This window comes from Bos indicus, chromosome 11, assembly GCF_029378745.1.
Source record: "Bos indicus isolate NIAB-ARS_2022 breed Sahiwal x Tharparkar chromosome 11, NIAB-ARS_B.indTharparkar_mat_pri_1.0, whole genome shotgun sequence".
Classification (NCBI taxonomy): Eukaryota; Metazoa; Chordata; class Mammalia; order Artiodactyla; family Bovidae; genus Bos; species Bos indicus.
Window position 1 is genome coordinate 47628192 of NC_091770.1, and position 125413 is coordinate 47753604.

Here is a 125413-nt window from a genome sequence, read left to right on the forward strand (position 1 = left end):
ACTACTAGTTATATACTATTTTTCTCTAAGTGACCCCTTTTTAAAAAGAAGCAAATTGACCTTATCCAAAGCCATAATATCCATGAGGTTGTACGTGCAGAACTATTAATATTTAAGTTGTTCATCTATCTCCCATCTTTTTGGGGAAAATTTATTTATTTAGTCAGTTCCTTATGGTTTTGGCTGTTCTGGGTCTTTGTTGTTGCATGGGCTTTTCTCTAGTTGCGGTGAGTGGGGGCTACTCTTTAGTTACTGTGCTCAGTCTTCTCATTGTGGTCACTTCTCTGGGGTGGAGCACAGGCTCTAGGGTGCTCAGGCTTCAGTAGTTGCGGCTTCCAGGCTCTAGAGCACAGGTTCAGTAGTTCTGGTACACGGGTTTAGTTGCTCTCTGCAGCAGGCAGGATCTTCCCCAAGCAGGGATCAAACCCATGACTCCTGCATTGGCAGGTGGATTATTTACCACTGAGCCACTGGGGAAGCCCTGTCTCCCATCTTAAATCATATCTTGTGCTGATATACACCCAATTCTGGGAAACTATAGTCTAGAGGCTACAGTGTAGCCTCCATGTCACCATCTGGTTGTAGCCTCCCTCCCCGGCTCCTGTCTCTGGTTCTTCTATAAACTCTTCCATCTTCTTCTCTGTCCTTCCCCCCAAACCATATGCCTTTCTTCAGCAACAGCATATTTTGTCACATCTTTGCATGCTTTGTTCTCCATTCATGAAACTATCTTGATTCCTTCCCTGAGCAGAAAATTCCTTCTCATTCTTAATTTAATCATCCCCTACATTCTGAAGTGAAAGTGAAGTCGCTCAGTCGTGTCCGACTCTTTGCAACCCCATGGACTGTAGCCCGCCAGGCTCCTCTGTCCATGGGATTCTCCAAGCAAGAATACTGGAATGGGTTGCCATTTCCTTCTCCAGGGGATCTTCCCGACCCAGGGATCGAACCCGTGTCTCCCGCATTGCGGGCAGACGCTTTACCCTCTGAGCCACCAGGGAATCCCAACATTCTGAAGTATCATTTAAACTTCATGCTAGTCAAAGGGCAGCTTTGACCTCTTTCACACTCCCCTTACAGTGAATTCCTTTGTAGATTCAAAATATAACCTGTGCAGGAACTTCATAGAGTAGGTCAGCGTGTCACTTGTTGGGTGAATAGTCAAGAAGTAGATGAGTTATCTGATGCCTGTGGCTTCTGTGGGATCTGAGGCTGGATAAAGGCTGCCCCGGAGGAGGGAGCAGAGTGGTGCACACGATCGCCACGGAGCACAAGATGAGTGCTTACAGAGTGGCCCAAGGGAAATATCCCAGTAAATCCAATACAGGAAGAGCAGCAGACCCTAACTTTGAAGAATTAACATTCAATAAAATACGCTTTGCAGGGCACCTCTTCTGAACAAAGGCTCAGCAGTAACCTCAGGACCTTTCATTTCTTCAAAATCTTGCTTCATGCACATGGACTGTCTGGTTATTTGGTCTAGAGCAATAGGGCATTTCTAAACCGACGGTAACCCAGCCATCAGTGACTCAAGAGGTCAATAGCACCTAGCCTGTTGTCTTATCAACATTTTCTAGACTCATGTTCCATGGAAAGTGCAATGCTAATCTCTGGTTTAGAAGAATTCTGGGGGGGATTAACCAAGATACTCCTTTTAAAATTATAGTATTGGAGGGGGATTTGAGAAGGGATGCGTGTATGTGTAAGGCTGAGTCCCTTCACTGTGCATCTAGAAGTACCCCGACATTGTCAGTTGGCTATACCCTAATACAAAAGAAAAAGTTCAAAGAATCACAATATGGAAATAAGAAAAGTCAAAGACAAGCTTTAGGGGTCAAGCACATGGGGTTCATGCTGCTATTTGGCAGCTTCCTATTTGGGTAGCCGTTACTAACTGCTTCTCACCTTAGTTCTCTCATCTGAAAATGGGAATAATAATGCTTACCCTAGAGTATCGTTTTGAAGATACAGTAATAATTTTCATTTTTTTAAATTGGGATATGGTTGCTTTACAATGTTGTGTTAGTTTCTACTGTATTGCAAAGTGAATCAGCCATATTTAGAAACATATCTCCTCTTTTTTGGATTTCCTTCCCATTTAGGTCACCACAGAGCACTGTGCTGAGTTCCCTGTGCTATACAGTAGGTTCTCGTTAGTTATTTATTTTATACACAGTAGTGTATATGTTAGTCCCAATCTCCCATTTTATCCCACCTCTCCTTGGTGTCCACACATTTCTTCTCTATGTCTGTGTCTCTGTTTCAGCTTTGCAAATAGGTCATCTGTACCATTTTTCTAGATTCCACATGCATGTGTTAATATACAATATTTGTTTTTCTCTTCCTGACTTACTCCACTCTGTATGACAGGTTCTAGGTCCATTCACAGAGAAAGCATGTACTTAGTCAATTAGTGGAAGGTGCATTTTGTCGCTATTAATGTCATAGAATTCATGGAACTGAATAGAAATCACGAAAGAAGTTGTCGATCTAGAGGAGCTGAGCCCCCCAGGAGGGCTACATGCAGAGGGACTGTAGAGCTGAGCCTTGAGCAGTGTCAGCAGAGTGACCATCCTGACTCTAAATGGCTGATGATTCACGGCCCAAAGACACAGAGAATGCAGGGCTGAAGGGTGGGGGTGCTAAGTTGGTCAAGGGTTGCCTGGGGAGAGCTTTCTTTTTGAAGTGTCAGGCTGACTGACTTTGAAGCCAGCTGGAAGCTTCCAACACTCAGAGGGCAAGGGCCACAAGGACACAGGGACACAGGGCAAGCAAACACTATTAGCTTTTACAGCCTACACAGGAGCTTTACAAACCAGCCTTGCAGATAAGTTTCAAGTTCTTCCTTGTTACATCAGCCCTCAAGTTAGTGCTACTGCCTCCCATGTAATTCACAACACTTTCTGCTTTACTGCATCACAGTAAACTCACCGTGGGCCCAAAGTGAATCACAGGAAGGACTCACTTTTTATCATAGGGCTAGTCCAAAAGGTTATTGTAGAAAAGGAAATTTTATTGAATACATTTTTCAGTATAGTCTGCGTAAGTGTGATTTCTCTTACAGGGCAAACTACCACCCACAATTTTTGTTTGGCATATTTGCCCTTGTGCCCCCCTAGTGACTTCTTCAAGCAGGCAAGACCTCTAAAAGGCCAAGGGTGTTGAGTGGTTCCCATTCTAGGTACTGGACAGTTGTAATAGGAGGGCATTCTTTTTTTAACATTTATTTACGTTACATGTCATTTACTGGACTGCATCAGGTCTTAAACTGTGGCCTGTAGGATCTTCCATTGCAGCGCACAGACTCTCTAGCTGTGGCTCACAGGCTCAGTCGTTGCAGCTCGTGGGCCCTCTAGTTGTGTCGTGACAGCACTAGAGAATGGGGGTTTCATTAATTGCAGCACATGGGGTTTCTCTGCTTGTGGTGCATGGGCTTAGTTGTTCCTCAGCATATGGGATCTTAGTTTCCTAACCAAGGATGGGATCCGCGTCCCCTGAATTGCAAGGTGGGTTCTTAACCACTGGACCACCAGGGAAGTCATAGGATGAGATTCTTTAAGGAGTTTACAATGATTGAAGAGACAGAATAGAATATGATCAGCAAGGCTTACGAAGGTGTTTTAAACATTTTTGCAGAAGGATGTACATCCTGAAATCCCACCCAAAGGATCTGAAATAGCACGTGACAGAAAGAAGAGACTTGCAGGAGTGATGACATGGCCAACCAAGCTGATACGAAGTCTTCCCTCAGGATGAACCTGCCGCTTGAACCATAACAGTGTTTCCGATGTACGGCTGAGGTTACAAGAAAAGAAAGAAAAATCCCTTGATGCCAGGAACTCTGTAGGAACTGAAAGTTGGAGCAGTAAGCAGTGAGCTGAGCCTGGAGCACCTAGAGACATTACCCACTGGCCCAGGGAGATGGGAAGGAAACTTGTCCTCAAGTTTTGTGTGTGTGTGTATGCTCAGTCACATCCAACTCTTTGCAACCCCATGGACTATAACCAGCCCACCAGGCTCCTCTGTCTATGGGATTTCCCAGGGAAGAATACTGGAATGGGTTGTCATGTCCTCCTCCAGGGGATCTTCCAGACTCAGGGATCGAACTTTCATTGTCTCCTGCATTGGCAGCAGGGATTCTTTAACACTGAATCACCTGGGAAGCCCTGTCCTCAAGTCAGATCAACATAACAGTTGGGCTTGAGCTGAGATACCTCTGGGCACACAGCAGAAGCAGATGCAAAGTGCTGTGACCCCCTCCTCTGATAGGACCTTCACATTCCTGAAGGTGACACAGGTTGACAACGTGTTTTCAGGAGACAGTCAGGATCATTCAACAGATAAGTAAGTGGAGCCCCAGAGAAGCTCAGTGCTTTTGTTCAGGGTCACACATCTGTTAGCAGGAGCCCTAGACCCAAAGTCAAGTCCTTCCCCTCCTGCAGCCCTGCCTCTAAAGAAGTATGGCTCATGTGGCATCTCCCAAAACACCCAGGAAATTGGACAAACTGGAGCTGCAGGCGTCCTGGGGTCAGATCCAAGTGCAGAGGAGCCTGGCCTCAAATGAATGGCGGTCATATTCTGGCTACCAAGAGGCTGTCCCTGCTCCCATGCCTCCACACTGCTCACCTAGTAGGGAAAGTAAAGAGAAAGACTGTCTGGTGGGGCTCGGAGGGGGCTGCAGTCTCTGAGTGGACAAAAATCAGAAGCTGAGCCTGTGAAACAGGAGTCTTTTTTTTTTTCTTCTTGGAAGCCACTTGAACTTTGTCATTGCAATTGGACTTATCTCCTCTTGTGTTTACTTAGCTCGTGGGCGAGAAATGTCATTACCCTTTTTGATTTTATGGAAAACCATTTACAAGTGTTAAATATTGCAGTGGCTACTAATCTCTGTGGCTTCAAGACACACACACACACACACACACACAGTCTAGCCAAGAGCAGGCTATCGAGGGCTGCCTGAGAGTCTCCCTGTCTTGGGTCTGGGAGAGGGAAGAAGTCCTTGCTTCATATCTGTAGTCTTGGTCCACATGCCTCTGTCAGGCTGTCCCTTTGTGTGGAGGCTGTAGGGTCTCCAGCAGCTAGGCCAGCCCCTTGCCCAGTCTCTGAGCCGGTCACGCTCAGTGCTGCCTGGATGGGGAGGCAGGGAATGCAGGGCAGGTGGAAGGGTTGCAGGGAGTTGGTTCTTAGGCACTGCTCTCCCTCAGACACTAGAAAAGGTAGCCAATCCAGGCTTCCTGATAGGTCTCTGGGAGTGATACTGTCCTGCCCTATGAAGAAACTTTTATGATGCTCTGTCCCTCTCTCCACCTTGGGGCCCACTGAGCAGCACTGTGGGTGTGGCATTTGACATTCATGGTCAAGGGGAGAGAGTCCAGATGTGGAATTTATGTCCGGTATCCCTTTACCCAAGAAGAGGTGTTAGGCAGGCATGACTGCATACTAGAGTGTGGTGTGTCCAGGCCACTGCCAGTGATCCTCGCAGATAGAGCAGGGAGGGTTTTGAGGTGGGAGGAGGTCTCAGGTATAAATGAATTTAGCCCAAGGCCCAACCACCGTACAGTCATTAGACAGACACATGCCAGCTGTCAGCCTGTGGGCATTAGCCTCCATACGCTTCCCTGATGGCTCGGTGGTAAAGAATCTGCCTGCCAATGCAGGAGATTAGGGTTTGATTCCTGAGTTGGGAAGATCCCGGGGAGAAGGAAATGGCAACCCACTCCAGTACTCTTGCCTGGAGAACCCCATGAAGAGAGGAGTTTGGTGGGCTACAGTCCCTGGGGTTGCAGAGGGTCAAGTATGACTGAGCAACTAAACAACAATAGCCTATGTAACCCAGATGCCAGCAGAGATTGGATGGTCCTCTGGGGTTTGAACAAAATTAGCTTGAATTTCTCCTAAACCCAACCTAAGATCTCCCTCAGGGAGATCCCTGAGGGAATGCATCCCCTGGCCACTGGTCTTCCTGGTACCGTTTTCAGTACCAGGTACTGTTCTCAGTATTTCTTGCTTTCAGTACCAGGTACTGTTCTCAGTACTTCTTGGTTTCACTGTGCTGTCTCGGCTCCATCACATCAACCCAGAAGTGAAGCTCAGCCCCTCATCATTTTCCTCTTGCACATCTATTGATGCAAGAATTATACTGTACTGAAACATGGAGGTAGCTGGGGAGATAATTAAAGAAAGATGGATGGGGATTCACTTGGCAGCAAACAAGCAGCTTCAGATTCAACATCAGTCCTCCTAGAAACCTCCCTGTGCCTGGGGGTGCCTTAGTGACCTGTCACCCCATACCCTCTTGCTGGCCCCTCTCCTTTCGGCATGCTGCCCTGCTCCATCCTCTCTCCAACCATCCGGGAGAGAGAAAGAAGATGGAACCAGTGTCTCTCTCTCCATCTCCTGATCAGCACAGCCCTGCTTCATCATCTCAGCCTCACTGAACACCTCCCCAGCTCCCTCGCTCTCTCTCCCAAGCAGCTTATCTGATCATTTCCTCTCTCTTACACACACACACACACACACACGAGTTTCCTCTCTGAGACAAATTCTGATTCCAGTTCTTAAGATAATGGATTTTACTTCTTTGTGTGTGTTCAGTTGCTTCAGTCGTGTCCAGCTCTTTGAGACCCCATGGACTGTAGGGCATCAGGCTCCTCTGCCTATGGGATTCTCCAGGCAAGAATACTGGACTGGGTTGCCATGCCCTTCTCCATTTACTTCCTTACATATCCCATCCCCCCAAAAAATCATCGTCCCACCTGGTGGAGACCCTCAGTACAAGGAGACATATTTAAAGGGACCTAAGGTTTCCCTGGTGGCTCAGATGGTGAAGAATCTGCCTGTAGTGCAGGAGACCTGGGTTCTATCCCTGGGTCAGGTTGGAAAGATTCCCTGGAGGAGGACATGGCAACCCACTCCAGTATTTTTGCCTGGAGGATTCCATGAACAGAGGAGCCTGGTGGGCTACAGTCCACAGGGTAGCAAAGGGTTGGATACAACTAAGTGACTCACACAATTAAGGTTCAGAACAAGACAAGAGGAGGCTGTGCCGTCATCCTCTCTGGGCCATTTTCCCCACTTCCATCCCAGTGCCATGGCATTCGTGGTAACTAAAAATGGCTGTGAGTTCTCAACATACACGTCTCATGCTTAATGTGCTCCAGGGACCATCCTGACTTGTGGCCTGGAAAGCACATTGTGTCCCAGGCACTGCTAGAGGGAGGGCAGAGCAGAGCCCGCCTCTGCACTTGGAGGAAAAGGTTTACTGGTGCCAGATCCTCGGGCACATCAGCCACTACCCTCTGCCCACACTGCTTGGCAGGTAGTGATCTCCCCGTGGCAGGATGTATGCTAGTGCACCTGCCAGGAAAGCCAGAGCCAGGCTCTGGCATGAGCACGTGGACTTCTAAGGTACTCTGCTGGATCAACAAGTCTGAACTCTGGAAGTTTGGGAAAGTATTGTGAGAGGGCTGGAGAGAAGGGAACGCACCTCTACTGTGGGCTGACACACCCTGTTAGTCTTGCTCTGGGGCACCGGTGTCCCCTGTCATGAGTCCTCAGCTACTCACGGGTCCCCTACCTCAGGCACAGTCAGAACCTGAGGGCTTTCTAGGATTGCAGAGCAGATGGCCCAGCAGCCCAGCAAGTTCTGGGGTGCAGATTTCTGGTGGGGAGGGCTGCCAGTTTGGCAGATGAGAAAGTGAGCACCTTGGTGACTGTGCTACATGTAGGACCAGATAAGATCCCCTAGCAGGGGAGAGAACTATCCAGCAAACAGAGAAAGCTCTGCCTGGAATCTCCTACCATCCGCTCAGACTCAAGCTGGAATGGCAGACCAGAACTGCAGAGAAAGGAGAGAGACCGACAGGGGTGGGAAGACTGTCACTGGCTCTTGGACCTGGGGTCCACAGTACCAGCCCTATTCACATCCGCCCATGCTAAACTTTCAGCCAGGCGCAAATCTGTTAGGCACACACACACACACACACACCAATCTCCTGGCTGCCCAGCCCCAACGATTCAGTGGTTTGATAGGGTGGACCAACCTGACTATTCTATCTCTTGTTTTTGTTTAACGAGAAACAACGTGGCCTCATTGTCCGCTGACCGTTTTTATTTGCTGACTCATCATTCACTGGACGTTGACTACGTGCCTGTGTGTTGGGAATACCAAAGAAAAGGTACAGTGGAAAAGAAGACTTAGAGAAAAAAATCCCAGTAGGAATGAGAATATAGATATTTGCAACGTGTTCTCTGAGCCCAGAGGATTCACAGAGAAGATGACCAAGGGGAGAAGAAAAGAGAGGCAGAGGGAGCCCCGTGAAAGCCACAGGGAGGCATGGATACCCTGATAGGTTTTGTTGATCCAGGAGGTCCTACCCTCTTCTTTCTCCTAACTTGTCTCTGGCTGATTAAATGTATCTCAATTTCCACATGTCTGATTTAAAGGTATCCTTTCACACTTCCAAAAGGATACTGTGCACCTGTGGGCATCAAGGAGGGATTCCCAAAGCAGCTCTAGGGGCTGATGACAGGTTTGTAAAAACTAAGTTTGTGTGACGATAAAGATGGGAAGACTGTGGACATAGTGGGGGAAGGAGAGTGGGGACGAACTGAGAGAGTAGCATTGACATATATATATCCACTACCATGTGCAAAATAGCTAGCTAATGGGAAGCTGCTGTACAGCACAGGGAGCTCAGCTCAGTGCTGTCTGATGACCTAGAGGGCTGGGCTTAAGAAAGAGGGGATATATGTGTACTTACAGCTGATTCACGATGTTGTCCAGCAACATAGTGTACAGTATGTAAACTAACATAATATTATAAAGCAATTACCCTCTAATAAATTAATTTTAAAAATTATTTTTTTAAAGATGGGAGGAGATCGTAAGGTTATATAACTAAAGTGAGATTTTGAGGCTGAAGGGATTCCTTGGTATTTTTCTTGGAGCATCTAGATTTAGACTCCAACACACACAAACACACACACACACACACCTACATGTATATGGGTATACATACATGTGAACATGCACACACATGCAGGTTTCTGTGTATAGGTATGTATGGGCTTCTCTGGTGGCTCAGTGGTAAAGAACCTGCCTGCCAATGCAGGAGACAGGGATTTGATCCCTGGGTTGGGAAGATTGCCTGGAGAAGGAAATGGCAAGCCATTTCAGTATTCTTACCTGGGAAATTCCATGGACAGAGGAAGCTGGTGGGCTACAGTCCATGGGGTCACAAAGAGTCGGAAACAACTGAGCGACTAAACAACAACAATAGGAAGGTATGCACACACACACACACACACACACACACACTTCACAGGAAAGGGGCGTCTTAAAGGCTGCAGGGCTGGAGGGCTTTGCACCTGATTGACACTCATCAATGTTTGCTGAATTGGAGCAATCCACTGCCAGGCCCATCCTGTTTTTTTATCGTTGACCATTGCTCTCAAGAGTTAATGTTTGACCCTGGCCATAAAGGAGATGACAGCTGATGACTTGTGACCGACTTTTGGAGAGGAAAGAGCCCCCTATAAATTAGCCCACACCAGCCCACACTGGCAGCCCTGCCAGAAGAGCTGTTGGATCACCGCCACCATGAACTTCTCCGGCAAGTACCAAGTCCAGACCCAGGAGAACTATGAGGCCTTCATGAAGGCAGTCGGTGAGTGCTGGGCCAAGGCTGGGGATTGTGGCCATGAAGGCTTGGCCCTGCAGGTGGTGGCCAGTCAGGGTCCTGAAGTCAGACAAGAGGAGCAGTTCAAGCTTCATACAGATTTGGAATCATGTTCTGCAGGTTCCTTGTGCAGTTTTGGGCTATTCCTCCCTGGACAAGACTATGCCTTAGGGAAGTGGAAATGGCACTGAACTAAGATCTGATCTAGAGTGAAGTCATCTCCATGGCCACCTCACTGGGTGACCGTGTTCATTCACTCATTCATTCCTTTCCCCACTCTTCTAACAAACTTTGATTCAAGGCCAACCACACGCTGAGCAGAGTGCTGTGCTGAGCAGATACCACAAAGACAGATAACAATGAGCCACATTTCAAGGTCAGAATTTAGAGAAAGAAAAAAGAGAAGAAATAAATGCAACACAGCCTCTCTTAATGTGCCTTGAGTGTTGACTCAGTACCAGGCCTCGTGCTAAAGCCCCGGACAGCCAACTTTCTGCTGTTAGCTTCCTCTCACTCAGTCGTGTCCAACTCTTTTCAACCCCATGGACTGTGGCCCACCAGGTTCCTCTGTCCATGGAATTCTCCAGGCAAGAATACTGGAGTGGGTTGCCACTCCCTTCTGCAGGGGATCTTCTGGACCCGGGGATTGAACCTAGGTCTCCCACACTGCAGGCAGATTCTTTACCGTATGAGCCACCAGGTTGAGTCCTCACCAAAAACTCTGAGCTCGGCACTATTATTTTTCCCATTTTACAGGCAAGGCAATGAAGGCCTTGACAGAGCAACTAATGCCAACCGGGGTCACACAGATCATAATCCCAGCCTGAGTTGAGATATAAAGCCAGCACTAGTTCCCAGGGACCCCACTTTAAATCCCTGTCACCCACCCACCCCACTGAGTCACTTACAGGAGGATGTGGAGGCCATGGGAGGGTATCAGGGGAAGGCTTGGTAGGAGTGAAGGTGAGCCTTGGGCCTTGGGAGATGAGAAGGTGTCCCCTGGGGGCTGGAGGAGGAGATTGTGTTCCAGGGGGAGGAAGTAAATGGGGTGGGGAGACAAAGAAGAGTGCTGAGCAGGAGAGGGTGGGGAAGAGAGCAAAGGCAGAGACAGGAAGTCTTTTGGGGTGGCTGAGAGCTGGGATCTTCTCCTGTAGGACACAACACAACACCTCTTGTCCCTGCATCCCTCACCTGGCAACAGGAGCCTCCCCATCACTGTCAGTGCACCTGGTTTTCCTGAGCCTCAGTTCATATGACAGCACAGACACTCTGACATTCATCACACTCTGTCCCCGGAGAAGGGACTCCTGGTCCATCTTCCTTAAAAGCCTTGATGGCAGAGGTGGAAGTAGGGATGGGGGCATAGGCTTGCCAGGCACGATCCTGCTGTGTGCCTCTTGCCCCTGAATAATTTTTTAATTAATTAATTTTTTATTGGAGGATAATTGCTTTACAATGTAGTGTTGGTTTCTGTCATACATCAGCATGAATCAGCCATAAGTGTATGTATACCCCTTTCCTCTTGAATCTCCCTCCCATCCTGGCATAATTTTTAAGAGCTTCCCTTTCACTCTCAGGAGGGACCTGGCTTGGGAGACAAGCTGATGGTCACCCTGAGTGTGGAGGAAAAAAATACTTACTCTCAAAGAGCAAAGTCTCTGAGCTTTAAACAGGGAGGACGGAGGAGGGAGAGTGAGTAAGAAGCAGGTGCTCAGACGAGGAAAGCTTCCCCAGGGCTGAGAAGTGATTTTTTCTTTTTTTAACAAACCAAACTGGCAAGATAGTGGGCACCTGAGGTCAGGCCAAGTCAGGCCCACTGACCTTCCCTTTCAGAGGTTGAAGCTCAGTTTGCTCACAGGGCTCCAGGAAGTGCCAAGGCCTCAGGGATCTTTCCTCCCGCTTCTCACCACAGGGTTTCTCTTGTGACCGCCAGCTTGCAGGTCCCACCTCTGCTGTTTAGTGGCTCAGTCACATCCGACTCTTTCCACCCCCATGGACTGTAGGCCACCAGGCTCCTCTGTCCATGGGACTCTCCAGGCAAGAATACTGGGGTGGGTAACCATTTCCTTCTACAGGTGATCTTCCCAACCCAGGGATCTAACCTGGGTCTCCTGCATTGCAGGCAGATTCTTTACTGACTGAGCCACCAGGGATGCCCCACTCCCACTTCTGCCCACCCCTAAGCCTTTAATGCTTCTCTCCAGGGATGCCCGATGACATCATCCAGAAGGGGAAGGATATCAAGGGGGTGTCGGAAATCGTGCAGAATGGGAAGCACTTCAAGTTCATCATCACCGCTGGCTCCAAAGTGATCCAGAATGAGTTCACCTTGGGGGAGGAGTGTGAGATGGAGTTCATGACTGGGGAGAAGATCAAGGTAGGAGGCACCCCCTCCAGCCACCCTCTGCCTCCATAACTTTTCCTGGAGCCTGGCCCCAGACTTCCTTCCTCAAGGCTCCCAGCTTACAATTCCTACTGCTGAGACCCTATCTCTAAACCCACAGCTGGGGTGGAAAGGCAGTGAGATCGCAGAAACCAAGACAATATTGTCTCCACATGGTTCAGTGGATAAAGAATCCACCTGCAATGCAGGGGACATAGGAGACGCAGGTTCGATCCGTGGGTCAGGAAGATCCCCTAGAATAAGAAATGGCAACCCACTCCAGTATTCATGTCTGGGAAATCCCATGGACAGAGGAGCCGGCCGGGCTACAGTCTATGGTATTGCAGAGTCAGACACAACTGAGCGACTAAACACACAAGCAAAAAACACAATATTATAAAGCAATTATCCTCCAATTAAAAATAAATGAATAAACCAGCTCTTAAGAAGCTCTTAGGGAAGGTGTCAGTTTCCTGGGACCTCCTGGAGGAACTCTGGCCTGAGAATCTGTTATTGTTGTTCAGTTGCTCAGCCATGTCCGACTCTTTGTGACCCCATGGACTTCAGCACACCTGGCTTCCCTGTCCTTCACTATCTCCCCGAGTTTGTCCTTTGAAGTTAGTGATGCCATCTAACCATCTCATCTTCTGTCACCCCCTTCTCCTCTTGCCTTCAATCTTTCCCAGCATCAGGGTCTTTTCCAGTGAGTTGGCTCTTCGCATCAGGTGGCCAAAGTATTGGAGCTTCAGCTTTGGCATCAGTCCTTCCAGTGAATATTCAGGACTGATTTCCTTTAGGATTGACTGGTTTGATCTGCTTGCACTCCAAGGGACTCTCAAGAGTCTTCTCCAGCACCACAGTTCAAAAGCATCAATTCTTTGTCACTCAGCCTTCTTTATGGTCCAACTGTAATATCCATACATGACTACTGGAAAAACCATAGCTTTGACTAGAGGAGAATCTGAGCTGTCCCATATGGAGGGTATGGGGGAACCAGACCCGGAGCAGGAGTCTAAGATTCAGATCTTCCAGGCCCAGAAACAGACAAGTGAGAGTCAGTGCAAAACCTTAACAGAGCCCTAAGTTCATCCCTGAGCCTAAGGAAATGGCTTTGCCGAGCCTAGAGCTGGTGATCATGGGGAGAGACTTCCTGAAGGAGGTGCTGGCTATACCAGAGAACCAAGGCTCCAGGCAGGCCTTCAGATCAAGCCTAGCAGGTTGGTCAGTGACTCCTGGTCTTCGCTACCTCATCTGTGAAATGGACACAGTCACTTCGCAGAGCAAAGATAGTGGGTAAGCCAGCATCACCTCTATTGGGCTGTGGAAAAGGTATGCAATTCAAGCTGGAGGTAGGATGTGTGAGTGGTGGGCAGGCGGTGGCAGGGAGATCCAGGCAAGGGGGTGCCCCTCACAAAGGGTCTCTATTCCTCCCTCCCAAACCCCGCATGCCAATACTAGCCTCACTGATACCACCGAGCAGAGGTCCTCACTCCTCTCCCCCAGCATCCCCGACCCCAGAAAACTTTGTGCATCTGTCTCAGCACAACCATTGGTCTTTTTTTTTTTTTTTAACCTTTTCTAGTGGCTCTTGACTTCTGCTTCCCCAGATGAAACATTACAGATCAGGAAACCTATGATAAATTTTAGAAGGGAAACTCTCTTATCCGCCAACAGTAAGGGGCAAACAGTCATGGCCCTTTCCAGCTGTCGATTTTGGAGGCAAATTTTAACCTTGGCCAGTATCTTCTGCTCCCTGCTGGGTTTCTGTTACCTCTCCCTGGATGTGTGAAAAGGAGACCACAAGAGGAAAGATGAAGGTGCTAGAAGGAATAACATAATGTAACACAAAACCAAGACAGGTGTTCTCCCAAACGGCCAGTGTTTTGAATCTACTTCCTCCCTCCATTAACTTGGAGAATTGTTACTTGATTTTATTTTAGTGTTTGATTTGAGACCACTTAGCCATCCTATGCTGACTCCTGGATCACAGCCCATAAATGAAAAGTCTGACAAAAGAAGCCCTGCCGTTTTCTTCAGTTCTTACATAACCTCACTTCTGTTCAGAGCCAGGGAAGGGGGTTTGGTTGCTGTAAGCAGAGTCCCATGCCGGGGAGCCAACCTCATTAGTGAGAGAGTTACTCCCTCTTGGACCCGTCCTCACAGGCTATTTCTTCTGTCCCCTACAGGCAGTGGTTCAGCAGGAAGGTGATAATAAACTGGTGACAACTTTCAAGGGCATCAAGTCTGTGACTGAATTCAATGGTGACACTGTTACCAGTGTAAGTCTGCACTCTCAGCTTGGGGGTCCTAGTACCTGGGGCTGGGTGGGGAGGTGGGTAGTCGGGGGTCAGGGGAGACATGAAGAGCAGTGACTATTTCCTGTGGTCAGTCTCTCCTATTGCTTCCTGAGCATCCTTTGTGCCCCAGGCAGTTTCCACACATTTTCTCAAATCTTCCCACCAATGCCAAATTTCCTAAATGTGGAAACTGAGGCAGCATACAGCCAGGAAATGGCAGAGCTGGGGTTCCTCTGAACTGGATCTTACTCACAAGACTGATATCCATGGTGATACACTGCACAACCCTAGGAGGAGCCACTCTCATTACAGATGAGGGGCTTTGTACATTTCTTACCATCTTGCAATGAATGCCAATAAGGCACCTGTGGAGAAGGAAATGGCAAGCCACTCCAGTATTCTTGCCTGGAGAATCCTGTGGACAGAGGAGCCTGGCAGGCTACAGTCCATGGGGTCGCAAAGAGTCAGACACAAGTTAGAGAATGAGCAGGAGCAAGAAGTGTTCAATGAAATGTTGAGAAATTGGATTGGATTGAACTGGTCTTGCTCTAAGTCACTGATGTAGAAAGGAATTCTGTAAAAGACAGGACAGCTCTGCATGTGAGGAAGTGACAAAGACTTGGCATGGGATTTTAGAAAAGATTGCCGATCCTTCCTCCGGTCCTATAGAGAACAGAGGCGTTTCTGAGTTGCTGCATATATTAGCATACTGGGGGTTTAACTATTCTTTATAATTCTACATCAGAGGAACATTTCATGATTTCTTTTCTGGCTTTCAGACCATGACGAAGGGCGACGTTGTCTTCAAGAGAGTCAGCAAGAGAATTTAGACAAAGTCTGCATTTCATATTCTTTTAGTATGTACAACTAATGTAATAAAGTGAACTTTGTTTTAAGAAAAAAATGTCTTCTTTTTGCTTAAAGGAGGAAGGGGAAGGGGAGTTAAAGGAGAGAGACTGAGAGAGAAATGGACCTGGTGTTGCCTCTCTCTCTCTCTTTTTTAATATTTATTTTTGTTTATTTGGCTTCACCAGCTTAGTTGTGGCATAGAACATTTGGGATCCAGTTCCCTGACCACGAATCGAACCCAGGCCCCCTGCATTGGGAGTCTTAGCCACTGGACCACCAGGGAAGTCCCCAAAATGTCCTTTCTTCTTAATGGCTTTTCCTTGATGGGGTTCTTGAACACTGATCACCTCTAGTTTTGTAAATCTTGATCATCTACATGTTACATCCTGCGGGGTTAGGTCTGATTCTACCCTGAAAGCAGACCCCAGGCTGTCCACTCAGGCAACCCTATAAGGAACACATGATGTGGCTGGATCTGTAGACCAGCCCTGGAATGACATGTCCCGCTGGACAGCCACACAGCAAGGAGCTGGAGCATGAGGCTGTGGGGTGGACTACGTCACTCCCATGGGGATAGAGAGAGCAGGATCGCTGGACAGGCAAAGGGAAGCCATGCCCACAAGTGTGGCCTTGGCAGCCCCACCAGCCCCACCCACCTGAGGACATGAACAAAAGGAGCAGGCCCTGAACCACCCAATGGACAATTCTCCCTCTAGGGAGTGCCAGAAGTGGACAGAGAAACCTCTAGAAAGTCCTTCTGGGCTGTGGGCAGAAGCAGATTAAGGGAGAAGAGGAGTGTTTCCCCAAACGGTTATGAGTTGAGTTGCATCTCCCCAAAACTCACGTGTCAGAGTCCTAACCCTCAGCCTCTGATTGTGACCTTGCTCAGCCATAGCCATTACAGATGTAACTAGGTAAGTTAAAATGAGGTCATGCTGGAGTAGGGCGGGCCACTAATCCAATATGGCTGGTATCCTTATAAAAACGACAAATGTATGGGGACTTCGAGCTTCCCAGGTGACTCAATGGCAAAGAATCTGCCTGCCAATGCAGGAGACATGAGTTTGATCCCTGTGTTGGGAAGATCCCCTGGAGGAGGAAATGGCAATGCACTCCATTATTCTTGCCTGGAGAATCCCATGGACAGAGGATTGTGGCAGGCTACTGTCCATGGACTTGTAAGGATTTGGACATGAATGAGTACAAGCAGAAGCAAGATGAGGGCTTCCCTGGTGATCTAGTGGTTAAGACTCCAAGCTCCCAATGCTAGGGGCCTGGGTTCAATCCCTCGTCAGGGAACTAGATCTCAAGTAAAGATCTTGCATGCATGCCACAACAAAGATTGCTTGTGCTAAGACCTAGCACAGTTAAATTTAAAAAAAAAGAAAAGAAAAGAAAAGCAGAAGTTTGTGGAAATGGAAACATGCACACAGGGAGTATGCCGTGTGGAGACTGGAGTTATGCAACCACATGCTGAGGAACTAGCAGAAACCAGAAGAGACCGGGACAAGATCCTTTTCCACCTCCCGCGAAGGGGGCGGAGCCTTGTTCACCTTGATGTTCGAGTTCTGGACTCCAGAATTCTGAGATAACAAATGTCAATTGTATGAGCCAGCCAGAGAGCTGCCAAGCTCTGGAATTTCTATCTTACATCCCTCAGCTCTCAGAACTGCATCCAGCCCACAGAAATCTCTCAACAAATGTACCTTGATGATACTTAGAGAATAGACTTATGGTTGCCAGGAGGAAGAGTGGGGGGAAGGGATATTTAGGGAGTTTGGGAGGGACATGTACCCACTGCTGTATTTAAAATGGATAACTAACAAGGACCTACTGTACAGCACAGGGAACTCTGCTCAACGTTATGTGGATGGGAAGGGAGTTTAGGGGAGAATGGACACATGTGTATGTATGGCTGAGTCCCTCTGCTGTTCACCAGTCATACCCCAATACAAAATATAAAGGTCAAAAAAAATTTCCAGAAATTCACTTCTGAAAAAAAATGTACCTTGATGAACAAATGACTCTGTCACCTTTCCCACCTCCTCTCCCCCCTTTTCTGGAGGTGAAGCCCAATTACTTTTTACTTGCATAGTATCACAGGCCACAATGGCAACTCCCTGCCTCTCTCTCTTACCTGTGAAACTTCACCCCACGAACTGTCATCTTCCCTAAAAACAGCACAGGTCATAATGCATCCCAGTTCACTGACTTATACATGAGAGTCAAACTCCACAAATGGCATTCACGTCTCTATAACAGGGATCAGTAAACTTCTTTTGCAAAAAGCCAGAAAGTAAATATTTTCAGTTTTGTGGGCCACCCAGTCTCTGCCACAGCCCACCAATTCTGCTGTGGTTAACACTGAAGCAGCCACAGATGATGCCCAAACAGGTGGGCATGGCTGTGTTTTACTGAAACTTTATTTTTGAACACTGAAATTTGAATTTCATATCATTTTCATGTGTTCTTCTTTTGATTTTTTAAAACTTTTTTTTTAAATTAATTTTTTATTTATTTTTAAATGTTGTTTGTGCTGAATCTTTAGTTGCAGCGCACAGGCTTTCTCCAGCGGTGGTATACGGGCTTAGTTGCCCTGAGGCATGTGGGCTCTTAGATCCCAGACAAGGGATTGAACCCATGTTCCCTGCATTGGAAGGTGGATTCTTAACCACAAGACACCAGGGGAGTCTCTGATTTTTATTTTTTTCCAACCTATTTAAACATGGGGAAATATCCTTAACTCGCACACCACGTAGAAAAAGGTGGTAGCCAGATCTGAGTCATGGACCCTATGATTAAAGTGAAGACCTTGAAGTGGGAAAATTATCCTGGATTATCCCACTGGGGCTAATGAAATCACAAGAGTTCTAAGTGAAAGAGGCAGGCAGGAGGGTCAGAGAAGGGGTGATGTCCTGCTGACTGGGGACCACAAACCAAGGAATGTGGGCATTCTAGAAGAAGCATTTAGAAGCTGGAAAAGACAAGACACAGGTTCTTCCCCAAGGATCTCCTTATTGACTTCTTTCTGCATCCTTAAGAGAAGTAAACCTGAGCCATCCAGGTTAAAGGTTATATCTGGCCTTTAATACACGTCTGTTAATTCACTTGTGGGGTGGTGGACAAGAGGCTTAGTCTGAAGGGTTTGGTGTGGCACTGGATGGCAGAGGTTTCAGAATGCAGAGTTCACCCTTGACTCTTTAATGATCTTTCTATCTATTCTGCTGTATCTATGTAGCAAACTCCACTTTTACTGACTGATAACACTACAAATTAATGTGTTCTTCTAAAGTTCAACCGATCACCATGACGTAAATATTCCCAAGTCCAGTGGCAGGTTATCAGTGTGATGCTATGCAGAGGTGGGAAGAGGCGTGTGTGGCTGACTGTCTCGAGCTGGTCTAGCACACCACTGCTTGTCTCTGTCCTTCACCCCCACTTTCTCAAGTAGGGGAAGGGACACCCCAACAGAAGCATGGGTGGAATGCTCATGGACCACTTAGGATGAGACAGGCACTGTTTTAAGAAACCTATATTTTTAAAAACGTATCTTGGGGTACTCTTTCTACCCCCTTCTGATGTCTATATCAGAAGCTTTCTCTATCTCCTTTACACTTTAATAAAACTTTATTACACAAAAGCTCTGAGCGATCAAGCCTCGTCTCTGGCCCCGGATTGAATTCTTCTCCTCCAGAGGCCAAGGATCCTGGCCTCTTTGCATGATTCAGCAACAACCTTTCATCTTGGGGGGCTCGTCCGGGATTCTTCAGGACAAGATGGGAGCTAACAATTCCAGCCTCACTGCTTTGAACTGTATCCTGAAAAACTGGGATAGATTTGATCCCCAGGGCTTAAAGAAGACACACCTGGTCTTCCTATGTGATACTGCATGGCCATGGTATCCATTGGAGGATGGCAAATGGTGGCCGGTTGGAGACACTGGGGCAACTTATTCTGTGCTTATTGAAGCCTCTGGCCCACTTTCTTCCTGATCCGCTTCTGTAATGGGACTGTCTGGACAAGCCAAAAGCTTTTCAACAAGCATTAACAGAACTCCAGGAGACGACTCCTGACCCAACCTCTGAGTCAAGCAAGCCTCTATTTGAGCCAGGAATCGAGCTGTCAAAGTGCCAGGAATTGATTCGTGGGTACATCACACTTGAATTAAGAGGTGGCACCATGACCGAAACTAAGTGACTTCATTTTATGTCTTTACTTTCTATGCTCTGACTTTGTACTTTTCAGATGGGCCTGATAATCTATGTGAGCCTACTTCTGCTGACTCCAAAAATCTTGAGTCTGCCATTTAATCCTCAAGACAATGCCTTCCTGTCCTGGGCTCACTCCTACGCAGCATTTCATAATCAATCTAACTGCTGGGTCTGTGGAGTGGAAGGCTTCCTGTGGTGGACATCTCCACTTCAAGGAAAAGACTTTCTCCAAGTCTGCGAATACATTCAACAACAATCATGTGATGCCTCTTCCTAAACTGATGACATCTAACAACCCTAAAATGGACTGGTGCAACACTTGTACTTTAACTATGGACATAACGTGACTTTTAATTTTGATTATACATTGTCTCGGTTCGATGACTGTTTCACTACACATAAGGCAAATAGGTCTAGATCTAATGGTTTTTTTACCTGATGTTTATTAAATATGGGATGAGGCTATATGGCTAACTCCTGAAAAAGGACGTCTAATATCTACTGCCCCTATATGCTGGGAACAATCAGAGCCATCCCCAAAAGTTAGCCAACAACTTAATTACAATGATTGGAAGCAATTGGGATTTTTGCCTCAGGATATATGCAACGTAATCATTCCCATGTTTTCCAACTCCAGTTCAGGTCCTTCCTTTGCCTGGCCAGGCACTAATTGGAACTGGATATCTCAGTCACGCCGGCTTGCTCCAAATGGGACCTATTGGATATGTGGCTCTTACCTATGGGCATGGCTTCCCCCTGGTTGGATAGGGAGATGCATCCTAGGGTGCCTTTACTCGTGGCTTTATGTTTTCAGAGCTTCCAGAAAAATCTGCTGATTTACCCCACCTTAAAACTCCGTGGGCAAGGTCTGTATTTCACTGGTATGATTATTTGGCTGCAGTGTTTGTTCCCTCTCTGGGAACTACAGATGTTATGCTACGAGTAGATGCTTTGACTAATTTTACTCAACAGGCATTGCAAGATTCTCAAAAAGCTATTTCAGCTCTTAATGCTGAACAAGCACAAATTAGAAAGGTGGTTTTACAAAACAGATTGGCTTTAGATATTTTGACAGCTGCGCAAGGAAGAACTTGTGCCATTATTCATACCCAATGCTGTACATATATACCTGATATGAGCACTGATGTTACTTATTTTTCTAAACACATGAACAAGATGACTGGGGCTATGGACACTCCTGAAGCCTCAATTGCCTCACTTTGGGAGACGTTAACTGGTTCCCCATGGTGGAAAACTATCTTAATTACAATAATTCTGATTGTTGTAAAAAAAAAAAACAAAAACAAAAAAAAAAAAAACGTATCTCTTATAGTAACACTCCATGGTATGTAGAAATAATGAAACTGAAGCATGGATGAAATAACCAGCCCAAGATCATCTAACTAATATCAGGACCACTGATATGAACTTAATTTGTGTCAGTGTACATGATCTTAAAAACTACACTGAAGAATTCTCTAAAACTGCACTAATACAGTAGACACCAGCTACATTGGCTATTTTCATTGAAATATAATAGTTAAAAGCTCAGTTCATCACTCATACTAGACGCATTTCAAGTTCTCAGTTGTCCCATGTTGCTAGTGGCTACCATACTGGACACAGATAAAACACATTTCCATCATGACAGAGAGGTCTATTAACACTGCTTTAAACAGACTGTCAGAAAGAAAGAAGCCACACACATTTGCTTGGAAACATGGAAATTTAATAGCCTATTTGGACTGCTATAATAAAAACTCAAGATACATAGTTCTATGTCTCTTGTGCTCTGATCTAAGCAAATTCATTCACTTAATCATTCATTCAATACATATTAACTGAGCACCTACTATGTCCCAGGACCTGTGCTAGGTTCTGGGGATAGAAAGATGAATAAAGGGACAAAGCTCCTGCCCTCCGGAGGAGGCAGACAAGTAAAAAGGCGATATAAGGTCATGAGGAAAATGTTATGATGGGAGATTCAAGGGTAATATGACAGACTCCGATAGGCAGCCAGCTGAATCTAAACCTTTCAGGAAGGGCTTTACAGAAAGGGTGATTTCCAAAGTGGGTGCTGAAAGATGAATAGGAGTTGATAGGTTTTGCATATTTTAGACACAATGTTTCGAAACTCAGAGAGGCACAGGAGGACATGGGTCACCCAAGGACCCATGAGTAAGTGGCCCTGACTAAAATCTCAGATGAACTAAATACTCAGTAAGTAACTAGACCAGTAGTCAGATGTTCTCCTTGGGGGCAATGGGTGTTGAGGAGGAACAGGCGCAGGAGTGGGGAGAAAGGAAAGAGAAAGAGTTCCCTTTTGGACATGATGAGTTTGAGAGGCAGAACGTTCGACAGGAGATGTGGGACTAATGTTCAAGAACAAGGTTAGAGGGTACAGACTTAAGAACATCAGCCTCAAAAGTATGAAAGTGTTAGTCACTCAGTAGTGTCTGACTCTTTCCGAGTCCATGGGCTTCAGCCTGCCAGGCTCCTCTGTCCATAAGATTCTCTATGCAAGAATACTGGAGTGGGTGCCCATTCCTTTCTTCAGGGGATCTGCCCAATCTGCAGGCAGATTCTTTACCATCTGGGCCATCAGGGAAGCTCTGAGGCCATGAGGAAACAAAGAGCCTGGCTGAGCTCCTGGGGGAAGGTGTGCAGAGGGAGATGAGGACCAACCAAGAGTGACCAGAATGAACAAAACCAGCTCTAGGAAATACCAGCCTGTCAAGGGCAGGAGAGAAACCTCGACAGAGAATCATTACAAGGATGTGGTACCCAGAAATCAAGGGCTGTGATGCCAACTGAAGCAGAGAAGCCAGATAATACGAAGGCTGAAATGGCCCACCATGAGTCAACCTTGGAAAGCGCCATGATCATTCTGCAGTGGGTTCAGGAAGAAATGGAAAGTGAAGAAAGCTAAATTCCAGTATACAGTAGGTACAGAAAAATGCTGTCTGATTCCACTTATACAAGGTACCCAGAACAGTCAAATTCATAGGGCCAGAAAGTACATTGGTAGATGCAGGGCAGGGCAGGGAGGGGAGTTAGTATTTAATGGGGACAGAGCTTCAGTTTACTAAAGTGAAAAATTTGGGAGATGGACAATGGTGAGCACAACAATGGGAATGTACTTAGTGCCACTGAAATGTACAGTTAAATATGGTTAAAATAGTATGTTTCATATTATGTAACTTTTACCACAATAAAAAAAAAAGGCATTTTTTTTTTTAAAGAGGGAATTCTCTGGTGGTCCAGTGGCTAAGACTCTGTGCTTCCAATGCAGGGGGCCTGGGTTCGATCCCTGGTCAGGGAAATATATCCCACATGCTCAAGTAAGAGTTTGTGTGCCACAACCAAAAAAAAAAAAAAAAAAAAGCCCAATGCAGCCAAAATCAATAATTTTTTTTTTTAAAAAGAATTGTTAATAAACATGGGAGACAAAGCCTTTTAAAAAATAGTTAACCTTAAAGATTATGAGTCCCCTGCATGTCAATTAACTGCTTTAAATAAGCCAGAAATGTGAAGAATCCAAGATGAGAGAGAATATAGGGGAAGCGAGGTTTAAAGACCCAGGAGGGGACAGGAGTCCAAGGTGCAGGTGGAGAGTTTGGCTTTGGAGGAGAAGGGGGTGTGAGGAGGGGGGACGGGAAGGACAAGCACAGATATGACATGTGTGAACCCACGTGGGAAGAGGAAACTGAGGAAATCCCATCTCCTGGCCCCTCCATGAAGCAGGCAATGAGGGCCTGCTGAAAGCTGAGAACTCAAGAATAGGAGTGAAGAGCTGAAATAACCACTGGGCAAAGGGAGAGCCAGCAAGGGGCACAGGGAGCACGTCTGGGCTGCACCCCAAGGCCAGCTGAGGTTGGCGAGGAGTCTGTGGAAGAACCTGTGATGAAAGGTGCCATTTTCCTGGCTGTGCACAGACCTCCAGGTACAACAGAGGAAAAATAGGACAGCTGAATTAATCTAGGTCAGAACTCTGCTGGAAGGGGGCATGGGCCAAAAGGAAGACAGACACCTAATTTGAGAAGAGGGGATGGGAAACAGACCAGGAATATGGGAGAATGACCAGCAGTGTGGCAGATGAGAGTGACAAAGAAGGAAAGAGATTTGGAGGAAGGTTTTATATGAGGGTAAGTCACTTCAGTCATGTCCAACTCTGTGGCCCCACGGACTGTGGCCCGCCAGGTTCCTCTGTCCGTGAAATTTCCCAGGCAAGAATACCAGAGTGGGTTTCCATTTCCTATTCCAGGGGATCTTCCCAACCCAGGGATCAAACCAGGGTCTCCTGCATTGGCAGGCCAGTTTTTACCACTAATGCCACCTAGGAAGACTGGGAATAGAAGAGGGACCATTTGAACTGGCACAGTTGGCTCCCTGGGAGAGGGCTGGTTCCGTCCTTTGCCGTGTAGTATGTGGGCTTAGAAGAACTGTCACTCTCCCAGTGAAAGTTCTAAAGAAGCAGGTGTCCTCAGTAAAGAGCCAAGTGCCAGGTACAAGCACTCTGCAAAGAGTTGGCATCTTTGCAGAACTTTTTGGACAAAGATTTTGGCACATTGGCAGGGCTGTTAGGTTCCAAGGGAGGTAGTGGATTGTTCTGAGGATGAAGGGGTGTAAGGATGGAGGAAGTGACTCTTTAGGCACAGGTGACAAATCTAGGTCCTGGGGGGATCATGTGACTTCAAGATGTTAGTCAGAGCTCTGGGGTCAAGGGTGGCTCCAAAGGATATAGAAGACTTGGTGACACTCCCAAAAAGAGGGTTTTGGTCCAGGATCCCCCAAAACACTGGTGAGAAGTTTGGGCTCCCAGAAGATACAAGAGCACAATTAGAACAACTGTCCCAGGCCAATGGGACAGCTGGATTGGTTGATTCCCAAGACCCTCATTCTTGAGTGAAAAATCAAGAGCAGCTCCCCAGGAGATGAGAGCAAGTAGATCATACCCCAAAGAGGTCCCAACCTAAGTGTGAAGTGTCCAGATTAGACATTTCTCCTGGTAAGAAAAGTAAAGAACCCAGGGTATGGACAATGAAAGAAATTAACCCAAGGAAGTCATAATTATTCATAACTAAAAATAGAGATTTCCTGGGGGTCAGTGATGAAGTCTAAGCTGATATAGACCACCCAGGCACATGTAACCAAATCAAATATCCAAAGGCCAGTTCTGCTGGACCCATGATTATCAGGTAGGTGGGTTTCCAAATTTCTGCCTCAGCTTCACCCTAAAGAGACTTGGGCCAGAGAAATCTCAGCTAACATCCAACTACTCCCACATCATGGGAATCACAAGGCTTGACTCAGAGGGTAGAGAAGGGAGCCACTCCGTCTCTGTTCTAAAAGTAGTTTCAGAATAATCCTGGGAACCCAGACTTTAAACTGAGGCCTCAAGTGGCTTGAGCAAACCTCCCTCTCCTTCTGCACAGTACCCTTATTAAAGAGGTTCTAGTTCTCTGAGTAGGACCCACATGGCCCAAACACAGTCCCATCTTCATAACTCCACAGTCACCTGTGGAAACTGGACAACACCCATTCCAGTCAGCAAATCCTGAATATCCCTGAGATACCTGCACAGATAGGTGAGCAGACAGCTGAGACTCCAGGTACCTGCAACTCTCAGCTCAGAGGTCATCTCCTCCATGACTAACCGCCACCCACCCCCACCCCGCGATGGACACACACACACACACACACACACACCCTAGACACATATCCCTCTCTCCATACAGCTTACCATTGCATTTATTGTCACACTGTGTTTTAATTGTTTGTTTATGTTTCCTCTCCCCAGTTACCTTTGGAACTTCTTTATACCTAAGGTCTAGCACCCAATAAACACTTGTAGGATGAGTTAGACCGGGCTGGGCTGGGATAGAGTTAAACTGAATTGGACTGAGTTGAAGTTAAAGAAAATGACACCAGGGATCACAGAGCAGTACGTTCCCATGGCAACAAAGTTGCGTATTACCCTGATTTCCTCAAGGGTCTCCCCAGAAACCCACCACCCTCAGGATGTCTCCCCAGTGCCCCAGCCACGGCGCCCCTCCCCCACCATGCAGGTCTTCATTGCTTCTTGTGGAACAGAGCTGGCGCCGGCTCTTTGCTGGGCTCGGCCATGACCTGCATGGGTTGGTTGTTCAGGGCGGCCTCGCGCATCTTGTGGTACATGAATTCGTTCTGGCGGAACATGCGCAGTTCCATCTCCGTCTGCATCCGCATGGCCTGTGGGACGCGGATACATCGGAAACAGTGATGACAAAGCCCCAGGACGTGTCGGTCTCTGACTTATGTTGGCCCTGCTGGAAAGGACACATATACACCCTACACACACATGCACGCATGTATACTCACACTCATCCACTGGGGGTCGAATGTCTTGACAGTGGGCTCCATTTGTTAGGAAGAGGCAGTCACACGAACCACTGAGAGAGCAGCTTGTGGGACTGTTCTCAGCAGAGATTATTCTTAGGAAGTGCCAGGTGGGGACCTGGGTTTGAACCTTGGCTCCTGCACTGAAGTCCCATCTAACATTGTGGGACTTAATCCCTTCAGCCCTCAATTTGCTCATACATGAAATGGGTGAGATGCCCTGTACTCTATAATGTGCCAGGAAGACTACAGCCTGTGACACATAGCAAAACCCTCACCCTCCTAATGTTAATTCAAGAAATATTTATCAAGGGCCAGGCTTCGCTGCAGGGCTAAGGTCAAAGCAGTGAATACGGTGACAATGACTTATTTGACAAGCTTAATATACTGACATAAAGTTAGTCTTCTTGTACGTTCTATGACGCTAGGGTCTGTCTTCTTTCCCTATACTGCTGCCTGAGGACAGGCCTTTGGACTCTGTTACTTTCAAGCAAATCAGTGTTCAAAGCACAAAGGAAACCAGTAGCTATGAAGAGCATTCCATTCACACACCAATTCATCAAACCCTTGTGCCAACCCTGTCTTTTTCCTCCATTTCACTGATAAGGAGACTGAGGCCCATACATTCAGTATTAGCAGCCACACAGCTGGAAAGTGGTAAAGCAGCAGCAGCAGCAGTCTGATTCTAGAGCCTGTGCTCTCTGACTCTACTTCACATAGCAGGTTTTCTAATGTACGTGTTACACACACATGCATACCATTAGGTTTTCTCAGTCTAGGCTTGGAGCATCCTAGGGTTCAAGTCTGAGCTTCGCCATCCACTAGCTTTGTGACTAAGGACAGGTTACTCTCCTTCCCTGGGTCTCAGTTTTTTCAGATGTAAAATGAGAGGAGGGACTAAGCATGTCTGAATTCCCTCCTGGTCTAGCAGGCAACTAGGGTCTTTGCAAAAGCAGAATCTAGTACTCAGCTTTCATCTTCAGAGAGCCCAGCCCAGCCACAAGATGCCACTTGCCTCTAAGTCCTTGGTGATGGGATGAGAGGGTCCATGTGTGACCAGGAGGATGGCATAAGCTTTGCAGATCATGCCATGCCCCACTTCAATGTTGCCAGCATGCCAGTTGGTCAGCCCTGCCCGCATGATGGCCATGCCCAGCTGGGCATTGTTGTGATGGTACAGCTTCCTGTGGGGACAGAGCAAGTAATCATAACCCATATTCCCAACCTGCCTTGCATCTGCACAGCATTTGACAGCTTATAAAGCAACCATGGGACTTTCCTGGTGGTCCAGTGGTTAACAATCCTCCGTCCAATGCAGGGGACACAGGTTCAATCCCTCACTGGGGAATTAAGATCCCACTTGCTGTGGGGCAACTAGAGAGCCTGTGTGCCACAACTAGAGAGAAGCCTCAGCACACTGCAATGAAGACCCAGGGCAGTCAAAAATAAATAAATAAATAAATAAAAGTGACCTCACTGATTAAGTCCATTTGCTTTCCCATCAGCCCTGGGAGGTATCCACCATCAAAGATAGATTGAGGCACACAGAGCTGCAGTCAGATACCAAACACCCCACATGGTGAGACTGTGAGGTGGAGACTCTGACCTGGGCCACTGAGCCAAGTCCTCACAGGGAAACGGGGGCAGGATTGTACTTGGAACTTGAGTACTGGGAGCTGACAGCCTTCAGGAGTACCCAACCTCTCCTTGGGAAAAAGCTAAGAAGTTTAGGGGAAAAAAATAATTTGAATGCTCTTCGTGGGACCAAGTGGTATTCTTACCTCCCTGGTACCCTCCTTTTGTACCCTCCATGGATTGAAAAGGGTACCCTCCATTCAAAAAATACAACTTTCTTATGCAAAAGTATTCATTTGGCCAGAAATACAAATTCACACACCAATGTGGACACATATGGCAAGAGAAGACATTAGCAGAGGAAAGGCAAGGAAGTTGCCTTTTACAGTTTATAAGCAAGGATGGCCCACGCCTCTTTTATTTTCTTTCTTTTTTTCCTTCTCTTTCTCTCTGTTTTTTTGTTTGTTGTTTTTTTATCACACTGTGCGGCTTGCAGGATCTTAGTTCCCAAACCAGGGATTGAACTCTTATCCCCTGCAGTAGAAGCACAGAGTCTTAACCACTGACTATCAGGGAAGTCCCTTTCTTTTTTCTTTTGATAAACTCTAAAGCTGCAAGATTGCCTCTGTTGATTGGTTGATTGGTTGGGGGTGGGGGGAACCTTTCTAGGCACTTAAAAGCAAGCCAGATTTAGCCTTAAGGAAACCAAAAACAGAAGATGCCACCCAAATAATAGACAACCTGGAGGTGGGAAAGACAAAGGTTGACACACAGATTTCATCTCAAGTATCCGATCTGATTATTTGGACATTATTGGTGGGCACACCATGATAAAGAGGTTCAGTCATAAAGAGGATGGTGATAGATTACTAATGCCTGCTGTGGGTGCCAGAGGGAGGGATATAGTGATATGCCTGCCATCTTCTTACCATCCCTGAAATAGACACATTTCTGGAGACTACCTGAGACCCAGGATCGTCACCTACATGTAGCCATCCACCATCCTCCTGGCGTAGTGTGAGGCCTCCTCAAAGGCCTGCAGGTAGGAGAGGACCTCGGAAACAATGCTCAGCAGTCGCAGCGTGTAGATGTTGGTGTCGGCAAACACTGGCTCCTGCTTCTGCAGGCACTCCCGGCATAACTTCACAACCTAGGAGACACAAACCCTGATTGTACTCACTGCACCAGAGCACAAGCTTAATTCACATACGGGAGCATCATGATGCCATCATGGACACTCATGCTTTGAAGACTGAGGAAACTGCTAACAGAGATGGGAAAGCACCAGCTTGTGATTTGAAGAGAAAAATGGTTCCCATTTGGCTAAGATGTAGAGATGGAAAGGGTAACTGTGGGACACAGTGCTGACATGGCAGGATGAGGAGTTACCATAGAAGTTAGTATGGAGTCTGTTAACAGATGAATGGTACATATATACAAGGGAATTCTGCTCAGCCATAAAAAGGAAATGAATTTGAGTCAGTTGTAGTGAGATGGACGACCCTAGAGCCTGTTATACAGAATGATGTAAGTCAGAAAGACAAAAACAAATATTGCATATTAATGCATATATATGGAATCTAGAATATTTATTAGAAGGACTGATGCTGAAGCTGAAGCTCCGATACTTTGACCACCTGATGCAAAGGGCTGACTCATTGGAAAAGACCCTGACCCTGGGAAAGATTGAGGGTGAGGGGAGAAGGGGATGACAGAGGATGAGATGGTTGGATGGCATCATCAACTCAATGGACACAAGTCTGAACAAACTCCGGGAGGACAGGGAAGTGAAGGACAGGGAAGCCTGGGGTGCTGCAGTCCATGGGGTTGCAGAGTTGGACATGACTGAACAACAACAAATGGAATCTAGAAAAATAGTACTGATGAACCTATTTGCAGAGAAGAGATGGAGATGCAGACATCTTTCTCTGTGTCCATACCTCTGCCATGTGAGGATGCAGCGAGATGATATGCAAGGAAGGTGGCCAGACAAACATGAGCTAAGTTTCCTATCTGCTGTATGTATGTGTGCTAGTCAGGAGTTTCCTTAGCAATTGACAGAAACCTAAATAAAACTGGTTGAGAATAATGGAATCACACAATGGTATATTAAAAGGAACTCAGCCATTAAAAGGAACAAAACTGGGTTATTTGTAGATGTGGATGGACCTAGAGCTGTCATGCAGAGTGAAATGAAGTAAGTCAAAAAGAGAAAAATAAATATCGTATATTAATGCATATATGTGGAATATGAAAAATGGTATTGATGAACCTATTTGCAGGGAAGGAATGGAGATGCAGATATAAAGAATGGACACATCGGGGGAAAGAGAGGGAAGGACAAACTGAGAAGGTAGCACTGACATATATACACCATTATGTGTAAAATGGATAACTAGCAGGAAGCTGCTATATAACACAGGGAGTCCAGCCTGGCACTCCATGGCAACCTAGAAGGGTGGAATGTGTCAGGGACGGAGGCTCAAGGGGGCACTGATGCATGTCAGAGACCTCCACAACATTGTAATTATCCTCCAATTAAAAAAGAAGTCAGTAGGGAGTTATGAAAGCTATATTCACACATTACTTCCTCTCACAACAGCATGATGAGAGAAGTGCTGCTAATATCCTCATTTTCCCAGATGAGCAAACAGAAGCACCAAGAGGGTAAGTGCTTTGCTGAAGTTACACAGAGAGTGAGCCATGCAGTGCAGATTCAAACCAAGCAATGGAGCTTTATCTTAACCATCATGTCCGTGATTCTCCATCGTGGCTCTACTTCGGAATAATCTGGAGAGCTTTTTTTTTTTTTAACACCTTGAACAAGTAAAATTTCTACTTCTTAACTATGTTTCAATAAAGCTGGAAAAACATAAAGAGTATACCACATGCTGGAAGATATGGTCCCTTCTCATGAAGTATTGCTTATAAAGCAGTGCTTCACCTGAGCCTTTGACAGCCTTATAACACTTTTTATTAGGCTAGGAGGATGTGTAGTACGGTAGGTGATGTAACCAGTAGAATCCAAGCTATGGCTCCATTTCCACACCTCTATGGCTATAAAAGGCATCATTTGGACTAGTGATACCAGTGTGCACTCAGGTACCATTGGGACAAAATCTCTGTAAGTGCCTGGAGAGCTTTTTTAAATCCCGGTGTCTGAGTCCTACCCCAGACCAAAGAAATTAAATATCTAGGGGAGGGACCCTGGCATCTGTAGCTCGTATCTGCCCCCGGGTGGCCCTTATGCACAGTGACATTGGACAGTCATGACCTGCTAGAAGTGTACAGGATGGATTGGAAGAGAGAAGGTCCAGGAGACTGACTAGAAGGAGGCCACATTGGTCCTGGTGAGGAAGAAGATGGGCTCAATCCCAAGGGACTTGGAGGCAGGCTTTCCTGACTAATTCACATGTAGACATAGCTTCAGTGATGCCCTACAAAGTCAGATGGTTTCTAGATTTTAGTGGTTCATAGCTCTCCTCTCTTTCCCTTGCCAATCTCATGGAAGAAACGTCACACAATTCTTTCCATTTCCAATGAGTGGAAATTAGTTTTCTCTGAGATTCTCCCAGAGGCCCCTGGGGCAACTGGGTGGGGGTGTGACAGAGTGTGAGCTAACAAGCCATCCATCCTGAAAACAATCATGAACTCATAGGCACTCTCCAGCCCTACATCTGGCCCTGCCCAGCTTAAGCGCAGAAGAGGACAGACGAAGAAGAAGAGAGGACAGAGGAATGGAATCAGGAACTGAAGCTCCTACCTCAAACCTCTAAATTTTCTATATTGCACAGCAACACTTTGTTCATGGGACTCTCCCTGAGACTTGACAGACTCCTGGGAGGCAAGCAGCATGTCCTGTGTTGGTCACCTCAATAAGGGCTCAAAAATAGGCAATGAATGAATGAGGAAAGAAGAATGAAGACAACGGACAAGCTGACAGAAATGAACAGAAATGAATCTCCCACACTGCCACACCCTAGTGGCATCCAAACCCAGCCACACAAGTTCTTTAAAGAGCTTGGAGGGGGAAAAAAAAATACTGTGATGATCCCTGTGTTCTGTTGCAGACTGGGTGAATCACATCTCAGGGGGTGAGACACAGGAATCTGTATTTCCAACAAACTGCCTGACAGAATTCAATGCAAGTAAGTGCTCTGCAGGTCAGTGCTGGTGGTGGGTCTCAACTTTAGGTGCACATTGAAATCACACGGGAGCTTTAAAAATCTTGATGTCTGGGTCCCACTCTAAGAGATTCTGGAAGGACTGTCCTGAGTGTCAGTATTTTTCAATGATTCTAGTGTACAGCCTGGCTCTAACGTACAGCCAGGGTTGAATGCACAGTTAGAAGAGCTTGGAAAGTGTAGGCAGGACACATGTTCAGTTACCAGAAAGCAAGCCACCCACTGCCGTTTCCATTCCTCCATCCCTGATGCCAACCTAAAATATTACAGACCATCCCCCAAACCCCAGGGACATTTGTCAGGCTGCCTGTGCTTTCCTCAAACCCAGTTTTAGTGAGTTGAACCATCAGTGAGAACACGCCCCTAAAAGAGGCTGCATGGCTTAGGGGCAAGAAGAGTCATGGTCTCAACCATGGGACATCTTCCAGAAAAAAAACCTGCTTGGTAGCCTCCCCGTCTTGACTGCCCCCCACCATTTCCCTCCTTTACTAGAGAACCCTTCTGCCCTCTTCCCCACCCCTATCCCCTATAAAAATGAATTTTTACCTCGTGGTACAAACCCTCAGAGCGAGCCTTGTCGATTTTTTCCAGTGTATCCTTGGAGAATTGTATCATCTCCTTCACCACCTCCTGAGAGGGCTGGGAAAGGAAGGGACACTGAGCTGGAGACCTGTTCGTGAGGCAGTCCACCGCATCTCTGAACAGCCAATATTTTCTTTATTGGAGTATAATTGCTTTACAATGTTGTGTTAGTTTCTGCTGTTCAACGAAGTGAATCATCCATAACTGTACACATATCCCCCTCCCTCTGGGACCTCCCTCGTACCACCCACCCCCATCCCAGAGAACCGAAGTGAACTCCCTGTGCTATAGAGGAGGCTTCCACTGGCTCTCTTTTTATACATGGCAGAGTATATATGTCAATCCCAATCTCCCAATTTGTCCAACCCTCCCACCCCGCCGACCATGTCTACATTTTAGTTCTCTATGTCAGCGTCTCATTCCTGCCCTGCAAATAGGTTCAGTTGCTCTTGTTGACATTTACTGTAGTACGAGATTAATGCCTTCCTCCTTGTGAATGCTTCATTTCTGTAAATGCCGCTCAGGATCCCTAAAGCTTTTCCAACTCCCTCATTATGCTTCTGATGCACATTGCATTTTCCATTGACCAAGTTCCTGAGCCTTGCTGCTGGATCATGTTCCCCAGCCCAGCTCGTGCCTGGGTTTATAGACCCCAGTGAAGAATCTGACATTAATCCCTGTTGTGTTTTCTCTGGCATTTTGGATTCTTATTGTATTCTATCACCCAAAATGTTTGCCATTCTTCCTCTTGACTTCAAATCAACCACATATTCTATAGGTATGGCCTTGAATCTTTGTTTTCACCCAAATACTGACCAGCACAGGGCTGAGGACAGAGTCTGAGAGTTTGACAAAAAAAAAAAAATCATACTCCAGTTTGCCACTGAAGCTCATTAAACAGGGCCCTGTGGCTATGGGCTGTCAACCCTTTCACGTGTCTCTGCATCCTGCTCATAGTTCCTTAGGATGATCAAAATGATATCATGGAACGTCCTTGGTGATCTGGTGGTTAAGAATCCACCTTACAAAGCAGGGACACAGGTTTGATTTCTGGTCAGGGAAATAAGATCCCACATGCCCAGGAGCAACCAATCTTCGTGACACAACTAGTGAAACACAAGTGCCACAACTACAGAATCAGTGCCCTGCAGCAAACGGCCCAGTGGGCCTCAGCGAAGACCGGACACAACAAAATAAATAAACGCATGATTAAAAAAAAAAAAGGCTACCATGAAGAACTTGTTAGCTGTGAAATCTAGACCAATTAGGCTTCCTACGTTTGCCTAAGCAGTCTAGTGATCTTGTAAAACAAAAATGAGGTTTTGATATTCAAGATAGCATAATTAAGAAGCCAGTTCCCATGAAAGCATAATTTTGAAGAAAAAGTGCCAGATTTCCCAAAGACCAAAGAAAGAGTTTGCCTGCAATGCTTACCAATATCAGAAGCTCTTTTCTGGGGGGGAAAAAAAAAAGTTTTTTGCTCAGGCAAATCTGATATAATTTTTTCAAAAATAAAAATATCTTTATTATTTATTCTGACTGTAAAATTAATATATGCAAACTGTAAAAAAAAAAAACATATGAAAAAAACATGGAGAAAAAAAGCAGAAATCCCCAGAACTCACCCAAAGATGGACACAGTATGTTGAGGAGTATTTTCTAATACTTATACATAGGAATAATATTTTAAATATTTAACAACTAGTATAGGAAAAGCACTGACAGATCAAAGGCACAGACACATCAATAGTATGTCTACATGACCATATCAGCTTACACTGGCTGATAAAGTTCTGATACACAGAACTTTGGTCCTGCATGTTCACACATGCATGAGTGTGTCTATGTCTATAGCATCATACTTTTCTAACTGGTATAGTAACATATTTCTCTCTATTGCCTGTTTTTTTTTCACTCATTATAGTCAGATTTATGGTTTTTCCAGTAGTCATGTATGGCAATGGCACCCCACTCCAGTACTCTTGCCTGGAAAATCCCATGGACAGAGGAGCCTGGTAGGCTGCAGTCCATGGGGTAGCTAAGAGTCGGACCCGACTGAGCGACTTCACTTTCACTTTTCACTTTCATGCATTGGAGAAGAAAATGGCAACCCACTCCAGTGTTCTTGTCTGGAGAATCCCAGGGACTGGGGAGCCTGGTGGGCATCCGTCTATGGGGTCGCACAGAGTCGGACACGACTGAAATGATGCAGCAGCAGCAGCATGTATGGATATTAGAGTTGGACCATAAAGAAGGCTGAATGCCAAAGAATTGATGCTTTTGAACTGTGGTGCTGAAGAAGACTCTTGAGAGTCCCTTGGAGTGCAAGGAGATCAAACCAGTCAATCCTAAAGGAAATCAGTCCTGAATATTCATTGGAAGGACTGATGCTGAAACTGAAGCTCCAATACTTTGGCCATCTGATGCGGAGAGCCAACTCATTGGAAAAGACCCTGGTGCTGGGAAATATTGAAGCAAAAGGAGAAGGGGGTGGCAGAGGATGAGATGGTTAAATAGCATTATTGACTCCATGGGCAGGAATCTGAGGGAACTCAGGGAGACAGTGAAGGACAGGGGGGCCTGGAATGCTGCAGTCCATGGGTTTGCACAGAGATGGACACGACTTAGTGACTGAACAGTAGATATTTCCCCATATAAATATGAAAACAAAACTACCAAGCATTTTAAAGAATTTTACAGACATTATCATGCTGCCCACAGGAAGAGCTCATTCATTCTGTGTTCTAAGCATAACAGTCTGGAGTGAAAGAAGCATGAGACCAATTTTCTAAGGAAAATGGTCTATCCCAGGCAAAAAAAGCCCTGTAACTGATTTCTAAAAAAAAAAAACAAAAAACCCTATATTGCCTTTTTAATAACTAGAATTTTCTACTGTACGAAGCTAGACTAATTTATTTAATCAGGTCTCCAAGTATCCAATTTTTTTTTTTACCATAAGGAATTGGGGTCAACAACTCTGTTTAGATTTTCTGCTTAAATTGTTTTGTGGAGTCACCTTCCCTAAACTATCAAAAACTAATAAGAGAATGGGCATCTGTTCCCTTAAAAACAACCCTCCTCCATAGATGGAGATCGGGGTCTTCTCTCAGGCTCCCAGCTGTCTTGAGCCAGCTCTGCTGTGTTCACCTTGTAGTAGGAGAGCTGCCAACCAAGACAAGCTTGCTTCAACATCAGGATCACTTAAAGAAGTGGGATTATGTTTCTTTCTCTCCCCTCCCCTCCACTTTGACTTCTGCAGAATTCTTCATTATCCCTATAATTCTAACTACCTTCATTTCCATATCCTTCTGTACCTGAAAAGTGAAAATGTCAGCCACTTAGTCATGACCGACTCTTTGTGACTCCATAGACTGTAGTTTGCCAGGCTCCTCTGTCCATGGAATTCTCCAGGCAAGAATATCGGAGTGGGTTGCCATTCCTTTCTCCAAGGGATCTTCCCAACCCAGGGATGGAACTCAGGCCTCCTGCATTGCAGGAAGATTGTTTATTGTCTGAGCTACCAGGGAAGCCTGGGCTTCCCCACAATTCTGTGTTTGTTTCCGTACTTGCCTCACAGCCTGACCCCAACAATTGATGCATACGTCAGTGCTCTGCCTTCTATTGGGTCTCACTCCTGGGTTATCCTTCACCTTGACCTTTGATTTGGCTGAGATTTCTGGCTGCCTTCCTGCTTGACGACCCAAATGTTGACTTCCCGCCTGAGTGCTACTCAGCCCCCTGTTAGTTAACTGGTCATGTCTTGGTCCCAGATCACATCATTTCAGTGTGTGTCTGCTTCCCTAAGCCCGTTTGAATCAACCACATTAGTGAGAGGAGTCCACATCCTGCCTGGTATGCAGAGTCCTGTGAGTAGCAGCCAGAGGTGTAGCGTATCATCCATCCATCAAACCTACAACTTCAGTTTCACCTATCATTTGTTGCCCAAGTGTTGGCTCATAAAATCCCATCTAGTTGATGACTACTAGTCTCCAAACTACTGTAAGTTTCATCATATTCAAAATTCTTAGTGAATCTTCTCAGTTCAGTTCAGTTCAGTCACTCAGTCGTGTCCGACTCTTTGCGACCCCATGAATTGCAGTACGCCAGGCCTCCCTGTCCATCACTAACTCCTGGAATTCACCCAGACTCACGTCTGTTGAGTCAGTGATGCCATCCAGCTATCTCATCCTCTGTCGTCCCCTTCTCCTCCTGCCCCCAATCCCTCCCAGCATCAGAGTCTTTTCCAATAAGTCAACTCTTCACATGAGGTGGCCAAAGTACTGGAGTTTCAGCTTTAGCATCATTCCTTCCAAAGAAATCCCAGGGCTGATCTCCTTCAGAATGGACTGGTTGGATCTCCTTGCAGTCCAAGGGACTCTCAAGAGTCTTTTCCAACACCACAATTCAAAAGCATCAATTCTTCAGCGCTCAGCTTTCTTCACAGTCCAACTCTCACATCCATACATGACCACAGGAAAAACTGTAGCCCTGACTAGATGGACCTTTGTTGGCAAAGTAATGTCTCTGCTTTTGAATATGCTATCTAGGTTGGTCATAACTTTCCTTCCAAGGAGTAAGTGTCTTTTAATTTCATGGCTGCATTCACCATCTGCAGTGATTTTGGAGCCCCCAAAAATAAAGTCTGACACTGTTTCCACTGTTTCCCCATATATTTGCCATGAGTGATGGGACCAGATGCCATGATCTTCGTTTTCTGAATGTTGAGCTTTAAGCCAACTTTTTCACTCTCCACTTTCACTTTCATCAAGAGGCTTTTTAGTTCCTCTTCACTTTCTGCCAAAAGGGTGGTGTCATCTGCATATCTGAGGTTATTGATATTTCTCCCGGCAATCTTGATTCCAGCTTGTGCTTCTTCCATGGAAAAGAAATGCAAAAAAGCAAAATGGCTGTCTGGGGAGGCCTTACGAACAGCTGTGAAAAGAAGAGAAGCGAAAAGCAAAGGAGAAAAGGAAAGATATAAGCATCTGAATGCAGAGTTCCAAAGAATAGCAAGAAGAGATAAGAAAGCCTTCTTTAGCGATCAATGCAAAGAAATAGAGGAAAACAACATAATGGGAAAGACTAGAGATCTCTTCAAGAAAATTAGAGATACCAAAGGAACATTTCATGCAAAGATGGGCTCGATAAAGGACAGAAATGGTATGGACCTAACAGAAGCAGAAGATATTAAGAAGAGATGGCAAGAATACACAGAAGAACTGTACAAAAAATATCTTCATGACCCAGATAATCACGATGGTGTGATCACTGACCTAGAGCCAGACATCTTGGAATGTGAAGTCAAGTGGGCCTTAGAAAGCATCACTATGAACAAAGTTAGTGGAGGTGATGAAATTCCAGTTGAGCTATTTCAAATCATGAAAGATGATGCTGTGAAAGTGCTGCACTCAATATGCCAGCAAATTTGGAAAACTCAGCAGTGGCCACAGGACTGGAAAAGGTCAGTTTTCATTCGAATCCTGAAGAAAGGCAATGCCAAAAAATGCTCAAACTACCGCACAATTGCACTCATCTCACACGCTAGTAAAGTAATGCTCAAAATTCTCCAAGCCAGGCTTCAGCAATATGTGAACCATGAACTTCCAGAAGTTCAAGCTGGTTTTAGAAAAGGCAGAGGAACCAGAGATCAAATTGCCAACATCTGCTAGATCATGGAAAAAAGCAAGAGAGTTCCAGAAAAACATCTATTTCTGCTTTATTGACTATGCCAAAGCCTTTGACTGTGTGGATCACAATAAACTGTGGGAAATTCTGAAAGAGATGGGAATATCAGACCACCTGATCTGCCTCTTGAGAAATTTGTATGCAGGTCAGGAAGCAACAGTTAGAACTGGACATAGAACAACAGACTGGTTCCAAATAGGAAAAGGAGTTCGTCAAGGCTGTATATTGTCACCCTGCTTATTTAACTTATATGCAGAGTACATCATGAACCTTCTCAAGTAATCAATAACTTGCAGGATAGACTCAGAGAATACCAAGGTGTTAGATGTCAAGAAAAATGGTACTGATGAACCTATCTGCAGGGCAGGAATAGAGACGCAGACATAGAGAACAGACCTTGGACATAGAGGGGGCAGGACAGGGTGGCATGAATTGAGAGAGTAGCAGTGAAATGTATATATTACCATACGGAAAATAGACAGCTAATGGGAAGCTGCTGTATAGTGCAGGGAGGTCAACACGGTGCTCTGTGACAACCTAGAGGGGTGCGATGGGGAGATGGGGGGAGATTCAAGAGAGAGAGACATCTGCATACTTATGGCTGATTCACATTGTTGTATGGCAGAAGCCATCATAAGGTCATAAAGCAATTATCCTCCAATTAAAAACAAATTTAAAAAAATAAAGTGCATCTCTTATAGAAAGCTTTTTTTTTTTTAATCTTCTTCAATTTGATGCTGTAAGAAAAAGTGCTACTTTAAGCTCTTGAAGGGAGTTAAATTTTTTCAAGGAGGCAACTGCCAAGGTTCTCAAAACAACCTGGCTGAAAGGTTGTTAACTGACCCATGCAACATGTGATGAAGCTATTCTGAGAAGGGAAATGGGCTGTTCCACTTCGCTCTCTTTTCAGAGTAAAGGCAGGAAAGCCTGATCTGCAGACAGGATTTAAGGAACCCCACAGAGAGAGGTTCCACTCTCCAGGAGCACCAAGATTAATAGAAAACAGGGAGGAAGAGAGAGGAGCCAGAGGAGAAGGGGGAGGAGCTAGTGGCGAAGGGGGAGGAACTGGAGGAGGAACCAAAATAAGAGGAGGGGAGGGAAAGAGGGACACTGGCTCCCCAAACTTGAAAAACTGAAACATTCCTATTGTGAAAACCATAGGTGAAGGCTGGAGAAAGAGGGAAAAAATAAAAAATTTAAAAAACAGCAACCTAAACAAGGAGGGTACAAAGCTACAACTGAGGGAAATTGGTGTTATTTTCTCATTTTTAAAATATTTGGTTTTTATTTTTATCCAGCTCTATATGTGTATATATTATATATATACATATATATAATGTATACATATATATAATGTATAATGTAACATATATATATACACATATATGTGTGTGTGTGTGTGTATATATATATATATATATATATGAGTCAGAAACAATTTGATGCCAACTGAAGGTTTGAAGTTGAGTCACAAAGGCTGATGTACAGAGAGGAGCTTATCAGGCTGTGATAAAGCATTATTTAAATAAATAAAAGCAATTGGATGACATCATAGAAAAGCCTGAAGGAACTGTTAATAAGTTAGTCCAAAGCCCCACTTCACAGATGAGGAAACTGAAACCCACAAGGAAGAGCCTTGCCCAAGCTTAGACATTCAGGGTCACAGCCAGAATGAGAACACAGGCCTCCTAATTTTTTCTCCAGTGTCCTTTCCGCTACAATATTTGGGGGGTGGGAGGGTGGGGGGCTGTGGTGGGGGCAGAGGGAGGCAGTGAAAGTGTTAGTCACTCAGTCGTGTCTGACTCTTTGTGACCCCATGGACTGCAGCTTGCCAGGCTCCTCTGTCCATGGAATTCTCCAGGCAAGAATACTGGAGTGGATAGCCATTCCCTTCTCCAGGGATATTTCCAACCCAGGGATCGAACCCAGGTCCCCGCATTGCAGGCTGATTCTTTACTGTCTGAGTCAACATGAAAACCCGAGTTATTGTTATTTCTTTATTTTAATAGAGAAACCATTTTGATATAAAAATAATAAAAAGCTTTTGCTTTGAATCCAGGTCAGTTCAAGCAGAAATCATTGATGTTTTGTATCAAGAGAGATGTCAGCTCTTCAATTCAGATAGGAAGATGTGGGCATATGGTCACCATCTGGTAGCAGCTTATCTAAAGTGAAGGGGCAGGAACTAACAGCCACACATCACCTACTTAACTATTGGCACTGCCAGGTAAATATCAAAAAATTCAAAAGCCTGTATGGGAGGGGAGTTTGGAGGAGAATGGATACATGTGTATGTATAGCTGGGTTGCTCCGCTGTGCACCTGAAATTAACACAACATTGCTAATTGGCTATACTCACATAAAATATAAAAAGACTAAATGGAAAAAGAAAAAACAACACATCTGATTTCAGAATCTTAAAATGTGACTATAGATTTTTGGGTGTGTTTAAGGATATTCTCCTAAAAATGTATAAAATATACAAAAATATTAAAATCTACATGTATAGTGTATTATATGAGCATAGATGGGTCCTTTCAGGATAAGTAAATGGGAAATAAATTAATTAGTACTAATGAACTCAAAGGGGCTTCCCAGGTGGCACTAGTGGTAAAGAGTCAGCCTGACAATACAGAATACATAAAGAGACACAGGTTTGATCCCTGGGTCGGGGAGACTTCCTGAAGGAGGACATGGCAGCCTACTCCAGTATTCTTGCCTGGAAAATCCCATGGACAGTGGAGCCTGGCAGGCTACAGCTCACAGGGTCGCAAAGAGTCAGACACACTGAAGCAACTTAGCATGCATGCAATGAACTCAAAATAAATAAGAAACAGATATTCCATGTCATAATAAGTAATTCCTGTTTCTTATCTAATTTATTTTGAGTTCATTTGTACTAATTAATTTATAATTAAACTAATACCTTAACTTGGTTTCTATAAAAAGAAATTTCAAAAGATTCAAAGAAATAACTACAGTTATTTCATTTAATTTCAGAAGTGAGAAAAGAAGGTCTTGTCTCTTAAAAATTAGGTAGTGGTTGCTGCTGCTAAGTCACTTCAGTCGTGTCCGACTCTGTGCGACCCCATAGACGGCAGCCCACCAGGCTCCCCCGTCCCTGGGATTCTCCAGGCAAGAATACTGGAGTGGGTTGCCATTTCCTCCTCCAATGCATGAAAGTGAAAAGTGAAAGTGAAGTTGCTCAGTCGTGTCCGACTTTTAGTGACCCCATGGACTGCAGCTTTCCAGGCTCCTCCATCCATGGGATTTTCCAGGCAAGAGTACTGGAGTGGGGTGCCATTTCCTTCTCCAGGTAGTGATAGAAGCAAGTTATGAAAAAATTACTCAGGTCCAGGCAGCAGGCGGGAAGGCTGGCTGACTTGCAGATAAGACACACGTTAACCTGCAGGTCCTAGAAGGTCAGGTTAAGGGTGGACACAGTAGCTTATTCCTTTCTGTACCTCCTGTGGTACTGAGCTCAGTGCCCCATACATACAAGCCAATACACATTTCCTGGACTATAGAACCTTTGATTCTATGAAAATGGGGTTGTTCCTATAAAGAACACATCCCTGAGTGTTTTGTATCCTGCCCTGTATCGAGATTGACTTCTGCTTGCACACACATGTGGGTACACGTATCTGTGTGAGTGCATGTGTCCTTTCTAATTTTAATAATTAAATAAATTTAATTTTAATTTGCATACAGTGTTACACTCCCCTCCCAAATTCAATCCATATGTTTCAGTTCTAACCCCTAGTACCTCAAAACATGACCTTTTTAGAAATAGGGTCAGTGCAGGTGTAATTAATTAAGATGGGGTCAAACTTAATTAAGGGTGGCCCCTTCATCCAATGGCACTGGTGTTCTTATAAACAGAATGCCAGGTAAAGAGAAAGATACATGCATGAGGGGAAGACCATGGAAAGAGGCCCAGGCCCGTCTACCATCTAAGGAAAGAGGCCTAGAGCAGATACTCGCTTCATAGCTCTCAAAAGGAACCAGTCTAACCAAGACCTTGATTTCAAATTTTAGCCTCCAGAACTGGGAAACAATATATTTCTATTGTAAGTCACCCAGTTTGGGGTCCTGGGTGTTATGGCAGCCCTAGGAAACAAATTCATATGTCAATGTTTGGCCCCTTAACTCTTTTCCCTTAAGAAATAGAGCTCAGACTTCCCTGGTGGCACAGTGGATAAGAATCCACCTGCCAATGCAGGGGTCACGGGTTTGGTCCCTGGTCCGAGAAGATGCCACACAGCTACGGAGCCTGTGTGCCACAACTACAAAAGCATCCAGAGCATGTGCTCTGAAACAAGAGCAGCCACCACAACGAGAAGCCTGAGCACTGCAACGAAGGGTTGCCCCTGCTCACCACAACTAGAGAATGCCTGTGCGCTGCAAGGAAGACCTAGCCCAACCAAATATAAATAAATAAATGATTTTAAAGAAAGAAGTAGAGCTCAGCTAATCACAGTAGCTAAGATGCAAAAACGACCTAAATGTCCATCAACAGATGAATGAATAAAGAAGATGTGGTGCCTATATACAATGAAATATTACTCAGAGATTTAAAAAGAATGAAATAATGCCATTTGCAGTTCCGTGAATGGACCTAGAGATTATCATACTAAGTGAAGTAAGCCAGAAAGAGAAAGACAAATACTATATGGTACCTCTTACATGTGGAATCTAAAATATGAGATGAATGAACTTGTCTACAAAATAGAAACAGACTCACAGACATAGAGAACAGAGTTATGGTTGCCAAGGGGGCGGGGAGGGAAGGATTGGGAGTTTGAGGCTGGCAGATACAAACTGTTATCTATAGAATGAATAAACAACAAAGTCCTCCTACATAGCACAGGAAACTATATTCAGTATCCTATGATAGACCATAACGGGAAAAAACATGAAAAAGAATTATGTGTGTGTGTGTAGGCTTCCCAGATGGCACTAGTGGTAAAGAACCTGCCTGCCAACCCAGGAGACACAGGTTCTATCCCTGGATCGGGAAGATCCCCTAGAGCAGGGCATGGCAACCCACTCTAGTACTCTGGCCTGGAAAATCCTACGGACAGAGAAGTTTGGCAGGCAGCAGTCCAGAGGGTCACACAGAGCTGGACATGACTGAAGCGACTTAGCATGCACACACACATGTATAACTGAATCATTTTGCTGTATACCAGAGACTAACACAACACTGTAAATCAATTATACTTCAATTAAAAAAATAATAAATGAAAAAAAAGAAATAGAGCTCCTTTCATATTTGTACATAAAGATATACCTTATCAGTTTTAGTGACTTTGAGGTATTGCCCTAACTTAAATATTTCCCTATTGGTGGTTACTTAGGTATTATTCAATATTTTGTTGTTCCCAACAATGCCACAGTGTCCTATCTCTTTATACATATACCCACGCATGTATGCAAGTATATCTGCAGGGTAATTCTTAGAACAGCTTGGCCAAAGGGTAAAAATATTATCTATTAAAAATAAAAATAAGCTAGTGGCAAAAAAAAAAAAATGTCTAGAGTAGCCTGGGGATGAGAGAAATGAGTTGGGGACAGCAGCACTGATGCCATAAGTAATTAGGTGGGTCCCACCATCTGAACCTAGAAGTCAATTTTGTTTGTAGCCTTTGCTATAACCAGAGACAAGTTTCTGCCAACACACAGGATGCAGTGTATGTGTGCGTGCTCAGTCACTTCAGTCATGTCCGACTCTTTGCAACCCTATGGACTACGGTCCGCCAGGCTCCTCTGTCTAGGGGGTTCTCCAGGCAAGAATACTGCAGTGGGTTGCCATGTTCTCCTCCAAGGGATCTTCCCAACCCAGGGATCAAACCTGAGTCCCTTATGTCTCCTGCTTTGGCAGGTGGGTTCTTTACACTAGTGCAACCTGGGAAGCCCAATAGGATACAGAAGTTAATTCACAAGTATATTTGTGTTTTCAAATGCACTGATGGATTGTGCATTATACAGAACTACTGAGTTAGTCTCTCCAAGGAGGCTGGCGCCCAGTTAAAAACCTATATGTGCTTTTTCCAGATCTGACTATAAGCTGTACCTGGCAGGCCACACAGGTAGGAGGGAAAGCTGCCCTCCCCACGAAAGACTTGGTGCAAGGCCAGTGCACCGCCGTCTCTGAAGGGAGGTGCAGCCAAGGGCTCAGGCCCATCCTGGCAGCTCACACTCTTCACATACGGGCATTCCTGACCCAGGTGCCTTCATTCTTAAGTCTCTCTCTCTCTCTTTAATTGAAGTATAGTTGATTAACTGAGGTCTTGAGGTCTTCTTCAGGAGCCTCTACTGAGGCCTGCTTATTGTGAAAGTGGAGTTGGGGGAGATTTTCTTTTCTTTTTTAGTATTTTCTTTGCCACACCACATAGCATGTAGGATCTTAGCTCCTGGACTGAGGATGGAACCCATACCCCATGCATTGGAAGCATGGAGTCTTAACCACTGGACCACCAGGGAAGTCCCTGGGGGATTTTGAGACATGCTTCCTCATTCTGACTCTGTATCCCAGACTTTTCTACTCCTAACTCTTCCCCCACCTCCCACCCCCTCACTCACATGCCTCAGGGTCCATAAAACTGTGGGGCCTTCAGTTCTGGGTCCCTCAGCAGTGAGCCAACCCTCACATCTATGCTGATCTACCTGACCCTCCACCTGTGTGCCTTCCCATGGGGGGAAAATGGACTGGGGGAATCGGCGCCCACTCCAGTCTCAGTCTCATGCTTTACCATTACAGGTAAGCGATTAAAAGCTTGCTGTTTTAATTGGCTATTCTGTCACCTAGCAGCCTAGCTCTCCCAATTCAGCAAGCCCCTGACCTCCTCGTTGATAAGACTTGCAATGCTCAGTGGTCTCACCATTGATGAGGAAAGAGCTACTCAGGAGGTAAACGTTTTAACCAATCTAAATATCGCCTGGTCTGCACATTACCCATTTCCATAAGACTAGAAACATATCTGTGATAATCTGACAACAAATCTCTTTGCCCATCTGGTCTCTCTATGAGAAACTCTCTGCATCACTTAATGTGCAAGGGGGCAAGAAGAGGAACTTAAATTTACTAAGTGTCTACTCTCTATGCCATTTCCTTTACATAGATCATCCTGTTTAATCCTCATAACAGCCCCTCACAGTGGATGTCATGTTCCTATTTTACAATTGAGAAAACAGAGTTACTTCCCCAAGCTCAAAAACCTGGCAAGCAGTGGCACCAAGACACTAGCTAGGACCCATCTGTGGTGCTCTGTCCACAAATCAGCAAGGCAAGGGCACCTTGGTTATCTGGGGAATCCACCCTTGTCTGGCTCTTGAGGAAGATGCCCAAAAGCACCCCAGTAGTGGGGCTGCGTGTACCTTCGGGTTGTCTTTCACCCCCAGGAAGAGGTCATCCTTCAGCCCCTTCTGGCAGTGCTCACACGTGCAGTCAAAGTAGTACTGTCTCTTCAGCTGCTTCTTGCGTTCTTCACTGACGTTAAGGAAGTCGATATAGGACACCGTCAGCTCCTCTCCTTCTGAGATTTTGCCCAGGGCTCGGAGCTCAATTCTGGACCAAGGTAAAGGAGAAGAGTCAATCAAATCCAGGGTGGGATACATGCTCTTCAAGGTTTCAAGGAGTTGAACCTCAAAGACAACTTCCACTAACACTCTGAGAAAACATTCCTCCAAAAGGGGCAATTGTGACATAAAGGACAGTTTTCTGAATAGGTCTGCTCTACTTGTCATAACAATCAAATCTGCTGCATTCAGTCTGTTGCTCTGGAAGCAGCTCAAATAGACTCCCAGTAGAGAGCTGGGCTTGGTCATAAAAGCATATGAAGCTTCCATGTCTGCAATTATCCCTGTGTATTTAGCCACTGATTGTAAAAAAGGAAAGGAGAAATAATAAGGTACAAACTTCAAACAAGAGAAGACTTAATAGTCATGTCTGGTTGGTCAAGGACGGCTTCTCTCAGAAACACACATATTCAGTTACCCACAATCTTAACCCATTTTGTGTCTAATTATAAGGCCTGGCCTATCTAAACTTTTGGTCCAATGGTTCAGGCCAACATTAAGTGAGGAGAGTTATGCTTGGAGATCTCTGAAGGCAACTAAAGCCTGGCTCTTTAGTACCCCACTGCATTTTTCACTTTTTTCTTTACTTGGGGACATGGATTTGGGGTTGAAGGTGGGTTAGAAAGAGCAGATGACATTTCAACCACCTTCCAGCCTAGACCTGAGCCTCCAGTTACCTACAGCACTACACACCTCACCATGTAATAGAGACAGAATGTGCTGAAGACAAAAGGCCGCTGCACAACTGACACCCAGCTAAGCCAAACCAGCAGAGACCAGCCCGTGGGCCTCTCAGCCATGCATCTTCTACCCACAAGGCCAGAAGCTATAGAAAGAGTAGTGAGCCCAGAAAACTGTGCTTCTGTATCTAAGCTGTGCTCCTGTATCTCCCCAAGATCCTGGCACCTTCCTTCCCAGAGAGAACCCATCACCTAGAGAGTGAGTGGCAGGATGCGGAGGGCTAGGAAAGCATCAGCAGAGAGGTCCGCAGTCGTTCCCTTCACCTCCCAGAGAGGCTGAGTCAGATGTCATGTGAAAGGCAGGAGATGGTCTCAGTCAGAGGCAACCCCTTCCACTTGTTCTGAGGTGACAGCCCAGCAAGGAACAGCTGAATGGCAGTGACACGTGTGTCCAGGTATCTGAGGTGACTACTTCTCTCACAGTGGGGTACACTGCGATGCCCAATAAATGTGATCATACACACACACACACACACAACTTATATGGAGACCGGCAAAATTGTCACCTTTAGTCCCTTGTTTCCTTTCATCTCCACCCTAATTTTTGACTGTTACTGAAGGAGTGAGGCCTGGTGTGCTGCGATTCATGGGGTTGCAAAGAGTCGACACAACTGAGCGACTGAACTGAACTGAAGGAGTGAAAAGAAAAAGGAGAGAAGGGCAAGATGGCCTACTCGCAGCTCTGCTTAGAATCCTAATATGTCCTAGCTGCAGGGCATTGACCTTCTCATTTCACAGATGAGGATGCTGATACCCAGAGAGATGAAGTAACTTCCCTGAAGGTCCCACAGCACTTTGGCAACGGGGCCAAGATTTTGAACTCAAGAGCTTTATCATATCATACTGGCCATTAATTCATGGTTGGCCCAAAAGCCGTAAAGAGAATATATGAATAAATACTTACCCAAAACATCACAATTACAGATACCAATTATAGAACTAGTCTGAGTACGAAATTGGAGGTTATGAAAAAACACACAGTCCTTTAGTAAGTCAGTAATATCAACAGTTCTCATTTCATGGTAAACAGAGTTTAGAGGAATCATGTGTGTTTTTCTAAGAAGATGTGGACTGGAAGGGACTGTCATACTTTGGGGTTAGAGGAGAGAAAGAAATGAGGAGTAAAAGAGAAGGAAGAAAGGGAGCAAAAGCAAGAACAGCACAGAAGGTAGTGGTGGGTGAGGAACAAGATGATTAACATAAATGCATTAAACATACAGTATTCAGCAAAGACGAGATTTGGGGGAGCAGACAGGCATTACAGACAGACAGCAACCAACGGGTCTCAGGAAGGGGCATTCCCAGCAAATCAGGCAAGTGAGGGAGATGGGTCAGAGGAACAGGGAGGTTTTCAAAGACTGACCCACCTCATCTGGGTGTGAAACATGGATTTCACTGCCTCATGACTGAAAAACAAAACAGACACCCAAATGGAAATCATTATCATCGGCTCATCCCATACAGCTAGCAACAGTGCACAGCATTCCAGGTTATGCCATCAAAGCTTTGGCCAGCACAACCAACTCTCTCCCAACCCCTTCTAGCTGAGCTCCCTTGGCAAGATGTAGCCTGGTTAATGGAAAGTACATTTGATATGAAACGAGAAGTTCTGGGTTCAAAAGGACTCAGCCTTGGGCAAGTTACTTCCCTTCCCTGAGCCTTGATGTTTTCATCTGTAAGCTAACAACAAGACTGTCATAAAACAATGAATTCAAAAGTAGAGGGCTACCATATTTTTCAACGGCAGGGCAAAAAAAAGCATGCGAACCATTCATGAAAGATGCTCCTGGTTGCCCAGGCAAATTTGAACACCAAATCATGGGCAAATCGGGCTTAGAGTAGCCCTTCAGAGCCTTAGGGTCTTCTGAGTGGTTCGCCAATAGGGCTTCAACTTCAAGTCACCAGCAGCATTGCCACCAAGAAGCAGAATCAAACAATCCTTGGATGGTTTACTCTGGCTAATTTCTCTTTAAAATGAAAGATTGAGGGCAAGAGGAGAAGGGGGCAACAGAGAATGAGATCGTCGGACGGCATCATCTACTCAATGGACATGAGTTTGAGCAAACTCCAGGAGATAGCACAGGACAAGGAAACCTGGCGTGCTGCAGTCCATGGTGTCACAAAGAGTTGGATAGGACTAAGCGACTGGACAACATCAATTTCTCTTTTAATGAAATAAATGTTCCTGCAGGCATTCTTTTCCATAAATAAGTGAAGTAGAGTGCTAAAAAATCATATGGGAAGCTACATATTATTATCCCTCTAAACAAACATCTTGGGCATAAGGGTGGCCTCTTTTGATGTCTGTCTTGGGAAGAGTTTGAATATGTCTGGAGACCAGTCACACAGGTAGTATGTAAAAATTGCTAGGATTAGAATTGGACTCCTAACATCACAACAAGTATTCTTTCCACTATGGCAGGCACCTAGACTGTTACTGCAAAGTCACCTTCTCTCACACAACAGCCAAGAAGCTCGGGTACCGCGTGTCTGCTCAAAATTAGAGGATGCATCGAAGCCAGAGTGGACACTGGTGATGATCTGAAGAAAGGGCCCCTCAGGTTTCTATGGTAGTGACAAGAAGGGCACTGGCTCACCACCACTTACGGGAGGGGTACCCAGAAAGACCAGTCCCACTTGTGAATTTAATCCTCCCTGCCTACCAGGGTAACTCCAGACACCAGTCCTTCTGGGGAGGATTCCATGAAGTCCAGGCCAGGGACCCCAAGAGGTTTAGGAAGGGAAACACAAATATACTGGGAAAAGACTGTCATCTGGGTCCAAAATAAACTTTCCTGTCTTGAGGGACTTTCTCAAGTGCTCAAAAGCCTCGTGTCATGCATGCCCTTGCTTTCAGAATTAGGAAGGAAAAGGGAAATCAGAGTCCAGGCTCCACTGGAGCCTAAGCTTGTTTCTTGGCTGAGAACCAGAAACCATTATTTTTGGGGGCAAACCTGCTCATTGTTGATGGCTTATAGTCAACTTGCATCATCATAAGAGCTCGTCTCTAACAGTAAAAGAAATATTTCTTAAGCCTTATATCCCCAGTAGCTCAGACAGTAAAGAATCTGCCTACAATGCAGGAGACCCAGGTTCCATCCCTGGGTCAGGAAGACTGCCTGGAGAAGGGCATGGCTACCCACTCCAATATTCTTGCCTGAAGAATCCCATGGGTAGAGGAGCCTGGTGAGCTGCAACCCATGAGGCCACAAAGACAGACACCAACTGAGTGACTAACAGTTTTCTTTATATCCCCAAAGCTCCCCCTGTCTGAACCATGGACAACCTGGATTCATCATGTTTTCTGACTCTTCTCCATTTGCACCCCACCTCAAATTCTGTTCTCTGCCCTTCAGTCCTCTGATCTGTGCCTTCCAGGGGGTGAGGGTGAGCTCTGAAGTTTTCATAACCAGATTCTTTGGTCATCTGGCTTCTGGTTTAGCCAATGGGAGGAGATCAGAAGGTGGGAGGAGAGAGAAATTGGGGTATTTAGTCTCTTGGCTCCCTCTCTGCCTGACCACGGTTCCAGCTGTGGCTGGTTTCTCTACAGGCACAGCTGAGCTGTTGGGCTGGGGGACAAACGGCTCCCTCCCATGGCTACAGCTCTCATCAGCCACAGAAACAGCACTTCCTCCATCACCCCTCCAAGTCTAGAGGAGGTCATGATTTCATGTTGCTGCCCAGACCGTGGACACCTCACCATTATTTTGTCAGTTTCTTCAGCTTTACCCACACTTCTATCAATTGCCCTTTTATTAAATTCTCTTAGGGTAACCCTTGAGTGCGCCTTCTGATTTCTGCTGGTAACTTGACTAACACATGCTCCTGACAGGCGCCTTCTTGGCCAGTGATGCTCTGCAATGACCCCTAGATAGAAAATCTCAGGCTTTAAGTTTGAAATTACACAGTAGTTAGAGGTTTATTTAACATATCTCAGCCACCTCAAGAAATATACAAAGACTCAGAAATCACTTTGCTACCTTCCTCATTACATTTTTCCTCTCTACACTTATTCTGGAATAAAATTTCAATTTTCTATCCAGATGAAATCCATGCTAGTTCAGGTCCAACAGTTTACTTTTGGTTTAAGTCAAGTGTAGAGATGATACTCTACTGTCTCCCCATCCCTAGCACACCAACCCAAGTTAAAGACATACTCACTTGCCATTGTTAAATATGACAGTGCAGTTGGGCCAACAGTCATGGTTCACCAGGGCCAGGTTGGGGAAGACGCCCACGCCCACAGCCTGCAGGCCTCGCTGGTCACTGAGTGTGAAACCATTGCAATTAATCTGCCCAGAAGAAAAGATGAGAGTCAGCTAACAGACCAGACATAGACTTGGTGCAGAACACTAACCAGCTGTTGAAAGTATTTTAAAAATAGAAAACGTGGTCTCATTCTGGAAATGCTTAGAGAGTTTGGAAACAAAACAGTTAGTCTCCTGATCTCTATGTGATTCCAAATGACCCTCAAGATGAGTACCATGTGAGAGTCTCAATTTGCACCATTACCTTGAAAGTCTAGGGTAGCTGTATTCTTAAAAAGTCCAAGATAGGAATTCTCTTGTGGCCCAGTGATTAAGACTCATTTCCTTCACTGCCATGGGCAGGGGTTCGGTCCCCGGTTGGGGATATAGGATCTCACAAGCTACACAGCAGTGCCAGAAAAAGCCCCGAACTGCCTCTTGTGTTGCAGAGATTGTGTACAATAATAAAATAATATCTGGGACACTGGGATGGTTAATTTTATGTCAATTTGGCTGGGCTGTGGTGACCAGATATTTGGTTAAACATGATTCTGTATGTTTCTAAAAGGTGTTCTTTGGGTGAGGTGAACATTTAAATTGGGAGGCTTAGAGTAAAGCAGGTTAGCCTGCACAATGGAGGTGAGCCTCATACAATCAGTCGAAGACCTTCATAGAGCCAGACTGATTCCCCAAGTAAGAAGGAATTCTTTCAGCAGACTGCCTTTGTACTTGAAACACAATTCTCCTTTTTGGGTCTTCAGCCTACTGGGCTACCAGCAGCCCCTACAATCACAGGAGGCAGTTCATTAAATCTCTTTCTCACTCGCTCTCTCTTTCTACACACACACACACACACCCACACACACATCCTCGTGGTTCTGTTTCTCTGGAAAACTCTACTACAGAAGCACTGGCACGTGGGGAGGACTCTGAGGTGCTGAGCACGATCATACTATTTTATTACGAGAACTCCCTCCTCAGCCCACTCACCAGCAGCCCAGCAGGCACGCAGCCTGCCAGATGGGAGACAAGTTCCCACAGCCCACAGCCTGAGTCGGCTGACCCACTGGGCTCCCATCCCCTCCTCCCTCACGGCTTCAGAAGGCCTGGATTTGTGGCTCAAGACAAAGCCCTCCAGAAAGCCCCTACTCTCCTCTCCCTGCATCCCCATGATCAACCCATTAGATCTGGAAAAAGGAAGAATCTTATTTCCAAAGTGCCTGGTCAGCAAGAAGAAATAGTGACTGGATCTTCATTTTCTTTTCTTTCAAGATTTGGGGGGTGGAGGGAGGTGGACCATGTTTAATCTTTATTGAATTTATTACAATATTGTTTCTGTTGTTCTGGTTTTTTTGGCATGAGGCATGTGGGGGTCTTAGCTCCCTGACCATGGATGAAACCCATGCCCCCTGCATTGAAAGACAGAGTCTCAAGCACTGGACCACCAGGGAAGTCCCCCTGGGTCTTCATTTTCAATGTGGAGTAGAGAAAGTATAGAAGTGCAGATGAACAAGAAAGTAAATCACCATCGAAATATGCGGTGGGAGATAAAGAGTAGTTTTCAGGTGGGATGTTGGTTTCAGACCCCACAGGAATGACCTCATAGTAACACAAGACCAGAAAGAGAACTGAGTGAGAGCTACTCATCTAAGGCCTCCTTTGCCCTCCAGAGCTTTTCTTGGCTTCCCCAGTCCACACTTTATCTTTTGATGCAGATCATTTTTAAAGTGTTTATTGAATTTGCTACAACATTGCCTGTTTTGTTTTGTGTGTGTGTGTGTCATGTGTGATCTTAGCTCCACAACCAGGGATTGAACCTGCACCCCCTGCTTCGGAACGGGAAGTATTGACCACTGGATCACGAGGGAAGTCCCTCCCCTTCCTCTCTGACCTGGCAGCGCTGGGGTCGCTGGCCCACCTCCACCCCACCCCATCCCCACGTTGAGCGAACTCTTACGCACCACACCGAAGATATGGGAGATGTACTGCATGCTGAACTGCTGGCTCTGCGGCGGCCAGTACTGCAGGAACGTGTCCACGTCCAGCCGCAGCTCCTTCTGCTCCTCCTCCCCGAAGTGCTCCACGTGGTTCTGCAGGTCGTCCACGGAGACCAGGCAGCCCTCGGTGAGCCCGCTACCCTCTCTCTCCACCCGCCACATGATGCGTGCCGCCAGCCTGTGCAGAAGGGTGGAGTGAGTGAGGGCTTACTGCGATCATTATTTCCACAAACACTTGTGGAGTGCCTCCTGCTGCCTGGCGCAGTGTCGGGCTCAAGGTAACAGTTCTGAACTAGATGGATGGAATTTCTTGTGTTGTGAAGCGTCTTAGAGTGGTGGTTGGTGGTTTAGTCACTAAGTCCTGTCTGACTTGCAATTCCGTGGACTGTAGCCCTCCAGACTCCTCTGTCCATGGGATTTCCCAGGAAAGAATACTGGAGTGGATTGCCATTTCCTTCTCCAGGGGATATTCCCCACCCAGGGATCAAACTCAGGTCTCCTGCATTGCAGGTGGATTCTTCACTGACTGAACTATGAGGGAAGCCCTTTTAGAGTCGGGGAGACCTAAGTTGAAAAGATAATCTAAACTAGTGCTAAGTGCTATGACCAAAATCAAACAGGGTGACCTGAGTGGGAGGGGGAGGGGAAGCCAAGGTGCTCAGGGGAGGCTGGAGGAGGCACACGGGGCTGCCAGTGGAGTGAATAGGAGCCAACTCTGTGCAGATGGGGAAAGAGCAGCGAATACAATGGCCCTAAAGAGAGAGAGAGCTTGGCATGATTAGAAGCAGCAAAATGGGGACTTCCCTAGTGGTCCAGTGGTTAAGACTATGAACTTCCACAACAGGAGACATGGGTTCAGTCCCTGGTTGGGGAGCTAAGATCCCACATGCTGCAGGGTCCAGTGAAAAGAAGCAGGGGGAAAAAGAAACAGCAAGATGCTGGGGCTAGGGAGCAAGGAGAAGAAAGCAAATAAAGGTGAAGATGGAAACAGAAGCCATATTTTGTGGTCTGGGAAGCCATGAGAGGGGCCTGGGGACACAGTGAGGTCCAGTTACCTGTGTCTCTCCTGACCCTGCGGCTAACTGAAATGAGCACTGGAGAAGTCTGATGACTCCACTTCTTACTGTGTGACTCTGGGCAAGTTGCTTGCCCTCTCTGAACCTCTCCAATGGCGAGTAAAGTGAGGGTAATACACATTCCATGCCAGAGTGCTGGTTCTCATACTGCCCTCCCTTTACAGAAGGCAGGAAGAGACCAAAGAAAGAGGCCCACCACTCCAGATTGATGGTGGCACTCTGAACCTGCAGGGCACTCACTTAGAAAGCTTGTCTTGGGTGACCACAGATAAATAGATCTTTCACAATACACATGTATAGCAAATCAACACAATGTACAATACATTTTAAATATCAATATCTTACGACTTAATCAATTACACCTCAATAAGAGGGAAATTTATAAGTAAATAAAATTGCACATGAAATTACAAAAAGAAGGAGTAGGGGAAAAGAAGAAGATTTCAACAGATGGAACTAAGGGGGACAGGAGATGGGGAGGCTGACTAAGCAATTTCATTTTGCAGTTTCCCATAAGTTACCAGGATATGATGATTCCAGTCTGGGCTTTAACTTCACAGTTAAAATGCTCAGTTCAAATGCTTCAGCATCACCATCCCCATCTCCTCCACTCTCCATTGCCAGCTTCATAAGCACCTACCTGCAATCTAGCATCAGGTCCTACCCTGGCAGAGCCTCCTGGACTTAGTAGCTCTGGTATTAAGGTATTGGCGCAGAGATTTTTGCAAATGCAAATGCATTTCAGGTATTTGTACTGAGTCCAAAGGGCTAGTGTACAACCATGGGGACGAGTGGAGCTGTGATAATTTGAAAAGTTCTATTTTGTTTAAAGAGGTTAGTTGCTATTGAGCTCTCATTTTGCCAAATCTTCACTTTTTTTTAAGAGAAGCCAGAAATCTTAATTTTTTTAATGTGCAACTTGCTAATTTTTTGACATAGCAGGTCAGTTTTTAATTAATTTTAATTAGAGTATACTTGATTTACAGTATTGTGTTAATTTCAGTTGCTAACCATAAGTTTGTTTTCTATATCTGTGACTCAATTTTTATTTGGTAAATATGTTCATTTGGACATTTTTTTTTTTTAGATTCCTCATATAAGCCATATTATATGATACTCAGATCACTTTTTAAAAATTAAACATTGAGGAGCCACACAGAACAAGTTTGCAGCCAGCTCCACCCAGTGGAAATTCCCTCATAAATGGGCTTCCCAGACCAAGTGGGGCGGGGCTTCTCTGATGGCTCAGATGGTAAAGAATCCACTCACAATGGGGGAGACCTGGGTTCAATCCCTGGGTTGGGAAGAGCCCCTGGAGGAGGGCATGGCAACGCACACCAGTATTCTCACCTGGAGAATCCCTGAGGACAGAGAAGCCTGGCAGGCTGTATTCACGGAGTCGCAAAGAGTCGGACACAATTGAGTGACTAAGCACAGCCCAGATCGAGGGAGAGCACAGAAGCAGCAATTGTAGTCTGTTTGGGGCTTTCTCTTGATTTGCTCTCAGCCCAACTTGCTTGGACTGAGGCGTGGTGCCCCCGCTGCCACCCGACTCCTCACCTGACATTTGGAAATGCAAAGCCCCACCCCAGGGCCCAGCTCTCACCTGATGTTCTCGTTGGGCACCTTGCCATATCTCTTGATGGCCGAACATTCATTCTTGTGGTTCAGCCAAGCATCTTTCTGGCAGGTGCGGTCACAGTAGTGGGCAAACTTGCACTGCCCACATCGATGGAGCTTCTCCTGCCTCTTGAAGCAGGTGTGGCACACAACATTCACCAGGCTGGAAATAGGGGGAGAAAACTCTGACCATGGGGCACCACACCAGCTGTTGGGAGACTGGCATTTGGGTATGGGCTCAGTGGGCTGTCCTTGCCTTTCTCAGCTTCAGAGTCCCACCTTTCAAAATGAGGGGCTTGGGTTTCCAAAGGTCCCTTCCAGCTGTAACCATTCTTTTTTATAATTTTATTTATTTATTTTTGGCCCTCCTGGGTCTTCATTGCCGTGAGGGCTTTCTCTAGTTGCAGCAAGCAGGGGCTGCTCTTTAGTTGCAGTCCCGGGGCTTCTGATTGTGGTGGCTTCTCTTGTTGCAGAGCACAGGCTCTAGGGCTCCAATAGCTGTGGGACTCAGACTCTAGAGCACAGACCCAATAGTTGTGGCACATGGGATTTGTTGCTCCACAGCATGAGGGATCATCCCAGATCAGGGATTGAACCCATGTCTCCTGCATTGGCAGGTGGATTCTTTACCACTGAGCCACCAGGGAAGCCCTGTACCTATTCTTTTGGCAGATATTTTTCAGTGAAACTAATGAAAGGGACACTGTTGAACTCTGCATATAAACCCTCCAGGTTAATTCAGTAAGTATAGATTTACGACCTGTATGCGTTAGGCACTGGGAATATCGCAAGTTGCTGGAGGAACAATTGAACTGGGGTCACCAGGCAGCATGAGCAGCACTATAGGAGGAGGGACGCAGGGTGTTCATGGATCACAACATAGGAGTTCCCCTTTAGGAACCGGGGACGTCTTCTAAGCCAAGGGAGTGGGTGGAAATTCCTCACAGTCCTCTTGCTGAAAGTCACAGGTCATTAGCATCATGGCATGGGAGAGAGCATTCTGTGTCACGTGTCCTTCTCGTTGTTGAAATAGACTGTCCTTTTCTCCAAAGAATAAAAAAGTCATAATTATCTACAGTATAATGGGACATGACCTGTTTTACCCAGAATGACATCTACATATTTATGTCACAGTTCTGTGTGTTTAGCAAGAGTGAGAATGACAGAGTTGCTGATATCACCAGTGTTACGTGATGTGTTCTCTTGGCTCAGAGAGAAAGTGGAAGTGATGGGTGGCCAACTCCACAAACCGCTGTGAGGTGCAATGCCAGTAATTAATCATAAAGTGCTCAAGGCTTTGAAAGGTTAGTGCTTACTTACAGGTTAGGTTATTCCCATAGTAATGTCTTCCTCACTCCCTTGTATTCCCTGAAGTTTTCCCAATGAGAGAGGAAGAGTAGAATTACTTATAATTGCGCAGAATTGCAGCCCGTTAATTACTATGCCACTACTACTACTTGGACCAGGAGAAGGCTAGGGACAGAGCCCCAAGATACTACAGTAGAGACCTCACCCCATACTGGGTGATGGAGAGACCTTTACAACAATGTATACAATCCCTTATCAGGCCTTGACTCAGTTCAGCCACCAGTTCAACAATCTCTTGCCCTCATTTTGTCTCATCAGAGTCTTTACAATCACTTTGTTATAATAAATGTTTAATTACAATTCAACTTCCCTGGTGGCTCAGACGGTAAAGCATCTGTCTACAATGTGAGAGACCTGGGTTCGATCCCTGGGTTAGGAAGATTCCATGGAGAGGAAATGGCAACTGGGAAGACAGTGATGACCTATACACTAAAGGGTTGCTGTGACGGTTTAACAAAAGAGAATTGCTTAAAAATATCTCTGAAAATTGCAAAGCACTGTGTAAATGGGACTCTTGTGGGGACTGAAAAAATGAGACTAAGGAGGAGAAATGTGGCTTGGTGAAGGTCATCAGCTAAGCTGGCTGGCAGAAGCAGTCTTTCTCTTGGAATCTAAGATGTGGTTTTAAGTGGGAAGGGATAAACTAGGAATGTGGGATTAACAGATACACACTACTGTATAGAAAAATAGATAAACAACAAGGACCTACTATATAGCACAGGGAACTATATTCAATATGTTGTAATAACCTATAATGGAAAAGAATCTGAAAAAGGATATATATATATGTATAACTGAATCACATTACTGTATACCTGAAACGTTGTAAATCAACTATACTTCAATAAAATAAATAAGTCAGAAAGTGGTATTAGAACTTTGTTTATTTAATTATAGTTGATGTATGGTATTATATGTCACAGGTGTACAATGTAGTGATTCACAAGTTTTAAAGGTTATACTCCAATATAGCCAATATTTTGTCATAGCTATAAATGGAGTATAACCTTTAAATTTTGTCATCACTGTCTTCCCAGAGATATTATTCTCACAGGGGTCCCTGGTGCCTGACACTGTTCCCAGCACAGAAGGCAGAGGAAGCTCCCAAACCTACCTGCTTCGTGTACAGCCCTGAGTGTGCCCTGCCCCAGCCAGCGGGTCCCTGCTCGCTCTTTCCTCTGCAGCCCTGGGTTGTATCATCTGTCAGAGTCAAGAGGGATGGAAAGGCAGCTGCTGCTCAACTCCTTGTATGGAAATAACTGGTTCCTGAACAGATAAATGCAAATAGAAGGCGCCTGCAAGGTGGACGAGCCCTCTAAAAACACAGCCAGAGAGGACTGGACCAACTGTCCTGGCTTCCTGGGCTACCTGAAAACTTGTAGCCTGAGAGGAGGTCTCCCCTTAAAAATTGCAGGGGAGAGCATCTGTCTTAAAGAAATCACATCTGGGAGGGGGGTTCAGGATAGGGGGACACATGTATACCTATGGCCAATTTATGTTGATGTATATGAAAAACCATCACAATATTGTAAAATAATTATCCTCCTATTAAAATAATTAATTTTAAAAAAGAACATCACATCCCCCAAGTACCCAGAGAACTTTACAATATTTTGAATTCCTTCCTCCTTCCTTGTTCCTTCCCATCTTTCTTCTTTTCACAAGTTTTTATTGGGCATAGTTTGCAACAATGTGGATGGACCTGGAGGGCATTATGCTTAGTGAAATAAGTCAGAAAGAGAAAGATAAGTAATGTTTGTTATCACGTATATGTGGAATCTAAAAAATAAAATCAACAGATGAGTGTAACAAAAACAGAAACAGACTCACAGATGTAGAGAACAAACTAGTGGTTACTAGTGGGGAGAGGAAAGGTGGAAGGGTCGTGATAGGGGTACGGGATTAAGAGACACAAACTACTGGGATTTCCCTCGCAGTCACGTGATTAAGACTCTGCGCTGCCAATGCTGGGGGATGCAGATTCAATCCCTGGTTGGGGAACTAAGATCTCACATGCTGTAATGCAGCCAAAAGATAAAAAATAAATAAAATTTTTAAAAAGAAGGTGTTGGTTTTAAAAAAAAAAAGTCTCATCATAATTGATAATGATTCCATGATCCTACCACCTCCTTCTGTAAAGACATATTTTTTTAAAAAAGAAATACAAACTACTATGTATAAAATAAATAAGCTGTAAGGAAATAAGCTAGAAGGATACAACACAGGGAAATATAGCAAGTGTTTTGTAATAACTTTAGATGGAGTATAATCTATAAAAATATTGAATCAGTGTGTCATACACTTGAAACTAATATGATATTGTAAATTATACTTCAAGTTTTGAATTTTTTGTTTGTTTTATGTTTTTTACTATATATATATTTTTAAAAGTAAATTAAAAGTTCTAAGTGTATTAAAAACCATTTATTGAGCATCTGTTATGTGCCTTGCCTTGAGCTAGCTGACAGAGATAAAGAAGATACAGACTTTGCCTTCAAGCAGTCCCCAGTTTGGGCTGATGCATAAACACATATAAGGAAGGTGAGGCATGCCCCCCAGGAATCCTGCTGCAGGATTCAAGGTCAAGGAAGGAGGAACCTGGGAAGGCCATCACCAAGGAGGCCGGGAGGCATGGTTCTGACTGTCTGAAGATGAGCTGAGTTATACATAGAAGGTCAAGTGCTCTGCCACGGACAGGCACTGGCATGAGTCAAGGGCTTCCATGGGGGGAGCAGTCAGGGCAGGTGTGTCTAGGAGACAGGAGGAACTGTTTGACAAGATCACATTACTGGGAAATAATGTTGGAAAAATGACTGGACTGTGGGGGACCTAGAATGCATCTTTCAGTAATAAGACCTTATTCTGCAGCTAGAGGGGCTGGGATGGAGGGGACAGAAGAGGTCCAGTGGAGGCTTCTGTAGAGAGGAGAAACATGGCCAGAGTTGGGATACTCTGTTTCTTTTTGCTACGGCATCTACCTAATGTCATTTTTAAAAAATTGTATTTGTTTGCTTTTGGCTTTGCCGGGTCTTTGCTGCTGCTCGGGCTTTTCTCTAGCTGTGATGGGGGGATGCTCTCTAGCTGCAGTGTGTAGCCTTCTCACTGCAGTGCCTTCTCTTGTTGCAGCGCATGGGCTCCAGGCGAGTGGGCGTCGGTAGTGCTGTATATAGGCTCTAGAGCTCCGTAGTTGTGGCATTTGGGCTTTGTTGCTCCACAGCATGTGGGATCTTCCCGGATCAGGGATCAAACCCTGTATCTCCTGCATTAGCAGGTGGATTCTTCACTACTGAGCCACCAGGGAAGCCCTCTAATCTTGTTTTTAAATGGCCCATGTCAATCCTTAAGGGATTCACATTTGCACAATTATTTACCTTAGCAGAAGTTAGGTGGTGTATATCCCTAGACCAGACCTAGAGATTTTTAACATTTCTTTAATTAAAATAGCAACTTTCAAGATTTTCTCTGCCACAGCTCCCAGGAAAAGGCTCACACACCTCACTCAGACCTGGATGCACCTCCCACACTCTACCAAACCCCTCTTCCCAGACTCAGAACACATCTTCAGATGCAAATGAGAGGTGACATTGTTTGGGGGACAACTTGGCATTTGACCTAATCTTTGCTTAAAAACACAAGCTGGAATCAAGATTGCTCGGAGAAATATCACTCACCTCAGATATGCAGATGACACCACCCTTATGGCAGAAAGTGAAGAGGAACTAAAAAACCTCTTGATGAAAGTGAAAGTGGAGAGTGAAAAAGTTGGCTTAAAGCTCAACATTCAGAAAACGAAGATCATGGCATCCGGTCCCATCACTTCATGGGAAATAGATGGGGAAACAGTGGAAACAGTGTCAGACTTTATTTTGGGGAGCTCCAAAATCACTGCAGACGGTGACTGCAGCCATGAAATTAAAAGACGCTTACTCCTTGGAAGGAAAGTTATGACCAACCTAGATAGCATATTCAAAAGCAGAGACATTACTTTGCCAACAGAGGTCCATCTAGTCAAGGCTATGGTTTTTCCTGTGGTCATGCATGGATGTGAGAGTTGGACTGTGAAGAAGGCTGAGCGCCAAAGAATTGATGCTTTTGAACTGTAGTGTTGGAAAAGACTCTTGAGAGTCCCTTGGACTGCAAGGAGATCCAGCCAGTCCATTCTGAAGGATATCAGCCCTGGGATTTCTTTGGAAGGAATGATGCTAAAGCTGAGACTCTGGTATTTGGCCACCTCATGTGAAGAGTTGACTCATTGGAAAAGACTCTGATGCTGGGAGGGATTGGGGGCAGGAGGAGAAGGGGACGACAGAGGATGAGATGGCTGGATGGCATCACTGACTCAATGGACGTGAGTCTGAGTGAACTCCAGGAGTTGGTGATGGACAGTGAGGCCTGGCGTGCTGCAGATGGGGTCGCAAAGAGTCGGACACGACTGAGCGACTGAATTGAACTGAACTTGCTTAAAAAGCTATTATCCCCAAACTTCTGCATTTAAGGATTAGTTAATCAAGTTTAGCAACACAGCTCACTATGGGTCACGTGACATATCAACATGTCTGACCTCTGCAGATGAATTAAAGTGCCAAATTAAATATATATGTCTAAATCTACTCTGTGGTTATCCTTAACATCAAATGCAAATGTTGAAGACTGTAACCCAAATACTTGCACAGTTACTCACTCATTTTCTGAACTATCTGTTCAGGAATTTCTCTAATCCCTTTATTAAATTATTTCCATTTATAGCATCATTTATATCCCACCACCTACCCATCAGCTGTTACCAGGTTAAGGTCACACATGTATTTGTGCATATGCCATGGTTAATTCTGGTGTTCCCATGGGTCCACATAGAATTACATGGGCTGAAAGCCCAGCCATCTCTGCTGGACCTGAAGAAGCGCAGAGCTGGCTTAATTTTCAAAAAAGCCCAGCTGACAGTAATTTGTTCTAAAATATCCTTCTTTTCAAACTCTTAGACTTAGAGAATGAACTTATATTGTTGGGGGAAAGGATGAAGAAAAGGGATAGTTAGGGAGTTTGGGATGGACATGTACACACTGCTATATTTAAAATGGATAACCCACAAGGACCTACTGTACAGCACAGGGAGCTCTGCTTAATGTTATGTGCAGCCTGGATGGGAAGGAGTTTGAGGGAGAATGGATCCATGTGTGTGTATGGCTGAGTCCCTTCGCTGTTCACCTGAAACTGTCACAACTTTGCTTGTTAATTGACTATACTCTAATACAAAATAAAAAGTTAAAAAAAATCTTTATTTTTCTCATATTTTCATCTTTGATTTTCCCTGCTCAGATGGATAGATAGGTTCTCTTGGGCACTTCCAACTCTTTAAACAGAATTATTTAGGAGTTGGTCAAGAACTTTAAAAAAAAAAATTCACTGTCCTTTTCACTTTTTAACATCATGTATGACAAATTGAATTAATAGAAAATGCATTTTATTGGTTAAAGTAAGCTGAAAAATAGCCCCCCAAAATGTCAATGTCCTACTCCTGGAAACTACATGAATTACCTTACATGGCAAAAGGGACTTGCAGATGAAATTAAGATTAAGAACCTTGAGGTGGGGAGGTAATCCTGAATCATCTGGGTGAGTCTAACGTAATCACTAGGGTCCTAACTAAGAAGGATGCAGGGGGTCAGAGGAGAAGATGCTACACAAGTGCATTAAAGATAAAGCCCAGAGATACAGGCAGCCTATAGAAGCTAAAAAAATCTTGGAAACATAGTCCTGTTTTATTTCAGATAGTAAATTTGTGTTGTTTAAACCACAAAATTTGTGATAATATTTTATACCAAGAGTAGAAAACTAATTGGGGCTTTCCAGGTGGCTCAGTGGTAAAGAATCCACCTGCTAATGCAGGAGACATCAGTTTGTTCCCTGGGTCAGGAAGATACCCTGGAGAAGGAAATGGCAACCACGCCAGTATTCTTGCCTGGGAAATTCCATGGATAGAGGAACCTGGCAGACTACAGTCCATGAAGTTGCAAGAGTCAGACACAACTTAGTGACTAAACAACAACAAAGGAAACTAATACATTGGTTTATTATTATAAACATTTTTTTCCTGTATCAAAATGAAAGTGTTAGTCACTCAGTCATGTCCAGCTCTTTGCAACCCTGTTGACAGTAGCCCTCCAGGCGCCTCCGTCCATGAATTTCCTCAGGCAAGAATACTGGAGTGGGTTGCCATTTCCTTCTCCAGGGAATCTTCCCAACTCAGGGATTTAACCCAGGTTTTCTGCATTGCAGGCAAGTTCTTTACCATCTGAGCCACCAGGGAAGCCCCTTTTCCTATATGCTGCTGCTGCTGCTAAGTCACTTCAGTTGTGTCCGACTCTGTGCAACCCCATGGACGGCAGCCCACCAGGCTCCGCCGTCCCTGGGATTCTCCAGGCAAGAACACTGGAGTGGGTTGCCATTTCCTTCTCCAATGCATGAAAGTGAAAAGTGAAAGTGAAGTCGCTCAGTCGTGCCCGACTCTTAGCGACCCCATGGATTGCAGCCTACCAGGCTCCTCCATCCATGGGATTTTCCAGGCAAGAGTACTGGAGTGGTTTGCCATTGCCTTCTCCTTTTCCTGTATAGTCACATGTATATTTCTGTTTCTTACCTACAAGTCTCTGGATCTAACCTTTCTCAGGCCCCAGAACCAGATCTTGATTCCTCTGCAATTAATAGATGCATATTCTTTCTTTTATTATGACTAAATATTAATAATTGACAAGAACAAAAGAAAATTAGGTAGGCAATGGTAGGCCCACTTGTGAGGGGTGGGTGGTTGGGGAGGATAGTGAAAAGAAATGACAGACAAGATCCTGGGAGACTCAACCCTTGCCCTGCCCTGTGTGACCTGGGAAAGCCTCACTAAGCCTCAGTTTCCCCATCTGTAAGAGAGAGGACTTGAATTAATTCGATGGGTCTCAACCTTCTTCTGGGTTGAGGACCATTTTGAAAGTAATAACTTTCTCCCCAGAAATAAAAAGCATGCATGCACATCCACATACATTTTGATCCTCCCGTCACAGGTGCTTCCCTAGCTAAGGATCCAAGAACCCAGGTCAGGAACCCATAGGCTAGAGATTCTCTAAATGTAAGACATCTGGGACTTTATCAAATAAAAAAAAGAAAAAATCGAATAGTATTTTTGGCTTCTAGAACTGCCCATGGCCACTTTCCTTATGAAAAGTATATTCGTTGTATGTGATGCTAAACTAAATCAAAACAAGCTTTATTCCTATATTAGCCTAACACCCCTGTCTTGCCACACTGTAGTCCCTTGCATGTCCTGAAAAAAAAAAACTCAGAAAATCTCAGACTGGAAGAGATCTTCAGGGTCCTATGATCCAATTCCCCTCTGTGGCCCAACTCGTACTCTACATCATCTCTGTTGTCATCAAGAAATACACACTTCCCACCTCCAGACTGCCAAAGCCCTGTTCTACCTAGAAGGCAATAGAAACTCAGTGTCGGGGGCTTAAAAGCTTACAGATGCTCCAGGGAAAGATTTGGAACTGATAACATCTTTTTTGTTGTTTAGTCCCTCAGTCATGTCAGACTCTTTGTGACCCCATTGACTATAGCATGCCAGGCTTCCCTGTACTTCACAGGGAAAATAGACAAATTGCAGAAGAAGAAACGTAATGACCAATAGGCATATTTAAAAGACCTTTCACCTCCTTAATAATAATAAATTCAAACAAAATAATTCTGGGCTTCCCTGGTGGCTCCGTGGTAAAGAATCCACCTGTCAACGCAGGGGACACAGGTTCGATCCCTGGTCTAGGAGGATCCCACATGCAGCAGAGCAGCTAAGCCCTTGGGTCACCACTATTGAGCCTGTGCTCTAGAGCCTGGGAGCTGTAACTACTGAGCCCACATGCCCTCAAGCCTGTGCTCTACAAGAGAAGCCACCGAAATGAGAAGCCTGAGTACCACAACTAGAGAGTAGCCCCTGCTCACCCCAACTAGAGAAAAGTCCACAACAAAAACCCAACACAGCCAAAATAAATAAACAAATTATACTAAAAATAATAATAATTATAAAATACATTTTAAAGATTAGTGTTAGTCACTCAGTCGTGTCCGACTCTTTGTGACCTAGTGGACTGTAGCCCGCCAGGCTCCTCTGTCCATGGAATTCTCCAGGCAAGAATACTAGAGTGGGTTGCCATTTCCTTCTTCAGAGGATCTTCCCCCAGAGATCAAATCGGGGTCTTCTGCATTGCAGGCAGATTCTTTACCATCCAAGCCACCAGGGAAGCTCCTAAAAATGAATCTGTCTGCCACTGCAGGAAGACACAGTTTCAATCCCTGGTCTGGGAAGATTCCCACATGCCGCAGGACAACTAAGCCTATGTAAAGTTAAGTACAGAGCAAAAGGAGAAGACAGAAACCTTGAACAACTCAAGCTTATCCACCATGCTTGGGGTCTCACCCACTTTCAAAGACCAAATCCATGAAAGACGACTCCTTGGTAAATTGACCTTATCCACCTACTTTGCCTTCATCCCCTTCCAGCATGAAACTCAGAATCCCCAAAAAGCATGACACACAGGCTCCCTTCTAAACGTCAGTTTTGGTTGATGCACAATGGCTGCCTGGAGTACCCTGTTAGAAAGAACAGTGAGGCCAAGTTGGAGTTAAGGAAGAAGGTGTTGCCTGATTGATTAGCCATGTCTCCCAGGGATCCTGGTGCCCAAGTGCTGCTCATTTGCCGGTCTCAATGGATTATCTCTGTTTTATTCTTGGCCTTTTATGTTTAAGCAGATGACCTGTTTTTCCAACCAAGCAAATTAAAGAGATTCTAACCAAACTAAGGGCTATATAATAAAGGCCTGAAGAGCTGCTCTGAATGCTAAGCCCAGTCTATTCTAGCAAAGACACAATTCAACTTGCAAGTCAACATGACACAGTGCAGCATTATATTTTAAAGCTAAATATCTCATGCATCATAAACCAGAAATTCCACTCCTAGGATACACACCCCATGTATCTGTTCACCAAGAGATACAAACAAAAATGTCCATAGCAACTACTTGCAGGAGGATGGAAACATAAATTGTGGTACATACATATACAGAGCTTACTCATTTTGTTAGTTACACAAAACCATATGGATAAATAATAGAAGAACATTTGAATGAAAGAAGCAAGAGCATAAAACCACCTATAACTGTATACCCCGGTTTAAAAGATGAAAAAAAAGCTATAAAAACTAAATTATATATTGTTTAGGAATATGTACATATATGGCAAAACTATCATTGAAAACATAGGGAAATAAGCAACATGAAATTCAGGAGACTACTATAGTTACCTTTGGGGCAAGTATGGGACAGGATAGGGAAAGATAGGCAGGATGAATGTAATAGAATGTTCTCATTAAGTAGGATGGTGGTTTCACAGGGGTTCATTTATTGTAATGCTTCATGTATGTTCGTGCGTGTACTCAGTCACTCAGTCGTGTCTGACTCTTTACAATCCCATGGACTTTAGCTGGCCAGACTACTCTGTCCATGGAATTTTCTAAGCAAGAATACTGGAATGGGTTGCTGTTTGCTACTTCAGGGGATCTTCCCGATGCAGGGATCGAACCCTCGTCTGTTGCATCTCCTGCATTAGCAGGCAGATTCTTTACCACTGTGCCACCTGGGAAGCCCTGTAATGATTCACAGAATATATACATATACATATATATATATATATATATATATATTTCATGTATTGTTTGCAAGAAGAGATTTTCATTTAATGCACTACTCAACTAAAGATAAAATCTTCATTTTGGAAGGTAATGCAGATAGCCTGGTTTGCAGTAACACAGTGTTAGAAAATGCTTCTTTCATAGGGTGACTTTTGTGGGTCACCTGGTCCTACTTCCCCAGTCAGGTTCCTCCCTTCCAGTGGCTGAATCTCATCAGGAGCCTAAAATTGGAGTGAGGATATGATGAGCAAAGCTTTCCTCTGATGCTTCTCTAGGCTGTCTCAGGTACACCTGAGCAGTTCCCTCATCTTTGCAGTGATGAATTTGATTTTATCTCTTATTTTTTAATTATGAAGCAGTCATTTCAATTTCCATATTTCTTTCTTTTTTATTCAAATATAGTTGACTTGAAATGTTGTATTAGTTTCAGGTGTACTGGGTAAATCACTTTAAAAAATAATCTTTTCGATTTTTTAAATCATTTTAAAGATCATTTACTCTAATCATCCTAATCTTTATTACTATTATAACAATGAGATTTTATTAACAGTTTATCTGCAACATGCACTAAAGTTGTTTTTATATAGTTATTACTTCAAATGAATGATGAATTTTTTTATAATAAGAAAAACATGTAAACAATCTGAATGTCCATTCATAAAAGAATGGTCAGAAAGTATGCAGTCTTAAACTCTACAAAGAGAGTATAGTAACACAGAAGATACCTAAATCATTAAATGAAAATCTTCCCAAGTCGGGAAGTGGTAAAAAAATCTGCCTGCCAGCGCAGAAGACACAAGACGGGGAGGTTTGATCCCTGGGTCAGGAAGATCCCCTGGAGTTACTCCAGTATTCTTGTCTGGAAGATTCTACAGACAGTAGCCTCGTGGGCTATAGTCCATGGGATCCCAAAGAGTCAGACATGACTGGGAATGCTCGAAGTTTAGATAAGATCCCAACTAATAGTACAAATAAATGAAACCTATGTTTTAAAATGGGTTTCCCTTGTGGCTCAGTGGTAAAAAATCCGCCTGCCAATGCAGGAGACTCAGGTTCAATCCTTAGCTTGGGAAGATCCCTTGGAGAAGGGAATGGCAACACACTCCAGTATTCTTGCCTGGGAAATCCCATGGATAGAGGAGCCTGTGGGGTCACAAAGAGTCAGACACGACTTAGTGAATAAACAACAACAACATTTTAAAATAAGCTGGAAGGAAATGACCACCATGTCAATGCTAGCTTCATGTGAAGATACATTTTTCTCTTCCTAAGTTTTACTCTTGTAATGGAAGGAAAATCCACTCAACTTCGGACACTCTTGAAAGGGAAACTGATTGGCAATACTGGTTTTTAGGGAGTTGAAGACACCCATGGATGTTCTATAAAAGGCAAGATGGCGACTCAGTAGTAGTAGTAAGATCATTGTTCAGAGTTTCTGTGTTTCTAGCTTTTTCTGTCTTACTTCTGAATCCAATTGATTCCTCAACTGCCCCCAACACACCCACACAAGTAAATAAAGTAAGACACACTCCCCCTGAAGAAGTATTACTGTCATCTCAGCCTCTCTAAATTCCTCAGCTGTAGCTAGCCATACACTCCATTCACAGCCTTTTCCCTGAAGGTCTTGGTGGGCAGGAAGAAATGAGAATTTGAATGCTACTTAAATTATCTCTGAAAAGCTGTGAAGATCATGGCATCCGGTCCCACCATTTCATGGGAAGTAGATGGGGAAACAGTGGAAACAGTGTCAGACTTTATTTTTCTGGGCTCCAAAATCACTACAGATGGTGACTGCAGCCATGAAATTAAAAGACGCTTACTCCTTGGAAGGAAAGTTATGACCAACCTAGATAGCATATTCAAAAGCAGAGACATTACTTTGCCAACAAAGGTTCGTCTAGTCAAGGCTATGGTTTTTCCTGTGGTCATGTATGGATGTGAGAGTTGGACTGTGAAGAAGGCTGAGCGCTGAAGAATTGATGCTTTTGAACTGTGGTGTTGGAGAAGACTCTTGAGAGTCCCTTGGACTGCAAGGAGATCCAGCCAGTCCATTCTGAAGGAGATCAGCCCTGGGATTTCTTTGGAAAAAATGATGCTAAAGCTGAAACTCCAGTACTTTGGCCACCTCATGTGAAGAGTTGACTCATTGGAAAAGACTCTGATGCTGGGAGGGATTGGGGGCAAGAGGAGAAGGGGACGACAGAGGATGAAATGGCTGGATGGCATCACTGACTCAATGGACGTGAGTTTGAGTGAACTCCAGGAGTTGGTGATGGACAGGGAGACCTGGCATGCTGCGATTCATGGGGTCGCAAAGAGTCGGACACGACTGAGCGACTGATCTGATTTGATTCTCAGGATGGTCATACAGTGAGTCAACCACCAAATCTAGATTATCAGAGACCATCTTAATTTAGACCACATCAGTGTCAGTCAGGTCACCCCAATTTGGGGGCTCAGAGAATACTGTCATAATGTTATCACAGTGGAGGGTTTTTTAAAAATAAAGATTATTACTACTGGTTCAGGAAGATCCACTGAAGGAGAGTATGGCAACCCACCCCAGCATTCTTGCCTGGAGAATCCCATGCACAGAGGAGCCTGACGAGCTACAGACCACGGGGTCACAAAGAGTCGAACACAACTAAAGCGACTGAGCACGCACGCATGCAAAAGTGTAGTGGTCAAGTATGGACAGGACTGTAGGGGAAATGGGAATGTAAATTTAATAGATTCTCTTTGGAGGGCCTGTTAAAATGGAAAACAGCACACCCCAAGGCACGGTGATTTTTCTCCTAGCCAGTTCGCCTAGAGAATAATCACACATGTATGCAAGTGGACATGGTCAAGGATTTCAATCACAGAAACATTTGTTTTTATGAAAAATTGGAAACCACCAGATGTCTCTCAACGGGGCAATAGATTTTTGAAAGTTCATATATTCATATGGTAAAATACCCACAGCAGTTAAAATTGGTGGTCCATATAGCATATGGATCAACGTGGATAGATCTACATGTTGAGGGAGGGGGAGGAAAAAAAAAAGCCCACAGATCTTTGAGGATTTAAAAGAAGTGGCTATAGATTTAACGGTTCCCATGAGGATAAATATCAAAACATGTTGTTTAGTGAAAGGAGCAAGTTCAAGGATAACATCGAAAGTATGATATTATTGGGAGTTCCCTGGTGACCTAGTAGTTAGGATTCTGTGTTTTCACAGCCATGTCCCAGGTTCAATCCCAGGTCAGGGAACTGAGATTCCCCCAAACCACACAGTGTGGCCAGGAAAAAAAAAAAAGTATTGTGCCATTTCTGTTAAAAAGAAAAAACAAACTACAGCTATGCATTTTGATAAGTACAGATATATATATATATAGGTATCTATCTATCTATCTATATATATCTATACCTATTTCTACAGGTAAAGAGATGTAATAGTACAAGAACATTCTAGAAGGAAACACATTAAAATTAAAACAAGGATTACCTCTGAGGAAAGACAGAGGAAACTGGGACCTGGGGTGGGAAAGGTGAAACAGGACTACAGGTCATTGGTGATATTCTAATTTTCAAAGGTAAATGGATTCCAGTGTTACTTGTGTGTTTGCAATTACTTTTTTAAAGTCTCAGCAATTACTTAATCTTCTAATATATCTATTACACCTCAGAAGCGAAAAATATGGAGCCTTCCATAGAAGAATGTCTCCTAGACACCACACCCCCTTTTCATTCCCTTTCCCTCCACCATCTCCACTCACAGCACTCCCACTCGGGCAAGTTCACTTATGTTCTGAGTGCTTGTGTTGTGCTTAGTCGCTCAGTAATGTCCAACTCTTTGCGACCCCATGGACTGTAGCCCGCGAGGCTCCTCTGTCCATGGGATCCTCCAGGGAAGAAAACTGGAGTCGGTAACCATTTCCTTCTCCAAGTGATCCTCCCCACCCAGGGACTGAACCCAGGTCTCCTGCATTGCAGGCAGATTCTTTACTGTCTGAGCCACCAGGGAAGCCCAGTGTCCTGAGAGTATGCCCTAAAGCCTTCAATCACCTTTGCAACCCTCCTAGGCACCAGAGCAAATCCCATGCAGAGAAAGTAACGCCAGCAAACAGCTGTGCATGTACCCGTCATTATCAACAGCCACATGAATTGTATCCCTTCCCATGATTATTTTTTTATTAATTGGAGGATAATTCCTTTACAATGTTGTGTTAGCTTCTGCTGTAGAACAATGTGAATCAGCTATATGTATACATAACCCTCTCCCTCCCACCCTAACCCTATCCCCCCTGCTCTGGGTCATCATATCACCAGGCTGAGCTCCCTGTGTTACACAGCAGCTTCCCACCACCTACCTATTTTACACACAGTGGTGTACATATGTCAGCGCTACTCTCCCTCAATTTTGAGAGCAAAGTATTTGAGAGTGTGGCACTGGCCAAATCACCAGGAGTAAAGAAGGCAAGAACCCATATTCCATACCTGTCAAAAACTACAGCGGAATAAGCCCGCTCGGCAAAGATGATGTCGGCAGCACAGAACTCCTTCGTGGCCTTCAGACCTCTGCCTTTGCCCTCAGCAGTGAAGACCTCCACATTCTCCATTCCCCCTATTGTCATCTCAGAGTCTTCGGGCAGCTCGGCAGATATTTAAAACTGAGCCAAGTCCCTTGTCCTCGCAGCTATTTCAGCACCTTCAGCATCCCAAAGAGCAAGTCTATAAATGGACAAGCACCTCCCCTTCCCTACCCCCTCCAGCCCCTGGGCCCTCTCTCACTCCCCCTTCTGCTTCTTTTCTTGGAGACCGGGATGGGGGAGGCCAGAGGACAGTGACCCAGGAAGGATCCCCTCCACCGCCCAGCCAAGCTGACGAAGTAGAAAAAGACCATGGGCTGGTGTGCTTCTCAAATTGGGCCTGAAAACTTTGGAAAAGTTCCTTTGCAAGGAGTAGTAAGTCCTGGATTGCAGTCGTGCTCAGCTTTAGTTGGAATGGGCAGCACTTGGTCAGTAGGGTATTTTTAGCAACCAGATGCCTCTGTCAATCCAAAGCAGAGACAGCTGAAGTGGTCCAAGAGAAGAGGAGAGGTGATGTTTGCTGCTCTGGGACCCTTCAGCTGTCAGACTTGGACTTTCTCAAGTGAGATGGGGCCCTTGTTTCCTCCATGGGTAGACTATTGGCAGAAAGTAACAGATGATAAATTGACCCTTTGCCATATACATAACCTCTCTCCTCCCTGGTGGCTCAGACAGTAAAGAATCTGCCTGCAATGCAGGAGAGTCACGTTCAATCCCTGGCTCGGGAAGATCCCATGGAGTAGGGAATGGCAACCCACTCCAGTATTCTTGCCTGGAGAATCCCAGTGGGTTACAATCCATGGGGTTGCAAAGAGTCGGACATGACTGAGCGACTAAGTACTCTCTGGGCCCCAAGGGGCCTCCCTCTTCTCTAATATTCCTTGACTCTCCCACAGTGCCCCTCCCAGGGCATGGAGGTCTGAGCATTCTCTGATGAATGCAGGTATGTTGGACCACAGGATGTGTTATGAAAGGAGGCTGGCTTTGAAGAAGAAAGCCCTCATATCTATCATTCTGTCAAATCTCCCTTAAACTTTATGTCTGTTACCAGAAAAGTACCAATACCTTCTTTCCCAGGAATGAGGACATTGGAAGGATTAGTCTAAAATCCCAGCTATTGAACACTGTACGCCGCTCATCTTGACCATCAGACAGCTCTCACTGAGGTTGAAAAGAAAGACACTTGCAGATCTGGAGCTATGGCTTATCTTCCAGGTAATATTTTTCGTTTCTGGGATGCATCTGTTTACGGATTTCTGTGCTCTGGGTTTCTGTAAGTGTACTAGTTTACAAGCACTGGCTTCTGAGTTAGACAGGTCTGCATGTGAATTTTGAGCCTTCTAGGACCATGGGCTTCCCAGGTGGCACTAATGGTAAAGAACCCGCCTGCCAATGCACGAGACATAAGAGACCCAGGTTCGATCCCTAGGTGGGAAAGATCCCCTGGAGAAGGGAATGGCAACCCACTCCAGTATTCTTGCCTAGAGAATCCCATCGACAGAAGAGCCTGGCAGGCTACAGTCCATAGGATCGCAAAGAGTCAGACATGACTGAAGCAACTTAGCAGGACAACTTTGAGATAGTACCTGTAAAACAAGGGTGATAATTTCTACCTCACTGGTAAATGAGATAATAGGTACAATGGATATGGCACAGCACTTGGCTATGTTCATACAGAACTTACTAAATGATAGCAAATTTATTTTATTTATTCTGTCCATTTTCTTCCCCCAAACCATCAAGATACATTCAAAATTCTAATGTGTCTTCAACCCAATTGCATCTCCTGATGCTTCTTTGCTCTTGGAAGCAGCTGGAGAATCGTCTGTCAGACCTTGCACGCATGCTAGGTCACTTCAGTCGTGTGAGTCGTTGCGACTCCATGGATGGTAGCTCGCTAGGCTTCTCTGTCCATGGGATTCTCCAGGCAAGGATACGGAGTGGGTTACCATGTCCTTCTCCAGGGGGTCTTTCTGACACAGGGATTGAACCCAATTCTCTTGTGTTCTTGCATTGGCAGGTAGCTAGCACCACCTGGGAAGCTCTCTCCATGTATCCCAGTTTTTAGGTCATAACACATAGTACCTGGAACTAGAGAATAATTCAGTGAACTCTGATCTATCCCAAAGGGCAAAACACGTTAAGATATTTAAAATTGGGTGCCCCAAAAGTAAACATCACATGCTCTTGGGGGAAAAAAAGCAATTAAATAAGAGTTCTTCAGGTTAGTCTCAAATGAATGTCTGCACCCACGTTGCCTGGCAAGAGCCAGGGTCCACCCTTGGGAGCCAGCAGCTCTGCCTGGTAGAGATGACCTCATTGTCCTCTAGACACAGGTTCAGCCCAACCCAAGGTCAAGGAAGACATCTACCTGCCTGAAATCGGAAAGAGAGAAGGAGCATCAAACCTGGTGCTTTAGTTTCAATGGTGAGTCTCAACCTTCTCAGAACAGCAAGATTATATTATTAAAACATGGTAGAGGGCAGTGCAGTGGATGAGAATGCAGGGGCATGAGTTCAGTCCCTGGTTCGGGAATATTCCATATGCCATGGAGCAACTAAACCCATATGCCACAACTACTGGGCCTGAGAGCTGCAACTACTGAAGCAGGCATTGTCTTTGGCCTGTGCTCTGCAACAAGACGAACCACCGCAATGAGAAGCCAACACGCCACAACTAGAGAAGGCCCACACAAACCAACAAAGACCCAGTGCAGCCTAAATAAATAAATAAAATTTAAAACATGGTAGACAGAATAATGGTTTCCCAAAGATACTCAGGTCCTACTCCACAACCCCGTGAAGATATTATCTTACATGGCAAAAGGGACTTTGCAAGTGTGATTAATTAAACCTCTTGAGAGAGGGAGGATTGTCCAGTTGGCCCGATGAAATCATAAGAATCCTTATAAGAGGGAGTTGGGGGGTGATCAATGTCAGGTGGAGATGTAACAATGGAAGCAAGAAGGTCAGAGTCAGAGAGAGAGACATTTGAAGATGCTATATGGTTGGCTTTGAAGTAGGAGGAAGGAGCTATGAGCAAAGAAATGCAGGTGCCCTCTAGAAACTGGAAAAGGCAGGGGTATAGCTGCTCCTCCAAGAGCCCCCAGGGGGAGCATGGCCCTGATGACACTTTGATTTAAACCCAGTGAACCCTCCGTTTCTGGCTTCTGATAACTGAATTCTAATATAATAAGTTTATGTTATTTTAAATCACTAAGTAATTTGTTAAAAAGCAGCAATAGAAACTAACACATACAGTATTATACTTTGTTTTACATAAGAGATACCAAGGGAACATTTCATGCAAAGATGGGCTCGATAAAGGACAGAAATGGTATGGACCTAACAGAAGCAGAAGATATTCAGAAGAGGTGGCAAGAATACACAGAAGAACTGTACAAAAAAGATCTTTACGACCCAGATAATCATGATGGTGTGATCACTGACCTAGAGCCAGACGTCCTGGAATGTGAAGTCAAGTGGGCCTTAGAAAGCATCACTACAAACAAAGCTAGTGGAGGTGATGGAATTCCAGTTGAGCTATTTCAAATCCTGGAAGATGATGCTGTGAAAGTGCTGCACTCAATATGCCAGCAAATTTGGAAAACTCAGCAGTGGCCACAGGATTGGAAAAGGCCAGTTTTCATTCCAATCCCAAAGAAAGGCAATGCCAAAGAATGCTCAAACTACCGCACAACTGCACTCATCTCACACGCTAGTAAAGTAATGCTCAAAATTCTCCAAGCCAGGCTTCAGCAATACGTGAACCGTGAACTTCCAGATGTTCAAACTGGTTTTAGAAAAGGCAGGGGATCCAGAGACCAAATTGCCAACATCCGCTGGATCATGGAAAAAGCAAGAGAGTTCCAGAAAAACATCTATTTTTGCTTTATTGACTATACCAAAGCCTTTCACTGTGTGGATCACAATAAACTGTGGGAAATTCTGAAAGAGATGGGAATACCAGACCACCTGACCTGCCTTTTGAGAAACCTATATGCAGGTCAGGAAGCAACAGTTAGAACTGGACATGGAACAACAGACTGGTTCCAAATAGGAAAAGGAGTATGTCAAGGCTGTATATTGTCACCCTGCTTATTTAACTTCTATGCAGAGTACATCATGAGAAACTCTGGGCTGGATGAAGCACAAGCTGGAATCAAGATTGCCGGGAGGAATATCAAGAACCTCAGATATGCAGATGACACCACCCTTATGGCAGAAAGTGAAGAGGAACTAAAAAGCCTCTTGAGGAAAGTGAAAGAGGAGAGTGAAAAAGTTAGCTTAAAGCTCAACATCCAGAGAACTAAGATCATGGCATCTGGTCCCATCACTTCATTGGAAATAGATAGGGAAACAGTGGAAACAGTGTCAGACTTTATATTTGGGGGCTCCAAATTCACGGCAGATGGTGATTGCAGCCCTGAAATTAAAAGATGCTTACTCCTTGGAAGAAAAGTTATGACCAACCTAGGTAGCATATTCAAAAGCAGAGACATTACTTTGCCAACAAAGGTCCATCTAGTCAAGGCTATGGTTTTTCCAGTGGTCACGTATGGATGTGAGAGTTGGACTGTGAAGAAGGCTGAGCACCAAAGAATTGATGCTTTTGAACTGTGGTGTTGGAGAAGACTCTTGAGAGTCCCTTGGACTGCAAGGAGATCCAACCAGTCCATTCTAAAGATCAGTCCTGGGTGTTCTTTGGAAGGAATGGTGCTAAAGCTGAAACTCCAGTTTTTTGGCTACCTCATGTGAAGAGTTGACTCATTGGAAAAGACTCTGATGCTGGGAGGGATTGGGGGCAGGAGGAGAAGGGGACGACAGAGGATGAGATGGCTGGATGGCATCAACGACTCGATGGATGTGAGTTTGAGTGAACTCCGGGAGTTGGTGATGGACAGGGAGGCCTGGCATGCTGCAATTCATGGGGTCACAAGGAGTCGGACACGACTGAGTGACTGAACTGAACTGAGAGTAAATATTATATAAAATCCTTTTTGATGTATGAAATTAAATTTATAGAGAATATAATGTGTTAGTTCTTGAACCTAAAAAACATAGATTACTAACTCCTCTGGGGCTTCCCTGGTGGCTCAGATGATAAAGAATCCGCTTGCAGTGCAGGAGACCTAGGTTAGATCCCTGGGTCAGAAAAATCCCCTAGAGAAGGGTATGGCAACCCACTCCAGTATTGTTGCCTGGAGAATTCCATGGACAGAGAAGCCTTGCATTCTACAGTCCATGGGGTCACAAAAGAATCAGAAATGACTGAGTGACTAACAGGGTCACTTCACAAAGTCTGAGTATTTGTCCCCTCCACCTCCAAATTCATACGTAGAAATCCTCACCCTCAATGGTGATGGTATTAATCTGTGGGGGCTTGGGTAGATCCTTAAATCATGAAGGTGAAAACCTCATGAATAAGAGTCATGCTTTATATATAGAAGAGGCTCCAGAGATTGCCTTGGCCCTTCTCTTCTGCCATGTGAGGATACAAGGAGAATTCTGTGACTTGAAAAGAAGCCTTCATCCAAACATGCTGGCACCCTGATCTAGGACTTCAAGCTTCCATAACTGTAAGAAATAAATTTCTGGTGTTTATAAACTACCCAGGCTTTGGTATTTTGTTATTGCAATTCAAATGGACTAAGACTCTGATCTAACCTAGTAAAGGAAAAGGGAAAATGACAGTTAAATTATAATAAAATAACATATATTCATTGTAAACTCCAGGAGATATTGAAGGACAGAGAACTCTGACATGCTGCAGTCCATGGGGGTCTCAAAGAGTTGGACACAACTTGGCAACTGAACAACAACATAAAAAAAAAACTAGCTTATATAATGTTAATACTATTTAAAAAATAAAAGGACCCAGCTTTTTAAAAAAATTTACAGAAACTGATCTATGATTACGTAAGACAGTGTTCTAGACTCAGATAATTATAAATACAATTTTACATAAGTGAAATGAATATCCAGATATTTGAAGTACAAGGCTGTTGCTTACTTCCTGGGGCATCCAGCATCTCTGGCCAGGACCAGTGAGACAGGGGATGTTGACTCTAGTTATCAGGCTGGTGATGGAGAAGGGAGCACAGGGCTCTGTGGTATCAAACACCAACACAAATCCTATGCAAAGGCTTTTTGCCCATCTACCCACCTACATTTCATTTTTTCCCCACTGGGATCAGCCTTTCTTGCTGGCCCTAGCCCTACTTCTGCCAACAATAAGCCAGTGCTTACATGTGCGTGCTCAGTTGTGTCTGACTCTTTTTGACCCCATGGACTGTAGCCCGCCAGGCTCCTCTGTCCATGGGATTTAACAGGCAAGAATACTGGATCGAGCTGCCATTTCTTCCTCCAGAGGATTTTCCCAAAAAGGGATCAAAGGCATGTCTCATGCCTTCGCAAGTGGATTTTTTACCACTGTGCCACCTGGGAAGCCCACATTATGTCAGTTGCACCCTACAATCATCATAACAACCAAAATATCCACCCCCACATTTCTAAGATGGCCCCTAACTAGTGGAACTGCCTCCATTGAAAAGTGCTGGTCGTCATCATCAGAAAAAGCACATTTAGAGTTTTTAGTGGATTTCTTATCGCTCTACTGGAGATGTTTAGCCAGAAAAGATTTAAGAAGGACATGAGAGCTTTCTTCAGCATCATTCATCAAAGCATGGAAGAAGCAGGAGATTCATTCCACGTTTCTTAAGAGAGCAAACGAGGGTCCAGAGTGGACATAACCATTTGGCAATGTGGTATCGAAGTTAAGATCCTAAACTTGAGCTTCAGAGACCCTCACAATCCTATCTCTCTTGAGCACTTTTCTGCTCCAAGAAGATGGAAACTTTCCCATTGTTAATGATTTTAATAGCCATCCAGTCTCTTTCTTTGATATATCTATTAACAGATAAAGAAGGATGGTAAGAAAGAAAGAAAAATGAGATTGTGCAAGTCAAAGGACCCCTGGTCCCACAAGTACTGGCTGAGTTAGGAGATTGCAGACAAGGGAATGATGAGAATGACTACAGTGGTTCTGTAACTCAAAGTGGGATCCAGCTGCTCGCCACTCCAAAACCATTAAAGAGGCCAGGCTGGTGGAAAGAAAAGTTTGCATTATTTTGGTTGCTGGCAACCGGGGGTCAGGAAGGCGGATGCTTGTCCAAAGGTCAACTACTCCCCAACCCCTAACAATTAGGGCACAAGAGCTTTTATAGACAGAGAGAGGGACTGCATGCAGAAACAACAGAAACAGCAGTCAGCTCTGACGGTCATCTTGAAGTTGGTCATTGGTGATGTGACCAGCTTCATCTTGATTAAGTACAGTTAATCTTCAGTTCCAGGGTGGGTTTATTCCCATTTCCTTGAGGCCAGTTCTTGGAATTGTGGCAGCTTATGTCATGGCTACAGTCTGGTCATTATATAGTTAAATTCTCCACCTGGTTGGGATTTTGGTATCTATAAGAGAGCTCACAGGATATGGCTCAGATTTTTATCTATAGCTATTGAGAAGGAACTAAAGGTCCTTAGCTGTGCTTAATGACTACATTATTATTTGGTCTCCTTTGACTGGTTTTCTTTGCTTCTTCATTTTCTTACTTCTCTAACTAGATTTATTCTTTTCTAAAAAAAAATTTATTTATTTATTTATTTTTGGCTGCATTGATCTTCCTTGCTGCACTCAGACCTTTTTTCTCTAGTTGAGGAGAGCTGGGGCTACTCTCTAATAGCAGTGCACAGATTATCTTTGCAGCGGCTTCTCGCTGCATGGACTCCAGGGCAAGAGGGCTTCAGTAGTTGTGGCACATGGGCTTATGTGCCCCATGGCATGTGGAATCTTCCCAGACCAGAAATTGTCCCTTGCGTTGGTGAGCAGATTCTTACCCAATAGATCTGGACGTATTATTTGGCTGAAGTTTTTCCACAAACAAAAGGTCAGCAGAGAACATGGGTGGGACGATGGAGGGGAAGAAGGTGGTAAGGACCATAGGGTCCTGCTCCATTTCGGTTCCATTTACCTCGATTTTTAGCTGAACTCCCCTCCCCACTCAGGCCATACACAAGGACATTACTATGGCTATTGAGTACCCAGCACCCTAAAGAAGTGTGGGCAACCATTGCTGGGTTCCCAGTCTTGTACCTCAACGGTAGAAGAAGCTAACATGAAGTGGCCAAGACTGGGGCCTATTTTGGAAAGAATTATTAGCATAACATTATAAGCCTAAACATGGGTTTCAAGTAACCCTTACTATAAGCTCCACTGGTTAACTTTTTTTTTTTTTATGTATTTTTGGTGGGGATGCTTCCCTGGTGCCTCAGATGGTAAAGAATCTGCTTGTAATGTGGGAGACCCAGGTTCAATCCATGGGTTGGGAACATCTCCTGGAGAAGAGAATGGCTTCCCACTCCAGTATTCTTGAGACTTTGTCTTTTTTTTTTTTTTCTAATTTATGTATGTATTTATTTATGGTATAGATTCTCAGATTCTTATTTTATTCGATAAGTTGTAAGACATTGTTATTGTTTTTTTCTTTTTCATTTGTTAATAACTCCTGTATTTTACTTTATTTTTTTTTCAGCTTTATTGAGATATAATAACATATAACATTGCATAAGTTTAAGGTGTGCAATATGATAATTTGCCACTGGTTAACTTTCATCTCAGATAGAATCTGTTCCCAGATTCCACATCACAGCCCCAAAATCTTTTTTTTTTAGCGTCAAAGTCTTTAACCATATTCTGTTTTCATATTATTATCCTGAATTTTTGAGCAAATAATCTCAGAGGCCTTGAAAGAGTGATTGCATTCCCTTCAGTTGGATATGCTACAGTTCAAGGAATATGTAGAAGTAAGTGTGAAGGTGGAGATGTCTGTGAAACCCAGAGTAACGATTTTGAACCACCAAGATAGTTTGTGTGCCTATGTTAATATCATGGTAGCTGATCCACCACGCTCGATCCTTCCTTTTGGTGAGATTCAGTCACACACCTGCAGGACCACCACCTAGTGGCAAATCAAGAGAGCTGCAAGATTTTAAATCTTTTTTGAAGACCTTTTTTTTTTGCCAGGCATGGCTTTACTGGGGCCCCTGCTGTAGCAGGGCGGAGCAAGAATAAACAACAGGTTCCCTTGCTTGTTTGCTCCCCTAGGGAGGGGACAAGCTTGTTCCTTATTTGGGGTGAGGGTAGGGATGTGTCCAGAGGTTCGGCTGGAGGGGTGGCTTAGGTGTTGTGGGCAGAGGGTGTGCTCTGTACCCTGCTTTTGTTCCTGACACCCAGTTTTTGCTCCCGGCTCTTCTAAAGTGGTGGTTGGTTTTTTGGTCTCTCTGTATCTTTTGTCCAGAGTTCACCCCAACTGCACATGCAGGCAGTTGATTTTAGTCCTATATAGTTTCTTTATATTTTGCTGTTTGGAGGAGAGGTGTGTCCAGGCGCAAGCATTTTAGCAAAGGTCCCCAGGTCTCCCAACCTGTCTCATTCCCCACTGTGAAACTGTGCTCAGTCGCTCAGTCATATCTAACTCTTTGCGACCCCATGGACTGTACCCCACCAGGCTCCTCTGTCCATGGGATTTTTCAGGCAAGAATACTGGAGTGGGTTGCATTTCCTACTCCAGGGGAAAAACTCTACACCCTAATTATTTTAGTAAAAGTACAGCACTTTATCATTGGTTTCGACCTTCCTTTGTACCCAGAGCTAAGATTCATTTAGGCCAGGGCTTGAAAAGGTTCCTTTAGGCCTGTGAACTAAGAACAGTTTATATATTCTTTAATGATTGGCACTGGGGTAGAATGGGGGAAATCAAAAGAATATTTTGTGACACTTGAAAATTATGTGAAACTCAAATTTCAGTAACGATAAATCATATAAAAAAAGCAGCCATACTCATATGTTTACATATTTTCTAAGGCTTCTTTCACACTATAGCCCCAGAGTTGAATAACTGCAACAAAAACCACATGGCCCACAAAGTCAAAAATATTTACTGTCTGGCCTTTTACAGAAAATGTTTGCCAATCCTGCTTTAGACTAATAGTAGCTAACGCCTAGCAGTGTTAAATAAGCCAGGGGTTGCTCACTATTTTCAAATGCATTCACTGGCTGATTCATTATCATTTCATAATCACAGGATCAAAGAGGTTTGTGGGCACACCTAGCCCTCACATTCCAGAATGAGAGGAGCAGGTTCCCTCCTGAATAGTCCATTATATCCTGTGTAACCGGGGTTCCCAGGTGGCACAGTGGTAAAAAATACACTTTCCAATGCAGGAGACCCAGGAGACAGAGGTTGGACCCCTGGGCCGGGAGGATCCCCTGGGGAAGGAAATGGCAACCCACTCCAGTGTTCTTGCCTGGGGAAGCCTATGGACAGAGGAGCCTGGCGGGCTACAGTCCATGGGGTCGCAATAGAGTTGGACATGACCTAGTGACTATACAACAACAATAACAATCCTATAAAATTACATCATTGACAAAACTTCACACTCTCTCTGGTCCCTGCATTCTTACTAAAGTAGCACTCCTGCTTCCATCTTTCTTCCTTCAGCTCCTAAAATTCTCAGCTCAAATTGCTTTCCTCTCAAGAGCTCCTGAAGGCACTCATTCCACATGCATTTATCAGCACTTTTACCAGGCACTATACTCAGTGCCCCGACACAAAGGTGATTAAAATGTAGGCCCATATGATATATACAATAGATAACTAATGAGAACCCACTGTGTTTCACAGGGAACTCTATTCAATGCTTTCTGGTGACCTAAATGGGAAGAAAATACAAAACAGAGTGGATATATGTATGCATGCTAAATCACTTCAGTTATGTCCAACCCTTTGTGATCCCATGGACTATAGCCCACCAGGATCCTCTGTCCATGGAATTCTCCAGGCAAGAATACTGATGTGGGTTGCTGTGCCCTCCTGCAGGGGATCTTCCCCACCCAGGGATCAAACCTGAGTCTCACATCTAACCTGCATTAGCAGGCAGTTCTTTACCACTAGCGCCACCTGAGATGCACAAATATATGTATACGTATAGCTGTTTCACTTTGCTGTACAGCAGAAACTAATGCAACATTGTAAAGCAAATCTACTCCAACAAAAACTTTTTTTGAAATATAGGCCTGGTATCTAAGACATTGACCATTTAGAGAGAATTATAGGTAATGGCGGCTTCCCTGGTCGCTCAGTGATAAAGAATCTGCCTGAAACGGAGGAGACAAAGGAGACAAGGGTTCGATCCCTGGATTGGGAAGATCCACTGGAGCAGGGCATGGCAACCCACTCCAGTATTCTTGCCTGGAGAATCCCATGGACAGAAGAGCCTGGCGGGCTACAGTACATGGGGTTGCAAAGAGTCAGACACTGAAATGACTTAGCACATACGCATGCATATAGAGATGTACAAGGCAAAGGGGAAAGGGTAGTAATAGCAGCCTAAGAAATCAGGAAAGGCTTCAGAAGTAGCAGACAAAGATAAGTGTGGGAGTGGGGGGGAAACTTTCAGGCCCAAGGACAGAGCAGAGATACGGAGGTAAAGAAACAGCATGATATTGTATAGACAATTACAATCAGTATTCTGGGAGCTAAAGAAGCACATGTATTATACTTCACTTTATCCTCTGTCACCAGACTATCTCACCCTTTATGTCCAGTGTTTCATATACAGCAAAAATAAGTGTTTGAATGCTTGAAACTGTGCTTTATTTGCATTACTTCATATTGCTTTCACAACATCCTTTGAGGTGGGTATTACTGAGACTTCCTAGTTAAAAAGTAGATCCCTCTCCTAAGTATAATCCCCCAGAGAAACTCTCACATGTGAGCATAATGAGACTGAACAAGAAAGTTAAAGCAGCATCGTCTATAAAATTAGAAATGGGAAATAAGCCCAAAGTCTTAAGACAGGAGAATGGATAGCTCATGTGTATTCATACAATGGATGTTATAGAGCTGTGAAAGGGAATCAGTTATAACCTCACAACTCAACAGAGGTTAATATCAAAAAATAGTAAGTGAAAAAAGGAACCTTCAGGGGAATAAATAGTAGGCAAAATAACATTTATGTAAAGTTTTAAATCATGCAAAGTAATACATCATGTTACTTAGGGATACATATCTATGTAGTAAAAATATAAAGAACCAGGCTACCTCGCCCCTTGCTGGCATTCAAAAAAAAAGAAAACTTTCCTTTACACTAACCTGGCCTCTTTATTGAATTTTGAGCATGAGAATAAGAAATGCTGAATTCAGGATAGTGTTTACTTCTGAGGAAAAGAGGAATTCATTCGGAAGTAGGAAGAGGGTGTTTCAGGAAGAAGTGGCAGATGCAATAAACTGAGTTATGCATAGTGTTTATGGTAATCAGTAAAGGTTTAATGTTGCTGAATCATAAAGTGAAAGCAGGGTGGGGAAGTGAGAACACTGGGAAGCTAATGAGATCAGGGAGGTGCACAGAAGCCCAGTAGTACAGCATTCATGATTGACTGAATGAAGAGCCAGTAATGACTTCCAGGTAGTACCCTTTGGCAGTACCGAGAGTAGACTGGAGGGTGAAATTGAAATGTAGCAGTACCCTATGGTCCTTGGATCCCCCACCCCACCATGTCCTCAGCCTGCCTTTTGTCTGTGGAATAACTCCTGTTGTTGTTCAGTCACTCAGCCCTATCCAACTCTTTTCGACTCCATGGACTGCAGCACACCAGGCTTCCCTGTCCTTCACTATGTCCTGGAGTTTGCTCAAACTTGTGTCCATTGAGTCAGTGATGCCACCCAACCATCTCGTCCTCTGTCATCCCCTTCTCCTGGCTTCAATCTTCCCCAGCAGGGTCTTTTCCAATGAGTTGGCTCTTCACATTGGGTGGCCAAAGTACTAGAGTTTCAGCTTCAGCATCAGTCCTTCCAAAGAATATTCAGAATTAATTTCCTTTAGGATGGATTGGTTTGATCTTCTTGCAATCCAAGGGACTCTCAAGTGTCTTCTTCAGCACCATAGTTCAAAAGCATCCATTCTTCTTTGAAAGAAAGTACTCAGCTTTCTTTATGATCCAGCTCTCACATCCATACATGACTACTGGAAAAACCACAGCTTTAACTACATGGACCTTTGTGGGAAAAATAATGGAACAACTTTAGCCGAAGAATAAGTTTAATCAGAGAAGTGAGAAAATGCATAAACAAAGGAAAACAGTCAAAGGAGACCAAATGATAACAATGCAGTCATTAAGCAAAGTCACGGGCCTTTAGTTCCTCCTCAAGAGGTATAGATAATATTCTGAGCTATATCCTGTGAGCTGTCTTATAGATACTTCTCCCCTCAGATGAAGTTAACTACATGATGACCAGACTGTAGGCCATGACATAAGCTGCCACAGTTCCGAGAACTGGCCTCAAGGAAATGGGAACAACCCACCCTGAAGATTAACTGTACCTAAAACAATCAGGGGTTTCCCTGGTAGCTCAGCTGGTAAAGAATCTGCCTGCAGTGCAGGAAACCCTGGTTCAATTCCTGGATCAGAAAGATCCCCTGCAGAAGAAGTAGGTTACCACTCCAATATTCATGGGCTTCCCTGGTGGCTCAGATGGTAAAGAATCCACCTGCAAAGCAGGAGACCTGGGTTCCATCCTTGGGTTGGGAAGATCCCCTGGAGAAGGGCATGGCAACCCACTCCAGTATTCTTGCCTAGAGAATCGCCATGGACAGAGGAGCCTGGCTACAGTCCATGGGATTGCAAAGAGTCAGACACGACTGAGCAAACAAAGCACAGCACACAAAACAATCAAGATGACACTGGTCAGACCACTGATGACCAATTTCAAGGTGATTGTCAGAGCTGACTGGGCTGTTTCTGCATGGAGCCGCTCCCTGTCTATAAAAGCTCTTGTCCAGATTGTCAAGGGTAGGAGTTAGTCTTTCCACAGATTCCACCCTATCTCCCACTTGCTGGCATCCAAAATAAAGAAAACTTTCCTTCCCACCAAACTGGCCTCTTTTGACTGTCTGACTTTTGAGCAGCGAGCAGCCCAGAACCCACTTTCGGTAACAAAATCAGGAATGATGATAAGTAAGGCAGACATTGCCCCGGCTCTAACAAAAGATAATGAGAACCAGAAATTAGGCAATGCTGGTTTGACGGGAAAGGAGAACATACAGAAGAGAAACTTTTGCACAGTGCACCAGGGGGCATGCCCATCAATTGGGAGATGGGTGGAATATTGTACAGCAACGAAATGAGTAAATTACACGTATATGCAACAGCTTGGATGTACCTTAAAACAGCAAGTGAAACAAGTCCCAGAATACCGCTAGAGAAAGACATAAATCTTATGAAATTCAAAAATAATCGAAACTTTTTCCCCAGTCACACATATATTCCTTTCAAATGAGTATATCTTTATCACATATATTATATTCATATGAAAGGAAATGACCACAAACAGGGTATTAATTTCCTTGGGAGATAGGGAATTAGAGGATGAAATGAACCGGTGTGTATGTATATTTGCATACACTGAGACTATCAGGAGAGAGAAAGAGGTCATTTATGGAGCAATGATGACAGCATATCAAGACCAAGGATTTTCCACCCTGTATTAAAGGCTCTAACAAAGAAAACCGGTAAGGGAGGAAGGCATGTATTTTTCTGATTTTTTAAAAATTGTATTTATTGAGCTATGTCTGGTCTTAGTTGCAGCACTCAGGGTCTGTGCTGTGTCATGCAGGACCTTGTCTTGTTGCACATGGACTCTCTGCAGCGGGCAGGCTTAGTTGCTCCTCAGCACGTGGGATCTTAGATTGAACCCAAGTCCCCTGCTTTGCGAAGTGGATTCTTAACTACAGAACCAGGAAAGTCGTAGGTTTTTTGGTTTGTTTTTTTTTTTTTTCAATTAATTTAATTGGAAGATAATTACTTTACAATATTGTGATGGGTTTTTGCCATACAGCAACATGAATCGGCCACAAGTATACGTGTCCCCCCACATCCTAAATCTTCCTCCCATCTCCCTCCTCACCCTATCCCTCTGGGTTGTCCCAGAGCACTAGTTTTGGGTGCCGACTCATGTATTGAACTTGCACTGGTACAAGTGCATATGGTAATGTACATGATTACCATATGGTAATACACATGATTTAGTGCTATTCTCTCAAAACCTCGCCTTCTCCCACTGAGTCCAAAAGTCTGTTCTTTACATCTGTGTCTCCTTTGCTGCCCTGAATGTAGGATCGTCGGGTACCGGCTTCCTAATTGGTTTCAGACTCTCCCAAGGTGAGCTGCCCCAGGAGTTTTTCCTCTCTTCCAATGGTGGGTGCGTGCTAAATCGCTTCAGTCCTGTCCGACTCTTTGTGACCCGATGGACTGTAGCCCACCAGACTCCTCTGTCCATGGGATTCTCCAGGCAAGAATACTAGAGTGGGTTGCCATTGCCTTCTCCAGGGGATCTTCCCGACCCAGGGCTCAGACCCGTTTCTTGTGGCTCCTGCATTGGTAGCCGAGTTCTTTATCCCTAGCACCAACTGGAAAGGCCCATGGAGAGACCAAGGAACAGCAAAGAAAGTGAAAGTGAGTCACTCAGTCGCGTCCAACTCTCTGCGATCCCATGGACTGTAGCCCACCAAGATCCCCTGTCCATGGGATTCTCCAGGCAAGAATACTGCAGTGAGTTGTCCTTTCCTTCTCCAGGGAATCTTCCCGACCCAGGGATCGAACTCAGGTCTCCCATATTGCAGGCAGACTCTTTACCGACTGAGCCACCAGGGAAATCACCAAAGAAGAGCAAAAGACTGAGGAACAGCAAGGAACACCGAGGTACACCAAGGAACAGCAAAAGAAAGGCTAATGCAAGCCAGAGAAGAAGAGAACTCGGGAAGTGACGGACTGAGCGGGTAGGGCAACCGGGAGGGCGCGGCTTTCGTGGAGCCGGGAGACTGCGCAAGCGCAGTAGCGCGCCTCGCCGCCATGGTCCCCGGTTCCGTCCAGTCAGCCGCTGGTGGTGGCGGCGACTTCCCCTCAGGAAGTCCGGTCTCCGCCTCCTCCTCCTCCTCCTCTTACCCCGCCTGTTCGGCAGCGGCGGAGGCGGCGGTGCGGCAGCGGTTGTCCCTGCCTCTCCGCCACCTCCACCTCGGCCTATCCCCGGGCTGGCGGCGCTGGCGGGGAGGGGGACAGTAGTTGTAGACGCTGCCCCTGCCTCAGAGAAGGTGAGTTCCCGCCCCGGCGGCGGGGGCGGCCCGGGCCTTTAGCCCCTCCATCCTGCGACCCGGTAAAGGCCCGGCGCGCCCGGAGAGTGCGAAATGGCGGACCGGACAGGACCTGAGGCTCTCCGCTCCCCTCCCCACCCGTCACCCCTGGGAAACGGGCGCCGGGCTCACGTGGATCGCGGAGGGAGAAGGGACGTCTCCGCTGCCGGGGGAGCTGAGGTTGGAGCGGGAGAGAGGCGACCCGGCCGAGGCTGTAGATAGTGACAGGGCGAGGGAAGGGGAGGATGTGATGGGGACAGAGGCAAGGAGAGAAAAGGCCCCAGACGCGGAAGGGCGTAGACCTGCGCGGGGTGAAATTGAACATCCCGGAAAGTGGCGACCTCACTCACAAGTAGGGAGAAGTGGAGTCGGAACTTGGGGAGAATAGGAAGTAAACACGCGAGCCCAAGGTTCCTGGGGCCCTGGAGGAAGAGAAGAGGGGGTTAAGTTTTGAGGGATCACTTCGCAGAGTTTCCCCGGGTTTTTTGAGGATAACACCCTTTAAAACAAGCCTCCAAGATGTACAAGCTCATCTTGATAGTGGTGTGAGTTTTAATAGATACCTGCCAGTGTCAAAGCAGGACTTCAGTTAGGGCGGCGAAAACAACTTTTATTCAGTAACTACTGATAGTAGGAAAAATACTGAGCTCCATTCCGACTTTTCGCAGAAGTGACTGGGGGGTCTTAAAAGAAGGAATGGGGGAAGGTGGGGTTCAAGTAGAGTCGGAGAAGTACAGACTTAACAAAGGGTTGGGCAGTGTCAGCTTGCTGGCAATTACGGAAGTGAGAATTCTGTTTTCCCACAGAAACTGGGAGACAGCCTCTGAAATACATGATCATCACATTTCAAAGGAATGACTTTCAGATCCGTGAGACTCACACACCCGAGCTGTAGGAGACAGAAATACATTTCAAAGAGCCTGAGGAAGAGTTCGCAATTGTAAACCCTTTAGTAAGAACTGTATGAAAGAGAGGCCAGGAACCTCATCAGGTGTTGGCTAGAACAGACAGTAAGTATTTTTTGACAGCCGTGAGCTTTTCCAGACCTGAGCTCCACGATGGGGCTGGTTCATTCAAACGTGACCATGTTAAAATTTGGTCAAGTCTCTGCAAAAGTTTGAAAGAAATATACCTGCCTAGAGTTTTTACAGTTTTCACCAGTTCATTTTCCCTAAAACAAAGAGCTACTTCTTGACCATTTCGATCTAAGAGATGTTTGAGTTCTTACAAGTACTGTAAGAACTTACAAGTACAAACAAACTGCTGGTTCCAAACTATGAGTTTAGGCTTTAAGGCAGTTTTGAAATGATTTTGGATCGTGGAGCTTGATCCCACTGCAGAAGATTCTAGTAGAACATTCAGCCATCTTCAGTTTCATAGTTAATTTTTAGTATTTGCAGTGTTGCCTCATGTTGCTTTTTGTCTCCAGAGAGACAAAATGAGAACATTATTTTTGGTGGAAGCCAGAACATTGTTGGATAATTTAATTTTCCTTTTTCCTGAGGAACAGCAGTAAATATAACTTCATTAAAATAATTTTTATTTTCATCTTCCACAGTATACTCTATTTTTGTGTACTCTTGAATAATCTTTTATACCTTTCACTTGAAGGAATGACAAAACAGTAAAATATTATAAATTTCTTAGAACATTTTGTAAATATTTTATATAAATTCCATTCACTAAAAATGGAAATCAGAAACTGTAACCAAATGATGTTTCATTAAGTACCTTAGTGAGAGCAACTTTTAGAAGACTAGGTTTAGTGTCTTCAATCAGCCTGGGTTAGTATTACTGTTCTGAGATTAAAAAAATAAAATCTGAATTTTCTGCTTTCATACCAAACTTCCTGCCTTTCACTAACAAGCCTGAGCTATTATGATGTCAAGAGTACAATTCAGTTTAGCTTCCATAGCCACATCACAGAAATTTGGAAACAGTTTCTCATGGGGGGAAAAAAAACAGCTTTTTGCCAGAGTGGGGTTTTTTTTGTTTTGTTTTGTTTTGCAATGACTTTGAATATGTGCAGTTACTAAAGACTAAAAATCAGTTCAAAACAAAGTGTTGGCAGGCAGTTACCTTTCTGTACTGCTTCAAGGTGGTTTTGAGGGCATAGGAGTCTTGACTAAATAGATTCTAGTGCTAATTTCTCAACTAGCTTTATGACACTAAGTCCCAAACTTTCTGAACTTGTTTTGCCATCTGTGGGGAGGGGAGTTGGACTAGCCGGATTGAGTGACTTTCACAAACAGATGCTTTTGCCCTGCCCCTACCTTAGAGGACAGTTAGCAATGTTTGAAGACTTTTTTCCTTGGTTTTTGCCACTGGACAAGGAACAGCTTGGTGAGCAGTGGTACTACTGGTATCTGCTAGATGCCAGAGATGGCACACACAACATGAAAAGCACAGGGCACCAACATAGACATACCACAGCCTCCACAAAGGATTATCCTACACGAGATGTCAGTGTCAAGGTTGAGGAAGTCTGCACAAACCAAATAGAGGACCTCACCAGCTTTAAAATTATGAACTGGTTTGGCTTGGCTGTGTACTAGAACAGCAATTTATAAAACGTGAAACTTTGACTTAAAATGGCTATCAAATGACGTTCAAAGAGTAGTGAAATATTTTGAGTTACAGCTGAGATTTTGTTAGGATTTGGAAAATAGAATTTACTACCTAGAAATTACCTCGTCACTTTTAAGTAAATATCCTTATTAATTATTCAGTTAACTGCTACTTAACAAATAGTAAATATTTGATATGCTATTTAAAACACTCCTAGGACCCGGTATATTTTTAGTTTAGATATTTATAAACGCCTAATGTAATTTCCTATTGTACATAAGCTGGAAGAGAAAAAAAAATTTATCTAGTACTTAGCCAGTATCTTTTTTTCTTAAGATTCCTCCAAAAGGTGTCAAAGAATTATCATCCTTTCAATTATTAAATTCCACTCTCCTTTTCAAGATCCTGAAAGGACTATTAAAACTCCTGATCCATTTTCACCTATAGCTGTAATACTTATGAAGGAGCTTCTCTTAAACTGGGCTTGATAATAAAGGTCAGTAAGGATTAAGAATTTGCAAGCAGGGAATATATAGAAGGTGTAAATTACAAATAGGAAATTGAGAAATTAGACTCAGTCACAAAAACTCAAATACCACATGACCAGACTTACTTGAAAAGAAATATACATCACATTTATGGTGAAAGTGTAGTAAGATTTTCCAGGACACTTTGTAATTCATTGAAAGAAGTTTCTCAAATATTTTTGACAGTTAAAAACTTTTTTCAGAATAATATTACTAAGAAATCAATAGAAACAAAACCACAGCAAACAGTTCTTTCTTATCTGGCTTTTTAAAAGAAAAGAAAATTAGACTCATTTTCAGAATGAAGAGCATTTCTAACTGCTTATTGAATCTAACCCATTTACATAGCAATTGTCTGAAGTGTTCCTTTGTTTTTTTGCAGAGATTCGAGACAAATGACAGAAAATCAAGCTAATAAGCCCTTATATTTATTCAGAAACCATTTAGAGCCCCTCCCATTAACCAGGTTCTTATGTTAGGACATGATCATTCTTACTGACCTATTCACATTTACTGACCTTTTGGAAGGACTGGCACGTATTTGATGACATTCTAATTCAGAATGGGCCCAAGTAAAACTAATTTCTTAGTTGATCTAGTCAAGGTCCTTGAGCTAGCTAGCCATAGATGACTTACAATGATTGATATTCAAAACATTTGTGTGTGCTCAGTCACTCGGTCATGTCCAACTCTTTGTGACCCCATGGATTGTAGCCCACCAGGCTCTTCTGTTCATGAAATTTTCCAGGGAAGAATACTCGAGTGGGTTGCCATTTCCATCTCCAGGGGGTCTTCCCAACCCACGAGTCGAGTCCAGGTCTCCTGCACTGCAGGTGGATTCTTTACCAAAGGCTTAGTTTGAGTAAAGACAGGAAATTTCCCTGATCATCTAATGATTAGGAATCAGTGCTTTTCCTGCTGGGGCCTAGGTTAGGGAACTAAGATCCTGCAAGCTGTACAGCACAACCAAAATAAATGGACATAAATTTTATATTACATTTGTAACCAATAATCCCAATTAATGATTTTGTTAATTCCTTTATGTTTTGTCATTGGAAATGTGCCATAGCAAATCCTGTTACTTGTGTGATTTTATTAGTGTAAAATAACTATAAGTCATCCAGTTCTATGGCAAACTCATAGGTCACATACTAATCTCATTTCCTGAAAAGGCAAGGTTAATAACTAACTCAGTTAAGAGTGAGTATTCATAATACTAGAAAGTATACACTGCATCTCTCAAAACTTCTTAGATGGAATTTGACCCTCTGGTAAAAAGGAATAAAGCAGCATACTTTGGTTAAGAGAACGGAATCAGTTACCTAGTCTCCTAAAACAGCGGTCCCCCAAACAGTCCCCAACTGTTTTGGCACCAGAGACCGGTTCCGTGGAAGACAATTTTTACACAGACTGGGGGATGCAAGCGATGATCAGCTATAAATACAGATGAAGCTTTGCTTGGTTGCAGGCCACTTACCTTCCACTTTGCAGCCCTGTTCCTAAGAGGCCGTGACAGTTAACTGTCCGTGGCCCAGGGGTTGGGAACCCCTTTCCTGATACAGGCTGTGCTCTAATCTTCCCTCAGGTTATAATGGTTTTAAAAGATTGCCAACCTCAAGAGCCAGGAGCAAGGCAGGGATGTCTATTCTTGCCAGTTCTTTTTAGTATTGTCCTGGACGTCCTAACCAGTATAGTCAGGAAAGGAAAAAAGGTTTACAGATTGGAGAGGAAGAAATCAGACTGTCTTTGTTTGCTGATACTAATGATCTGATCATCTATGGGCTCCGTGGTGGCTCAGTGGTAAAGAATCTGCCTGCAGTGCTGGAGAATAAAGTTCAGTCCCTGGGTTGGGAAGATAACCTGGAGAAGGAAGAGGCAACCCACTCCAGTGTGAAATTTCATGGACAGAGGAGCCTGGCAGTTCACAGTCCACAGGGTCACAAAAGAATCAGACACGGCTTAGCAACTCAACAACAACAAATAATCATCTATGTAGAAAATCCCAAGGAATTTTGGAAAAGCTACTAGAATAAGTGAGTTTAGCAAGGACACAAAGTACAAGGTTAATATACAAAACCAATACTATCTGTAAATGTTAGAAACAAGCAATTAGACATTGAGATTTTTAAAAAATACTATTAACTATTGCATAAAAACCAAAATACTTCTGGATAACTTTAACAAAGTACAGTGAATGATACATAACATTGCTGAGAGAAGATGCAAATGGTGGGGAAAATGTCCTTTAATGCTTCTTAGTGAACTCCATGTAAAAATGTAGTACTGTGTCATTAATTTGATATATTTAAAAAAGAGTTTATTAAAGGGAAACTAATTACACCTAAAACTTGCCAAATTAACATTCTAATTTTGCTCAAACATTTTTTCTTCAGTGACTAAAGATATTTAATAAGTATTTTTTAAAACTTAGTTTTAATGTCATGTTACAACACAAATCGGGTAGTGTCCTGTGGGCATGAAAATTTTTAGTAAATTTTTCACTCAGATTGAGTTGATTTACTCATCAACCTATTAAACCTATTGTGGCATATTAAAAACATATATAATGCAAAAGTTAAATTCAGGTTTTGCAATTTCTAAAAGGGTGATTGTATGCTTGCTTAGTGGTGTCCAACTCTGTGACCCGATGGACTGTAGCCTCCCAGAGTCCTCTGTCCATGGAATTCTCCTGAAGCCATTCCCTTCTTCAGGAGATCTTCCCGACCCAGGGATCAAACCTGGTCTCCTGCATTGCAGGCAGATTCTTTACCATCTGAGCTGCCAGGGAAGCCCCTGAAAGGATGATTGGGGTGTAACAAATTTTCTGACAAGATTAGAATTAGGAACAGTGGAGTGGTTCTTAGTATTTTATTAAATACTAAACCTTTTAAGACAGTTTTGAATTGCAAGTAATTCATACTTTTCATTTTTCATATTTAACTCAGTAGTTCACATGCAATGTTTTTATTACTTTAGCTTTTGCAATGGCTTTACCTATTATTACTGAAATAAGACCAACCCTTGTACAGATATTGAATAGCAAGGTGCATAGTTTCATTTCTCAAAATAAAAGATTACATTTTCTTTCTATTTGCACTATATCTTTCCTGGAAGTGAATGGCATTGTGGATAGTCATCTATAACTAGACTTGTACAAATAGGAACATCAAGTTTTCAGAATTTTGCTAGATTTTTTACAAAAATTAACCCTAATCTGAGAAAAATACTCCAAATGAGTTTCAGAAGAAACAAACTATTTCTTGCTTGAGACCTAATACCAACTTGTAAATAGATTGGATGTTTCTGCTTGACATTCCATTCTTTTAGACGTCAAAGTACATATAGCAAACATTAACACAGGACATAAACTGAAACCTTATAAGAGTTGGTTTAAAATCAGCAATCAGAAAAGATAGTAAGAATCAAGTTGAAATTTGACTTTTCATTTAAAAAAAAAAGGTCCTTCTGAAACATGAGTTAGCTTGAAATGCAAAGAATTAGGTACTCCTGTCAGGCACTCCTGACCTGTATAGCCATAATCTTTTCTTCATTTGGCTTTCTGTAGTTACTGGAATGGGCTTTTAGATGGCTTAGTGGGTGAAGAATCTGTCTGCAACGCAGGAGACGGGAGAGACACAGGTTCCATCCTTAGTCTGGGAAGACCCCTGGAGGAGGGCATGGCTACCCACTCCAGTATTCTTGGCTGGAGAGTCCCATGAACAAAGAAGCCTAGCGGGCTACAGTCCTTAGGGTCCCAAACAGTCAGACACGACAAGCAACTGAGCACACAGTTACTGGAATAATTGGTTGGAAAAACATTTCAGTTAAATGGATGAAATCCCAAATAACAATAAAAACAGCCCAGTTGTACAGCATTTACTATGTGCCAATACTCTTCTAAGTACTTTACATTTGTTAATTTCCTTAAGATCCACAATACCTGAAAAACTTGACCAAGCCTATATAATAAGTGCCAGAACTGACTCTAGAGTCCCTATGTCTAGCTCCTAGAAGCAGTGAGAAAATTAACATTGTGTGGCAAGCAGTAGTTCTGCATAGGTTGGCTTAAGCTATGTTAGGTGGATGATCTTCCTGGAAACAAAGCCAACATTTAAAGATCCAGTGTAGGGACTTCCCTAAAGTTCAGTGGTTAAGACTGCTTCTGCTGCAGGGGGCACACAGGTGGGTTCCACCCCTGGTCGGGGAACTAAGATCCCACTTGTTGCTTGGCCAAATATCTGTGTGTGTGTATATATATATGGTGGCTCAGACGGTAAACAGTCTGCCTGCAATGGAGGAGACCTGGGTTCAGTCACTGGGTCCGAGAGATCCCCTGGAGGAGGGAATGGTAACCCACTCCAGTATTCTTGCCTGGATAATTCCACAGACAGAGGAGCCTGTCAGGCTACAGTCCATGGAATCACAAAGAGTCAGACACGACTGAGTGACTAACACACAGTTACGTGTCCAGTTTAACAAATTACAGTGGAATGTTTTTTCCAAAACATTCATTTTAGATCTTTAAGCGCCTCTCATACACTTTACTGAGGTTTACTTTACTTATAGTAAACAGCACTCATTAAAAGTGTACAATGAGTTTTTGGCAGGTATTTGACATGAAATCACTTTCATAAACAAAATGCCATGTATTTCCACCAGCTTGAACACTTTTCTCCTCCTCCTTTACAATTTATCCCTCCCTCCATCCTTGTGCCTGGCAACCACTAATCTGCTTTCTATCGCTACAGATTAATTTGTGTTTTTAGAACTTTTATAAGTAGACTCAGTAGGTACTCATGCTTTTACTCAGCATGATTATTTTGTGATTCATCCATGTTGCATGTATTGCTATTTTGTTCCTTTTCGCTGCTGAATAATTCTGTTGTATGGATATACCACACTTTTCTTACCCATTCCCCTGCTGATAGAGTTGCTTCTGATTTTGGCTATAAGAAATAAAGCTGCTATGAGTATTCATGTACATGGACATGTTTTCATGTCTCTTGGGCAAATACATGGGAGTGAAATGACTGGATCCTATAGTAGGTGTTTAACTTTTAAAGAAATTGTCAAAACTGTGTACCATTTTAGATTATAACTAGTATTGTAGCAAATGCCAAGATTAAAAGAATCTGAATTTTAAGATTGTCAGAGATGAGAGTGGTGGCCTAAACCTTTACCAGGATAAAGTGTAAAGTCCTACATTTAGAAAAGTAAATCAATTACATTAAGTCCCAAATGGGAGAAGTCAGCCAACATGGGGAGAGAGATATCGCTGGGATTTTAACAATTACAAAGATCAAAAATCAGAAACATGTCTGCTCTAAGACACGAAGTACTAAGGCTGGATGCCCGCCCCAAATCATTTCCCTCAAGTCCAGAGTCCTACTGTAATGTGCCCCAGTAACTTCTCCTTCAGAGAAGAAGTATTTTCTGAACTAAAAAATACATCGTTGTTGTTGTTCAGTCGCTAAGTCATATCCAACTCTTTGTGACCCCATGAACTGCAACACGCCAGGCTTCCCTGCTCTTCACTGTCTCCTGGAGTTTGCTCAAGCTCATATGCAATATCAGAGGCTTACTAAATGTTTTCATACTGAAATTGCCATTCCAATGAGCAAAAAGCTATTACTTTAGCCTTGTAAGCAGTCTTAACTTGAGAAGTTAAGATTTGATATGGTATATGAAATGATACAGGGTTGAAAATTGAAAATATTATCGTAAATGTCTTACCTGCCCTTATTTTATTCATAGATACCACGTTGAGTGAGCAAAGACTGAACATTTTACAGATACCTTTTGTAGAAGGCTTATAAGAACTAGTGCCATAATTTGAATCATAATGGATTTCACATTATGAGGTAGGTTGAAAATAAAGGACATCTCAATTATTAGCATTATTTATACTGAAGCATTATACATATTATACATAATTTATACTGAATTATTTATATATGTTATACTAATACTTTGATTTGAAAGCAAGCGAAAGTATAACACTCTTAGTTCAGACTAAATATAGTAAAATTCCTGAGTAAATAAACTAAAACTCACAAGTGCTATTTTCAAATTCAGAGGTGTAAATTTTGGATCACTTTCTCTAAAATAAACAATATTATTTATTTTTCAAGGGTAAAATACACACTGGGCTTCCCTCTTGGCTCAAACAGTAAGAATCCACCTGCAATGCAGGAGACCTGGGTTCAATCCCTGGATTGGGAAGATCCCTTGGAGGAGGGCATGGCAACCCACTCCAATATTCTTGCCTGGAGAATCCCCATGGACAGAGGAGCCTAGCAGGCTCCAATCCATGGGGTCGCACACTGAATGATTAAGCACAGCACAAAACACATACTCAAAAAGTTGGCTTTACTTTCAGATTTACAGGAAGCAAAATAAGAAATTGAAGATGCATTTTGTGAGTTTTCAGATGATTGATTTATGTTGATGTAATTCTAAACTTTGAATTATTTAATCATTATAACAAGATTGTGCTTGCAATATTGTAGAGCAGTTAACCTTCGATAACTTCAAACTTCAAACCTCAAAGCAAGTTTAACTTTTTTTAGAAAAAAGAAAAGATTGCTTGGTTTCAGGTAAAGGGAAGTAGAATATTGGGCAACAATGGATTTTTAAAATCTCTGCTGTCATGGTTTTTAGCTCCTCGGTTGTTGCACAGTCTCGCTATTTGGAGAAAGTTCATGCTAAAAAACGGAACTAATTAATGAGTGAATATGATCAGATTTCTCCACCAAGGTCTCAGTCTGATAAGGGTAAGGTTCAGTTCACCTCTTCATTGATCTCTGCACCATCTGTGATCTTTTGGGGTTGTCTTCAAGTTTCATCCATGGTATACCATTTTGTAGTACCTCATTCCTTTATATTTCTGAATGACATTCCATTGTGTGAATTGCCACATTGTGTTTATCCATTCATCAGCTAATGAACATTGATTGTTTCTAATTTTAGCTGTCAGTAATAGTGCTGCTGTGAGCATTTTTGTACAAATTTTTGTGTCGACATAGATTTTCATTTCTCTTGGGTATATATTTAGGAGTGAAATTGCTAGGGTTATGTGGTGACTCTGTGTTTGACATTTTGAAGAACTGCCAAACTGTTTTCCAAAGTTGCTGTACCATTTTACATTCCCACCAAGAATGAATGAAGTCTCCAGTTTTTCCTCTTCTTTGCCAGCACATTATTTATTATCTATCTTTTTAATTATAGCCATCCTGTGAGTATAAAGTAAAATCTTTTTCTTATAAAACATTTTTAAATATAAAAATAGAGAAAACAGTATTATGACACCTTCTGTACTTATCATCCAGTTTTGACAATTATCAACATCTTTTTAATTTTATTAGTGACTTTTTAAAAGTAGCTTTATTGAGGTATAGTTGAGGTATGTACAGGAAACTGTACATATTCCAGGTATATAATTTGATAGGTTTGAAACATATATATTGATGAAATGATCACCATAGTTAAGACAGTAAACATATCCATGCCCCCAGAAATGCCCCTTATAATGCTGTGCTGAGTCGCTCAGTCATGTCCAACTCTGTGGAACCCCATGGACTGTAGCCAGCCAGGCTCCTCTGTCCATGAGGATTCTCCAGGCAAGAATACTGGAGTGGGTTGTCTTGCCCTCCTCCAGAGGATCTTCCCAACCTGGGGATCAAACACAGGTCTCCCGCATTACAGGTGGATTCTTTACTGTCTGAGCCACCAGGGAAGCCCAAGAATACCAGCATGGGTTGCCATTCCCTTCTCCATTAGATCTTCCTGACGCAGGAATGGAACCAGGGTCTCCAGCATTGAAGGCGGATCCTTTACCAGCTGAGCTCCCTCCTACTTTTTCCTGACTACTTTTTCCCAGGCAACCACTGTATTGCTATAGGTTAGTTTTCCTTTTTCAAGAGCTTTATGTACATGGAATCGTGTATTATGTACTATTTTCTCAGGCTTTTTTGAGTCAGCTTGATTATTTTGAGATTCATCCATTTCGTCAAGTGTATCAATAGTCTGATCCTTTTTATCATTGATTCCATTATATGGATATACCACTGTTTGATTTATGCATTTATCTGTTGATCAATATTTGGGTTTTTTTTTTCCTTTCTGGGGCTATTACACATAAAACTGCTGTGAATATTCAAGTATAAGTCTTTATGTGGACATATAGTTCCTTCTCTTTAGGATAAATATCTAGGAGTGGAATAACTGGATCATATGGTAGGTGTATGTCTAACTTCCTTAGAAACTACCAGACTATTTTCCAAGTAGTCGTACCATTTTATATCCTACCAGCAACATTTGAGAATTCCAGTTGTTCTGTATCCTCACCCATCTCTTTAATTTCAGTTATTCTAGTGAGTGCATGATGGTATTGCTTTGTGGTTTTAATTAACATCTACTTGATGATGAATCATACTGAGCATCTTTCATGTGCTTACTGTCCATTTGTGTATATTCTTTTCTGAAGTATCTGGTCAAATTTTTTTGCCCCTGTTTAATAATTATGTTACATTTTGCTCTAGTCAGAATTTTTCTACTATTTAAGTTGAATAGGAACTAAATTTTCTGGCTCACCAAATTAGGCTTCATTTAGACTTCCTTTTTAATCTCAAATTGCCAGTAAAACTAGCTGATCATTGGTGACTCTAGATTGCTGTCAGACTTGTTTCTGTTAAAGGAAGGAACTGCATGGGTTATACTGCCTCATAATTTTTGGAAATAAAGCATATCACCAAAAATATTATCTTCTCATACTAAGTACATTTTCTGCTATATTTGTAATGCAGGATTTGAGGTGGGGACAGAAAGAGAAATAGTAGTTGTACTGCCCCATCCCCCAAAAAGCAAGCAAACAAAGATTAGCATATCGGCTTGAAATTTCTTCTGAAACTTTTCTCTACATAAATCCCTACCCACTCTGAGCTTTCACCTCCATTTCCTGCTTAGCCCTCCCACCAGCTCTTTAATAGAGAACAAACCAGAAGGCATTCTAGAATGTCTTTTTCACCAATCAGAAGTAACAGAATGAAATCCAATTCCTTATGCAGAAGATACAGAACTCTGTTCCCTCATCTTTTCTCATGCCCTATACCTACGAGTAGTTTTGTCTCAGCTGGATTTCTAATTTCCAGCATTCCAAAACCATTTTATAATTTTATTGTTAAGTCTTACAATACTGTTATCTGGTGAGTATGTATGTTTATTTTATTTTGAGTGAACAAAAGATTTTTAAAATTACCTCTCTATGGTTTGTTACTTTTCTTAGACAACAGTGTTCAAGAATCTGAATTTTAGAAATTATTTGAGCACTCAGATCAGGCCACTCACCATGGATGTGTAAGTCCTTCTATCCATACATCCCTACAAAGCCTTACATTTTTAGCCCTACAAAAGAATTATACATGTCAGCTCCTTTCTGCCTCCTTCATCTCACTTCTGAGAAAGATAAAATTACTTGTGAGTGGCGTAGGCCATATTTGACTTCCTTATGCTCCTTTTTGGCATATAATATCATGATATTTAACTTTTATACCAAAGTAGATTTTAATTTTGGGATGGGGAAGGGGCTTCTTTATTTTGTCTTTTGAGATTCTTCAAGAGTAAAGGAAATATTCAGAATTAAATAATCTAGTAAGAATTTTCTCCCATCTTTTCTACCCACAGAGAATCCCTTGTCAAGCTAATGAAGCATTCAAAGAAGACATATGACTCTTTTCAAGATGAACTTGAAGATTATATCAAAGTGCAGAAAGCCAGAGGCTTAGAGCCAAAGACTTGTTTCAGGAAGATGAGAGAGGATTATTTGGAAACCTATGGGTACAAAGAAGAGGTTGACTCTAGACCCAGGTGTAGAATGTTTGAACAAAGACTCCCATATGGAACCGTCCAAACCTACCCAAGATCATGCAGTATTTCACAAAGAGTGGAAAAGCAGTTACCTCAGTGGCTACCAGCTCATGACAGCAGGCTGAGACTAGACTCCCTGAGCTACTCTCAGTTCACCAGGGACTGTTTCTCAGGAAAACCTGTACCCCCGAACCTTAGTCAGCACGAGTCTAACTGTAGCTCATACAGTGTAGAATCTGGAGTTTACAGGCACCTCTCCTCAGAAAATAATACCAGTGCCCATCAGGCTAGTTATAAACACATACATCAGAAGAGGAAAAGGCACACAGAGGAAGGCAGAGAAAAGCCAGAGGAGGAGCGGCCCAAGCATAAGAGGAAAAAAGCTTGTGAGGAAATAGATTTAGACAAATACAAGAGCATCCAAACAAGCAAAACGGAGGCAGAAACAGTCAGAGTCAGTACAGAAAAGCTTAAGAACCGGAAGGAGAAAAGAAGCCGAGATGTAGCCTCTAAGAAAGAGGAACGTAAGCGCAGAAAAGAGAAAAAGGAACAAGGCCAAGAAAGGACAGAGGAGGAAATGCTTTGGGACCAGTCTATCCTTGGATTTTGAAGCTCTTGCATTGGTTCCCCCAGGGTTAAACTAATGCTGAGAAGCTTGGTTTTACAGTGTTCATGTTCAAATCCCTCTTCTCACATGAGCAGGTACAAAGGCTAAAAGAACAGGAAACAGAGTACGCTTGCTATCCAACATGCAAATATTTTTCCTCATTTTCTAAAATCATTACTACATTTTTCTTATACATAATGTAATTTCCCTTAACAAGAGTGGCTCTGCTTTTATTCATCTGGTTGCTGTGATGATGGAAGTATTTTTCCCTTGGGAGGTCATTTATATTTAAGTAGGATTAATAGGCTTAACAGAATCTATTTCTTGATTGGGTTTTAGTTTGGGGTGGGTATTTTTATATTCATTAGTTTTCTCTGTGAAGCAATTTAGATATTTTTCCTCCGTTAGATCTAACTTGCAGTATATTTTCTAGATTGAAAGGTGGAAAATGACATACATTATAATAAGCTTAAGTTACATACAGTTTTTAAAAAGAGTCTTGATACAAAATCAGTTTATATTCTGGAAATGTTTATAATATAATAAAAATCTAATTTCTACTTTTTTGTTTGTTTTGTTTTGTGTCATTGATCTGTTCCTATTCGATGAATATTTTCTTCTGGAAGAGCAATAGCCAAGTAAATTTAAACCCACTTTTTGGATAGAAATCTGTGAATGGCCACAGTTTTTCCAAATAGTTGAAATTGGGGGATTAAATGGCATTATTCTTTCCTGACCAGTACTTTCTGTTCTGATAATCCCCTTTTTTATGATAAACATATCAAGTATTCAAGCACTGCTCTTTTGTTGTAGAGAGTAGTGACCTGGAAATCTGAATCCCAGAATTCTAGTCTCAGCTATGCCTTCAAGTTGTTATGTGACTTTGGGAAAGTCTCTCAACTTTATTTTCCTCACTATTAAATATAACTAGAAGCACTGGCCTCTAAAATGCTTTGGATAACAAGATGCCGCCATGATATGAAAGCTCTTTGCATTCTACAATGTTGTGCATATATATTATAATATTAACTTTAACCTTATTTTGCTAATGTGATTTTTTATTTTATATTTTATTATGTATTCCCTTGGGGCTTTCTGGTGGCTCAGACAGTAAAGAATCTGCCTGCAGTACAAGAGACCCAGTTTCAATCCCTGTATTGGGAAGACCGCCCTGGAGAAGGGAATGGCAACCCCCTCTAGTATTCTTGCCTGGGAATTCCAAGGACAGAGGAGCGCAGCAGGCTACAATACATGAGGTCACAACGAGGCACAACTGAGCGACTAAGCGCACACACACACACATATTCCCTTCACCTGCTCAACCCTCTGCATGTAATCAGTCTCCCCACCCTTGCTAGGCCACTGCCTTACTCAGCCCTGAACCCTCTCTGGGTCCCCACCTTGCCTAGCCTCCTACCTCAGTGGGCCTCAAATAGCAAAGAAGAAAGGAAGTGGAGGAGGGAGAGGGCATAGGTGATCCATTTTATTTTAAACTAATGACTGCAACCTCCAGTCCATCAGGTTTCCCTAGTAAATTTCCCACCCTCAGAGATGTCTTTTATACTCTCCGCTCTCTCCTCAAACCTTCTCCTCCCTGGTGCCTCCCATACAGGCCCCCTTTCTCTCAGCTGATGGATCACAAGTACTTTTTTAAAAAAGAAAAAAGGTCAGAGAGCTAGCTGAGCAACCCAGTCTATGATAATGTGTTTAAAGCAACCCAAATTGACAGAGATGGTGACCTCTAAATTTCTGTTTCTAGACTAGATTTCTCCCTGAGTTGTGGACTCATAACCAACGGCATTTGTTGCTATTTCCAAGTAGAACACCAAAAGAGCACACACTTCTCAGCAATCATTCTTCCCTCAGTCTTCCCCCATCTCCACAAATAATAACACCATCTTAATTGTTCAAGCCAAAAAATCACTAAAATCACACTTAACTCTCTTCTACATCAGAGCCATCAGTGATTCTTCATGGTTTTACCTCCAAATTATCTCTCCTATTGTCCACTTCTATCTTCACTGCCACCACCCTGACCCAAACTAACCCGGGTATTGTTTTGGGTTTATTTGAACCAAACAGGATTAACAGGTCTGCTGCTGCTGCTGCTGCTAAGTCACTTCAATCGAGTCCGACTCTGTGCGACCCAGTGGACGGCAGCCCACCAGGCTCCGCTGTCCCTGGGGTTCTCCAGGCAAGAACACTGGAGTGGGTTGCCATTTCCTTCTCCAATGCTTGAAAGTGAAAAGTGAAAGTGAAGTCGCTCAGTCGTGTCCGACCCTCAGCGACCCCATGGACTGCAGCCTTCCAGGCTCCTCCATCCATGGGACTCTCCAGGCAAGAGTTAACAGGTCTGAGAAGAGCTGAAAACTGGGAAAAGTCATCACAGGCTTTGAGTTAATGAGTATAAAACCAGCAACAGGTGTATCAAGAGATCAAATAGTGTCATGGCCATCTAGCACTGTGGACTTCAGAAATGCCCAGCAAATATTTCCTTCCAGAAAGACAAAATCTTACCTGAAAAGAAAACTGCTAGGTTGAAAAACCAAATTGGGCAGGGAGGTAGCACTGGGGGTAAGGGAAAGAAAAGGTTCCAAGAGTAGGGAGCAGGGGAAGGTGCCAGATGAAGAACTCAGAAAATTCTGCAACAGCAAAGTACAACATCTGAGGTGAGAATACCACCTTGCCAGGCAAGCCCCACTGGCCTGTAAGAAACAACAGAAAACTTTTCTGAACCAAGCTCCACTCCGAATGGTGGAGAAATAACCATATCTTGAGCCCTTCACTGTAACAAGAGAAATCCCTCGAGCCATGAAGCTGGAAAATGTACCCAGGGCATTCCTTCTCCACAGAAATGTCCTCACAGTAGTCCAGGTCAACACATTCCATTTAAACTTTGGAAAGGAGGAGGAGAATATGATCTAGCCATACAGAGTGTTACGAGAGAAAAATGAACTAAAATACTTTGACAAGAAGACACCAAAAAAAATGCAAACACAAAGCAGATTAAAAACTCCAATACTTCAAACAAGGCTGAAAGAGATTAAGAAAACAGTTAAAACTTTAAGAAAAGTTAGAATGGACTTCCCTGGAGGTCCAGTGGCTAAGACTCCCTGCTCATGATGCAGGGAGCCTGGGCTCAATCCCAGGGCAGGGAACTATCCCCACATGCCACAATTAAGACCCTGCACAGTCAAATTCCATGGGGTCGCAAAGAGTCCGATACGACTGAGCAACTTCACTTTCACTTTTCACAGTCAAATTAGTTTTTTTAAAAAAGAAAAAGCAAAAAGGGCACAAAACAGAAAAAAAACTCTGGAATAAAATGGCCAATTATGCAACTGAAAAAGACAGTAGTCAATTCCAAGAAAACTAAAATATAATGCAGTAATGAAAAAGTAATTCTAATTTTTAGTCAAAAATATTCATTGAGCATTCACTGAGCATCAAATTAGAGCCAGACATGGTTACTAAATAATGACCTTGACAGATAATAGGGGGGAAAAAATAGTAAAAGAAAACAAAATCAAATCATTAAAAGGAATACAAGAGAGTATAGGCACCATAGAAAGAACAGGGTAGGAAGGAGAATAATGAAGATATTCCAACAAAAGTAAATTTACACCTTGCAAGAAGGTGATAAAAGATGAGCAAAGACGATCCAAAGCAGGGGACTTCCCTGGTTGTCCAGCGGTTAAGAATCTTCCTTCCAAACCAGGAGATGTGGGCTCCATCCTTGGTTAGGCAACGAAGACCCACATGCCTCAATTGACCCCTCACACACACCCCCAGCAATGGATGCAGGGGCACTCAGCGACTTAGCTGACTCCTCTGGGAGTATAGTGTACGGCCCTCTGCAGACAAAAAACAAGCCAAAGGAAAGGACAGCCCTCAAAGGCAGGGTGGATGTCCAAATCAAACCAACATACCACAGATGGCCTGGAGAACAGAGTCCCTAATGACAAGGGACTCCAAATGGTCCCCAGGTCCTGGCAAATACTGAACATCCTTGTATTATACCTCATGCCCACAGCTACCACAAAGGGAGCTGCAATACTCCCGCCATCTTCCTTGGAAGAGACTGAAGAAAGCTGAGGCTCTGAGAAATGGGTTTGTCCAGGGCTACTCTGGAGCCCAGTCGTCTCTCCTTCCAGGACTGAGGTTTGAAACACTCCACCCCCCTTTTAGGGAGCTGGAATCCAGGAGAAGCCTACTGGGTGGGGTTGGGGGCACGCGGCACATAGGTGCTGTCTTCTGGAGGGGCCAAGGGTAAGGAACTGCGTTTACCATAGATCTTGAAGGGAAGGAGGGAGCCCCAGCCTCAGGGCATATGAGAGAATATGCAGGTGACGGTGGGCACAGGCCTCACTTGAAAAATGAGGTTATTGTCCTGGTCTGATAGGAAAGGGAGTAATGAGCGGTCTCTAGGCAGAAAAGGAGGGCGTTGAAATGGATGATCTCAAAGGTTCCCCTCCATTTGGGAGAATGGAGCTCAGCAGCAGGCTCTGCCACAAGGTGACCTCGTCTCTCATCTGGAGCGGCCTGAACCCAGCACCTGTGAGCTCCTGCCCAGGCCTGCTTGTCTTGCTCTCCCAGGTCTCCCCACCAGACTTCACTCCATTTCACTTCCTGCCCAAGTTTGCTGGCGAGGTGGGAGCAGGAAGTGAGGCTGAACAGCGCCCCTCAGCTGGGCGCAGCCCCGCAGCCTTGTTTTCATTGCGTTGCTGTCTTCCTGCCGGATGCAGGGTGCTGCAAGACCATCTCCTCCTCCATCACTAGTTCATGTCAGCTACATCCCAGGCAGGCACACTGCCTTCTGATGAGTGATGAGGAGTCTGGTGTGCTATAGTTCATGGGGTCACAAACAGTCAGACACAACCGAGCAAATAACACACACACCACACTGCTTTGTATAATGTAACATTAAGTGGAGTTTTGAGGTTAAGAGAGAGATGGGCATACCAGACCACCTGACCTGCCTCTTGAGAAACCTGTAAAAAGGTCAGGAAGCAACAGTTAGAACTGGACATGGAACAACAGACTGGTTCCAAATAGGAAAAGGAGTACGTCAAGGCTGTATATTGTCACCCTGATTATTTAACTTATATGCGGAGTACATCATGAGAAATGCTGGGCTGGAAGAAGCACAAGCTGGAATCAAAATTGCCAGGAGAAATATCAATAACCTCAGGCATGCAGATGACACCCCCCTTATGGTAGAAAGTGAAGAAGAACTAAAGAGCCTCTTGATGAAAGTGAAAGAGGAGAGTGAAAAAGTTGGCTTAAAGCTCAACATTCAGAAAACAAAGATCATGGCATCCCGTCCCATCACTTCATGGGAAATAGATGGGGAAACAGTGGAAACAGTGTCAGACTTAATTTTTCTGGGCTCCAAAATCACTGCAGATGGTGATTGCAGCCATGAAATTAAAAGATGCTTACTCCTTGGAAGGAAAGTTATGACCAAACTAGACAGCATATTAAAAAGCAGAGACATTACTTTGCCAACAAAGGTCTGTCTAGTCAAGGCTATGGTTTTTCCAGTGGTCATGTATGGATGTGAGAGTTGGACTATAAAGAAAGCTGAGTGCCAAAGAATGATGCTTTTGAACTGTGGTGTTGGAGAAGACTCTTGAGAGTCCCTTGGACTGCAAGGAGATCCAACCAGTCCGTCCTAAAGGAGACCAGTCCTGGGTGTTCATTGGAAGGACTGATGTTGAATGAAACTCCAGTACTTTGGCCACCTGATACGAAGAGCTGACTCATTGGAAAAGACCCTGATTCTGGGAAAGATTGAAGGCAGGAGGAAAAGGGGATGACAGAGGATGAGATGGTTGTATGGCATCACCAACTCGAAGGACATGGGTTTGGGTGGACTCTGGGAGTTGGTGATGGACAGGGAGGCCTGGAGTGCTGTGGTTCATGGAGTTGCAAAGAGTCGGACATGACTGAGCGACTGAACTGAACTTGAGGTTAAGAAATGGAAGGAAGTCCACATGTATGCTTATTAGACTGCATTGAGGAACATAGTGTACCCATATCCAGTCATTATGACCTTCCCTGAGTTCCAAAGGGCAGATGCGAGCAGTTGCTAATAAAGTGAAGAGCAGCCAAGAACCCAAAAGAGGCAAGATTAAAGGGACCAGATAAACTCATCAAAAGTAGGAGACCGCCCACCTGAGATGAGATTAAGGGAGTGCAAGCCCCACACACACACTAACCTTGTCAGACTCCACCAGTATAAAAACCCTCAAGTTCTAGGTTTTCAAGGCAGAAGCCTGGTATATCTCCCTTTGCGTTGCAAAGTGGTAGAGCTATTCTTTTCTACTTCACCCAAAACTTGTCTCCAGGATTTGATTCGACACGGATGTACAGAAGAGCTAAGCTTTCAGTAACAGAAGTCAGTCTCTGAGAAGAGTGTGCTAGACTAGCTCCAGGAAAAGACTGGATGCTTTCCTAGGCAACTTCCAGTCTGAAGGTTTTGGTTCACCCAGAAGACAGTGAACATCATGGATCGGAATGATAGCCTCTCTCCGTTTGACCAGTATCTGGCCTCCCCTCAAGGTGCCATGAGTCCTGGAATCCCTGTCTTCAGTCCAGTGATGCATTATGGCACAGGACTGACTCCGCAGCCACTTCAGAGCACCGACAGTCTGTCTACTTCAGAGGAGGAGCAGCAGCAGACGACGGTGAGAACAGGTCGGCTTTCGACGACATCCCAGGAGGCAACCCAGGAGGCCTTGGACCAGACACCACAGCTCTTCGACTCACAGCCTCTTACGACCGCACCCTTGCTGGGTACCACTCCCCTGTATCCATCCCCCATGACCCCCATGATCCCCATGACCCCTGCCATGCCAGCCTCAGAGATCGCTGAGTTGGTGCCACAGCTGCACAATGTTGTATGCACAGTGAATCTTGGTTGTAAACTTGACCTAAAGAGCATCGCCCTTCTTGCTCGAAATGCTGAATATAATCCCAAGAGGTTTGCTGCTGTAATCATGAGAATAAGAGAGCCCCGAACCACTGCACTTTTATTCAGTTCTGGGAAGATGGTGTGCACAGGAGGCAAGAGTGAAGAACAGTCCAGGCTAGCAGCAAGAAAATATGCCAGAATCATACAGAAGTTGGGTTTTCCAGCTAAGTTCTTGGACTTCAAGATTCAGAATATGGTGGGGAGCTGTGATGTGAAGTTCCCCATAAGGTTAGAACCCCTTGTGCTTAGCCACCAACAGTTCGCTAGTTATGAGCCAGAGTTATTTCCTGGTTTAGTCTACAGAATGATCAAACCGAGAATTGTTCTCCTTATCTTTGTCTCTGGAAAAGTTGTGTTAACAGGTGCTAAAGTCAGAAGTGAAATTTATGAAGCCTTTAATAACATCTACTCTATTCTAAAGGGTTTCAGGAAGACATCGTAATGGCTGTCGTGTGCTCCTGCCTCCTCCACCCACTTTTTTTTTTGTAACCAATTGGTTTTGGTGTATTTGTTGTGTTGTAGACGGTCCCATGTGGTGAGAGGTTGGACTTGAGGTTGTAAATCACAGTTCCAATTGAAACTCTCCTGCATGTGTACCCCATAAGGGTGCCAAGAAGGGGTATTATTTCTGCAGGAAGAACACCAGAAGTGTTACTGTAAGTTGTTGAAACTGTGTTACTAATCGGGCAGTAATGTCTGTTTATTTATATTTAGATTTTAAACATTTCATGCTTTTTTTAAAAAGTTTTTGAAAATTCTTGTATTTTATTGATTGATTTTTGGCTGTGCTGGGTCTTTGTTGCTGTGCACAGGTTTTCTCGAGTTGTAGTGTTTGGGCTTCTCCTTGCTGTGGCTTCTCTTGTTTCAGAGCATGGGCTCTTAGGTCACTCAGGCAACAAGCTTAGTTGCCCTGAGACATATGTGGAATCTTCCTGAATCACGGATTAACTCCCGTGCCTTGGCCGATTCTTAATCATTGGACCACCAGAGAAGTCCACTTACTGCTTTTGACAAGTTGGTTTAAGGGGCAAAACTTTGTGTTAAGGCACCTCAACAACTGATTAGACTTTGTTTTATTTAATTTCTTCCCCATAATCCAGAGTTTTGTTTTGTTTTCTACCAGGAAAAGAAAAATCTGTTTTGAAAGGTGTTGTTTTCTAATTGGTAACTCTTAAGGATTATTTTTCTACCAGACACATTCGCCTTTTCAGTATTTCAGGACAAAAAAGAATGTTTGCATTCATATTAATGAACATAAATGGCTGCACATATCTTTCTTCCTTCAGAGTACTCTGTAGAATAAATGCTGTTTATAAAAGTGTTAAGAAACAAACCAAAAAAAAAGCCTAAAATGGAGTCCCTTGGGCTAAACCCCATTGTGATTAGTTTAGGCCCCTCCCAGGAGTAGAATTTTAAACCAATTAATCCAGAATTACCCAATCAACTCCTGTGATGTAATCTGCCTAAAGCCCCCTGCCTTTCTCTAAGGGAGGTGACTTTGCCTAAAATAATCCAATCTTAACTTCCTCTTCCCATCTTCCTTCTGTCTATGAAAGCCTTCCATTTTGTTCAGGTCCTCAGAGTTCTTTTCTATTTGTTAGGAGGCATAACTGCCAGACCATCAAATAAAGCCAATTAGATCTTCCAGTTTACTCAGTTGAATTTTGTTTTTTAATGTAACAAAAGCAGCACTACAGAACAGTGAGGAAGATAGATTTTTCAATAAATGGTGTTGAAAAAATATGATATCTGCAAGGGAGAACTAATGACATAGAATGCCTGCCTCACAGCTTGGACAAAAATCAATTCCAATTGAATCATGTATCCATGAAGCTTTTTTACAAGACATCCTGTGAGAATATATCTTTATGATCTATGGCAGTGGTTTTCAGTCTGGGCCAATATTGCTCCCCAGGAGATATTTGACAATGTCTTGAGACTTTTTTTGGTTGTTAAAACTGGGGTGGGGGTAGGGACTTCCTGGTGGTCCAGGGAATTTAGTTACATAGAACTGAGTGAACTGGTAAATATGGTTATAATTTTTATGGCTTCTATCTTAAAAATACTGGTTTAAATCTGTGTTTTCCAAGAGTAAGGAAAATCTCCCCCTTAAGCTAATTATGACTTAAAATAATTTGGTAAATTATACCTTTGTAAGAAGAATTGAAACATTTATCTTTTCCCCTCTATTTGGTTGATCCTGCGAGCAACATTTGCCTGTCTCAAAGATTAAGCCATGCGTAAGTTGTGTACAGCCTGGACAATGAAACTATGGATAGCTCATTAAATCAGTTATGACTCCTTTGGTTGCTTGACTATTGCAAGTGGGTTACAACTAGTTATACTAATCATTGTTTTAATTTGTTCTTTGTTTTCAAACTGTTTGTGCTTCGTGCCTCCCTGCTGCACTTCGTCTTTGTCAATGGTACTGGCTGCATTACTTATATCTTGTCTAATTTATAAGACTGTTGTCTCGTGTAATACCCAGTGGGTAACCAGGCCTCCAACAAAGCTTAAATGACTAAAAATATAACATAAAATAAATGTACCAGTTTGATTCTAGGTATGGGAAGAAGCAACAAGGGAAAATGTCTGCTGGATCATAATTAGGCACAAGATCCAGAGAAACTTATTATGACTGGGGTCTAATCCAAAATTTAGCACCCGGAGTGGCATATCAAGAGCTTTCACCCCATCTGGGATGAGCCTCCCAGCACCGTGAGACAAAATTTGATCATGAACTGTCTCCCAAATATTGATCAAATTTCCAACCAAAAGGGGAGAATCTGAGAAATGGAATACTTCCTGCTTGTCAATCATCAGCAATTTCAGCCCTCCAGTGGGAGTGGATGAGCCCTGAGAAAACGGAGGAAGGCGAATACCTGCCACAGTCATCAGATTGCAGCCACTACCTATGGTGAACCCTGAGGAAATTCAGGATATGAAAATACAGGATTACAGGCCCCAGACAGCTGAGGTACATATCAAGGAAATAATTTTAATGAGCCCTGACTCTTGCATCTTCCCATACATAAAAAAGCACATAATTCCTTAACTTGAGATGCTGCCTCCTGGGTTATATGTCCAATATTTCTAAGTCTACAGGTGTAAAGTAGACACATACCAAATAGGAACAGAAGAAGACAAATATCAACAACTGGAACACCGATAGCAGACACTCTTGGACGGATTCATCTGATAAAGCAGTTAGAACAGTCATCACTCCCTTTTCCCACAAGACTGTGGAATGGACATTGACAATGGGGAATTGTAGCAGGGAAGAGCCAATTCTGACTCCACGATGGATCTGTTTCTTTGACCTTAACCTTTGTTTTTGCTGCTTTTGTTATTATAATCATACATAAAGGCCTGTGTCAGGGAATCCTGCCTCTCTACCGGACTATTAGAGTGCCTTTGTTAGAATCTGACCCAGCCCACCTGTGAAACTGGCTCCCAGACCTGGATAAGATGGCTAATTTGAGACATTAGTCTGCTATCCTCTCAGTCAGCTGGCTTTCTGAATAAAGTCGTATTATTTGCCTAAACACCTTGTCTCTCAGTTAATTGACCTGTCATGCAATGAGCAGGCTTAAACTCTGTAACATGCAGAGTTCCCAGGTATGGAGAGCCTTTCTATCCCCCATTTCTTATAGGCAAGTCTCCAGCCTCCATGGCCTAGCTTGGGTTCCAAAAGGTGGATTTGAACAATAAATTAAAAGACACTTGCTCCTTGGAAAAAAAGCTATGACAAACCTAGACAGCATATTAAAAAGCAGAGACATTACTTTGCCGACAAAGGTCCATCTACTCAAAGCTATGGTTTTTCCATTAGTCATGTATAGATGTGAAAATTGGACCATAAAGAAAGCTAAGCACCGAAGAACTGATGCTTTTGAACTATGGTGTTGAAGACTCTTGAGAGTCCCTTGGACTGCAAGGAGATCCAACCAGTCAATCCTAAAGGAAATCAGTCCTGAATATACATTGGAAGGACTGATGTTGAAGCTGAAACTCCAATACTTTGGCCACATGATACAAAGAACTGACTAACTGGAAAAGACCCTGATGCTGGGAAAGATTGAAGGCAGGATGAGAAGGGGACGACAGAGGATGAGATGGTTGGATGGTATCGCCAACTCGATGGACATGAGTTTGAGCAAACTCCAGGAGTTGGTGATGGACAGGGAGGCCTGGTGTGCTGCAGTCCATGGGGTTGTGAAGGGCTGGACACAACTGAGTGACTGAACTGAACAGAATCAAGGGAAAGAAAGTGAAAGTGAAAGTCGCTCAGCCCTGTCTGACTCTTTCCGACCCCATGGATTATACAGTCCACAGAATTCTATAGGCCAGAATACTGGAGCGGGTAGCCTTTACCTTCTCCAGGGGATCTTCCCAACCCAGGGATCAAACCCAGGGATCAAACCCAGGTCTCTCACATTTCTGGTGGATTCTTTACCAACTGAGCTACAAGGGAAGCCCAAAAATACTGGAGTGGGTATCCTATCCCTTCTCCAGCAGATCTTCCAGACCCAGGAATTGACCAGGGGTCTCCTGTGTAACAGGCAGATTCTTTATCAACTGAGCTATCAGGGAAACTCCAGCTTCAACTTCAAGTTGAAGTTGAATGGTTCTATGAAGACCTACAAGACCTTTTAGAACTAACACCCAAAAAATATGTCGTTTTCATTATAGGGGACTGGAATGCAAAAGTAGGAAGTCAAGAAACACCTGGAGTAACAGGCAAATTCAGCGTTGGAGTACAGAATGAAGCAGGGCAAAGGCTAATAGAGTCTTGCCAAGAGAACACACTGGTCATAGCAAACACTCTCTTCCAACAACACAAGAGAAGACTTTACACATGGATATTACCAGATGGTCAACACCAAAATCAGATTCATTATATTCTTTGCAGCCAAAGATGGAGAAGCTCTACACAGTCAGCAAAAACAAGACCGGGAGCTGACTGTGGCTCAGATCATGAACTCCTTATTGCCAAATTCAGACTTAAATTGAAGAAAGTTGGGAAAATCACTAGACCATTCAAGTATGTCCTAAATCAAATCCCTAACGATTATACAGTGGAATTGAGAAATAGACTTAAGGGGCAAGATCTGATAGAGTGCCTGATGAACTATGGATGGAGGTTCATGACACTGGACAGGAGACAGGGAGCAAGCCCATCCCGAAGAAAAAGAAATGCAAAAAAGCGAAATGGCTGTCTGAGGAGGCCTTACAAATAGCTGTGAAAAGAAGACAAGCAAAAAGCAAAGGAGAAAAGGAAAGACATACCTATTTGAATGCAGAGTTCCAAAGAATAGCAAGAAGAGATAAGAAAGCCTTCCTCAGCGATCAATACAAAGAAATAGAGGAAAGCATGAGAATGGGAAAGACTAGAGATCTCTTCAAGAAAATTAAAGATACCAAGGGAACATTTCATGCAAAGCTGGGCTCAATAAAAGACAGAAATGGTATGGACCTAACAGAAGCAGAAGGTATTAAGAAGAGGTGGCAAGAATACACAGAAGAACTGTTCAAAAAAGATCTTCAGGACCCAGATAATCATGATAGTGTGATCACTCACCTAGAGCCAGACATCCCGGAATGTGAAGTCATGTGGGCCTTGGGAAGCACCACTATGAACAAAGCTAGTGGAGGTGATGGAATTCCAGTTGAGCTATTTCAAATACTAAAACATGATGCTGTGAAAGTGCTGCACTCAATATGCCAGCAAATTTGGAAAACTCAGTAGCGGCCACAGGACTGGAACAGGTCAGTTTCCATTCCAATCTCAAAGAAAGGCAATGTCAGAGAATGCTCAAACTACTGCACAATTGCACTCATCTCACACAGTAGTAAAGTAATGCTCAAAATTCCCCAAGCCAGGCTTCAACAGTACGTGAACCATTAACTTCCAGATCTTCAGCTGGATTTAGAAAAGGCAGCAGTACCAGAGATCAAATTGCCAACATCCACTGGATCATCGAAAAAGCAAGAGAGTTCCAGAAAAAACATCTATTTCTGCTTTGACTATACCAAAGTCTTTGTGTGGATCACAACAAACTGTGGAAAATTCTGAAAGAGATGGAAATACCAGACCACCTGACTTGCCTCTTGAGAAACCTGTATGCAGGTCAGGAAACAACACTTAGAACTGGACCTGGAACAACAGACTGGTTCCAAATAGGAAAAGGAGTTCATCAAGGCTGTATATTGTCACCCTGCTTATTTAACTTATATGCAGAGTTCATCATGGGAAATGCTGGTCTGGATGAAGCATAAGCTGGAATCAAGATTGCTGGGAGAAATATCAATAACCTCAGATATGCAGATGATACCACCCTTATGGTAGAAAGTGAAGAGGAACTAAAGAGCCTCTTGATGAAAGAGAAAGAGGAGACTGAAAAAGTTGGCTTAAAGCTCAACATTCAGAAACTAAGATCATGGCATCTGGTCCCATCACTTCATGGCAGATAGATGGGGAAACAGTGGAAACAGTGGCTGACTATTTTTTTGGGCTCCAAAATCACTGCAGATGGTGACTGCAGCCATGAAATAAAAAGACGCTTACTCTTTGGAAGGAAAGTTATGGCCAACCTAGATAGCATATTAAAAAGCAGAGACATTACTTTGCCAACAAAGGTCCATCTAGTCAAGGCTATGGTTTTTCCAGTGGTCATGTATGGATATGAGAGTTGGACTATAAAGAAAGCTGAGCGCCGAAGAATGATGCTTTTGAACTGTGGTGTTGGAGAAGAGACTTGAGAGTCCCTTAGACTGCAAGGAGATCCAACCAGTCCATCCTAAAGGAAATAAGTCCTGAATATTCATTGGAAGGACTGATACTTAAGCTGAAACTCCAATACTTTGGCCACCTGATGCAAAGAACTGACTCATTTGAAAAGACCCTCATGCTGGGAAAGACTGAAGGCGGGAGGAGAAGGGGACAACAGAGGATGAGATGGTTGTATGGCATCACTGGCTCGATGGACATGAGTTTGGGTAAACTCCGGGAGTTGGTGATGGACAGGGAGGCCTGGTGTGCTGCAGTCCATGGGGTCACAAAGAGGACTGAGTGACTGAACTGAACTGATGATTTCAGTTGCTCAGTTAATTGCAGCATGCCAGGCCTCCCTGTCCATCACCAACTCCTGGAGTTTACCCAAACTCATGTCCATCGAGTTGGTGATGCCATCCAGCCATCTCATTCTCTGTCGTCCCCTTCTCCTCCTGCCCCCAATCCCTCCCAGCATCAGAGTCTTTTCCAATGAGTCAACTCTTCTCATGAGGTGGCCAAAGTACTGGAGTTTCACCTTTAGCATCAGTCCTTCCGAAGAACACCCAGGACTGATCTCCTTTAGAATGAACAGGTTGGATCTCCTTGCAGTCCAAGGGACTCTCAAGAGTCTTCTCCAACCCCACAGTTCAAAAGCATCAATTCTTTGGTCATCAGCTTTCTTCACAGTCCAATTTTCACATCCACACATGAGCCCTGGAAAAAGCCTTGACTAGACCGACCTTTGATGACAAAGTAATGTCTCTGCTTTTCAATATGCTGTCTAGGTTGGTCATAACTTTCCTTCCAAGGAGTAAGTGTCTTTTAATTTCATGGCTGCAGTCACCATCTGCAGTGATTTTGGAACCCAGAAAAATAAAGTCTGACTCTGTTTCCACTATTTCCCCATCTATTTGCCATGAAGTGATGGGACCAGATGCCATGATCTTAGTTTCTGAATGTTGAGCTTTAAGCCAACTTTTTCAGTCTCCTCTTTCTCTTTCATCAAGAGGCTCTTTAGTTCCTTTTCACTTTCTGCCATAAGGGTGGTGTCATCTGCATATCTGAGGTTATTGATATTTCTCCCAGCAATCTTGATTCCAGCTTATGCTTCATCCAGACCAGCATTTCCCATGATGAACTCTGCATATAAGTTAAATAAGCAGGGTGACAATATACAGCCTTGACGAACTCCTTTTCCTATTTGGAACCAGTCTGTTGTTCCATGTCCAGTTCTAACTGTTGCTTCCTGACCTACATACAGGTTTCTCAAGAGGCAGGTCAGGTGGTCTGGTATTCCCATCTCTTTAAGAATTTCCCACAGTTTATTGTGATCCACACAGTCAAAGGCTTTGGCATAATCAATAAAGCAGAAATAGATGTTTTTTCTGGAACTCTCTTGTTTTTTCCATGATCCAGCAGATGTTGGCAATTTGATCTCTGGTCCTCTGCCTTTTCTAAAACCAGCTTGAACATCTGGAAGTTCATGGTTCATGTATTGCTGAAGCCTGGCTTGGAGAATTTTGAGCATTACTTTACTAGTGTGTGAGATGAGTGCAATTGTGTGGTAGTTTGAGCATTCTTTGCATTGCCTTTCTTTGGGATTGGAATGAAAACTGAACTTTTCCAGTCCTGTGGCCACTGCTGAGTTTTCCAAATTTGCTGGCATATTGAGTGCAGCACTTTCACAGCATCATCTTTCAAGATTTGAAAAAGCTCAACTTGAATTCCATCACCTCCACTAGCTTTGTTCATAGCAATGCTTTCTAAGGCCCACTTGACTTCACATTCCAGGATGTCTGGCTCTACGTGAGTGATCACACCATCGTGATTATCTTGGTCATGAAGATCTTTTTTGTACAGTTCTTCTGTGTATTCTTGCCACCTCTACTTAATACCTTCTGCTTTGTTAGGTCCATACCATTTCTGTCCTTTATTGAGCCCATCTTTGCATGGAATGTTCCCTTGGTATCTTTAATTTTCTTGAAGAGATCTCTAGTCTTTCCCAGTCTCATGCTTTCCTCTATTTCTTTGTATTGATCATTGAGGAAGGCTTTCTTATCTCTCCTTGCTATTCTTTGGAACTCTGCATTCAGATGCTTATATCTTTCCTTTTCTCCTTTGCTTTTTGCTTGTCTTCTTTTCACAGCTATTTGTAAGGCCTCCCCAGACAGCCATTTTGCTTTTTTGCATTTTTTTTCCATGGGGTTGGTCTTGACCCCTGTCTCCTGTACAATGTCTCCATCCATAGTTCATCAAGCACTCTATCTATCAGATCTAGTCCCTTAAATCTATTTCTCACTTCCACTGTATAATCATAAGGGATTTGATTTAGGTCATACCTGAATGGTCTACTGGTTTTCCCTACTTTCTTCAATTTAAGTCTGAATTTGGCAATAAGGAGTTCATTATCTGAGCCACAGTCAGCTCCTGGTCTTGTTTTTGTTGACTGTATAGAGCTTCTCCATCTTTGGCTGCAAATAATATAATCAATCTGATTTCAGTCAGGGAAACCCATAATCAAGGGAGGAACAGCCAAAAAAACACCTGAGGCAAGATTAAAAGAACCACAGAAACACATCAAGATTGGGAAACCACCCACCTGAGATGAGATTAAGGGAGTACAAGCCCTGCTCACACCCTATTCTTCTCAGAGACCCCAGCTTTGACCTGCTGTTATAAAAATCTTCAAGTTCTCTGGCACATAATTTTTCAAAGCATAATCCTGATGTATCTCCCTTTGCCTGTCAAAGCAATAAAGCTATCTTTACCTTACCAAAACTCTATGTCTGGGATTTGATTTGGCATGTGTGCTCAGTTGTTCAGTTGTGTCCAACTCTTTGCAACTCCATGCTCTGTAACCTGCCAGGCTCCTCTGTCCATGGAATTTTCCAGGCAAGAGTGCTGGAGTGGGTTGCCATTTCCTACTCCAGGGGATCCTCCCAACATATTTTGTATCTCTTGCATCTTCTGCATTGGCAGGCAGGTTCTTTACCACTGAGCCACCAGCGAAACAGCAGTGTACTCGAGCCAAGCTTAAGATCCCGCATATCACAACAAACACCCAGTGAAGATCCATGTGCTGCAATTCAGATAGCCAAAAATTAATTAATCTGAAAAACTTGAGGTAGATGTTTCAATTGTCATCTAGCTGGTAAAGAATAGGGATGCTGTCCAACGTTGTATAATGCACAGGACAACCTCTACATCAAAAAGTTACCTAAACTGAAATGTCAGTAGTGCTGAGGTAGAGAAACTCTGGTCTAAGATTAGGAAATTACATCTTAAATATGACACAAAAAAGTGCTGTTTAATTATTAACTTTAACAACATTAAAATTAAGAACTCTGTCCATCAAAAGATACTGCCAAGAGAATGAAGATGCCAGGCACAGAGTAGGAGATCTCATACACACAGACCCAGCGAAGAACTCACTTGAGAACTCGAGAAAATCCAACAGGTCAATAGATATTAGGAGAGGTACTCAGTATCATTGTGAACATGGAAATACTGTTGATTCTAATCGTTGCAATTAAGTACAGAATTTAAAGCCAGACAGTTCCAAGTATTAGAAAGAATGTGAAGCACTCAAATGATTCTGGGAGGATTTAACCTCTTGATAGAACCACTTGAAAAACAGTGTCTGATAAAAAACAGTGTCCCACAGTGCGGGACTGTGTCTGATGAAACTAATGTGCCACAGCGTGTAGACTGCAATTGTAGATCTTCCTCTACGGGGTATACAGCCTATAGGAATGCAGGCTGAAGTATATCTGGAGATCTATGTAAAAGTATACATGGCAGTGTTGTTTAAAAATGGCCCTGGACTGGAAACCCTCATGATGCCCATGAATGGATAAATGAACTGTGGTTGTGTATGTATGTACGTATATTTTTTTTCATAGACTGGAATTCCATACCGCCATGAAAATGAATGCACTGTGGTGAAATTCAAAACGAAAGAACTGTATGTGATATGATTCCATTTAGTTATAACCAAGAAAAAGGTAAAACTATCATAAATTGAGATTTATTCTTGAGTGATAAAGAGCAAGGATGGGACGACCATAAAAATCACACAGTTGGGGAATTAAGATTAAGAAAGGAGCCAGGGCATGGCAGTGTTTTATTTACCAACTGAAACTGTAGTTTAATAAACTTTTCCTTTGTAATAAATCATCATGCTGTAGGTTTTTGATGGTGCACATTTCTGCTTGGGTGCTATATTTTATGATTTGAGAATGGCTTGCTTTATTTTTAAAATATTTCAAACTAAACTCTTCAAATAGGATAGAATAATAAGATTTAGATTTGAGACTGTGTCCCAAGGCAATGAGCTTAAGTGTTCCGGAAAGAAAGAAAAAGTGAAAGTCCTTCAGTCCTGTCCAACTCTTTGTGATCCCAGGGACTATACAGTCCATGGAATTCTTCAGGCCAGAATACTGGAGTGGGTAGCCTTTCCCTTCTCCAGAGGATACTCCCAAACCAGGGATCAAACCCAGGTCTCCCTCATTGCAGGCAGATTCTTTACCAATTGAGCCACAAGGGAAGCCCTAAGTGTTCCTAAATCACCTAAAATTCTATGACTGGATTTATTTCTCCTGATAGCCTGGAGCTGTGAGATGGTGAGATTCTAAAACCTGAAATCCCCAAAGAGGTGTGGCTTCCTGCTTCCCAGCTTCCCTGCTTGAGCTGCAAAGAAGTTGAGATTCTTCTCCTGGAGCTGAGTAAAACCTACCCCTGACTAGGGATCCCTTCCTGCCTCCCTCCCTCCCTCCCTCCCTTCTTTCCTTTGAGGTACTAGGCAGGTGAAACTCTGCTCTCCGTAGGCCCACAGGTCTTCTACTTACATGACCCCAAAGTCTTGTAGGCTCGAGAAATAAGGGTTCCACCTGTGGAAATTTCTCTCAGTAAACCAGTGCATGCATGGTGGTGATTCCAGGTAAAAGGTGAGCCAAATGTGTTGCCTTTTTTTTTTTTTGCACTCGTGTTTGATGGCTGTGGGCGTGCTAGCTGGGAGAGGTGGTGGCTTGAGGGGCAAATGGGAGGATGCTGGGTGGGAAGCACAGCTGAGGCAGGTAAGACTCCTTGGATCTGGGCTTCTCAGGGCACCTGGACTTGTGGGGGTGAAGTGTGGAAAGAGGTCAAGGCCCTTCTTCACTCCCATATTCATTCAGCAAGTATGTGATTAGGCATCTACCTTGGCCCAGGTGGCGTGGTGGTAAAGAATCTACCTGCCAGCGCAGGAAAGACAAAAGACTTGGCTTCAGTCACTGGGTCAGAAAGAGCCCATGGAGGAGAAAATGGCAACCTGCTCCAGTATTCTTGCCTGGGAGAGCCCGCAGATAGGGGAGCCTGGTGGGTAACAGTCTATGTGGTCACAAAATTCAAAGTTGGACACGACTGAGCATGCACGCGCTTCAGTTCAGTTCAGTCACTCAGTCGTGTCCGACTCTTTGTAACCCCGTGAATTGCAGCACTCCAGGCCTCCCTGTCCATCACTAGCTCCTGGAGTTTACCCAAACTCATGTCCATCGAGTCGGTGATGCCATCCAGCCATCTCATCCTCTGTCATTCCCTTCTCCTCCTGCCCCCAATCCCTCCCAGCATCAGTCTTTTAGGTCAGCGCAATTCAATATAAGACAGCAGCGAATAAGGAATCTCTGCTTGCTGAAGTATTTCTTTTTCTTTTCCAATTTTTGTTGTTGTTAGCTACACTGGGTCTTCGTTACTTTGCCCAGACTTTCTTTAGTTGCGGTGAGGAGGGGCTACTCTTCTTGCAGTTCACGGGCTTCTCGTTTTGGGGACTTCTCTCCAACAGACTCTAGGGCTCAGTGGTTGTAGCTTTCGGCCTTAGCTGCTCCATGGTATGCAAAATTTTCCTGGACCAGGGATGGAGCTCTGTCTCCTGCATTGGCAAGCAGATTCTCATCCCCTGTGCCACCAGGGAAACCCTTTTAATTTAAAAAAGTTTTTGTGTTTTTTTTTTAATTTTTTGGCCACTCTGCACTGTATGTGGGATCTTGGTTCCCGAACCAGGGATCCAACCCGCACCCCCCGCAGTGGGAGCACTTAAGCTTAACTACTGGACGGCCAGGGAATTCCCTTGGTGAGGGATTTCTATCGGAGGGTGGTTAAGATGAAAAATAGACCAAAATTTTCAGTTTAAAAATGTATGTCAGATGCAGCATCCAGAAAAGGAGAGTCTTCTCCTGGGATCCATAGTCCAAGAGCTTGAGCTAGAGGGTGCCCACGCATCCCCTCTGGCAGGGAGAAGGAAGGCTAGAAAGGAGGAACAAGGGGAGGGTTATCCGAGAGAAACCAGAAACTTCAGATAAGTGAGACAACCATTAGTGGCTGAGCTTTGTAGGCACCCTTGGGGGTTTGGGCTTCCTTCTTAGGAAAGAAGCATACCCAAGGGATTTTGAGCAGAGGAGTTTGACCAGGTTTGACCAGGATTACATACGTTAAAAAATTTATTTTGCAAGTATTCTGCAAGATAACACATTTGCAGGAGACTTAGAAAATACAGAACAAGGTTACATATAGTTCCACTATATTACAATTGTTTTTTTAAGCAGATAAGGTTTTTAGTTGGAGTTTCAATATCAAACTCTCAAAAATTAATATAATGAATATACTGAGAAGTAGAAGGATATAGCAATCATATTTTCATAATTTAAAAAATAAAAACTTTAGATGAAGATAATTATTCTGGCTGCTGGTTTGGAAACAGACTCATCAAGCAGAAGCTAGAAGGCCAATTAAGAAGGGACAGTGAGGAGAAGGAAATGGTAAACCACTCTAGTATTCTTGCCTGGAAAATCCCATGGACAGAGGAACCTGGTAGGCTACAATCCATAGGGTCACAAAGAGTCAGGCATGACTTAGCAACTAACACTTTGACGCTCAGGATGGATTTCCTACCTCCAAGTCACCCTTTGAGGAACCGCCTCATTTTGTACTGCTTTGTGTAAACATAAAGACTACTGTTTAAGACAACAACAAAGCTGTGATACAGCAGAAATGTGGTCCCACCCCCTGCAGGAGCAGCTTCCATGCAAAGAAATGCTCCCATCCTGGATGCTTTTTGTGTGTGTGTGGCTCCAAGGGGCACCTCAGGCATGTGTGATCTTAGTTCCCTGACCAGGGATCGAACCCAGGCCCCCAGCATTAGAAGCAGGGGAGCATTAACCACTGAACTACCAGGGAAGTCCCCAATCCTGCAGAGCAAGCAGGACTTGTGATGGTGCTGCTCGGTGAGGTAGGGAGCAACGAGTGTCTCCTAGGGTTCTGATCTGAACCATGGAAGAAAGGACAGGAGTGAAGGGAGATGGAGAGCCTGCAGGCAGTTCGAGCTCCCCAAACTCCCTACAAGTTCCCTGGGAGAAAAGTGGACTGGAATCTCCAACTCTGAGGGTGAGAGCAATGGGAGGGGAGAGGAAATGATGTGAGCTCTGAGCAGAAGGAAATGTCTTCAAGGGCTTGGTTTTAACCAGATGTGGTATTATTATTATTTATTTAACAAATTTTGCTTCCTACTCTATGGTGTAGCTAAGTTTATCTTAATATAGAGCATCCCAACTAAAAACAAAGCCAGAGGACCAGAGATGAGGCGGAGAAGTAGGCTGGAAAGGGATAACCTAGCAGACCATGAAGAAAGGGAGACGCTGATGGGGGCTTGGGGGAGGGACAGAGGGAGCACGGATTCTATAAAGGCTGTGGGGGTGGGGTGCAGAAAGGAAAGGCAGGCAGCAGTTGCAGCTGGTACTTGAGACTGAGGAGTAGGTGGAAGTCAGACGTGGGTGGCCTGGGGACTTTTGTGTGTTGTGCGCGCGCGCACATGCTTGCTCGGTCAGTCCTGAGCGACTCTTTGTGACCCCATGGACTGTAGCCCGCCAGGCTCCTCTGTCCGTGGAGTTTTCCAGGCAAGAATTCTGGAGCAGGTTGCCACTTCCTTCTCCAGGGGACCTTCCTGACCCAGGGGTCCAACCATGTCTCTCGCATCTCCTGCATTGGCAGGCAGGTTCTTTACCAGCTGAGCCATAGGACAAAGGACAATTTTAGAGCAGTAAGAAACAGAGGGCCTTGGCTGGAGGAGACATCCAGTTGTCCTTTGGTCTGTGGGAATTGGTCCCAGGATGCCTCTGCCCCCATGCTCAGGGCTTTTGTATAATGAATGTGACTCAGGCTATGAATACAATCTGGCTCTGGTATTGGTGATTTCACGTTCGTAGATACGGAGCACAGCAAGGAGTGCCTGCTGTAATCAGATTGACTTTAAAAAGATTTCTCTGGCTGCTTTTTCCTGGAGACGGATTCAGGGGTGGGTGAAAAGGGATGGGTGCTGATACGTGGCACTGGTGAAGAGACCAGGGTTAGACTGGGTAGGTGGTAGCCAGGAAGAAGGACTCTAGGTAGCTTTCAGGGGTGTGTAGTAGGTGAAATAGGCCAGGCTTGGCAGATCTCACAGTGCACACGTTTTCTGTGTATGACTGTATCCAAGCCCTATGTAAGCAGGGCCTGCTTTCCCCAGCCCTGTCCCCTCCCACCTACCTCCCAGTGGACAGATCTGGACCACACCCCTCTCTTACCAGTGCTTGTTAAGGCTGTTTATGTTGCATATTTAGGAGGTGTGGCGGTGATGGTTTAGTCGTTAAGTCTAAGTTTTGTGATACCATAGACTGCAGCCCACCAGGCTTCCTTGTCCTTCACTATTGACATAAGTCAACAGCATGAATAAGTGGCAGCCTGACTCCAGATCCACACCTGCCCAGAGTTGTAACCTGCCTAAAGGCTCTCAGATCCCACCTGTGCCCTGGGGGTGTGTGTGTGGTGGAGTGAGTCCTTTCAGGGATTTTGCATTCCACCCTCCTTGTGGCTCAGGCAGTAAAGAATGCAGGTGACTTGGGTTTCTACAATTTTCTACAATGCAAGAGATCTCGGTTCAGTCTCTGGGTTGGGAAGATCCCCTGGAGAAGGGCATGGCAACCCACTCCAGTATTCTTGCCTGGAGAATTTCATAAACAGAGGAGCCTGGAGGACTACAGTCCCTGGTATTGCAGAGTTGGAAATGACTGAGCGACCAACACTCTCACTTTCATCCTTCCACAATGAGGAAATGACTGGATGCCTCTCTGAAATCACCTCACCAAAATCCAGAATCAGTTTGAATCCCCCACACACAAAAAAACTGAACCCCTCTCCTACAAATTCAAACCCCTCTCAGGTTCTGTTCAGGGGAGGAAGTTTTCTTCCTGACCAAGAATGTTTCAGGAGCAGATCCTTCCCGAGGAGGAGGGCCTTAGCCTGGCAGCCCACCTCTGGGCCAGCACCCTACTACTGCTGCTCTTGCTGCCCAGCTGCTCAGTCGTGTCCGACTCTGTGTGACCCTATGGACCGTAGCCTGCCAGGCTCCTCTGTCCATGGGATTCTCTAGGCAAGAATACTGGAGTGGGTTGCCATGCCCTTCTCCAGGGGATCTTCCTGGCAAAGGGACTGAACCTGCAGTCCCTTACATCTCCTGCATGGGCAGGCAGGGTCTTTACCATTAGTGCCGCTTGGCAGCACTACAGCGCCCCACAGACCCTGGTCGCTCAGGCAGTGTCTGCAAAATACTGCTGCTTTGTTGACCATAGCTAAAAATTAGGAGGACCTAAATTTTCAGGGATCTGATTTGTTTAAGTGAATTATATATATAATTTTCTTTTAGCCGTGCGGGGTCTTGCTTTGCACAGGCTTCTCTCTAGTTGCTGCTGGAGGGCTCTCTAATTGTAGGGTGTGGGCTTAGTTGCTGCTTGGCATGTGGGATTGTAGTTCCACCACCAGGAATCAGACCTGCATTGGAAGGCAGGTTCTTAACCACTGGACTACCAGGGAAATCCCTGTTTGTTTTTTTAAAGAATCACGGTCCATGCCTGTTCTGTCACACCAAGAAGCTCCCATAAAGATAAGGTACAAACTTTGTGCACTGAAGTAGAAAATGAATCTGAATACATTGTTTGGGAAGAAAAGCTGAGTTGCAAACCAGAATGCACAGTCTGACCTCCCGCCTGTTTGATCAGAGTTTTAGTCCTCAGGAACACAGTAATATAGAGCATTCCTGGTGGCTCAGACAGAAGAATCTGCCTGTATGTGGGAGACCCAGGTTCAGTCCCTGGGTTGAGAAGATCTCCTGGAGAAGAAAATAGCAACCCACTCCAGTATTCTTGCCTGGGAAATCTCATGGACAGAGGAGTCTGGCCAGCCTCAGTCCATGGGCACCCCAAAATAGTAATATGGCCAGTAGTTACCTCTAGAGAGAGAAATCAGCTCAGGTTTTTTTTTTTTTTTTTAAGGAATTTTATTTATTTTTATTTATGGCTGCCAGGAGTCTTCACTGCTGTGCTCGGGCTTTCTCTGCTTGCGGTAAGTGGGGGCTACTCTTCGTTGCGGTGCACTGGCATCTCATTGCAGTGACTTTTCTTGGTGCAGAGCACAGGCTCTAGAGCTCCAGTTTAGTACTTGTGGCACACAGGTTTAGTTGCCCTTCCTTGCCCTGAGGCACGTGGGGTCTTCCCAGACCAGGGATCGATTCTTTACCACTGAACCACCTAGGAAGCCCAAAATCCACTATTTGATTTTACAGTGAATATTGCTGCTATGACTTTTTTTTTTTTTTTTAACTTTCAGCACAAATAGGTGTTTATTTTAATTAACTAGAAAAACAAAACACTAACATAAAATAGAGACAAAGTTCTCAGAATAGACTACCAGTAACACATTAAATGCTGCTAGCCATCATTCCAGCTTCCTAATGAGAATATTAATAGCTGATGGGCACTGACCAGTGTCTCTGCACACATCACTCTTCTAGTCCTCATAGGACCTAGAAGGTTGGTACCAATATTGGAGTAGTTAAGTGAGCAGGCTCTGGATCCTCTGCCTTGGTTCAATTTTTGGCTCTTCCACTTTCTGGCTGTGTGACTTTAAGTAAGTTATTTAAACTCTAACTCAGTTTCTCATTTGTTAAAAAAAAAAGAAGAACAGGTCTAGACTTTATCACAATAAGTAGAATCTTTCTCTGTTCTTTTACCCCACCTATGAGATTAAAACACACACACGT

The 125413-nt window shown here is 44.0% G+C and overlaps 4 protein-coding genes across 15 annotated transcripts; 3 read left to right on the top strand and 1 right to left on the bottom strand.

Annotated features, from left to right (window-relative positions):
- The first annotated feature begins 9497 nt into the window (after positions 1-9497).
- FABP1 (fatty acid binding protein 1) lies at positions 9498-15264 on the top strand. Its single transcript, XM_019970279.2, has 4 exons — positions 9498-9668; positions 11885-12057; positions 14250-14342; positions 15140-15264. Exons 1-4 carry the CDS (start codon positions 9602-9604, stop codon positions 15188-15190), a joined length of 384 nt encoding a protein of 127 aa, XP_019825838.2. The 5' UTR covers positions 9498-9601; the 3' UTR covers positions 15191-15264.
- A 5863-nt stretch (positions 15265-21127) lies between these two features.
- Positions 21128-70890, bottom strand: SMYD1 (SET and MYND domain containing 1). Of its 2 annotated transcripts, XM_019970280.2 has the most exons (10): positions 70663-70890; positions 55072-55248; positions 52354-52567; positions 50307-50437; positions 47513-47551; positions 45205-45394; positions 32104-32196; positions 28360-28523; positions 26814-26982; positions 21128-25651 (listed from the first exon to the last, which is right to left on the bottom strand). In XM_019970280.2, exons 1-10 carry the CDS (start codon positions 70797-70799, stop codon positions 25493-25495), a joined length of 1473 nt encoding a protein of 490 aa, XP_019825839.2. In that variant the 5' UTR covers positions 70800-70890; the 3' UTR covers positions 21128-25492. The 2 variants fall into 2 exon arrangements, with proteins under 2 accessions (XP_019825839.2, XP_019825840.2); XM_019970281.2 differs by lacking the exon at positions 47513-47551.
- Positions 70891-71248: 358 nt separating this feature from the next.
- On the top strand, positions 71249-101121 carry KRCC1 (lysine rich coiled-coil 1). 11 transcript variants are annotated; one of them, XM_070798791.1, is made up of 5 exons: positions 71252-71316; positions 71832-71969; positions 95845-95951; positions 96751-96863; positions 99772-101121. In XM_070798791.1, the coding sequence occupies exon 5, from the start codon at positions 99791-99793 to the stop codon at positions 100562-100564; it is 774 nt and encodes a 257-aa protein (XP_070654892.1). In that variant the 5' UTR covers positions 71252-71316; positions 71832-71969; positions 95845-95951; positions 96751-96863; positions 99772-99790; the 3' UTR covers positions 100565-101121. The 11 variants fall into 11 exon arrangements, with proteins under 11 accessions (XP_019825842.2, XP_070654892.1, XP_070654894.1 ...); XM_070798788.1 differs by lacking the exons at positions 71252-71316; positions 71832-71969 and adding exons at positions 86796-86956; positions 97795-97990; XM_070798790.1 differs by lacking the exons at positions 71252-71316; positions 71832-71969 and adding exons at positions 86796-86956; positions 97870-97990.
- A 5949-nt stretch (positions 101122-107070) lies between these two features.
- LOC109565755 (TATA-box-binding protein) lies at positions 107071-107979 on the top strand. The gene has a single exon (XM_019969666.2). The coding sequence runs from the start codon at positions 107071-107073 to the stop codon at positions 107977-107979; it is 909 nt and encodes a 302-aa protein (XP_019825225.2).
- Positions 107980-125413: the final 17434 nt, after the last annotated feature.

Bases quoted from the DNA above. Each gene is read 5' to 3' on its own strand.
- LOC109565755 (XM_019969666.2), top strand. From the start codon at position 107,071: ATGGATCGGAATGATAGCCTCTCTCCGTTTGACCAGTATCTGGCCTCC.
- FABP1 (XM_019970279.2), top strand. From the start codon at position 9,602: ATGAACTTCTCCGGCAAGTACCAAGTCCAGACCCAGGAGAACTATGAG. The intron at 9,669-11,884 runs GTGAGTGCTGGG...GCTTCTCTCCAG, and splicing joins GGCCTTCATGAAGGCAGTCG to GGATGCCCGATGACATCATC. The intron at 12,058-14,249 runs GTAGGAGGCACC...TGTCCCCTACAG, and splicing joins TGACTGGGGAGAAGATCAAG to GCAGTGGTTCAGCAGGAAGG.
- SMYD1 (XM_019970280.2), bottom strand. From the start codon at position 70,799: ATGACAATAGGGGGAATGGAGAATGTGGAGGTCTTCACTGCTGAGGGC. The intron at 28,524-32,103 runs GTAAAAATTCAT...TGTGTCTCCTAG, and splicing joins CTGAGGGTTTGTACCACGAG to GTTGTGAAGTTATGCCGGGA. The intron at 26,983-28,359 runs GTAGGTGACGAT...CTGTCCCCACAG, and splicing joins AGGATGGTGGATGGCTACAT to GAAGCTGTACCATCACAACA.